Source organism: Pelobates fuscus, chromosome 9 (genome assembly GCF_036172605.1).
Source record: "Pelobates fuscus isolate aPelFus1 chromosome 9, aPelFus1.pri, whole genome shotgun sequence".
In the NCBI taxonomy this organism is placed as follows: Eukaryota; Metazoa; Chordata; class Amphibia; order Anura; family Pelobatidae; genus Pelobates; species Pelobates fuscus.
In genome coordinates this window covers 134281157-134425335 of record NC_086325.1, presented here as the reverse complement: position 1 = coordinate 134425335, position 144179 = coordinate 134281157, and the positions used below count along the sequence as shown (strand labels likewise).

Below are 144179 nucleotides of genomic sequence, written 5' to 3'. Positions count from 1 at the left end.
TCGCATGCCCCGGAACCCGAACCATCGGACCTCCGCCAGCTCCCGAGGAATTCCGAGACGTGTCCCACCCGGGCGTACCCCTGCCTGAGATGCTTCCGTTGCAGCCCCAATCCGGAAGGAATGACCCCCAAAATCTTTGCTCAGGATTCCCAGCCGGTCAAGCGCCAACCGGAATACCCTGAGGAACTGAAAACGAGACAGGTAGGCACCATTTAGAGCGTATAGAGCAGTAGGACTGGTACGCCGAGACAGGGCAAACAGACGAATTAGGGATGGAGCGGAGGGTAACCCATACTCCCTTACCCAGAACGTCAGTCTTGGACCGTCGCAACAAAAAACGTACTGCACCACTCACGAGGAGCACATCGTGAAACAACAGTCCTCCTGGGCTTGGGCTCACTAGTTCCCCGATCCGGAGGGCCCCAAAAAAGGCGAAAGTGAAGGCAACTAGAAATAAACAAGCTTCTGGAGCGGAATAACAAATCTGAGGTAGTACCGCGGTGATCCCCAGCAACAGCGCCCCCGAAACCGGCCTACGAGAATCCCGCACGCGAGAGCCCCTACGCCAACCGCGCATCGCAAGCCTGACCATGCAATCTTTCGTAACATCTGGGACCTGAGTTAGGTTAAACCAAAAACTAAGGCCTGATAGCTTCCCCGACACAGGAGCCGGGGAACACCCACACGCCTCCCAGAACCAGAGTAAACGTAACAAACCTTGGACTCTCTCGGCAGAGGAAGCGTACCCTCCGAGATCCTGTTCCAGTGCGACCCAATCCCCCCAAGCCTTACCATACCGGACCCATGTTGCCTCTGACACCAAGGACCGTATCCAATCCCTTATTCGCTCAGGCCAAGGGACCATAGTTCTCTGGGACAGGAGAGGCATTCCATATCTGCTCCCGGAGCGACCGCCCGAAACACCTGCCATTGAAAACGAGAGAGCGTCAGCCGTGGTATTCAGAACACCTGGAATGTGCACAGCGCGGCATGTCACGTTCAGAGACAAGCATCGCAAAACCAGTTGCCGCAAGAGCCTGACCACCGGAGGGGAGGAAGCCGTTAAGTTATTAATGGCCTGTACGACGCCTAAGTTGTCACAGTGGAACACGACTCGCCGGTCCTTGAGCTCCGTCCCCACCAGGATGGGGAAGAGCTCCAAGAACGCCATGTTCTTGGTCAGGCCTGAGTCAACCCAAGCCCTGGGCCAAGGTTCCGCGCACCACTGTGTCCCCAGAATAGCCCCAAAACCAGCTGACCCCGCAGCGTCTGTAAACAGGTGAAGCGCTGCATTCGAAACCTCTGGTTGCTGCCAGTAAGACCTACCGTTGTACCCATCTAGGAAAACAGACCAGACTGCCAAGTCTTCCCTGAGCGCCTTAGTCAAGCGGATGAAATGGAACGACTTGGAGATTCCAGCCGTGGCAGCCGCAAGGCGCCGATTGAACACTCTGCCCATAGGCATGATCCGACAGGCAAAGTTCAGCTTGCCTAGGAGGGATTGAAGCCGCTGTAACGTATTTTTTCGCAGGGAACCCGCCTCCCACACCACCCCCGTAGATCGGCCAATTTGTCCGCCGGGAGCCAACATTCCCCGACAACAGAATCAATCTCGATCCCCAGAAAGCATAAGCACGGGGAAGGGCCCATCCGCTACTGCTTGCAAAATGTGTGCGCATGTCGGGGAATGCGCGGGATCAACACACAGAAAATCGTCTAGGTAGTGAAGGAGGGAGTTGTAACCAGACTCCGTTTTCACTACCCACTCCAGAAAGGAACTAAAACATTCAAATTAGAAGCAGGATATTGCACAACCCATCGGGAGGCACATATCCACGTAGTAGTGCCCTTCAAAAGAACAACCTAGGAGATGATGACACTCCGGGTGAACCGGCAAAAGGCGAAAAGCCGACTCAATGTCGGTTTTTGCCATGAGTGCCCCGGGGCCCGCGGCCCTGACCATACAAACCGCAGCATCAAATGAGGCGTATGAAACCCGGCAGAGTTCTGCCGCAATGTCATCATTTACAGAACCCCAGTGGGGGTGCGATAGATGATGAATGAGATGAAATTTTCCCGGCTCTCTCTTAGGAACGACGCCCAGTGGTGACACCCGGAGATCAGGGAGAGGCAGGTTCCGGAAAGGGCTCGCCATGCGGCCCAATGCCACTGCCTTGGCCAACTTTTCCCTGACCACCCCCAGGTGGTCAGAGACTGAACGCAACTTCCGGCATGAACTGGACGCCGGCCGAGCCCGGTGGGGAATCCAAAAACAATGCCTGAAACCATCCATTAATAAGGCTGCCGCCTTTTTATTTCTATAGAGCTTTAGCCACGGTTGCATCGCGTCGACGTCCACTGGCGTCTTCGCCCTTAGCTCCCATGGCGTCACCTTTTTCGCTAACCTTGCCCCGCTTAAAGCATCTGGAAGCGGGGTGTGATCCGCCGCAACCAGAGCATTCATGTTTGAAACGGCAACCCGAACCGAATTTACATTGTCCGTCATTATACTGCCAACAACAGCCCGTTCTGCGCTGACTGGCCGACGCGGTGGTTGAAGATCCCGCGCCGCCCCCCCAAGAAAAGACGAGGGACCCCCCTTGATGCGATGCCGGGCGGGTCATAATGGCCAACCACAAGCCGATATCCATTTGGTCCCAACCCAGGGAAGGGCGCACAGCTAAATGTTGGCGGAACTGCTCATCATAACGCCACCAGCCTAGCCCGCCATAAATCCGGCACGCATTCCATATCATATCCTGGTAGCAAAATAGGGAAGAGCATTTGTTAGGAGACTTTTCGCCTATTACACTAGCCAGGATAGAAAAAGCCCTGATCCAATTTCCAAAAGTTTTTGTTATCTTCCGTTCCCTAAACTTCTCCTTGTCCTTTTCTGACTCCTTCGCATCCGAATCGACCCGAGGCAGATCCTCCATAGGGAGGAGAGACAAGATTTCAACGAATTCCCTTTTTTCTACCTTGGCTCGCAACTCCGGAGTCAAATGGAGGCCAAGCGGGCCTGACCAGCACATGTAGGCTGCCCCATGCGCAGCGGGAGCAACCCCTGCCCCAGAAATCACGACCACGCGGGGGGCACAAGTCCCGCCAGACTGATTCCGGGGGGGGGGGGATTGGGCCCTGTAGGAGCAGCCGAGGGTGATGAAGTGACCCACGAGTGATTAGACCCCCCGCTAACTGCCCAACCCGAGCGAAGCTGATCGTCTAGGGGCAACGGGGTTGGAACCCCCGGGCGAGAGCCCTTCTCAAGACAATGCAAAACATTTCTCATGGTTTGTAGTAAAGAATCCCATTCAGGTATACCCACTGCGCCAATACCCCCAGACCCAGGTGAACCAGCATACTCACCGCCCGAAACTGAATGTGAAGGCAGCTGCGGCACCATAACCTGGGCACCAGGTTGCAACGGCCCCACGGGAACTGCGACCGCAGGAGGAACTGCACCAGTCACAGCATCAGGAAACCGCACCGTTAGACGACCAGGGTTAATCTGTGGAGACAATATAGGTGAAAAGTGACCCAGCCCACCCACCCCAGCCGTGCAGGCATTCGGGGAAGCGGTTGGGAAACCAGCAGGCATAGAGCCAGGAGGGGCAGATTGGGACCCATCTGCGAGAGTGCCTGGAGAGGTGAGTGTCACTCTGCTATGAAGGGGGGCAGGGAATCCAGAATGGGCCCCAGCCATTAGGGGGCCAGCAGATGGGGCAAATATAACGGGCAGGGGCAGGGGCAGGCCCAGGGGAAACTGAGAGGGCCCCAGCCATGAGGGGGCCAGCTAATGATGAAGGGAGAAGGGTGGGTATAGACCCAGGGGAAACAGAATAAGCCCCAGGGATCAGATGTAGGTGGAGGAACAGCAGAAGAGGTGCAGACCCAGGGGAGACAGGGTGGGGGGGGGGCTGCTGTGAGGATTAGGAGATCCAGGCTCCCTACCACGGCCCCCTGAACCCCCACCCCCCTGGAGATAGCCCTGCCGACCTGCGGCCTACTCACCCGTCCAGAAGAGGGGGTAACCTGCCCCCGGACTGCCGGAGATCCAGTCTGCGCAGAGCGGGTAGTTGGTGCACGTTGCACCACCCGCGAGCTCCTGTCCTGTGGTCTCGCGGCCGCCCGCCTCAAAGCCCGCGAGACCGGAGGAGGTGGAAGGTCGGAGGCAGCGTGGTCCGCGTCAGCCCGCCGTGCGGCCACTTGCCGGCCTCCCCGAGATCCGCTCGGGGAGGAGGTGCTGGGAGCGTGTGAAGCCGCGCCAGCCGCGGCCGCAGGGGACCTGGCGCGCGGGCCGGCAACAGGGCTCCTGCCCCTCACAGACCCTCCCGTGAGGGGCTATACCGAGTAGGGGGGCGCGCATGACGCCTCTGGGCACCGTGGCTGCTGGAAGAGGGAGCAGCCACCAGAGCAGCACCCTGCAGCCGTGCCAGCTGGGACTGCAGGTGCCGGCCACCATCCTGAAGGGCCTCAGCCCTGAGGGCAGCTAAGATGGAGTCAATATCCATAAGCCCTGGCCGTGGAACAAGCAGTGGCAACAGGCAGCAAGGAAAGGAAGATGTTACCAGACGTTATTTCTAAGATGGCTGAGGTAAGGGGACAAAATGACTGCTCTTTATATGACCCCACCCTACCTCTAACCTAAGTGACACCCCCACTTGTGACACCTACACTCACCACACCCACACATGCCTCCTATCCGGCTAGCTTTCAGCCCGCCTCCTCTGGGCCTTGATGGTTATAGCATCATCTGTCATGAAGGGGTTATTACTAACGCCCAGCAGTCTGGTACTGAATGCAAGGCTACATCCAAGAAGGATGCAGAGAGAAAGATGACCGTTCTGAGTTATTTTTCAGTTGTCCTGGTTTTCAGAGTCACGGGAGGAAATGCATTTAGTAAACAACACATGTTCCATGTATCACAAACACAGTTGCTTGATAGATGCTGCTCTGATAACATGCAGTGCTACTGGATGATATTAAAATACATGTCACCTGCCCCCATGTGCTTAGATGACAGGTCCGTCACGACCCATTCATAGATACTTTCTTCCCAGACTTGAGATGTAAATGGTGCTGGTTCCATTAAAAAAAATATTATTTCAGTGCTGGTCTGCTCACAATAATGTTCTTTGGCGGAACACTGACCACATGGGAGAGGAAATAATTTTTTTAAAATCAATTTTGCACTCTTAAAGTCACAGGTCGGATATGATTTTAGTCTACCATGGGACTGACCTGTTCTTTTGGACATATTGATTTCTGCACCTTCCTGTTTGATGCATGTCTGCTTTTGACAGATAACTTCTGGTGACGGAATGTGGTTATATCGGCAGGAAGAAGCATTGAGACGTTCAGGACTTTTTTCAAACCCCGGAAATCATATTTATTTGGAGCAGATGAGGTCTTCCTCTTAACCCTTTACCAGCCAGAGTGTCCCTTCACCCTTTTTACTCTTGCTTCCTCATTAATAAAGGATTACTTCCACTATCTGATCCCTGGAGTCTTGCGGGGTTATTTACTAAAGTGAGACTTTAAGGTGAATTTAACATTGAAGGCTAGAGTAGCTGAACTGAAAGCATAGCAATTTTTCCAGTCTGGCTATTTTGACCTTAGAATTGAAAATCAATTGACATTGAAATCTCACTTTATTGAATAAGCCTGTAACGGTCAAAATCCACTATACTTAACTTAGTATTTTAATACATAGCAAAAAACATTATTAAAATTAAAAGGGACACTATAGTCAACAAAACATCTTTAGCTTAATGAAGCAGATTGGGTGTATGGATCATGCCTCTAAAGTCTCACTGCTCAATTCACTGCCATTTAGGTGTTAAATCACTTTTGTGTATGTTTATGCAGCCTTAGCCACATCTCCCCTGGATGTGATTGACACAGTCTGCATGAAAGCAAAATGTCTCATTTTCAATCTGATGTAACTAACTTTAAAAAGATTTTATTTCCCACTCTGTAATTGAACTAATTACATACAGGAGGCTCCTGTAGGCAGGGCCGGACTGGCCCACCGGGATAGGCCCACCCCGCGGCACCTGGGGCCGGGCTGACAGCCCTGATCAGACTCAAGTCTTTTAAGTTTTTTCCCCTTGGACTATGCCAGCCTGTCTCAGTCTGAGGGGAGAAAAGAGTGAGGAGCTAGGGGCTGGTGCAGCCACAATTAGGCTGTTGGTGGCTGGAGGGAGACCTGTCAGTCTCCCAGCACAATTTACAGCAATTTTGGTTGCATGCCCCGCCTCCGCACGCAAGCTCCGTCTCCTGGAGATACCTCCACCTCCCGCACACAAGCCCCCACCCTTACGCACATTGGTGACCTTGCTGGAAGGAAGAGGCCACAAAATGGTAACTTACCTACCACTGTCAGCCTGCTAGTGAGTAAGCTTGTGTGTGTGTGTCAGTGAACTTATATGTTAGTGAGCTTGTCTGTAGTGAGCTTGTGTGTGTCAGTGAGCTTATCTGTAGGAAGCATGTGTGTATCAGTGAGCATGTGTGTGTAAGCTTGTCTGTAGTGAGCATGTGTGTGTCAGTGAACATGTTTGTTTGTGTGTGTGTGACAGTGAGCTGGTCTGAATTAAGCTTGTGCGTGTCAGAGTTTGTCTGTACTACGTTTGTGAGTATACCAATAAGCTTGTCTGTGTGTGTCAGTGAGATTTTCTGTCAGTAAGGCTATTTGCGTGCATTTGTGAGCTTGTTTTTATTTAAATGAGCTTATATATATATCAGTGAGATTGTTTGTCTATCAGGCTGTGTATCAATGAGCTTGTGTGTGTCAGTGAGATTGTCTGTGTCTGCATGTGAGTATGCTTACTGTATAGTTAAATGTTTTACTCTGAAAGGACCAATATTTTATATTAGAAAAATAAATATAAAATATTGGTCCTTTTAGAATAAAACATGTAATATATATAATATGTAAGGATATATAAACATATGTAAGGATATTTTAATATATATATTTATACAAAAAAATAGTAAACCCCTGCACTCCAAATAAGAAAAAATGTACCTGGTGCTCTGGTAGCTCAAATGTAGAGAATAGAAGGAAACCGTCACTCAAGGAATTTGATGAAAGTTATTTACTGTTCACAAAATCGACGTTTCAGCTCCTCTAGGGAGCTTTCATGAAAGCGTCCTGATGAAAGCTCCCTAGAGGAGCTGAAACGTCGATTTTGTGAACAGTAAATAACTTTCATCAAATTCCTTGAGTGCCGGTTTCCTTCTATTCTATATATATATATATATATATATATATATAGAGAGAGAGAGAGAGAGAGAGAGAGAAATGATGAAATAGAGCACTCCAGAGTGCTCTATTTCATCATTTCTCTGTGTATCCACGCCCTGCAGCACCGAGGTGTTTTTTGGATGGACAATAATTTTAAGGTAGAGTGCCAGATTCTGGATATAATTATATATATATATATATATATATATATATATCCTTACATATATATTCTATATATATATATATTAATATATCCATATATATATATATATTAAAATATCCATATATATATATATATAGCCTTACATATTACATGTGACAATACATGGCACAATGACTCATGGGGCTGGCATAGATTATTTGTATCCCCAGTCCGGCCCTGCCTGTAGTGTCTAGAAAGCTATTAACAGAGCAGGAGATGAGAATTTCTAATTTAACCAAAATTTGCAATAAAGACAGTGTAAACATTAGATGATTCTTTACAGGAAGTGTTTATGAAGGCTGTGCAAGTCACATGCAGGAAGGTGTGCTTAGGGCTGCATAAACAAAGTGATTAAATGGCAAAGAATTGAGCACTGAGACTACAGAAATACACTGCATCAATACACCAAAACTGCTTAAGCTAAAGTTGTTTTGGTGACTATAGTGTCACCTTTAATCCCATCGCGATCGCGGACGTACCAGGTACGTCCGACAAAAAAACGCAGACGTATCAGTGCGGAATTAGAGCGCTGGAAGCAACTCTAATAGTAGTGCAGCGATGCCTTGATGTTGAGGCATCGCGCAATACCCCCCTCACTGCAGGGACCCTGAGTGATTGCTCCCCCAGAGTGATCACTTCCAGGTTGCCCCACGTGGCGCCCGGCAGTGTAGTGCAGAACATCGGAAGCCATCAGGCAGGCTTTCGATGCTCTGCCTGTGCTGAGTGCCTAAAGGGGTCGAGGCACTCAGTAAAATTAAATAAATTCCCTCCCTCCGCTTCCCTCCCTCCGCTGGCGATCGGTCTTCTTTTTCTATGGGGGGGACTTTTAACAGCCTAGACAGTTCCCCCTCTGCAAAAAAGGACCCCAGGGGCCATGTGACCACTCTAAAAGAGCGAGCACATAGCCGCCATAGGTGTCCATAGTGCTGCCAGCATTCCCACTGCTACAGCTGATTATCTGCAGCTGAGCAGTGGGTTGGAGACAGTCCAAAAAACCCTGGCCTGGATCTATGTCTCCCAAGAAAACCACTAAACTGTGGAGTGGAGCATTGGCCCACCCTGCTCTCCAAATGCTCCACCCCAGGGGCCCATAACTAAACGTAGCTTTGTGTTGCACACCACACATACAACACTTACTTCCCCTGGGGTTAAATGTTAAAGGCCTATCTGCCTTCACTTTATCACAATATATTAATATCAAAATACACTTAGAGGGAGGCGTGGCCGACCAAGAGACTGAGCGGATGCCTAATTGAGAGGCTCCGTATCGCACTACAGCAAAAACGCTATTTTGGCCGAAAAAAACCCGAAAACAATCGGACAGATACATTACCCCCCACCAGAGAGAACCATGGGGCGCAAAAATCGGAAAGCTCAGCACACGGAGACGACCCGATTACCCGATATTCGGCTCTCCTTCGAGAGGCCCATACCGCGACTGCAAGCTAAGATGGCGCCCGAGGCCGGAGTGGAAACCACACGGTCGGAAGACTCCCCAGAGGAGGATGATCCCTCCACACCGCAACGATCAGGAGGTGATTCCACTGCATCAGAGTCTGATGAAGACTCAGCTCCCTCCACGAAGGGGGACATAAAGAAACTCCTGCAAGATCTCAGGAGAGTATGGAGAGAAGACCTGAAAGTGGTACAGGCTGAGGTGGGGTCAGTCCACACCAGAGTCCGAGCCCTGGAAGAGAAGGAAGGTGCCAGAGAGGCACAGCTACAAGAGACTGTGGCAAAAATGGGGGACCTAACCGCACAGGTACAGAAACTAAACCGCACTGTAACAGTGCTAGAAACTCGACATAGGCGCAGGAACATTCGGTTCCGGGGGATCCCGGAGGCGATTGGCAACGAGAGGCTGCTGCTATACGCTCAGAGCCTCATAGACAGCCTGGGAATTGAAAGGGGGGCCACCCAGCCGCTCATAACCTCAGCATTTAGAGTCCGCAAATCCCCAGCAGCTCCAGAAGGGACCACCAGGGATGTCATAGCGGTAACACGCGACGTAAGTGCCAGAAATGCAATCATGAGCCGCTCCAGAGCGCAGGGGGCCATAGAATTCGATGGCTGTACCATAGCCATCTATGGAGACATTCCTTTCTCCGTACTGGTGGAGAAACGGAAACTAGCACCGGTGGCCAGGAAACTCAGAGACTGCTCCATAAAGTATCGATGGGGAATGGAGGGGTCCCTAGCAGTGACAGTGGGGGACACATCCCACACTCTGACGTCAGCAGATGACCCCGAGGCATTCTACAAAATCCTGGGACTGCAGCCCAAGCCCACACCAGAGCCACCCTCCAAGCGCCACCAAGCGGGCGGAGCGAAAACCTGCCCCTGTAAAGTGCAGAGTCTGGACAGACCAGAAGGAGGAAGAGCCTCAGGATGCTGGACCCCAAACACTACAACACAACAAGCGAACCAATCCCACCCGAGCCACAGACATAGAGACTATAACATCGCCTAAGCCAGTAGGAGCCCAGATAGTCATCTTGGTCCACAGAGACATACACCCATATCAGATAGCCACTAGGGGATCCCACGGCATGCTTCCCGGAAGGCTGCCCCATGACAGTAAATGTTTGATGGACATATACATATTGTTCACTTATACAATGGAAATGATGTATATCATATATGATAACTCAATAAAAATTATGAATTGAAAAAAAAAAAAAAATACACTTAGAGTAAAATTACACACACGTATATTTATAATAACTATATATATATTGTATATATATATATATATATAATTATAAAAAATAAATAATAATCAATTAAAAATAAATGTAAAAAATTTAAAAATAATTTGAAAAAATGAACAGGGGGCGGAGCCTAGCTGCTGAACTGCATGGACAAGACCCTCCACTGCTCATGCGAAAAGGTGTAAAATCCGTTTCCAGTGGGTCCCAGGCATACACACCTTGTTACCCTGGCACCACGGGCTATACGCTGATGCCCTTTTTGTACACACGGAAGTGCAGGAAAACCCTATGTAAAACCTGGGCCTACCTCATGCTCTCACCGGCTGATATCCTGACGTGACACCTGGAACAGTACATGGAGCTCGCACACGAGGTAGAATCGACCCCCGTTTACCTACTACAACATGGTGAGAAAATCCCTCAAATCCCAGGCTGGGATTCCCAAAGAAACCCAAGATATAGGGACTTTACTGCAAAGGCCCCAGAGCCACAAAATGGCGGCTGGCCCAGACCTGATATGCAGTCCCCACAGCCCCGACCTGACTTCAGAGGGGCAGGGAAGCTCCCATCAACCTCAGCCACCACTGTAGCTACAGGATGAAGGGGAAGACCTAGCGCCTGCCACAAAACGGGATATCAGGCAGCTAATAAGGGAGATTAAGCAAATGTTCGATACTGACATGCACCTAGCTCGGACGGAGATATAGGCCGTGTCCCAAAAAGTCCTGGTCTCAGAGGAAGATATCACTGATATTCGACAAGAACAGAAAACAATGGGAGATACCCTACGTCAGCTACAATCCTCTGACTCTGCGTTCCAACTAAGACTGGATACTATGGAAGACCGCAACCGGCCATCAATATCCGGGGGATACCGGACTCTGTAGGCCTGACAGAACTTTCTCACTACCTACGGAGATTAACTGCTACACTGTTGCCTCACACCCAGGCCAAGAAATTGGAATTCGACGTACACTTCAGAATCAATAAGGCTAAACAATAAGGCTAAACAAGCACCGCCTGCAGCCTTGCGGGATGTAATTGTGCGCAATCACTCCATACTAGACAAACGGCGCTTTCTAAATGCAGTCAGGAACAAGACCCCACTAGACTTTGAGTCATCCAGACTCCCTTTCTTTCAAGACATCACGCACACCACACTACAATGGCTAAAGTCACTAAGCCCTATAACCGCCCAACTTCAACACGCAAAGGTGGACTACCGATGGCTGCTGCCAAGAACCCTAGCAGTGGTATGAAATTACACTGTCCTAAAACTCACCTCTCTCGCGAAAGCCCCCGCTTTCCTGCAGGCCTTGGGACTCTCACAAGGCACAGGGGCCCAAGAGACACCCTCCACGTCCACACCTCCCACATGGGATCCTGAGGGAACTGTCGCATTCACCCCCAGAGGAGACCGGAATAAAACAGAAATGACCTGAGCAGATACCACGCGACTCCCTGGCAAGTCGCCCACAGGTAGCTATATTATGTGTCAGTCTGTCAGTGTGAGTGTATGTGTGTGTCTGTGTCATGGTGTGTGTCTGTCTGTCATTGTGTGTGTGTGTGTGTCATGGTGTGTGTCTGTCTGTCATGGTGGGTGTATGTCTGTCATGGTATGTGTGTGTCTGTCAAGGTGTGTGTATGTGTGTCTGTCAAGGTTTGTGTGTGTCTGTCATGGTATGTGTGTGTCTGTCAAGGTGTGTCTGTGTCGTGGTGTGTGTCTGTCTGTCATGGTGGATGTGTGTCTGTCAGGGTGTGTGTCTGTCAAGGTGTGTGTGTGTCTGTCATGGTATGTGTGTGTGTCTGTCAAGGTGTGTGTGTGTGTGTCATGGTATGTGTGTGTCTGTCATGGTATGTGTGTGTCTGTCAAGGTGTGTCTTCTCACGCCGTGCTGCGGGGCTGACATAGATTTTTTTTCCAGGGCTGCTTTGTATCCCCAGTCCAGCCCTGATTGCAACCCAAGTGGGGAGACGCTACCAAAGGACTAACAGCACTTGACTTACTCTTACGGATGAAGCAACCCCTACCAACCCAGGTTGCGCTTTAGGGAGTGTAACGCACATCATTCCAGAGCTCAGTGCACTACTCCCTTTTCCTACATCCCACAGCCCCATTAATTCGCACTGTCAGGTGCACACCCTGAGACTCCTCATAGATTTGTCTAATTACACACTGCAGATCTAGACTTTTAATATTGTTAATTTGTTTAAGACCTTTTCAGTCACAGCCATAACCGTACTAACTCATTGTTCATACGCAGGTCTTGCGATGTATCATGATGTTCCTAACTTGTCTTTACTAAAACACAAAAATGTGCTGTTTAATGTCAAGATTACGATTGTTACTGAATTGCTTGCTCCAGCTGTCGTGGCGGAACAAGCCTGTTTGTACCCTTAAGCACAACATAAAGATTAAAAAAAATATATATATATATATATATATGTAATTTTATTCTAACTGTATTTTGATATTACGATAACTACACTTAGAATGAAATTATATAGATATATCTATGTATATATAAATAAAAATAATACGAAATATACATATGTCCATATCCATAATTACATAAATGATTTCATAAATATACACGTAGACTTCAAATATATAAATATGTATATATATTTAAATTCCACATGCATATTTATGTAAATATTTTACATAATTAAGTAATTTTATTGATTGCAATTTGGGGGACCAGACTGATAACCCAGGCAGAAAGTCCAGAGAATATAATTTGCCAAGAAGTGTTAACGAAATGGTTATATTCATTGCTTATGGAGGGAGACTAGTGTACTGCCATATGCTGCCTATTGGATATGATTACAGGCGTCGAGGATTCAAGCAGGGTAATGCAACGAGAAGCTCTGTACAACTTGCCAGCGGGCAGGTAGTCTAGGGCATGAAATTAAGCACGTATTCAAGGTGAGGTCATTAACGAAGCTCCTGGCACTAATCATCAGCTAGAGGATAGCTTAATTAGCATAACAATATAGCATGCAATAGCAAGTATGAATATTTAAAAATTAAAAAGTAAAAATTAAAAATTAAAACCAGGGGGCGGGGCCGGCCCGCCGAGCTGGATGGTCGCAGGCACGCAGAGCTCCTGCAAGACCGCAATAAAAACGATAAAAAACAATGCTTTACTAACATCGGTGGAGGAAGCAACACCCCTCCTAGATACCCTGGGACTATCTAACCCCACAAATGCGACACGGAACAGACCTCAGACGAGGGCCTGGATCCCTGAGAACTCTACCCCGTTTGAACCGGGACAAGGCGGATCACAACAACCGGTGCCGTGAAGGATATGAAATGACACCACAAACCCTACCAACACAATAGTGGCATACCTTTAATGCTGGAACTATAATGTTTCCTTTATGTTTTAGATGGTTATTCATTAATATTTTTCTATTCACTTTTTCAACACCACAACAACCAGCACAACCTGTACACAAACACTTGGCGACAAGAAACCTTGGTTAGGGGTAATCAATCAATGCAAAACGCCACCTGCGGCAGATTCCCTCACTCAGCACAACATGAAGACCTAGACAATTGAACACAGCTTTACTGCAACACAGACGCCATAAGCATGTCAACACACCGCCGCGGAGCGCTAATAGCAACAAACCCACAACCCGCAGGTACTGGCACTGATACCAAACATAAGGCTTCACCCTAAACGCTAGGGTATACGAAACATACTGACTCACCTAGACAGCGCATCATTTAATGTTTAATATGTTGATGTTATTTCTGAATGTTATTGCTTGACCCAAAATTGGTGCGAAACTTAAACGAAATTGTATCTCTATTATATATTTGGGGCACTTACGTGCACACCTGTATGTGAAACTACAATATCAAGCACCAAAAACGAAAAAGAAAGAATTAAAAAAAACAAAAAACAATGCTTTAATCTGAACTGCAGACCTACAGCAACAAAGCCCAACACAGAGGGACGGCTGGATCCAGAGAGAGGCTGGCTCCACGAGCTACAGTCCCCTGGAGGAGACATTCTCGCCAAACTACCCGAGGCCTTCTCCGGCGGTGAGTGGGGCAGACGGCCGCTGCCCCACTATCCCGCAACACAGCACCCCACATGGGACACGAATCTGGCGGGACCTGGCCCTGTTCCCCCCCCCCCCCTATGGACCGGGGGGGTGATCCCGGTCCCCACCCTAGGGACCTGACCACAGCTGGCTGTGTCGGCACGGCAGCAAGGCCGCTGGTCCATACGGACACCACATCTAAGATGGCGAAGGCCGCATGCGACGGCGCCAAGACCGGAGCATTGATGGGCAACTACTCTACATCAGCAGAAACTATAGGGGACAGCCAACAACCCACAGATACCACCCTCAGCCACCCATTTTCAGGCACTACCGGACCTTACCAAGCCATGATCAGACCCAAGGAGGCCTCCTGCGAGGGTTCGGTACGCCCTCCCCCAGGCAAGGTAAAAACGACAACGCATCGGCCGCCTGCAGCCGCTCATGCCCCATGGGACTTACCGACGGGAGGAGAAGCAGAAGGGCATCCGCCTGGACCCCTACTACGGAAGGGATTCTCACAGGCGGTAAATACACAGCAGACACCCTGCCTAGCGACTGACAACAAGCAGAACTCCCACGTACCAGCTATCTGTAATGGCAGCAGAGGGGACTATCTTAAACTAACTTTTACCACCTGTCTATGCTGACACACAAGGCTGGCGCCCAGGACAGACCACCCCACCATTACCAGTGATACATGGCTGAGTTGCATACTTTTTAGTTTTATCAGTTGATGTTTAACTGCTTCTGCTAGCTCAAGTGTGTGCTTCTGCTTTATAGTGAGATTCAGTGGTGGGAGGGGAGCAATGTAAAACTGCAGTACCTTACAGCCACGCAGTAATTTCATGCGTATATTCCAGCGGTCACTATTTAGTCTGCCTATATATTCATAAGCCTTAAAAATGTTCCTAGCTTGTTTTATCTTTTTCAAAAAACTATTAACTAACTGTTTCGCACTTTAGACACCCCTACAATGCTTGTTTCACTGTCTTGAAACTATGCTGACTCTACAAAATATAGTGCTGTTAGCTGATGCCTTTCAAATGCTTGATATGTATTACTAGCCTGTATTTCCCACTGTGGCTACACAAGCCTGTTTATAACTCGCAGACACAATCTTGTACTATATCTAAACTTAAAACTACTGAGCATCACTCTAACGTTTAAACAAAAATATGCCGGCAATCTTTCTGTTCATGTTAAAAAAAAAAAAAGTGCTGTACCAACATGCCACTCATTGAAATGCTATGATTATGCCTGCGGTTGCTTTCATGGCCCTGCACGCTTGTCTGTAACCTATATGCACATGCAAAAATAAAGAATAAAAAAAAATTAAAACCACCGGTGATATACCTGTCCTTATGCATGTCACTGTCCCCAGAGTGCTGCTTGTTCCATCAGTGTTATGATGTAACATAGGGGGGCACTGCGTGGTCGGCAAGTCCGAGGCTGGGGTCAGCCATCTTCATTGGGTGATGAGGTATGGAGGTCTGTGCATGAGAGTCTCATGGTGTGGGAGAGCCGCTCATTGGTTAGTGGCGTCTAGTTATAAGGCCCTGGGGAGTCAGCACAGCTAAACGGACAAGGGCACATGTATGAGTGTGGGGATGGCGCTAGTAATTGGCTATATGTGTTTAGGGGAGTGGTTATGGGTTTGTAGTGGGGCAGGGATCATCTTACCTCAGTGCCTTTTGGGATTCTGGCCAGCAAACAACTCCTCTGCCTCTGCGCTACTGTTTGTCCTGGGCCTGCATGCTTTACCAGCTTGAGGGATGGATGTGGATTAAATCCTGCTGCCCTCAGAGCTGCTGCTGCCCTTGATGGCGGTAGGCACCTTCAGGAGCAATATGCTCCCCTCCAGCCTGGCCTGCCCGCAGGTGTGGGTTCACCCCCCGCGGTCAGGCCTCTCCTGGGGCCTCCCACGCGGCTACAGCCCTGATCCCTCACCTCGGGCCCGGTATAGGAGCCGGAGCCCGGGCCCAAGGCACTACCAGGCCGCGTGTCAGCTCCATCTGACACGTGACCTGCTTCATGTGACGCCCCCCGCATATTCTCCGGCCGTGGACTGCGGGCGAAGACCTGCTGAGCATCCTGGGGGGTCTGGGAGGCCTTCCCAGCCCCCACGTGGTCAGCGCACGGCGGATCCAGAGCCGGGCCGGTGGTGGTGAGTGGGCCCCTCAGGGCCACGTGGGGCACGGCTGTGCTGCCGCTGGGGGATGGAGGGGTCATCCCCGGGCTCTGATGGCTCCTCTAGGGATGAGGGTCAGTCGGGGGGTCTCCCTCTCCTCCCCCAGGTTCTGTCAGCAAATCCCCCCTCCCTCCTCCCCCCCCCCTGGGGTGCCATCCCTTATCCCCTCTCCCTCTGGAGTCCCCCCCCCCACCTTGGTGTTTACCTCCTCCTCCTTCTCCCCTGTTGCGGCTGGTCTGTATCCCCTTGCTCTCTCTCCCCCTTTATCTCCCTCCCTCCTCTTCCTCCCCTGTTACTGCTGTGCTGGGTGTCCCTCCTCTCTCTAAGCCTGGCTCTCTCTGTCTCCCTCTGTCCCTATTCTTAGGTGATCCCCCGGGTGTTGCTGCCGTTTCGCGTGAGTCCGCCTATGTGTTTGTCAGGGCCCTTGGGCTTGCACCTTCAACAGGAGGTTCGTGAAAAAATTTTGAGGGGAGACTTTGTTGAGATTTTTCCCTCCTTCCCATGGAGGAGGCTCCTCCTTTAATGGAAAAGGACAGTCACTGCAAATGGGGGGCATCTTACCGTTTCCAGCACGAATGTTCCACTTGTGGGGGAGCCCATCCCGCCTCCCACTGCTTCAAGCGGGGTAAAGTTGGCGAGATAGGGGATTTGGGGTCAGAGGGCGATGGCGCCAGGGGTCATGAGCGCGATGCGCCCTTGGCTCACCAGTTTATAGGAATCATCAGGCGGCTGGCATCCTACTGGATAGGTTGAGCATGGGTTTTGGACAAATACAGTCTGATTCGCCATTTATCGTACCCCCGGGGGGGGGGGGTTTGGTGAATCACGACATCTCTTGGGAACTCTGCCGGGTATCTTATGCATCCTTTGACGTGGCGGTTGACATGGTCAGGGCCATGGGCTCTGGGGCCTTGTTGGCCAAGGCTGATGTGGATTCGGCCTTCCGTCTACTGCCGGTGCACCCGGAATGTCACAATCTTCTGGTGTCAGGATCGGGACAGGGATCGATAAAATTCTCAGCAGCTCCGGAATCTATCAAAGCCATAGTCTTTAGTACTCCCTTCTCTCAAGTTAAAGAAACTGGTAGCAGAAGCCTGTGATCTTTATAATTATGAGGACAAAATAGAAACACCCAAGGCCTGTCCTCTAGAGAAACTTAGGTGCGAGCGTTTCCCGAACGATTAGGACAATTCAGGCGTAAGTGACCTCTGACTCCACAATACATGCATAATCCCTCTCTTCTCCTGTACTGTCTCTCTTCTTCTGAGAGGTGAGTATTGCCTATCTGCATAGGTTCAGGAAACAGTGAGGTAGTGGACTCAGGACCTTGAAATGCGGGAGCTAATTTACAGGAAGGTCTAAGGTTCCTCTCTCGAGTGTTTTGTCTCTCTCTTAAACGCTCATCAATACGAGAAATGAACGAAATTAAATCCTCCAAATTTTCAGGGAGTTCTCTACTAGCAACCTCATCAAGGATTACGTCTGATAACCCGTTCAAAAATACATCTATATAAGCCTGCTCATTCCACTTAACTTCTGACGCCAGAGACCTGAACTCTAGTGCATAATCCACGAGAGTTCGGTTCTCCTGTCTCAGGCGCAACAGTAATCTGGCTGCATTGACCTTTCTACCAGGGGGGTCAAAAGTTCTTCTAAAGGCAGCTACAAAGGCATTATAGTTATATACTAACGGGTTATCGTTCTCCCATAGTGGGTTGGCCCATCTCAGAGCTTTCTCAATGAGTAAGGTAATAATAAATCCAACCTTTGCCCTATCTGTAGGATAGAAGCGAGGTTGTAATTCAAAGTGGATACTGATCTGGTTAAGGAAACCACGACACTTCTCAGGTGAGCCACCATAACGTACTGGTGGTGTAATACGGGAAGAGGCACCTACAGTGGCTACCTCTAGGCCTGAGCTCACAGGAGAAATAGAAGTAGTACGCGTCTCCTCTGGCGGGTTATTAGCACGAGACAATAACGCCTGTAGTGCTAGCGCCATCTGATCCATTCTGTGCTCCATGGCTTCAAACCTAGGATCAGAAGGACCAAGCTGACTGTTTGTACTTGCAGGATCCATTGGCCCTGTCGTAATGTCAGGATCGGGACAGGGATCCAACACGCAGAGTACAAACAGGTACAGGGTACGTATACCGGACCTTAGAATGGCCGGACTAACGTACGGAGAGTATAGAGAATGGTCAGAGACAAGCCGAGGTCGAGGGAACGAGAGGACAGGTAAGCGAGGAACAAGCCGGGTCAAGGATAACAGAGGTAAACAGAGGAAGTCAAACAAGCCGGGTCGGAACCAAAGGGATAACAGAAAATACCAGAGCACTGTGTGACTAGACAGGCTAGAACCACGACAGGGCAATGAGCAAATGGGAGAAGCAAGTTTAAATACCCTGGCTCGGAGGGAGAGACACACCTCCGACGAGATCTGATTAGTCTCTAAAGGATTGAGTGACAGGTCGTTCCGGGATGGCGTCCTGACGTCGGTTTCCGGACGTCCTGCTACAAAAGGAAGTGACTCCCTCGCGGCCGGCGTTTACGTGACCGGGAGGACCGCGAGGAACAGAGGAAACAGCCCGTCTGGATGGATAGACGTCTAAGTCTCTGCCTCTCTCGGAGGTAGAGACCTCAGGTACCCTGACATCTGGGCTGTGTTTTTGTAGGCATGTATTACGTGGATATGTGCCTCCCTGTGGGTAGTTCCATATCCTGTTGTTACTTTGCATGCTTCAGCATGTTCTTGGACTGGGTGGTGAGGGAGGAGACTGGGATAGACTCCTTGCTACACTACCTCGCTGATTTCATTTGTGTGAGTCCTGCCAATTCGACAGCCTGTGCGCTGCTGCGACGGGTTCTGGGTGAGGTGTTCCATTAGTTTGGGATCCCGTTGGCACACGGCGAGATGATGGGCCCGGTCACTTGTCTCAGCTTCAAGATTCAAGGCTGGCGGCGCGAAGGGGCCTTGGCCATGGGGCGGCGCGAGATTCAGCTGCACTGCCTGCAGTCGCACCTAGGTGAGCTGAATTGTGCCTGTCGGATCATGCCCGTGGGGCGGGTCTTTAACCGGCGTCTGGCTGCGGCGACAGCTAGGGTCTCCGGGCCTCGCCATTTCATTCGACTCAGTCGGCCGCTGCGGGAGATTTTGGCGGTTTGGGACTCCTTCTTAGCTGCATATAATGGCCGGTCCTCCTGGCAAAGGCCGGAGGTTTCTAACGCCGACCTCTACCTATTTACGGACGCGGCTGGCACGGTGGGGTTTGGGGCCTTTCTGGGCTCACAAAGAATGTGGCCTTTTTGGAGCGTTTCCCCATTTTGGTGGTGGGGGAGGTCTGGCGGTCACATTTTCAGGATCTAAGGTTAGTGTTTCACTGCGACAATTTGGGGGTTGTTCAAGCCATTACTCGGCTCACAGACTCCTTCCCTCTGGTGGTTCGCTTGCTTAAGGGGCAATCGCCTCGCAGGCGGATCTGGAGGGGATGCCTTGCCGGCGGACTCATGGTCGCTCAGTCTGGCAGAGTGACGGAATGGGTCCGTGGATCGGTTTCCACGGGCACCTGGACGCTATGCTCCTGGGGGCCGTGCATGTTGGGGTATTGGTGATTCCTAGTAGGCCATGCGGTGGTGGGATTGTAGCGGTACTTACCTTATCCGGGGGCCGGCCGCGGTCCTCTCTTCAAGCCGCGCGCGGTCCTGCGGCTCATCCGACTCTCCTAACAGGAAGACGGGCAGTGACCGCGAGATGCGGTCACGTGTCCTGCCTGCAGCTAAGAGCGCGCCGCGAGTCTCGGGCACGCTCTTAAAGAGACCGTGGGAGCCTAAATTGCAAAAAGGCTCCCATTGGCTCCTGTCATGCCAATCACCCCATACACTTACCTGTTGGGGGTGTGGAAGTGACAGGAGCCAATCACATTAGTTTGAAGGCTACTTATACTCACCCTTTTCCCTTAGTTCCTTGCCCTATCGTGGTTTCTGCTACAGTTCCCTTTAGTGCTTATTGTGTTCAGTTGTGTTTCTCCGTATTTGACCTTGGCTTTGTATTCTGACTTCGTTTTCGCTTTATCCTTGTCTGTACTGTTTGCCGGCTTGCTGATTCCTGTGTACCAGACCCCGGCTAGTTTTTGTTTACGCTGTCTCTTTGTGCCCTTGACCTCGGAACGTTCCTGACTCTGTCTTCTCCTATAACGTCGAGTCCGGCCACTCTAAGGTCCGGTAGACGTATCTCTCCTCTGTGCTGTCTTCTGTTTGGCTGGATCCTGCGTGTAGGGGTATATACTCGTTACATTACGATAGGGCCATGGACCCCGCAGATTTAGCTCAACAGATGGCGTCCCATGAGGCTAGATTTGTAGAGCAGGATCACCGTATGGATCAGATAGCTCAGGCTCTCCAGACGCTCTTAGCTAGAACCATTCCAGCAACCGCACCTAACCCTCCTACACCCCTGCTTCCTGACGTATCGACTGTGCCTAATGCTACGGCCCATTTAACGCCTCCTCCTAGGTATGGAGGGGATTCTAAGACATGCAGAGGGTTCATTAACCAAATAGATTTTCATTTTGAGATGTATCCACGTTCATTTCCCACAGAGAGGTCTAAAGTTGGGTTCTTTATGCACCAACTTACCGACAAAGCACTTGAATGGGCAAACCCTATTTGGGAGGCTAATGGACCTATGGTGCATGACTTTCACAGTTTCCTTACAGCTTTTCGCAGAACTTTTGATACTATGAAAAGGTCTAAGAATGCCGCGAGAGCATTAATGAGGGTTAAACAGGGTTCTAGGTCTGTGGCTGATTACGCTATACAGTTTCGTACCCTTGCCTCACAGGTCGATTGGACCAACAATGGGTTAACTACTGCCTTCATGGAAGGCTTATCAGACTCTATATTGGATGAGGTAGCAGCTAAGGAGCTTCCTGTTGCCTTAGAGGACCTTATTGACTACCTCATCGATATAGATAATAGGATTCGTGACAGGCTCTATACCAAGAACAGGAATAGACGTTTTGTTACACCTATTCACCCCAGAGTTAATACACCGGAGAGTGTAAAAGTATATGAAGAGGAACCCATGCAATTAGGGGTTGCCAAACTCTCTGATAATGAAAAATTACATAGGAGAAGGGAGGGACTCTGCCTATATTGTGGTAGGAGAGACCATATGGTAAAGGAGTGGCCTTTGCTCCCGGAAAACTCTCGCACCTAAGACCTTATAGGGGACTGGCCTTGGGTGTGATTTCTAAGTCTCCTACATTGCCTCCTAACCGACTGCTTCTCCCTGTTTCTTTACATATGGGAAAGAGTTGTATAGTTGAAAATATATACGCCCTGGTTGACTCTGGGGCAGCTGAGAATTTTATAGACTCTGGTTTTGTAAAGAAAAACAATATTCCCATCAGGGAGAAGGAGATACCCTTGGCCGTTGAGGCCATAGATGGTAGACCATTAATATCTCCAGTTGTTACTCACGAGACTGCACCGCTACACAAGTACACAGGGGTTCTACACTATGAAACCATTCGGTTCCAGGTCATCACCTCTCCCTCTTCACAGTTGGTGTTAGGGTATCCATGGTCACGTGCCCACAATCCCATTTTTGACTGGGAGACAGGGCAGATAAAATCATGCAGTGAAGCCTGCCATGAGTCATGTACTATTGAAGTCACGCCTGTGAATTCTATTAATGTTCCTACCATTCCTCCTTTGTCTACGGCTATACCCTCTCAGTATTTATCTTTAAAGACTGTCTTTGATAAAGAGAGGCTGACAAATTACCGCCTCACAGACCCTACGATTGTGCTATTGACTTGTTGCCTGGCACTATACCTCCCAAGGGCAGGGTGTACCCTCTATGGGTTCAAGAAAACCGTGTCATGGAGGAGTACATTAAAGAATCATTAGACAAGGGATTTATTAGGAGATCCTCTTCTCCGGCTGGAGCGGGGTTCTTCTTTGTATCAAAGAAAGAAGGTGATTTAAGACCTTGCATTGATTATAGAGGTCTTAATAAAATCACCATCAAAAATGCTTACCCTATACCATTAATAACAGAATGTTTGACAGGCTCAAACATGCTACGGTATTCACCAAATTAGATCTTAGAGGAGCATACAATCTGATACGTATAAAAAAGGACCACGAATGGAAGACAGCCTTTAACACTAGGTCAGGTCATTATGAGTATACCGTCATGCCATTTGGGCTTTGCAATGCCCCAGCAGTATTCCAATAATTTATTAATGATGTCTTAAGGGACTTTATTCACTCATTTGTTATTGTGTACTTGGATGACATTTTAATATATTCTACAGACTTACACACTCATCACAGACATGTTACGACAGTTCTGAAGACCCTTCTTGCTAATGGTCTTTATTGCAAACTAGAAAAATGTCTATTCGACCAATCCGAGGTCCAGTTTTTAGGGTATTTGATTTCCGCTAAGGGTTTTCGGATGGATCCCCAGAAGCTCGCTGCGGTCATAGAATGGCCTCTGCCGCAAGGTCTGAAAGCCATCCAGCGTTTTCTGGGTTTCTCTAATTATTATAGACGTTTTATCAAAGGTTTTTCGTCTATCGTAGCACCTATTACTCGTATGACTAAAAAGGATGGCAATACACGTGCCTGGTCTACCGAGGCACTTCAGGCTTTTGACTTTCTTAAGACTACGTTCGCCTCTGCACCTATTTTACAGCATCCTGTCCCCTCATTGCCATATATACTTGAGGTTGATGCTTCCGATATAGGGGTAGGTGCTGTCTTATCCCAAAGAGAGTCTCCTGACAAGCCATTGCATCCTTGTGGCTTCTTTTCCAAACAAATGTCCAAAGCAGAAAGGAATTATGATGTGGGTAATCGCGAACTCCTTGCTATCATTTTAGCACTCAAAGAATGGAGACATTTGTTAGAGGGCACTAAGGATCCTATCCTCATATTTACGGATCATAAGAACCTATCCTACCTTAGCGAAGCTAAAAGATTGTCTTCAAGGCAGGCTAGGTGGTCACTGTTCTTGTCTCATTTTAATTATATAATCACCTATAGGCCAGGTGATCGGAACACTAAAGCGGACGCTCTGTCCAGACAATTCGAGACTATTGACAAACAGGAGATTGATGTCACTCCTGTCATTCCCCCAGACAGGATAATAGCAACTACTATATTGTCTATTTCCTCGTCCCTCTTGCAGGCCATACAAGCGAAACAAAGCATGGCACCTAGCGAGAGGCCTAATGATAAATTGTTCGTTGACGTTCCCGAGAGACGGGATATTCTGTCACTGTATCACGATACTAAGACTGCTGGACATCCTGGTATTTCCAAAACGGTGTCAGCCGTTTCTCGGTATTTCTGGTGGGATACCTTACGTAAGGATGTTACTGACTATATAAGTGCTTGTACTACTTGTGCAAGTATGAAATCCTCTCGTAGAGTTCCTTGTGGGCTGTTGCATCCGTTACCCGTTCCCGAGAGACCTTGGTCTAATCTATCAATGGATTTTATTGTTGAATTACCCCCTTCGAATGGTAACACAGTCATCCTAATGATAGTAGATCGGTTTTCCAAAATGGCTCACTTTGTGTCTCTTCGCAAGTTGCCCACTTCCAAGGAACTGGCTCTTATCTTCGCTAGAGAAGTGTTTCGATTACATGGTATTCCCTTATCTATTGTATCCGATAGGGGTAGCCAATTTATTTCCAGGTTCTGGAAAGCCTTTTGTTCGGAGATGGGTATTTCTCTCTCATTTTCTTCCGCTTACCATCCCCAGTCTAATGGAGCTGCTGAACGTGCCAACCAGTCTCTGGAGCAGTACCTCCGTTGTTTTGTGTCTCACCATCAGGACAATTGGTCTGACCTGCTTCTTTGGGCTGAATTTGCTCGGAATAACGCCACTCATGATTCTTCCGGCAAAAGCCCTTTTTACGTTGTCTATGGCCAGCATCCCGTGGTTCTTCCGGCTGCATTCTCCTCACAGGGCATGCCAGTTCTGGATGAGCATTTGGCTGGTTTGCGTAATACTTGGGAGCAGGTTCAGCGTTCTTTGGTGGACTCTGCTGCCCGCCAGAAGGCTCAGGCTGACAAGCATCGCAGAGCTGATCCTTCCTATGTTGTGGGGGACAGGGTTTTGCTTTCCACACGGAATATTCGTCTCCAGGTGCCTTCTATGAAATTGGCTCCCCGCTTCATTGGTCCTTATCGCATTATACATAAGGTTAATCCCGTTTCTTATGCCTTGGGTCTGCCTAAGAATCTGCGTATACCTAATGTATTTCACACCTCGTTGTTGAAGCCTTACGTACGCAACCGCTATACCCGGCATACTCCCCCTCCCCCTCCTGTCTCTGTGGAGGGTCATGAGGAGTTCGAAGTGTCTGCTGTTATTGACTCTCATTTCCTTAGGGGTCGGCTTCAGTACTTGGTACATTGGAAGGGTTATGGGCCTGAGGAGCGCAGTTGGATTTCTGCGGATGCTGTTCATGCCCCCCGCCTTGTACGTTCTTTCCATTCGCGTTTTCCTGCCAGGCCTGGTCCTGCCTGCCCGGAGGGCGTGTCCTCAGGGGGGGTACTGTAGCGGTACTTACCTTATCCGGGGGCCGGCCGCGGTCCTCTCTTCAAGCCGCGCGCGGTCCTGCGGCTCATCCGACTCTCCTAACAGGAAGAAGGACAGTGACCGCGAGATGCGGTCACGTGTCCCACCTGCAGCTAAGATCGCGCCGCGAGTCTCGGGCGCGCTCTTAAAGAGACAGTGGGAGCCTAAATTGCAAAAAGGCTCCCATTGGCTCCTGTCATGCCAATCACCCCATACACTTACCTGTTGGGGGTGTGGAAGTGACAGGAGCCAATCACATTAGTTTGAAGGCTACTTATACTCACCCTTTTCCCTTAGTTCCTTGCCCTATCGTGGTTTCTGCTACAGTTCCCTTTAGTGCTTATTGTGTTCAGTTGTGTTTCTCCGTATTTGACCTTGGCTTTGTATTCTGACTTCGTTTTCGCTTTATCCTTGTCTGTACTGTTTGCCGGCTTGCTGATTCCTGTGTACCAGACCCCGGCTAGTTTTCGTTTACGCTGTCTCTTTGTGCCCTTGACCTCGGATCGTTCCTGACTCTGTCTTCTCCTATTACGTCGAGTCCGGCCACTCTAAGGTCCGGTAGACGTATCTCTCCTCTGTGCTGTCTTCTGTTTGGCTGGATCCTGCGTGTAGGGGTATATACTCGTTACAGGGATATTGTTTGCCACCATTCGGCGCCCTGCGGATCATATCACTATAAGTATTTGACAATCCAGGTCGGATGTTTTTTCGGGAAGGGTATGCCGGTTCGGCTGTTGCACTTTTCCTTTGTAGAGAACTGTGAGCTGCGCCCAGTATGCACGGGCCCTCTTTTGGGTTATGCGGATGGGATTTTTTCTTTCCCATTCCCAATTTTTGGGGTCTTTCGTTCAAGTCTGATGGTTCTGGGGATTGTTGGCAAGGGATCTTGTGGCATTCCTTTCGGTTTAGCGCTGCATTGGAGGCTTTTAGGATGGGTATGTCAGCGCAAAGAACCGGGAGGGGGTATGGTGAGATGCCTCGGTGAAGTAATGCTGGTTTTTTCAATCCTTGGGGGGGTTGGGGTTCAATTCTCAGCAGCGGTGGCTCATCCATTCATTCCTTTGAGGTAGATAAATAAGTACCGGTTCCTTGGGTACAAGTAACGATTCCCAGGGTGCAGATAATATCTGAATGTCCTTTTCCTGGTTATACTCCCAGGTGGAATGCGGGTGTCCGTCCGGGAGGTGAGCTATTGGGTTGTGCGCCTTCTGAAGCGGAGGTTCGTTGGTTTGGTGCCGGAGGTATGAAATGTGTTCGGCTCCTTCAGGAGCAGGTTCAGCTATCCCACCTGTCCCTAATGTTCGGGTTATCCACCTGGTGGGCATTGAGCTTGGGACGATACCAAGGTGGTGTTTGGTGTCTGCCCCTAAGAGGTTATTGGTGCGTGTTTTAGTTGTTTTGTGATGCGTGGTGTTGGGTTCACTGTATGACCCTGTGTGTTTAGTTATATATGTTAAGTTATGGTTATTTATGTTTAACGTTTTGGTTTCAGAAAAGAAGAGCGATTATGGTTATAGAGATTATTATAATAAGTTCTGGATGTGTTATACAGGACTTGTCGTATGTTATAACAAAAGCAGTTAAAAAAAAAAAATTAATAATAAATTAAAAATATAAACACATAAATAACCTCGATTGGTCGGAGGTAATTTCCCGTATCTTTTGGCAGCGGGCCCATAATCAGTGCATGGTACGCTGCCGTATGAAGCAAAATTGGAGGGCCTTTCGAGGTGTTTGAAAGTAAGGGGATTTTGGTTTGCCACGGGGTGTTTTCGCACATGTGGCAGCTACTGTGTTTCTGGGTGATGAAGGTCGGGCTAGACCTTTTTTCGTCATGCCATGCAGGAAGTGGTGGATTTTAGGCTTAAAACAGCGGGGTTTGTGGCGGGGAGCGTGTCCTTGCCAACAGGGTTGGGGAGCAGATGTCAGGAGATGGACATGGTGGGTCTCAACATCCCCTGCTCTGTAAGGTAAACTTTTAAGTTACCGAATAGGACATGCCCACCGAGCAAAAAGCCGGCTGGTGGTAGAGCATTTAAGATGATGGAAATTTTTGGTTTGGACGAGGGGGGAGGCGAGACACCAGTGGGTAAAGTTTTGGTGCATAAGCACCTGGTTAAGTTCGTTGGCAAGGACGGTTATTTAAGTTGGAGGCTGTAGGGCAATAAGTGTAATTTATATGTTAATTATGGTATGTATATGTATATATTTATGTGTTTATTTATATTTGAATTCAAGAAAAAGAATAAAGTTCGGATGAGTCCTACAGTTGTAAGTTTAATAAATGCTGTGGCCTGTTTCATCCAATATTCGTTGTTTGTCATTATTGGGGGGAGAATTGGGGTAGTCTCCTTACTCTGAGTTGCACCACATTCCCCGCTACGTACATACATGCGAGTGGTGAGGGTAGCTGATGGGCTTTATTGCTTTGGCGTTGGCTCAGGTTTTCCGTAGGTGCCGCTAGTGGGTCGCTTCAGTCGGCTTTTTTCCAGGCCCAGACTCAGGGATATCAGGTGAGTGGTGCTTCCGTGGGCTCCGTTCGCCGACGATACCCTTCATCTCCTCCCCTAGCCCGTTCTCCATGCAGTCAGAAGGCATGATCATGTGCGGACTTATTTAGTGAGGGTGATGTTCAGTGGGTTGTTTTCGCCTGCAGGCATGCGAGGTTGTGTGGTATAGTGCAGATCGCAGTGCCGCCATTTTAGAGGCCTGGCTCGTGGTGCGCGCCTTCAGGTAGGTCCGATGCTGGGCTTTGTAGGGCGATGATTCCCTCCGGTGGGGACCGGGATAACCCCCCAGTCCATGAGGTGCATCACAAGGCTGTTGCGTGGCAGCCAGGTTCGCAAACAGGAAGGCGGCCGTCCGTCCCGCTCTCCACCCTCATAGGCCGCAGACCCCAAAGTCCCATATCGCCCGCAGGGGGCTCTGGCAATCCCGATCTCAGGGTCCGCGGTGGCTCCAGCTTCTGCCCGGATGCTTGATATAGCTTCAGGTCACTCAGTTTGCTTTATTGCTTAAGTTTTTAGCCATAGTGGGCCAGATTTATCAGGAGCCTCTCCAGCCTGCGACCGGTCAGCATGGCTGTCAGGCCCCGCCCCCGCTAGCACTATATTTAACCCTGTAACTTTCCTAGACACCATAAAACCTGTACATGGGGGTTACTGTTTTACTCGGTAGACTTCGCTGAACACATGTATTATTGTTTCAAAACAGTTAAACATATCACAGCAATGATATTATCAGGGAAAGTGACTTTTTTTTGCATTTTTCCCACACAACCGGCACTTTAACTGATGATATCATTGTTGTAATACGTTTTACTGTTTCGAAGCACTAATATTTGTGTTCAGTGAAGTCGCCCGAGTATAACAGTACCCCCATGTATAGGTTTTATAGTGTTTTTGAAAGTTACAGGATCAAATATAAGGCCGTTTTTTCAAATAGAAATTCCAAATTGGTTACGTTGCCTTTGAGAGCGTATGGTAGCCCAGGAATGAGAATTACCCCCATGATGGCATACCATTTGCAAAAGAAGACAACCCAAGGTATTGCAAATGGGGTCTGTTCAGTCTTTTTTACTAGCCACTTAGTGACAAACACTGGCCATGTTAACATTGGGTATTTCTAAACTCAGAACAACATTTTTAACCTATTTAGAATGGGTGTTTTTTGGCGGTTGTAGATGCGTAACAGATTTTGGGGGTCAAAGTTTGAAAAAGCGTGCTTTTTTAAAAAAAAAATTCATCATATTTTATACTTTTTTTATAGTAAATTATATGATATGGTGAAAATAATGGTATCTTTAGAAAGACCATTTAATGGCGAGAAAAACAGTATACAAAATGCGAGGGTACAGTAAATGAGTAAGAGGAAAATTACAGCTAAACATAAACACCGCAGAAATGTAAAAAGAGCAACGGTAAGAAAATTTTAAAATGGTCGGGTCACTTGTCCCTTTTCACATAACAGTATGTTATAATCCAGAGTGCAAAAGGAACTTTTGCTAATTGTATTCATTTCTATCTTTTAATTAATATATAGTATGTGTTTCTGAATACGCACATGAAGGTCATTTCTCGCAAATTAAATACAGTCTCCTATGACTCTTCTTTTAATTAAGTCGTGTCAGCAATTGTGAGTTACTATCAGGAATTCAGGATTATTTGCTAAAGAGGAAATTGTGGTGCGTTAGCTATTGATCTGATTGAAATTTAGGCCAATGTATTTGAAAATTCTGATGGAAATTTAGGCCAATGTAGTTGAAAATTCTGATTGAAATTTAGGCCAATGTAGTTGAAAATTCTCTTCCTCAACTATCTTTTCAGCAATCCTAGTTTGGCCTATAATCTACAATTCCCTTGCCAGTTCTTTACAATCTCATATTTTGTGAATAACCCCTCTGTGTACACTGCGTGCCTAAACAATCAGACATGCTCAATTAAAGGCTTTAAAAAATATTGCCTTAAATTATTGAAAGATGCTTAACAGGAAGAGACTGTGTGTAAAATCTGTATGGTAAGAGAGCTAATTTCTAAATGGACGTGGATGGGATGACTCAAAGAGGTGATAAAGGTCTACACAAAGAGAAAAAAAGAGTGGCTAAAACATTTTCCTGCACTGGGAGCCACCAGGGTCTTGAATTATCACTTGTTATGCAGTAGATATACCCCCAAGAAAACATGCATGCATTGATTTATACATTTTGTAATTGGGTTATAACTAAAATTAGCTTACAAAAGCTGCAGATCTCTTGTCTGGAGCATTTTCAAGTCTTCTCCTTTTTTCCGGAACAGATTTTCAGTCTGTGCCCTGGAAATTGCCAATCAGAGTCTCCTCATTGAGCAGCCCTGATATAGACGTTCTCTGGAGCTAGCGGAATAAGGAAGAAAACAAATCCATGATGGACCGATTGACAGCTGGGGAGATGTTTATGCAATTATTTATAAATGTGAGTTTTTCAAACAGAAATTAGCAATTTGTGTAATCTGCAATTAAAAAGAGCATAGGTACACACGAAGGACTTTGGCAAGCTGAAGTGCTTTACGTGTGAGTGTGGCTTTACATGTGACTTTAAGACAAGTGCTTTTGCCAATGTGCTATTTTTGAAAAGAAAAGCTAAACAGATGGTCTATGTGAAGGGATTATAGAGAAAAAGAGTGATGTCGTGATTTTCATGTAAAGTACCAATAATCTGGAAAGTACCAATAATCTGGATTTGTGATTTCCCTGGGCTGTGCTCATCAGGAAATCACCTTTATTGTGAATCTTTATTTTTTTCTATTCTATCTTTCATCTGCTTTAAAACAAACAAACAAACAAACAAAAAAAGCACATGCCAATATAAAAACATGGGGTCATTATTAAGATTTACCTTGCTTCTACTACCCATCACCAGGAGAATTAAAGGTACAGTGAAAGAATGCTCAATTATATGACCCTTTTAATGCTACTAAAAATGTTAATTGTCTGCAATCAACATTGTTTGAGTTCTTTTTTGTTTTTGTTTGTTGTTTTAAATCTTTGTTTTATTAAATATTTTTGATATATAATTTGAGAAGCTGTAAGTTAAATTGAAATATGCGCAATAAACCTTTTCTAGCCATTAACGTGTTTAAGGCTAATTTAAATTTTGAAAACCGTTTATTTGAAACACATCAGGCTCTAATTCCCCTTGATTTAGGTGACCATGTTTTTCTTTAGCCCAGCCTCTAATTCCCCTTCACCTTCAGTCAAACAGCTAGCAGCATTTTGATTAATTAGAGTATTGATTTTTTGGGTAGTTTGAGCTCAGCTATTTCCACAACCATTATTTCTCATAGCTACATTTTACAGCTTCTCACATGTACCTGGTTTTATAAAATGATGTAGCGACCAGATCAGAGTTAACAACTGAGATACCCTTTTATTCAACTGCCCCAGTTTCTGTTTCCAGGTACAGAAAGGGATAGTTGTGCATAAAATATTTTGGGCAAAAGCATCAGATAAAGGGACAGTTTAGTCAACAGTAGGTGGAACCAGGCAGACAAAGTTAAAGGGACACTATAGTCAACAGAACAACTACAGCTTAATGTAGTTGTTCTGGTGAGTATAATAGTTCTCGTCAGGCTTTTTTCATGTAAACACTGCCTTTTCAGAGAAAAGCCAGTGTTTACATTGCCTCTAGGGACACCTCCAAGTGGCCACTCCTTAGATGGCCACTGGAGGTGCTTCCTGTGTCAATGCTGCCGAAAAAGCAGCCCTGACGTTCAGCATCCCTATGCTCTGCATGGAGACGCAGAATTTTCCTCATAGATATGCAGTGATTCAATGCATCTCTATGAGGAGGTCCTGATTGGCCAGAACGGCATTTGGCCCTGCCCCCGTGTTTTTTTGAGTTTTAACAGGGGGAGGGGGGGGGGGATGCAAGCCACATAAATGGTGGGTTAAACACTATAGGGTCAGGAATACATGTGTGTGTTACTGACCCTATAGTGTTCCTTTAACAATCTATACCAGTGGCGTACATGCAGGGGTCGCGGCTGCGACCGGGCCCGGCCCACCCGGGGGCCCGGCCGCCCCTGCGACCCGGTATGTACGCAATGGGCCAGCCTCTTCTCCTGGGGGGCCCAGGAGCCGGCCACCTCCGGGCCCCCCGAGGCTGGCCCTACTTACACCCGGCGGGCAGGCAGGCTGGCGGGCGCGCGAGGGAGCACTCTCCCCTGAGTGCTTCCTCTTCAGCTCCTTCGCGCACCGCAATGATACTGGAGCCGGAAGATGACGTCATCTTCCGGCGCCGCTATCAGTACGCGGCGCGCGAGGGAGCTGAAGAGGAAGCACTCAGGGGAGAGTGCTCCCTCGCGCGCCCGCCAGCCTGCCTGCCCGCCGGGTGACCGGCCCCCCAGGAGCCCAGCAGCACCACTGGACCCCAGGGAATCCCCTCAGCACTCCAAAAGGTAGGGAGGCTGGGGGGATTAAATTAAAAAAAAATGTGTTAGTGTGTGTGTGTGTGTGTGTGAGTGTTAGTGTTACTGTGAGTGTTACTGTGAGTGTTAGTGTGAGTGTTACTGTGAGTGTTAGTGTGTGAGTGTTAGTGTTACTGTGAGTGTTAGTGTGTGAGTGTTAGTGTGTGAGTGTTAGTGTGAGTGTTAGTGTTACTGTGAGTGTTAGTATTACTGTGAGTGTTAGTGTGAGTGTTAGTGTGTTAGTGTTACTGTGAGTGTTAGTGTGTGAGTGTTAGTGTTACTGTGAGTGTTAGTGTGTGAGTGTTAGTGTGAGTGTTAGTGTTACTGTGTGTGTTAGTGTTACTGTGAGTGTTAGTGTGTGTGTTAGTGTTAGTGTGTGTGTTAGTGTTACTGTGAGTGTTAGTGTTACTGTGAGTGTTAGTGTTACTGTGTGTGTTAGTGTTACTGTGAGTGTTAGTGTGTATGTTAGTGTTAGTGTGTGTGTTAGTGTTAGTGTGTGTGTTAGTGTTACTGTGAGTGTTAGTGTTACTGTGTGTGTTAGTGTTACTGTGAGTGTTAGTGTGTATGTTAGTGTTAGTGTGTGTGTTAGTGTTAGTGTGTGTGTTAGTGTTACTGTGAGTGTTAGTGTGTGTGTTAGTGTGAGTGTCAGTGAGTGTGTGTCTGCTAGTGAGTGTGTTACTGTGTGTGTCTGTTACTGAGTGTGTTTGTGAGTCTGTTTGATGTCTGTTAGTGACTGTGTGTTTGTCAGTGAGAGTGTATGTTTTGTAAGTTAGTGTGTATGTCTGTCTGTCGCTGAGTGTGTCTCTGTCAGTAAATGTGTGTGTCTGTTAGCTAGTGTGTATGCGTCTGTTCGTGAGAGTGTGTGTGTGTCTTCAGCACTTACCTTTCTCCAGCGCCGGACTCCCTTGGCGCTGGGGATCCCTCCGCCGCTCAGCTCCGAATGCGCATGCACGGCAAGAGCCGTGCGCGCATTCAAACCGCCCATAGGAAAGCATTACTCAATGCTTTCCTATGGACGTTCAGTGTCTTAGAATCGCGGAAGCTCCTCAAGCGGCTGTCAGTGAGACAGCCGCTAGAGCAGTGTTGTATCCTGGTTTTGTGCTGCCCTAGGCAGGACAAAACTCAGGGGCCCCCCTCCCGCCCATGCCACCCACCACCCAACCCTTCCCCCCGCCCGCACCCTTCCCCCGCCCCGCCTTCTAAATACACACACACACATTCACTTACAGATACGCATACACTAGCTAACAGAAACACACACACACTAACAGACACACACTCACTAGCAGATACACACACACTCACACTAACAGACACACACTAACAGACATACACAGACACACTAATAGACATACACAGACACACTAACAGACATTCACACAGACACACTAACAGACATTCACACACACACACACACACACACACACTAACAGACATTCACACACACACACTAACAGACATACACACACACACACTAACAGACATACACACTAACAGACATACATACACACACACACACACACTAACAGACATACACACACTAACAGACATACACACACACACTAACAGACATACACAGACACACTAACAGACATTCACACACACACACTAACAGACAGACACACTATGAAGCACAGGTCATGTCAAACTAACTTGATTGCGTTCTACGAAGAAGTAAGTAGAAGTATAGATCAGGGTGTTGCAGTGGATGTGATCTATTTGGATTTTGCCAAGGCATTTGATACAGTTCCACACAAAAGATTAGTGTTCAAACTCAAGGAAATCGGTCTCGATGAAAATGCTTGTTCTTGGGTAGAACATTGGCTTAAAAACAGAATACAAAGAGTTGTCGTTAATGGTAAATTTTCAAGCTGGACAGAGGTGGCAAGTGGTGTCCCTCAGGGGTCTGTTCTGGGACCCCTTCTATTTAACATTTTTATAAATGATCTTGAAGACAGCATTGAAAGTCATGTTTCAGTGTTTGCAGATGACACAAAACTTTGTAAAATAATACAATGTGAGCAAGATATTACTTTGCTGCAGAAGGATTTAGATAGACTGGAGGACTGGGCACTCAAATGGCAGATGAAATTTAATGTTGAAAAATGCAAAGTTATGCACTTCGGCGTAAAGAATACACAAGCAACGTATACCCTTAATGGAAGTGAATTAGGGATAACAACACACGAAAAGGACTTGGGAATTGTTATAGACAACAAACTATGCAACAATGTGCAATGTCAATCAGCAGTGGCCAAGGCCAGTAAGGTATTGTCATGCATGAAAAAGGGCATTCATTCTCGGGACGAGAATATAATTTTGCCTCTCTATAAATCACTGGTAAGACCACATATTGAATATGCTGTGCAATTTTGGGCACCTGTTCTAAATAAGGATATCATGGCACTAGAAAAAGTGCAGAGGCGGGCTACAAAATTAATAAAAGGAATGGAACATATCAGCTATGAAGAAAGGTTAACAAATTTAAACCTATTTAGTTTAGAAAAACGTCGCCTGAGAGGGGATATGATAACATTATACAAATATATTCGGGGCCAATACAAACCATTGTGTGGAAATCTATTCACAAACCGGACTTTACATAGGACACGAGGCCATGCATTTAGACTGGAAGAAAGAAGATTTCGTCTAAGGCAAAGGAAAGGTTTTTTTACTGTAAGAACAATCAGGATGTGGAATTCTCTGCCTGAAGAAGTGGTTTTATCAGAGTCCATACAGATGTTCAAACAGCTACTAGATGCATACTTGCAAAGACAGAATATTCAAGGATATAATCTTTCAATGTAGGGTAATAACTGCTTGATTCAAGGATAAATCTGACTGCCATTCTGGGGTCAAGAAGGAATTTTTTGTCCTAGCTTGTTGCAAAATTGTGCTTCAAACTGGTTTTTTTTTTTTTGGCCTTTTGGATCAACAGCACAAAACAAATGTGAGGAAGGCTGAACTTGATGGACGCAAGTCTCTTTTCAGCTATCTAACTATGTAACTATGTAACTAACAGACACACTAACAGACATTCACACACACACACTAACAGACATTCACACACACACACACTAACAGACATTCACACACACACACTAACAGACATTCACACACACACACACTAACAGACATACACACACACACTAACAGACACACACACTGACATACACACACACTGACATACACACACACTGACATACTAACAGACATACACACACTAACAGACAGACACACACACACTAACAGACAGACACAGACACACTAACAGACAGACACACACTAACAGACAGACACACACACACACACACACTAACAGACATACACAGACACACTAACAGACATTCACACACACACACACTAACAGACATACACAGACACACTAACAGACATACACAGACACACTAACAGACATTCACACAGACACACTAACAGACATTCACACACACACACACTAACAGACATACACACACACACACTAACAGACATTCACACACACACACACACACACACACACACTAACAGACATTTTTTTTTTAATTTACCCCCCCCCCCCCAGCCTCCTTACCTTTGGGAATGCTGGGGGGGGTCCTATTTCTCCCTGGTGGTCCAGTGGCTGCTAGGCAGTGCTGGCGGGCGGGCGGTCTGCTGGGCAGTGCTGGCGGGCGGGCGGGCGGCCGGCGAGGGAGCACTTCCTCTGAGCTGTCTGCTCAGCTCCCTCGCGCGCCGCACAGTGAGGCGGAGCCGAAATATGACGTCATATTCCGTCTCCCAGCCTCACTCTGCGGCGCGCGAGGGAGCTGAGCAGACAGCTCAGAGGAAGTGCTCCCTCGCCGGCCGCCCGCCAGCACTGCCCAGCAGACCGCCCGCCCGCCCAGACGGCATGTCAGTTAGCCGCAAGGCTAACAAGGCATCTGCCCTGGGCATTTGGGGGCGGCTTTTTTTGCCGCCCCCTGGAAAATGCCGCCCAAGGCAAATGCCTTGTTTGCCTCGCGGCTAATACGCCCCTGCGCTAGAGGCTGGATTAACCCTCAGTGAAACATAGCAGTTTCTCTGAAACTGCTATGCTTTTAGCTGCAGGGTTAAAACTAGAGGGACCTGACACCCAGACCACTTCATTGAGCTGATGTGATCTGGGTGTCTGTAGTGGTCCTTTAAGTGTGTGTGCATCTGCATGCACTGGTGTACATACCGCGGTCGCGGTGCGACCAGGTGCCCGCCAGCATGTGTTGCGGCCCCGGCCTGCGCAGAGTAAGCGTGCGGGGGGGGGGGGGGCCCACGGATCAATTTTCGCACCGGGGCCCCATAGATCATGTGTACGCCACTGATCTATACTAAAATGATAGTTTGTCCAAAAGGTGTGAAGTCATACCTGGATTGTCGAGACCAAATCTTGAAACTCTTCCAATATTTTATACAGAAATAAATAAAGCGTATATACCACTGTCAAATAATGTACACCTTGGAAAGACTATAACATTATTCAGAACTTGGAAGCGCTCCTTTTAAGACCACTTGCATTTGTGCTTTCACAACGTGGCAGATTTAGCCCTATACACATTGGTTTAACGTTTTACTTTGCCACTTCAAGTTCTAACCGTGATGCAGCCAGCAGGACATTCTAATGGTTTCTACTGTGATTTCACCTTTAGAACTGTGTCCTGGAATTGTTCTTAACATATGAATCCCATTGTAAGTTTGAATGGGTGCAAATGTATACTAGGTTAGCCAATAGGTTGCTATGCTTGTGGTGCTTTCTGTGTTTAGTTGTTGATGTTATAATAGAGAGAAATTGTTTTCTCTGTTTCCAGTAAGGGATATTGTGAAATTCCATTCCAGTTATTTTTCTAACTCCAGATGTGCAACAAGATGTCTTTCTTTTGTTCGCTTCAGTTTAGAGAGATGCATCCATGAGCTTTTTAATTGTTTTGTGCCTAAATTTAGCCCTTACAAGGAACATTCCCTTCCGAAAACCATATTTTTGCGCCACAGAGCTTCTCAAATGGGCAAGTAAAAGAAAAAAAAATGTTTTTTTTTAAATTTATTTTGCTTTTTAAAGGAACACTATAGGGTCAGGGACAAAAACATGTATACCTGACCCTATCGTGTTTAATCCACCTTTTAGGTGGCTTGCACCACCTTAGCAAAGGTGAAAACTCACCTTATTTCCAGCGCAGTGCGGTTCCGCTAACTTTGGCTCCCCCCCAATCCGCCTCCTTGGTGACATCCGAATTTATGATTTTGAGCCAATCCAATGCTTTCCCATAGGGAAAGGCTAAAATCAGCAAGGATGGGCGATGGGGCATTGAATCCATTCATCTCTAGGGGGAAAATTCAGCGTCTCCATGTAGAGCATTGAAACGCTGAACGACAGTGCTGCCTACTGTGCAGCACTGCCCTAGGAAGCACCTCCAATGGTCATCTGAGGTGTGTCTATTTGGAGGTGTCCCTAGGGGGCAATGTAAACACTGACTTTTCTTTAAAAATGCAGTGTTTGCATGAAAATGCCTGAAGACAATGATTATACTCACCAGAACAACTACATTAAACTGTAGTTATTTTGGTAACTATAGTGTCCCTTTAACATTTCTTTATTTTGTTTGTGCAAGGAATTAACAATTATGCATTCAAAGCCATCATAGTGCATAGAAGTATCAGTGTTTCAACAAGGGTATCAGTATGGCATAGTTCAGTCCTGCACATTTTTCAATAGGTTATTCAGGCGTAGTGTGTCCATTGTAAGGAAACGGAAATGGGAAGCATATCATAATTTGAACAGTAGGTATAAACATGTATGTGACAGTAGAAAACATTGCACATTTTAGGCTTATCACAGTATGCTACGACACAGTATGTATACAGTACATGTAAAGCAGGTCTCTTAACTGTGTGTGCTTAAAATATACACTACATTGAAGTGGGTGCTAGTGTGGCTACTGTTTGTGGTAGGAGCATGCTGCGATGAGCGATATAGTGGGGTGTGTATCGCCCTGGGGGTTCCGAATCTGAAATTCAGGGTCTGATCCTTAAAGAAAACGGGGGGGGGGGGGGCTCGTGGGCAGCAGGGAGACATGGGTCGAGATAATGCTCCAGCCGTGTTCGTCTGGCGCGTGAGGGGGTGGGTTCGGAAGTCCTCGGTTCGTGAGTCAGTCTATGATGCGTGGTGGGGGATCTGTCACTGGAGGTCTGTCGTATGTGTGTGTTTGCCGTGTGTCTCGGTCGGGACCCCTGGGGACAGTTGGGGTTGCGGCTTGTGGTGGCCCCATCAAGGTAGGGGAGGGGGTTGTATGTGTCGGTTGTTCTATGCGACTCCCTTTCTTGGTGTTGATGCACTGGCAGAGGGTTACGTGCGATCGGGATTATCAGGTAGGGGGTGTGGGGGGAGTGGTGCTGGTGGGGGTTGGCAGAGAGTTAGGGTGGGCGGGGTGGGGTGTGAGAGCAGAAGTGTGGGCTCTGGGGGCTCGCGCCCGGGTCCGCGTCCCAGCTCCCCCCGTCCCCGGGCCCGGCGTCTGCATGTTCGTCCAGGGCCATCTGGTCCAATGAACCCTCCATCAGCGCTTTGTTGCCCGTGTTTGGTCCCTCCAGGGGCAGGAGCCCCCCGACTGCTCCGGAGGGTTGTGTGTTTTCTCCGTTTGCAGTGGGGGAGGCGAGCCACCTGAGCCAGTGGTACCAGGTGTCGTGGTAGCGCTGTATGCGCCCCGCTGCCGAGAGGATTAGCTCCTCAATGCGTCTAATGTCTGCCACTCTGGTCAGCCATTCTCTCAGCGTTGGGGCCGTGGGTTTTTTCCACTGTGCCGGAATAAGACTACGTGCCGCGTTTAGAAGATGCGGTATCACTGATCTTTTGAATCCGGTTATGGGGATTGAGGTTAGTTGGAGCAGGTAGATTTCAGGTGTGAGAGAAGGGTTTGATGAGTGGGCATGTCCACCAGATGTGGAAGAGGGATCCCAGTTCCCTCCCGCATCTCCAGCATTCTGATTCGCAGGTGGCTGTCATTACGGATAGTTTCTCAGGTGTCCTGTACCAGTGCAAGAGCATTTTATACCCAGTTTCCTGGAATTTGGTGGCTATTGAGGCTTTGTGTATGAGTGTAAACACTGTGGTCCATTGCTCCGCAGATAATGTGTGTCCTAGGTCCCTTTCCCAGTATCTAGTGAAGTAGGGGAGGGGTGCATCGGTGGGAGGCGTAATTTGCAAGCGGTAGAGAAACGAAATTGCGTGCGGTGGGATTGGGGGGTTCGTGCACACCGTCTCGAAGGTAGAGAGCGCTCGAGCTGCTGAGTCCAGCCCAGGCGTGGTCTTCAGGAACCTCGTCAGTTGATGGTATTTGAAGTGGAGTAGCCAGGCGTGCGGAGTGTTCGGGACCAGGTCTCCCAGGGGCGTGATCGTGCCCTGTTTGTACACGTCCTTCAGCCTGCAGGGGGTCGGTAGTTCCAGTGCCGTGGTGTAGCAGGGATCCGCCGCCGGAGGGAATCGTGGGTTGTGTAATATGGGGCAAAGGGGTGAGAGCTCCGGGGCCATGTCCTTATGTAGTGCCAGTCTGCTCCAGATGATCATTGTGGCATTCAGAGTTGGGTGTTGCTTCGGCAGTTCGCCTATCATGGCTTTTGGTAGCCACAGGAGGAGAGAGAGAGGCGTCTGCGAGAAGCTCGCCTCTATCGGGATCCAAAGCTTGTCTTTCAGGTTATGTGTCCATTCTATCAGCCATTGGAGGTGGACAGCCTGCCGATATTTTACCAGGTCCGGCAGTCCAAGACCCCCGTGTAGCTTGGGTTTGGTGAGGGTGGCGAAGTTCAGTCTCGCTCTTCTACGGTGCCACACGTAGTCTGCCATTGTCTTACGGGTTTGTGCGAGGAAGGATTTGGGGATGTGTATTGGTAGGGTTTGCAAGAGGTATAAGAGACGTGGGAGTATATTCATTTTGAGTACACTGATCCTCCCTAGCCATGTGATGTGGGGAAGGTGCCAAGAGTCCAAGTCCTTTTTGATCTGGTCGAGGAGGGGAGGGAAGTTGATGCGAAAGGTGTCCATGAGGTCCGCCGACAGCCAGGTCCCCAGGTATTTGATCGCCTCTGTGCACCAGTGGAAGGGGAAGTCATTCTGTAGCCTGGTCACCAGCGTTTAGGGGCATCCCACTTTGAGGATTTCAGATTTTGTGAAGTTAATTTTTAAGTTCGACAATGTGCCGTATATGTCGAATTGCTGCACCAGTTCTCTGAGGGAGTGTGCTGGGTTGGTTATAGTGAACAGGAGGTCATCCGCATATGCGGAGACTTTGCTGACTCCCCAGATGCCTCTGATTCCTGAGATGTAGGGTTGAGTTCTAACGGCGCTGAGAAACGACTCCAGGCTGTTGACAAAGAGCAGGGGCGACAGTGGGCAGCCCTGTCTCGTGCCGTTTTTAATCTCAAATGGATCTGAGAGGATTCCGTTTACTTGTACTCGGGCAGTCGGGTTGGTGTATAGGGCCGATATCCATGCCATCATGTGCGGTCCCATCCCAAGGTGCTCCAGTGTGGACAGCAGGAAGGACCAGTCGACCCTGTCGAATGCCTGTCTGTTGAGACCAGTAGGGCGGGAGAGGGCTCCTGTCTTGCCACGTGGATCAGATTGAGTGCCTTGATAGTGTTGTCCCTGGCCTCTCGTCCCTCTACGAATCCCACCTGGTCGGGGTGGATGAAGTCTGGCAGTAGCGGTTGGATGCGTAGGGCCAGGATCTTGGCAAACAATTTGAGATCAGTGTTCCGCAGGGAGATCGGTTGATAGCTAGCACATGAGGACGGATCCTTCCCTTCTTTTGATATTATCACGACATGGGCTTGAAGCGAGTTGGGGTCTAGTGAGCCTCCGTTTTGGATGGAGTTATAGAGGGTAAGCAAGTGTGGGGTGAGAACGTCTGCGAACATCTTGTAGTATTTCGCCGTGTATCCGTCCGGTCCCGGGCTCTTTCCCTGTTTGGCTTTTTTAATGGCTGAGCATAATTCTTCGCTCATGATGTCTTCCTCTAGGGCGGATATGGTTCGCGGCGGGAGCTTAGATGTCACATTTTGCGTGATATATGCTTTCTGGCGTGCTATGAAGGTCTCTTCTGCTACGGTCTCGCGTGCGGGGTTCGGGGGCAGGCTATAAAGTGAGGAGTAATATTGTCTGAATCCCTCCGCTATAGCTTACGGTGTAAGCAGGGATTTTCCCATCAGGGAGATCCATTGGACATGGCTCTTTTGCCTCCGTGCTCTCAGCGCCCTTGCGAGCAATTTGCCGCTCTTGTTCCCGAATTCATAGAAAGTTTTCTTTGCGAGTTGGAACTGGAATTGAATCTTTAATGTGAGGCGTGCGTTGAGTTCCGCTTTGGCTTCCAGAAGTTGTTTGTAGGTAGTGTCGTCAAGGGTGCGCTTGTGTCGCGCTTCCAGTTGGGTCACCTGGTCGACGAGCTGTGTGATTTCTTGTGCTCGCTGTTTTTTCAGGCGGGTGCCGTGTTTAATGAGAATTCCTCTGATAACGCATTTGTGCGCTTCCCAGATGGTGGGCGGTGTGCAGTCAGGTGGCTTGTTGGTGAGGAAGTAGTGCTCTAAGGCGGTGCGTATTTCTGTTTGTATTAGTGGGTCCTCCAAGAGTGATTTGTTTAGTTTCCACGTCCATTGCAATCTGTAGGGCCTGGGATTTTCGATGGTAAGGATCACTGGTGCGTGGTCTGACCAGGTCATGGGCGCTATGCGGGCAGATATCATTGTGTCTAGGTCTCTGTGTTGAGTGAAGAAGTAGTCTATTCTCGAGGATCTGTGTGGTGTCGAATAGTAAGTGTAGTCCCTGTCCGCATGGTGGAGAATGCGCCAGCAATCTGCGAGTTGGTGGTCTGAGAGAAGAGTCCTCATGCCCCGAAGGACATGGTCCGGTATCGTGGAGGTGCCTTTTGATGTGTCCGTTCTGGGGTCCAGGGGGGCATTGAAGTCCCCTCCGATTATGATGGTTCCTTCTCCAAATGTTTCCAGGGTTCTCAGGGCGGATGACAGCAACTGCTTCTGGCCCTTGTTCGGGAGGTATAAGTTCGCCAGGGTGATTCTGGAGTCGCCGATTTTCCCTTTAAGAAAAAGGTATCTGCCTTCTGCGTCCTTTATCTCCGCTTCCAGTTGGAACTGAGTGTCCGCCGAGTGCAGTATGGCCACTCCCTTGGATTTGTTTAAGGGGTTGTGTGCGAAGTGCCCGGTGGGGTAGTATCTGTTGGAGAATTTAGGAGCCTGGGGTGCGTGGAAGTGGGTTTCCTGGAAGAAGGTGATCGATACCCCTAGTGCTTTGATCTCACGCAGGGCTCTGGCCCGTTTGTGTGGGGAGTTGAGGCCCCTCGCATTGATCGTGTAGAGGTTGATGGTGTTGCTATCGCTGGGGGCGTGGGGAGCGGGGGGGGCGATCCCATGTCACCAGGTTCCCCTCGGGCCCGAATTAGACGCTGTTGTGGGAGAGGAGGGTAGGGGACAGTGGAGTGAAGTTTGTGGGGCAGTGAGTGTGGTTGAGTCGCGGAGGCGACAGTAGTTAGGGGTAATGTGCCGCTGGAAGGTGGAAGTCTAGGTACGTCGTCCTGTATGTCCCCCTCACAGGTTGTTGGCAGTGAACCCGTGGGGTTGGTGGTGTCGGGGGAGTGCCGGTCACCTACTAGTGACTTCTCGATGGGCGGTGAGTCACAGTCGGTCCTCATCCGTCTCCTGCTGCCCAGTAGCTCTGCGGTGTAAGGTAATGTGGCACCCATGAAGGGTAGGACCGTAATAAGGAACAAAATAAATAAATAAAAAAAAAAACAAAAAAAAAAACGGTCTGTGTAGCGTGGGAGCGGGCGTCCGTTTTGGCCCCTTCATGGTTCGTACCGTGGGGTGAGCGAGGTGAGAGTTGAGCGGGGCAAAGGGGGAACATCATGATATGACAGTATAACATATAACATTAGCATTAGCGAGAAGAACTTGGGTAACATTTCAAACAATTCAGACATTTTAAACGGTTTGAACATGCCTATGTGGTGTGAGGGCCCTGCAGTGTCGGTCGACAAGAGTGTGCGTCGTGTGGAACACACCTGGCCTGAAGGTAACCAGTCAGGTATGAGAGAGGAGAAGGGGGGAAGAGAAGGGGGAAGGGAAAGAGAAGAAAAAATCATATATGTATATTTGTCTTTCTTTTTTCTCGTCTCTGTGTTAGCTTAGGCTGTCCCGTGTAGTTAGAGGTGTGTCTTAAGTCAGCGTGCCCATCCCTTGTTTGTTTTTGTGTGGGAGTCAAGAAGTCTCAAGCATGGTCAGGGGACCGCTGCTATGTGTGGTCAATCCTGGTAATATGTGACTAAATGTTTCTGCATGATCTGTCTGCCCCCCTGACGTCGGCTCAGTCGCCCGTCATGGTACGGTGATGTTCCGGTCGTCTGGAGGTCCCGTCAGGCAGGGCTCGGTGCGTTTTAGCGGTTAACAATCCTTGAGCTATTGTAAGGGCATATGTTACATTTACAATAAAGTACATGGTATAAGACACAGATAAATATCATTAGCAGTTTAACACTGTGACCATTGTGAAGCAGGGTCCTGGTGTCCCGTCCCTCTGGTGTCAGCGCCCCTATGTTTTAGTGGAAGTGTGGAGAGTGGCTATGTGTCGTGCTGGTGTAAGCCTATGTATCGAAGCGTGAGTTGGTTGTTGTCTCTGTGTGCGCTGTCTCATGGGGTGTGTGCGGCTGGTGGTGTGTCTGTAGTGGTTACGGTCCCCTGAGTTATACTTGCACAGTTGGTCACTTTCCCCCACAGCAGTCTCCTGGTGGGCTTTCAAAGCGATGTTAAAGCAGCAGTTTGCGGGAGGATAGCTCCAATGTGAGGTTGGAGCGTAGTCGCCGGGCGTTTGTGCCCTAGCCCACCATGGGGAGCGTGGGCAGTGCCGGGCAAGTCGTGGGCAGGGTGGTGGATCGTCTAGGGGTGCTCGGTGTAGTGTGTCGGAGGCCTGAGTTGCAGGGCCCATTTAGCCAGCTGGAGAATCCTCGGGACTGTCCAGGGTAGGTGGGGGAACAGGGTGATGTCCAATAGTGCGAGGCTGTGGGGTGCAGGTGCAAGCAGTCCCTGGGTGGGTGGGCGGTATCCGAGAAATCTTGTAGTAAAAGCGAGAAAAAAATGAAAAAGTTTGGGGGTGGGGAGGGTCACCTTATGTCCATCAGAGGCAGGTAGGTAGGGCCCTTTGATGTGCAGATCAGAGATAGGCATTGAGTGGTAGAGAGTAGGCAGTACCCTCTTTATTCCTCAGGTTCTGCTTGCTGGGGAGGGGTGTAGTTGGTGTCTGGGCCTTGTTGGATGTTGCGGCGAACTGGTCTTCCTGCGGAGCGTTCATTCACCGGGCAGTTGGTCCAGTCCGGGATGGGGATTTGTGGGAGGTCAAGGACCTCTTGAAAGGCCTGGATGTCTTGCGGTGTTCGGATTGTGGCTTCAGAGTTGCCCCGTCGGGCTGTGAGGGCAAAGGGGAATTGCCATCGATATCGAATTTGGGCCTCTTGCAGCGTGGCAGTTATGGGCCTCAGTGCCCTTCGGGCCTGTAGGGTGAGGTGGGAGAGGTCATTGTATAGCTCGACCACCTGTCCCTCGTGCCTCCAGGATCGTTCTGCGCGGGCTTTCCTCATAATGTCTTCCTTTAATTGGAAGTCTGGTATATAGCAGATTATGTCCCTGGGAGGGGCGCTCGGGGGTGGTTTGGGCCTCAGTGCCCTATGAGCCCTGTCTATAGGGATGCGGGCTTCCCTAGGCCGGCCTAGGATGCGATTGAAAAGTGGTATCAGGAGGGCCCTAGTATCTTCTGGGTTCTCTGATTCCCTGCAGCCCCTTACCCTGATGTTGTGCCTTCTGCAGCGGTTATCCAGGTCCTCAACGTGGAGACGCAGGTCCTGTATCTGCTTGGCTTGTGCTGTAGTGGTCGTAATTGCAGGCCAGTGCAGGTCGGGGCCCTGGGATTCGAGGGTCTGCACCCTTGCCTCTAGCGCTGTAAGGGAGGTGCCGAGGGCCGAGATCTCAGTGCGCAGTGTGGACTTAACCTCCTCAAGGAGGGATTGAAAATCCTCCTTCTTTGGAAGGGATGTGAAAAGGGCATACCACTCCGGTGCTGGTGCGACCGGCATACTGCCTCTTGTGCTGGGGCCGTCTTCCGACATCAGGGAGCCTGGTGAGGAGGGCGCCATATTGGAGGCCTCATCCTGTGAGAGGAAGTCACCCGGAGTGTGGAGGTAACTTCTGATCAAGGGGTGCGGGTTGTTCCCTTGCGTTCTTGGAGTGGAGGGGGTCATTTGGGCTCGTCTGGTGCGTCCCATGGGTGCCAGATTGTGCGAGTTCGTCGTGCTTTTGTGCAGGCAGGAGCGGAGCGCGAGGATTAGGCGGCCATTCTCGTCCGGCACCAAGCCACGCCCCCTCCCTTTAACATTTCAAACTAACTTTAATTTGTGTTTTTCGATGTAGATCCACAAAATGAAAAATGATTTATTTTTTATTTTATACTATTTAAAATAATCACTAGGAACCAGGTTAGTGTGCGTACTTTAGTGACGTCATGGATTCAACCTATTAGTTGTGCATCCATAAGCTTTTTAGTTAACTGCGTTACATCTAAATTTACCACCTTAGAGGGAAAATTTTTTAAAAAAAGAGACATTATATTCATGTGCTATGTGTGAGACCTGCGACTGCCTGGTAAAAGGGGCATGTCATTTTGATTTATAGGGACAATTCCCTGGAGTTCCCAGAAGTTGAACACAGGGGAACAAACCAAGGACGGTGGAACAGGACCGATCTGGTGCAGCATGACCTGAACTAAAAATTAAATTTGCCAAATACATGTCAAAATAACCAAACTGACTCCCTGTGATGACTGACCTGGTCGCAGATCCCTTGGGGTTATCTCCTTCTACCCTCCCCCACCCCCCCCGACCGACGGGGGTCATCTCGGTCTGCACCAAGCGACAGGAGGGAAAGCCACAAGTTGAACCCACAGCTCGACGAACCGCAGCACAAGGGCAGCCGTGCACATGGCGCACACCCAAAATGGCGCCGACAAGCACACCATGCAAGCAAAACTGCATAAGAGAAACGGACATCCACAGCGACGCATAGAAGCTGCTTTTGCCTGATTCTGGCACAAGTTAAACGAACAACTGCAAGCACCTCAGACAACCCAACAAACCCTAACAGGCAGGATTAAACATAATCGTGCCCACAGGGAAAAGGAAATGGTACCACCGCATAGGCAGACAGAGCACAAGAATGGAGCTGGGAACGGGGGGAAGAGGCGCTCCACTCCGGGCAAAGCAACTACCCCAAAGCGTGCCATGGAAGCACACAGCCCGCCCAGGCTGAGGGCCATGAGGAAATCACCTCCGCAGCATCAACCACCCTGCAGGAATGCCCGCTGCAGTTGGCGAAGGTACACCGGCTCCACCTGCACCTGACATGGGAATGCCTTGATGAGCCCTTGAGTCAGTGGTCTTAAGATGCCACCCTCCATAAGGACCTGGGGCTGGAGGGGGACCTCGCCCCGCAACTGCCGCACTGACACCTTCTACTTTCCCACCCCTGATGACAACTTGCCACGAACAGGCATGGGTTGAAAGGGACTGAATGCGGACATGCAGAACTCTTTAACTTTTTCCTTTCATTTTCTTTTATTGCTTAATCTTTGCCCAATGAAACGTTATCCCCCTAATTGCTGTAAGTAATGACTAACTGTTTTGCTTATTATGTCGCATAGCATCCACACTATGCAATCTACCATGTAATCTAGACGGCTACCCGTCTGATGACTAAGCCCAGGGCACATTAGACCGACCTGCCAATTGAGAATAGCGTACTTTACCCCACTCTGGCCCACCACAGCTGCCTAACCTGATAGCTCTAATCTAGTGCACATCAGAGCAAAACTAGCAAATAGTCATATATAGCAGACCCTGTATAGCCTTACCTCACTAAGCACAGTGTCCTGTTAAATGCAAGTGTTACAAGCTGATTACTCTGTGGATACCTTACACTCGACTGTACCTACCACTCATATTTACACCACACCTACTGATACCGGAGAAACTGACGGAAGCCAAGCACAGAGAGATGGACACAGGTTTCTTCAGGAAGGAAGAGATTCTTTATTGGATCACCGATCGGGACTCAGAGGGACTAGCGTCACCAAAATACAGCAAATTCTGAGCCCCGGACAATAGTGCAGGCTCCTTATATAGGCATATAACTCCTCCCATATTAAGCTCCACCCGCACATTCCCTTGACCAATCAACACAAATAAGAATTAACTTCCTGTTTGACCGCATGGCTTGTCCAGCACAATGGAGGAGGGGGAATACTATATCCTGTATTCTTGCACATGCTCCGTACACTACTGATCGTATCTTGCCTCGTGCAACCAACTGATCGATACGTCAGCATATGCACGTACACATGCCACGTGGTAATCTCGGCCTACTAAATTTATTTTTACCGAGATTCCACCACATTCCCCCCTTTGATGCCTCTTGATATTTTACAATTACTTGAGGCATCACATAACCTTAGTTTGCTTACACCGCAAGTTACCTTGAACCAGACCAGACTTATCTTATGATGTGAATCTTCAACATTCATCTTCTTGCATTGGTTCTCCCTGATCTAGAGCCCTATATTTATATATCGCCATTATCTGTGCAGCAGCCTTCCTCTCTGCTATACTTCCTATCAGGCTTTGCACAGACCTAACTACTAAGGGGATAAGACACGGTAGGAGTAGACACAACAGTAAAATCAATAGGACTCCTAGCCCTCCAAACCACTCATACCAGCTACCAAACCAACTACTTGGATTATACCCTTTCCATACCTGAGTAGGCACATGCGCTAGTTTAACCATATGGCTAGTAAGCTCAGCTATTGCTTGCCCTTCATCATCTATTTGAAGACAGCAATTGCTTAGGTTAAACTTCCCACATACACCTCCCTCTACTGCCAAAAGGTAATCCAAGGCTAATCTATTCTGGTATACTGCTGTCCTCATCCTGGTATTATGTTTCACTAGAAGATTGAGCGCTTGTGATGTCTCATTTGTGATAATCTCAACCACCGCCTGTAATCTTATAATACGGTTGAGCATATAAATAGGGGTTCTATAACCAAAGGTACCATCCTCAGCCCACGTGGCTGGCCCATAATAATCTATGATACGCTGGGGAGGCCATTCATTATCTTCCCAGGTACCTATCTCTAAGGGCCCCCTTTTCTTCCTATGATTCACATCATACACTTTAACACCTAAAGTCTCACCTGTTTCAATCGGTAACAAGAAGAAGGATGGTTTGAGCATACCCAACACACATGCCCCTTCCCAGTCCTGTGGCAGCTCCGAATAGGCTTTCTTACCACAGATCCAGTACAAATTTGCTGGGGCTCTCCAGGTAGATGTGATGGATAAATCAAACCACACATCCTTTAAATTGGCGTATCTAGCAAACGGGTTAGATGGTTCTGAGACATTTGAAGCCGACCACCAAGTTGTATTCTTTGTATCATCATCATAAGCTTTTTGCCCTAGACAAGTTAATTCTCCTACAGAAGTATTATACATTATTCCTTTCCTTGCTATGCAAACATAACCTATGATGGAGGTCTTTAATCTCCACTCAGATTTACCTCTAACACTCAAATGATAATCAGCTTGTGCAGATATTAGTTGGTCAACTGCCTCAGAACCGGACATTACCTCCTTTGCTTCCCAAGGCCATTGGTCTCCCATGTTAGTACCTCCACACACATAGCAGTTGGTAACATTAAGACTACCGGCAATACTTTCGGCTAAATCTATGAACAGGTTCTTAGCGCTATGGGGGATCTTATTATCTATACTCATCTCTTCATAAAAGGAATGGTATACTTGATGAGTCTGGGAGGATACCGTATCAGTCTCTATTCCTATAAACAATAATGTCCCAGGATCTAAACCCGTCCCGTATATCTGAAACCCAAATAAATTTCCATACTTATCTAGGAACTTGTCGGGGTTATTAATAAGTATATGGACTGGGTTGCATTCCATAGACTTACAATATGGGCTAGTCGGCAACTTAGTCACTATCATGTCTTTATCTACTGTCTGTCCCCAAGTCGCCCACCCCACACAAGACCAATATGGGCAAAAGTTATAGTCTTTATTTGGGCATCTAGGACTCACATATTTATTTTTACTACTGGGACAAATATATTTATCGTTAGATCCATACGTCCTCTCCCATCTAAGATCCCCACATACATTCCACGGTTTTCTACCACTTGATATCGCTTTACACGCATCAAATAGCAGAACACCCGAAGAATGTACGGATTCTAACACCGTCTTATTAATTAGGGTCCCCTGAGGATCTCCATTCCTGAGAGTCAACCAAATTGTACGAGGTTGATACTCCGGACTGAAGCACTTAGGTTCTCCTATTCCTAAATGGCACACACTATAGTCTATATTTAGGTATCTACATCTTGATACCTCTCCTTTACACTCGTATTGTGAATGCCAAATTAGGGTTTGGGAAATATGGTTACCTGTTCTCGTAGTCTTAATGCATACCTCACAGCTAGGAGTGTCGGTACCTCTACCTTCCTGAATATAAAAACACATGTAAATAAACACAATCAAGAGCACATCTTTCGCCGTCATCCTCAGTCTTCGTCCGTGCGATGGAACCTCAGCTTCCAGGATGTGAGGGCTGCAGGGAATGGAGTTCTGCTCGTCTTCACAGGTGTCCCTTCGGGACTTTCCTGGCTTATACACTATGTGATGGTAAGAGGACAGGCTTTATTATGGCCTTCTCACTTACACCTGTAACAATAAAATTTGTAATCCACAATAATTCCTCGTTACTCCGACTGAGTAGTGCGTTTCAACCGGATCTTGCAGGGATTCTCTGGATCTGCTGTAACTTGCCAAGAATCGACTGCTGCTGGTTTAACCCTGGAGTGATGTATCCACGGAGTCACTTCTGCTACTTTTATCGCTGTAGGGGTAGACAAAAGAACAACATAAGGACCTCTCCACTTGGGCCCTAACGGTACATTATTCCACTCTTTAATCCACACTTGGTCTCCTGGATGATAATTATGAACAGGGGGATAAATATTCACAGGTAATCTATCTTGTACCCATTTCTGTACCTCCTCCATAGTCTTACCCAACTCTACAACCTGCTGCCGGGTAATTCCTTCTCCCAACTGACTCAAATCCCCCCTTAAGTTACCAAGTACGGGAGGTGGTCGCCCATACATAATTTCAAAAGGAGAGAGACCCATCCTTCTGGTAGGGGTACTGCGGATTCGCAATAGAGCTATAGGTAAGAGAACGTTCCACTTAAGTTGGGTTTCCTGACACATTTTAGCCAACTGGTTCTTAATAGTTCTATTCATTCTCTCTACCTTACCAGAACTCTGGGGTCTATATGCAGTATGAAGCCTCCACTTTATACCAAGCATATGAGTCAGTTGTTGTAGGCACTGGTGAACAAAAGCTGGACCATTGTCCGATCCTATAGAACAGGGTAGTCCATATCGGGGTATTATTTCTCGTAGCAGGAATCTCACAACTTCTCCTGCTTTCTCTGTACGAGTAGGACATGCTTCTACCCAGCCTGAATAGGTGCACACAATTACCAGCAGGTAACGATGTCCACCCGATTTAGGCATCACTGTAAAGTCTATTTGTAGATCGGACATGGGGAGTCCCCCCATAAACTGGACTCCTGGTGGCTTTACTGGTCCTTGTCTTGCATTATTCTTAGCACACGTTACACATCTGCGTACAATGGCCTGAGTCAAGTTAGACAATCTTGGTATGTAGAAATGTTTCCGGAGAGATTCTTCAGTACTGTCTCTCCCAGAATGTGTCCCGTTATGATAATTTTGGACAATTTCTACCGCTAGCGATGCTGGTATAACTATTCTCCCATCTTCTAGCTGATACCACTTGTTCTCCAAATACTTTCCCGGTTCAGTCTTTAACCACTCCTCTTCTTGAGTTGTATAAACTGGAGTCCATTGAGACAGTGGGGTTGGTATTAGAGCAGCTATATGCCCCACATACTCTTGTCTTCCTGATTCAGCAGCACGCTTAGCTGCACTATCTGCCATCCGATTTCCCTTGGTTACATCACCATCTCCTCTCAGATGCGCTCGACAATGTATGATACCGACTTCTTTCGGCTCCCACACTGCTTCCAATAGTTGTAGGATTTCAGCTGCGTATTTGATTTCTTTGCCTTCTGAATTCAGTAGTCCTCTTTCTTTATACAGAGCTCCGTGGGCATGAGTGGTTAAAAACGCATACTTAGAGTCCGTATAGATATTTACTCTTAAACCTTCAGCCAATTGTAACGCTCGTGTTAGTGCTATTAATTCTGCCTTTTGTGCCGATGTTCCTTTCGCCAGTGGCCGGGCTTCTATCACCTTGTCTATTGTTGTTACTGCATATCCTGCATAGCGGATCCCTTCTTTCACATAACTACTGCCGTCGGTATAATATTGAACATCGGGGTTCTGGATGGGAAAATCACGAAGATCTGGTCTACTTGAGAATACTTCATCCATTACTTCCAAACAATCATGTTGACTTTCAGTAGGTTGTGGCAAAAGGGTAGCTGGATTTAAGGTGTTTACAGTCTCTAAATGCACTCTTGGGTTTTCACACAACATTGCTTGATACTTGGTCATACGGCTGTTACTAAACCAATGATTTCCTTTGTAATCCAACAACGTCTGTACTGCATGTGGGACTCGTACATAAAGTTCTTGACCCAGAGTGAGTTTATCGGCTTCAGCTACTAGCAGGGCGGCTGCAGCTACGGCTCTTAGACAAGGTGGAAGTCCGCTGGCCACTGCATCCAATTGCTTAGACATGTAGGCAACAGGTCTTTGCCATGATCCCAAGTACTGTGTCAATACTCCCACAGCCATTCTTCTTTGCTCGTGTACATATAAGTAGAATGGTCGTGTGTGATCAGGTAGACCTAATGCTGGGGCACTCATCAAAGCCTTCTTCACATCTTCAAATGCCGTTTGCTGTTCTTGGGTCCATAAGAAGGGGTCGTGCTCTGTACCTTTGATGGCTGCGTACAGAGGTTTTGCTAGTATCGCATAGCTGGGAATCCATATCCTACAGAAGCCTGCTGCCCCCAAGAATTCTCGCACTTGTCTTCTATTCTTGGGTATTGGTATTTGGCAGACAGCTTCTTTTCTCTCTGGCCCCATAATTCTTTGACCTTCAGAGATATGGAATCCCAGATACTTGACAGTTGGCAAACACAACTGAGCCTTCTTTCTGGACACCTTGTATCCTGCCTTCCAGAGAATATGTAGTAGATCGTGCGTTGCTTGCTGACATTTTTCTTTTGTAACTGCTGCTATCAACAAGTCATCTACATATTGTAACAAGACACACTCTCCTGGGATGGACTCGAAATCCAGTAGATCTTGACTTAGGGCTGAACCAAATAGGGTAGGTGAATTTTTAAACCCTTGGGGCAGTCTTGTCCAAGTCATTTGGCGTTTTGAGCCCGTTACAGCGTTCTCCCATTGGAAAGCGAAAATACATTGACTTTCTGCGGCAATTCGGAGGCAAAAGAAGGCATCTTTGAGATCTAAGACTGTGAAGTAAGTAGCCCCGCCCGGAATTAAAGCAAGCAGGTTATATGGATTGGGTACAACTGGATGTATGCTAACAACCGCATCATTGACTGCTCTTAAGTCCTGTACAGGTCGATACTCATCTGTACCGGGCTTTTGAACAGGCAGCAATGGGGTGTTCCAGGGGGAAGTACAGAATTTTAGGATACCATACCGTATGAACTTATCCAGATAGGATTGGATGTTCTTCTTAGCCTTCTGTGGGATGTGGTATTGTCTTAGGCTTACTGGATAAACCCCAAGTTTCAGTTCAATTTTTATTGGTGGAATATTGCGGGCCAGTCCTGGTGGGTTGTTCTCTGCCCAAACTCCTGGTATGTTAAATAATGTCTCATCACTCCTAGGGTTTTGGCTAGTCAACACTGTATAAAGTCGCCACTCTTCTTCCTTTGGTACGGATAAAGTCATAATACCTGAAGGTCCATTAAACTTTAAAGATGTTGTTCCATTTGGTAGGAACGTAATCTGCGCTTGTAATTTTGATAGCATATCACGTCCCAGCAATTGGACTGGACATTCAGGCATATAAAGGAATTGGTGTTTTACTACGTGGCCTCCCAATGTACAGAGTCGACTTTTAAGAACCGGTTTTTCAGCACTTCTTCCAGTTGCTCCTATCACAGTAATAGTCCTTCCAGATGGAGGAGCAACTAGATTAGTCACCACTGAATGTTCGGCACCAGTGTCGATCATAAACGCACTCCTTTTCCCCCCTATTGATACATCGACCATAGGCTCCGCTCGACCAAGGGGGATGGAGCCCGGTCGGTATCAATAGTCCTCCATGAACGTGTCAGCCAATCCTACGAAGTCCCTACATTCTCTATCGCGGGACCTTTGCGCTGCTGGAATATATCTATCTTCCCTAACACTTCCTCTGTTCCCATTACTCCCTCTATAACCATTACTCCCTCCGGGGCCTCCTCTACCTCTCGCTCTGCCTCTAAAATTTCCATAACCTGTCCTAGGTCTGTCTTTCTCAGACTGTTCTCTTCGCGGACACTCATTTCTCCAATGCCCTTCTTCCCTACAGTAAGCGCACTGATTTCTACTTAGAGGTTCCTCATTCCACTTACTATCGCCTCTATCTGGGCCCCGTCTATCTACGCCTGCGATCGCTACCGCTAGCATATCAGCCTTTTTACGCATCTTGCGCTCCTCCTCTTTCTTACTTTCTGTATCCCTGTTCATATAGACCTTATTTGCTACCTCCATTAGTTGGGTGATGGACATACCTGCAAACCCTTCTAACTTTTGTAGCTTGCGCTTAATATCTCCGTATGCTTGGCTGACAAAGGCGGAGTTAACCATTCGGGAATTGTCTGCGTCTTCCGGATTAAAGGGGGTATACAAGCGGTATGCCTCCAATAATCGGTCATAAAAGACACTGGGTGCTTCATCGCTTTTCTGAATCACCTCAACTGTCTTCGACATGTTAATGGCTTTCTTTCCTCCTGCTTTCATGCCAGCAATTATAGCGTCTCTATAGGCTCTGAGTTGAACCATATCAGCACCATTTACGTTCCAATCGGGATCGGTATTGGGATAGTGTGTTGCGGCCCATGCTGCTGGATTAGCTTGGTTCAAAGCACGGGCTCTATCTTCTAATGCTTTAATGGCTGCTTGATTTATTCTTGTCCTTTCCTCATTGTTAAATAAAGTCATTAGTAACTGCTGGCAATCAGCCCATGTCGGATTATGCGTCTGTACTATTGAGGTGAACAGATCAGTCATGGCTTGTGGTTTCTCAGTATACGAGGAATTATGGGTCTTCCAGTTTAAAAGGTCGGTAGTGGTAAATGGGACATATACGAAGACTGGGTCAGCGTGTGCCATTTGTCCTGCGGCATCGATATAAGCTGACCCGGGATTTAAGCGAAGAGGCATCTGATAGTGCTTTAATTGTTGGGCACCAGTCAACTGTCGGGTTTGGATGGGGCTACGTAGGGAAGCGTCAGTCATGGTTTCCGGTCGGGGAGAGATAGGGTATGGGGATGTGGGAGGTTGGTTTTGGGAAAAGGTCGTAAATAGAACACTTCGAGCCGAGCTAGATGAAGCTTGACCGGAAGTCTGAAGTGGCGCCAAATCAGGATATTCGTTTCTAATGGGGGTGGGTTCTGGTTCCGGAAGGGGAGATTTAGTACGAGGGGGGGTGGATCCTGTACTGGAGGAGGAAGCGGAAGTGGATGAGGGTAATGAGGGGAGGGGTGCAGGACTTCCTGCGTTTGCGTCACTTCCTCTTAACGGAAAGTAAGGGGGCGGCAAAGGGATCTCGGACTCAGGGGGCGTGTCCAAAATGGGCCTAACACCAGTCCTAGTGGACGAACAAGTCCTAGCTACCATGAGGCGACACTGCTCCTCGTGGCATGTCTGGAGCCATTTTGGCGAGTCATTTACGGCCTGTCTCCAACAGTCAATATAAGGAAACTGGCCGTAAAGTTCAGGCCTACCTGATACAGCCACGTGTAAGCGCTGTACCAGAGTTAGATCCAAACTGCCACGTGGCGGCCATGCCGCAACCAAAGTAGGCCACTCCCTAGTGCACAAAGTAACTAAACGCACAGAAGACATCTTAACCCCAAAATCACAGGTTTTGAATCCCTTTTTAAAATTCTTAACCATACATTCTAAGGGATCCGGAATCGTTGACTGCGACGCACCCATTTTTAACACTGGAACGTCGTCGACAACGATTACTATACACACGTACTATTCAACAGTCACACCCGTTTCCTCTGGCAACAGCACCACGTGGTACGGTTACCAAGTGAAACGTACACAATAACAATAAACACTCAGGGAATTCCCGTACACACACAGCTGCTACACCAGTCACTATATAATCAATATTATGCCCTTTGGCGTAACTATACAGTCACCCACGCTATAATTCTCTATATACGAATTACCCGTCTATAACACACCCCAGTAACATCGTCTTTTACAAATAGCGGTTACAGTACGGTTAGCACAGGTCAAGGCACAAGTTAAGGTCACAATACAATTATTAGTGGTTATGGTGTTAAACATGCAATGGACGACAATGATTAGTACTTATTATACAATGTCAGTAAATATACAGGGTTATGGTACCATGCACTATAATACAGCAACACACTATTAACACTCTCGCTAGACGGCTGAGCTCGCGCTATCTAACAAGATATACACTTTACTAAAACAATCGTTAACACATTTACAATTCCCAACTAAACTATTGGCCAGTACCTTGAATGGACTACCTAAAAACAATCTACATACGTTTTGGTTAGCCACACTGCCCAATCACCACATATATAGCGAGCTAGAGGACCGAATTTACACAGACGCCTCTTAGTCGCACTATACAACGAGCTAGAGGACCGAATTTACACAGACGCCTCTTAGTCGTACTATCAAAAGTCTAGTGGGTTCCAAATTTACACGCCTTCCCACTTAGCCCAGATAGGATGAGAACTAGCGAACCGAATTTACACAGACGCCGCTTAGTCTCCCGGTCCCTCCGACCTAGCGAACAAAATATACACCCTAGAACGCTAGTCTAGACAAGACACCGGTGTCCGGCTAGGGCTTATTTTACACCAGAGCGCCCTGCCTGACTAACAGAATCAAACGGTCTGACTAAAGAGCGTTCGATCGAGCGGTGCGCCTTCGCTCCTTCCCTCCGACAGAGGGGGCAGATACAGATTCAAAAACCCCTTTGGGCCTACCGCACAATCGGTATACCCCTAGCGGGTCCTGCCGTCTAAAACAGCAGTTGTCTTACCTCCTCGTTCCTGAACCTGAGTTCACACTCATCGACGGGGACACCCCAGCACTTCTCACGTAGAGGCCGATGATCTCCTGGACAACAGACCAGTGGCGCCGAGACGAAGGGAGGTCCACGCAGAAGTTCAGGGGTGCAGCCGTAGAGAACGTGGGCAAAGATAGACCGTCTCACGCCTCTGCCTCTCAGCTACCGTTGAACGATGAGCTTCCCGGCCAATGCACCAAATGATACCGGAGAAACTGACGGAAGCCAAGCACAGAGAGATGGACACAGGTTTCTTCAGGAAGGAAGAGATTCTTTATTGGATCACCGATCGGGACTCAGAGGGACTAGCGTCACCAAAATACAGCAAATTCTGAGCCCCGGACAATAGTGCAGGCTCCTTATATAGGCATATAACTCCTCCCATATTAAGCTCCACCCGCACATTCCCTTGACCAATCAACACAAATAAGAATTAACTTCCTGTTTGACCGCATGGCTTGTCCAGCACAATGGAGGAGGGGGAATACTATATCCTGTATTCTTGCACATGCTCCGTACACTACTGATCGTATCTTGCCTCGTGCAACCAACTGATCGATACGTCAGCATATGCACGTACACATGCCACGTGGTAATCTCGGCCTACTAAATTTATTTTTACCGAGATTCCACCACACTACGTGTTTGACCTGCGTAGTACTACACTGTTAAACTGTACATACCCAAAAAAAAAAAAAAGAGGCTGTTATAATGAGAAGTTCATGCAATATTTTTGCTATCTGTTATGCACAACTTATGTTTTATTCATGCATTACCTCCTCGCTTTCTTTTCTGTACGGATTCAGCATATGCCTCAATAAAAACAAAGATTGGAAAAAAAAAAGAAATAACCAAACTGACAATATAGAGTTAAAGATTTTTTTCCAAATACAATTTGGGCCTGAATTTTGCACGTTTGGTGTTTCGATTCTTCATAAGTCTCTTTTTAAATAAAACAAACAAAATATATATATATTTTTTTTTAGACATATAATTTTATAATCTACCCGCAATGTGTTTTCCTGAACTTTGGCCTAAATTTTGCAAATCAGTTTGTAGGTCACCAAAACGGACTGTTAAGCAAATAAATCCCCTAGTCTTCACGTCATATTACGCATACAAAATAAATGCAACAGCTTGCGGGAAATAAATAATTAAATTGCCCAGTAGTGTTCCATATGCCACAGATTATAATCCTGATTTGCTGTTTTAATGTAATCTTCTCAAAACTAGTTATGCTTAATTTGAATTAAAAAAAAGGTTAAAGCGACGACCTTCGGGGCTGGATCAAGTTCATACCGTTCTGATTAAAAATGCGGGCATAAATGATATGACTTATTTATAAGTTTATTTTATTTACAAGTGCACACAAGTATTTACAAGTGAATTTTTTTAATTCTGTTTTTAAAAAACCCAGTAAACAGGTATTATTATTCAACAAAATTAAACTTAGCTGGATTTTTATTTAAATTAAAAACTATAATATTATTAAAAATATAGACTTGAAAAAAATTTAGAAACAAAATATCACTTTTTTTATTGTAGTGATAAACATTCTTGTGCCAAGATGCATCCGATTTCCATGATCTTTAACCAGATAATGATCTGATCCACACTAAATCAAATATTTGATACCTTAATGGGGGACAAGGAGGACAATTTGGCCCGCCAGATAAAATTCAACCCAGACCATCTCATTTGTTTGGGAGAAAAGGACAACAATTTGGCACTTCATAAGGATGTTCCATGGGCACATCTTGGACAACTACTATGCACATCTGTGACATTTTATTATTTATAAAATTAGCAAACTAATACATGAAAGTGCACAAATGCAACCAAAAAGTACATGTATATGCATAACACGGTTAACCTTTGGGGAGTCACACAGAAAAGTAGCATGATATAAGTCAGAGCTCATCTTACGCATCTCGTACATTTCTGATTAGTATTTTTGAGAAGGTGCCTAATGAAATGTGAAACGTGTACGATCAGCTATACCTAAGATCGTGAAGCTTTTCTATCTCAACCTTCCCAAAAGACCTGGATCTGGTGGTACAACCACAATCTGAGACTCCTGTCCCACCACCCCATGAGAAAGTATAAATTATTTTTGTGTACTAAAGGGCAGGATATTATTATCATACTTAATATTTCTGTTTTTAATTTTATAACAAGTAGAATATGCTTTTCTGTCCTGCTCCTCTGGATTCTCTCCAAAACTCGAATCTCTCCAAAAATAGGTAAGGAGATTTCCTTGCTGGATGGAGACACTGAGTTCAAGCGTAGAGCTAAATGTGGTGTAGAGCTCTACATTTCATTTTAATTTATTTTTCAGAGTTCACAAACACACATTTGTTAAATATAGGGGATTTGTAAACATCATATTTTCACAGGCAGTCCATACAATGTTGTTTTCGAACATCGGCACCTGCATGAAGCAACAATTTAATGTGCCTCAGCATAAACAATGTACTTTTGAAAAAAAAAAAAAATACAATACATAGGCATCGTGGTAACCTTTTGACATTGATCACTAAAATAACTTCTGCTTGCCATCATCGGATAGTCATCCTTGCAGTATTTTATGTTGTCTTGACCATTTCAAAATCTGGTGGCAATCAAGGAAAGTATTAAAGGGGCAGATGGGTGAGCTGTGAAACATTTTCTTTTGATTTTAAACTCACCTTGGTAGCTCAGACACTAGTCATACAATAGAATCTTTTTCACTGTAAGGGTAAGTAATTAATTACATATTTGGTTTCATTGTGATCATCAAACATGGACAATAATTAAATACATAAAGAGAATCAACACAGTAAAGGAGGAGACTATATTTAAAAGAAGAAAAACTACCACAACAAGAGGACATAGTCTTAAATTAGAGGGGCAAAGGTTTAAAAATAATATCAGGAAGTATTACTTTACTGAGAGGGTAGTGGATGCATGGAATAGCCTTCCAGCTGAAGTGGTAACACAGTGAAGGAGTTTAAGCATGCGTGGGATAGGCATAAGGCTATCCTAACTATAAGATAAGGCCAGGCACTAATGAGAGTATTTCGAAAATTGGGCAGACTAGATGGGCCAAATGGTTCTTATCTGCCGTCACATTCTATGTTTCTATGAAATTATTCTTAGTTTGAAGGGGCTTTTGCATGCAGATCTTCATTTTCTAGACTCACATTTACATTTTTCTTGGTTTACCACTCTTATTAGGGATACCACTCGTATATGGCTTTCTTATCTCCACTTTTGACGTGGCACACTAGAAATAAACCAAGTGCAACGAAAAGCAAATAAGCATAATCCATAGAACATTGATCACAATTAAGAGTCTCAGATATGACCACTGGAGTTACAATATTCCAAATCCATTTGAGGCTTTTAGCCCAAAGCTAAACACGATGATCCCAACCTTTAAGGCAGCACCCAAGGCCCAATACCACCTCTGCATTCCCATACACCACCACCCCTAATCCTATCTGTTTTCCACTATTTTAACCCATTATTTTTCTCTAGCCCTTATCTTCCATTACAAACATTGTGACCCTCTTTTCCCTGTATTTCCTAATTTCTTGTGTGTACGTTTCCATCTCCCGTAGCCAGTCATGATCTTCACCTGATCTCCCTAATCTCCGTTCTGTCTCTCTCAATACTTGTCTCTCTAATCCCCCTTATTTTCAGCCACCCAAAGGAATCTCCTTAAGTCATCCCCTAACAACGCCTCTGATTATGAGACGAATTCTTTGAATTATTTATGGCATTGATGTGAACATGTTCTGTGTCACTGTTGTGATGGATAATGCCGTGCATGCATGAAACTTCATTATTGTAGATGATACAGAGCATAGTATTGATTGTGTAATATAAATGACTGCATTGTGTATTGAACATTAATGTTGAAACTTTGAAAGTAATCAAAAGATATTCTAATTTCAATGCAGCATCTTAAGTCTTCAATGGAACCAGAGTGGACATTTTTACTTAAAAATATATAGATTTTTTTGCATGAAGTTGTAGTTCCCAAAGCTTAGTGAATACAAATGTTACAGACAAATTCTCATTAATGTGACAATCCAGTAGTTATCCATATGTGTTCTTCTAATATGTAATGAATGCAAAAAAGGTTCATTCAGTGCTTCTGAAAGGTTCGTTGAGTACTTAAAAACAAATTGAGTTGGCATTTATTCTTTAGATGAGTTTCACCTGTTTTACATTTACTGAGTTACCATAGAGAGGTTATCATCTGGCAAGTGTTCGATGAAAGCCAAATAAACTCCACCAAGTTAAACTGCAAATACCCAATCACAAATCCTCCTAAAACATCACTGATGTGATGCCGGCCAATCATTATACGGGATAATCCGGCCATGAAGGCCCATAAAACTAACAAAATGCGTATGGGAATGGCAAGCACCAAGTGGTTGAGGAAGAACTTCGATACCATTGTGGCTCGACTTGCATGTCCAGCAGGGAAAGCATAGACATCGAGGAGCAGATAGTCCAGAACTCCAGGAGTCATATCGTATGGACCACGACGCTTCACCAGCTTCTGCAGTCCGGCTACTGTCAGGATGTCCAGGAACAAAGCTTTCAAGGAAAGATGTAGAAAATAAAGTTTTAAAGACATGCATGTATTCATGACAAGATTGTCATGTTTATTGTACTAAATATACTCTACACACAAAGTTTTGTGAAGTACAGTGTTTTCTGTTTTACGGATTGGAAATCAAAATAATTTTGGTGGAAATAACTACCTATGGTTACCTGGTAATAACCCCCCCCCTCCCCCCTCCTCCCCAATAAGGAAACTCTATGGTAGTCTCTTTAATCATGTAAGAACTCTATGGTAGTCTCTTCTTCCTGTAGGTCAATACTTTTGAAATTGGAATAAAATGTGTTTTTTTCAAATATGATCACAGCTTTTTCATTATCATTTATGAATGTATGAGAGACACCCAATGTGCAACCATATAGAAGCGCAGTGTGTGTTTTTCTTTATTTAAAGCAATTTCACTGAAGCCTGCCAGACATCAGTGTTGGGGTCGGAGCCTGGGTTGTACAACAAACTCCCAGTATAGCACCTTGAAGATGAGAAATGGAAATCAGAATTTCATGTATAATGGATTTGTGGATCAACACTCTTTCTTAATGAGAATATGTGATCTGCAGTGATATTTGAAAGACAATGGTTTATATAATATATATATATATATATATATATACCGTATATATATATATAGTACATTGATATGGGTAAGTGAGTCTGTTGTGTATATCAAATCCCATAAAGGTTGTTTTTTTTACTGCTGGGTACACACACTGTTCTAACCCTTGTGCTGGCACTTCTACTGAGCTTATCTGTTGTGATTCAGCTAAGGGAACATTTCTGGGTGTCAGCAAATTAGTCGTTCAACCCCCAAAAATAGCTCCGAATGGTGCCGTCAGTCAGGGATCACCTAATCCATCCCCTGATCTGTTGTGACCCAAATAACCAGGGACACAGAATACGCCGGGGAAACACCTGAGTCCTGGGTGAGTATATTTTATGTTGTAATTACAGGTTCAGATTAATAAAATGGGAATTTAAAGGATCATTAATCCCTGAATATATTTTGCTTTGGTGTGAAATGATATACTGAGGCATGTTTAAATCTGCTTTAATTTGCCTGTAAAGTGTTTTACTGATGCAAACCTATAAGCAAATTAATGAAAGGTAGCAGGAAGCAACGCATACAAAGAAAAAAAGGCAGACCTAGCTAAATCACATCTGTATTCTGATTGGCTGCTCAAGTTCTCAGCCAATCAGAACATTCTCAGAGGTTAAAGTAACAAGCGCCTCGGAATGCTGTGTAAAATATATGTTTCCTTTATGTGAAAAGTAAAAAAAATAGTCATGTTTCAAATTTTTTATCTGAATGTTTTTGTTTTATATAATCTAAGTTTAAATTATAGCATACTGTTATTTTTAATGGTTACGTAGATAAGGGGTAGGCAACCATAGGCACCCCAGCTGTGTGGACTACATCTCCCCTGATGCTTTGTCACTATTATGATAGTAAATGCATTATGGGCGATATAGTACACAACATCTGTACTGTCGAAGGTTGCCTACCTTTGACCTAGTGGGAGAGAGACTTGACTTGCCCATAGAGTATTCCTGAAATGGATAGGTAGAGGCAGGGGTCAAGTCCTGGGTAAAAAAGTGCAGGAACTCACCCAAGATCCACTCCCCGCCCCCCCCCCCCCCCCCCGCTCACCCCCCAAAAAATGATACACTTGTATGCAGGGGCTGAGTAAGGGCACGGGGCTGAAGAGGGGGACAGGAGTTGAGGAAGAGGGACAGGAGCTTAGGAGGGGGAGGGGGGAATGGGCTGAGGAAGGGGACATGGGCTGAGGTAAGGGATAGGGGCTGAGGTAAGGGACAGGAGCTGAGGTAAGGGACAGGAGCGGAGGAAAGGGACAGGAGCGGAGGAAAGGGACAGGAGCTGAGGAAAGGGACAGGAGCTGAGGAAAGGGACAGGAGCTGAGGAAAGGGACAGGGACTGAGGGGCGGAGGAAAGGGACAGGAACTGAGGAAAGGGACAGGAACTGAGGAAAGGGACAGGAACTGAGGAAAGGGACAGGAACTGAGGGGCTGAGGAAGGGGACAGGGGCTGACGAAGTGGGACAGGGGCGGAGGAAAGGGACAGGAGCTGAGGAAAGGGACAGGAGCTGAGGAAAGGGACAGGGACTGAGGGGCTGAGGAAAGGGCCAGGAACTGAGGAAAGGGCCAGGAACTGAGGAAAGGGCCAGGAACTGAGGAAAGGGACAGGAACTGAGGAAAGGGACAGGAACTGAGGAAAGGGACAGGAACTGAGGGGCTGAGGAGGGGGACAGGGGCTGACGAAGGGGGACAGGGGCGGAGGAAAGGGGACAGGGGCGGAGGAAGAGGGACAGGGGCTGAGGAAGAGGGACAGGGGCTGAGGAAGAGGGGCAGGGGCTGAGGAAGAGGGGCAGGGGCTTAGGAAGAGGGGCAGGGGCTGAGGAAGAGGGGCAGGGGCTGAGGAAGAGGGGCAGGGGCTGAGGAAGAGGGGCAGGGGCTGAGGAAGAGGGGCAGGGGCTGAGGAAGAGGGGCAGGGGCTGAGGAGGGGGACAGGGACTGAGGAGGGGGACAGGGACTGAGGAGGGGGACAGGGGCTGATGCTCGTATGCAGGGGCTGAGTAAGAGCACGGGGCTGAGTAAGGTGGACAGGGGCTGAGTAAGGTGGACAGGGGCTGAGTAATGTGGACAGGGGCTGAGGAGGGCGACAGGGGCTAAGTAAGGTGACAGTGCTGTGGAAAAAGGGACAGGAGCTTAGGAGGAGGGGGGGGAAGGACATGGGTTGAGGAAGGTACCATGGGCCGAGTAAGGTGGCAGGGCTGATGAAGAGGGACAGGAGCTTAGGAGGAGGGGGGGGCATGGGCTGAGGAAGGGGCCATGGGCTGAGGAAAGGGACAGGGGCTGAGGAGGGGGACAGAGGCTGAGGAGGGGGACAGAGGCTGAGGAGGGGGACAGAGGCTGAGGAGGGGGGCAGGGACTGAGGAGGGGGACAGGGACTGAGGAGGGGGACAGGGACTGAGGAGGGAGACAGGGACTGAGGAGGGGGGGCAGGGTCTTAAATAGGGGGACAGGGACTGGGGAGGGGGACAGGGCCTGAGGAGGGAGACAGGGCCTGAGGAGGGAGACATGGCCTGAGGAGGGAGACAGGGCCTGAGGAGGGGGACAGGACCTGAGGAGGGGGACAGGACCTGAGGAGGGGGACAGGACCTGAGGAGGGGGACAGGGCCTGAGGAGGGGGACAGGGCCTGAGGAGGGGGACAGGGCCTGAGGAGGGGGACAGGGACTGGGGAAAGGGACAAAAAAAAAACAAAAAAAAAAACTAAAGTGCCTTCCCCCCTCCCTGAGGCTTACCTTGGGCCAGGAGGGGTGGGACAGGATCTGGAACCTGCAGCCTGCAGTCAGTGGAGTAAGCCGGCCTCTCCTGATGATGTCAGGAGGAGGGGGCGTGGCTTCCTCTGCTCCCCAGCGGTCCTGTGAGAAGAGCAGAGAACGTCACGCCCCCTCCTACTGACATCATCAGGAGAGGCCGGACGACTCCACTGACTGCAGGGGGAGAGGGGAGTTTAAAAATCCGAGTCCCCAGTCACAGGCAGGGGATTCGGATTTGTGCTCCCCCTGCTCTGGCAGCCGCTTGTGCCAGCCCTGGGTCCTGCAGGACTAGTAATGGGAACGGCGTTCCTGCTGTGGAAAAAGTGCAGGAACGCCGTTCCCACGCGTTCCTGCAGGACTCGAGCCCTGGGTAGAGGCCACTCAGTTTACCAGTGTCAAACAAAGAGAGGGGGGGGGGGGGGGGGAGGGCTCCCTGATCTGATGTTTAAGGGACCACAGTAACCTGTTGTAGTTGTTATGTTGTCTAGAGTTTCCCAAAGACATTAAAAAACCTATAACTTATCAACAAGGCTGAACTTGATGGACGCAAGTCTCTTTTCAGCAATCTAACTATATAACAAGGGAGGGGCTCCTAATGACCATTGATGGCTAGCCTCTACCATCTCAGCTGTTGTAGACTGTTGTTTCCTGTGTTTTTCAGCCAGTCATGTATCAGAAATATGGAGAGTGGGGTTACATTAATAACTATGGGAGACTGGATAGACATATTGTCGCAATCGGAAGTGACATCACTGCATGATGTCACTTCCTGTACCACTGTTAGCTTTGCAACCAAAGTTATAATAATATAATCCACAAAAAGGCTATAAGACATGTGATACTACCAAGTAAGCAGTTAGGCTGTTTTTTTATTTATTTAGTGAGCTATATGGCCCCCAGTGTCGTATCAGGTACTCTGAATCTTTCAATTTAAGGATGCCTAAACATGGCAGCCTTCTGGGGTCTTCAAACACCTTTAATTCTTGTAAAAAAGTTATACTATAAACATGCTGCTTACCTATAAATAGATGTTAATAATTATTTAATGGAACATTAAGAAACAGCTGGTGTTGGTGTATTGCAACCAAACTCTGAAACAAAGAATTATTTTAATGGTAACTGGAGATTGTGTTTTACCTAAGCTGCTTTGGTATGAACTTTGCTAGTCAGCTATCATTTTACGGCAATTATTGCTTTTATTAAAAAACACACCCAATTCTGCCACTGTTAAACACAGGAAGTGTAAAATCTTTAGTATGGATTAAGTAAGGATTATTTCATTTTAAGTGTTTAACACAAATATATAACAAAAGTATCCTCTCTTGACACTAGGAAAAAAAATGCATATTGTAAAACCTGTTAGTTCACTAAGGAGCGAGTTGTAGAAAGATGACAACCGTGATTTAAAGCTGACTTTAATTTTTTTTAGTTTCACCAAAATGTTGCAACTTAACCGATTAGTAAAAAAAAATATTTATGTCACCTTGCAACTATTTCCTCAGTCTACTAGTGATCTGTAAGATCAATCTTACTGTTACAAATATCTATAAGGGTTAATTATACAAGAAGTGAAGAAGTGTTGGCGATATCAAACAGGGTCAGTGTAGAAATGCTTACTCCAGTTTCCCCTTTGACTAACTGGCTAGTTCCTTCCAGTGATCTATGCTTGATTTTGCTAACACTCGACCATTTTAAATGACTCAGGTGATCTGAGCATATCAAGGGAAACCAATACCAAAACTCACCTAGTAGCAGGTTTGTCAGGACCTCTTGCCCTGCCAATGTGTTACTCTTCCACAAACAAACAATAGTACCCCCAATCCAAGGGAAGCCATGGCTGGTTATTCCAATTAGCTTGACCATGGAACGAGCACTTCCCCAAGAAGATCCAGTGCTTGCACAGACACCCAACCTTTTGGACATGGCGATATCGATAGCCATGAGAGAGCTCCAGGCTATGCCTTTGAAAGACGGGTTCAACTGCATGCAGTCCTCTTCCGGGAGCTGCTGGCTTTGTCGGCGTTCCTTGGCCCCCTCAGTAGAGTTGCCAGTTTGCCCACTTTGTTTTCTGTTGGGTCCTCGGTTCTCCTGAAGTATCGGCAACGACTGACCGAGAGACATGAATTCTGGTCTAGCAAGAACATTATTCCTGTCCCGCGGTCTGACCCGACGCTGTTGTGCTGGCATTTTCGTTGAACCCACCCCTCAAAAATGCAGAGTACGGATTTCTTGCAGAGTTTTTTGGGGTGTTCTTTCGTAGAAGAGGAAAAATAGTTAATATATCCCTGTTCTAATCTTCCTGGTGTCTACAATGAGAGCATTGAATCAGAGACACCAGGCTGCTCCCAGCACACATCTCAAGAGTTATATTTAGTCGGGAATGCATATTCTATTTACTCCATGCGTCTGCTGAGCCTGACAGCTCTTGCAGTCTGCAAATCAGGTGCTCCCTGGCTGTTCGGCCACCCAATGGGGAGCCGGAGACTGAAAGAAAATAATATCAGTAACACGAGGACACAGTTGGCTGATGGGTCTATTTAAAACCTCTCTCTAGCTGTTTTGAAACAGAAAGGACTTTGGGATTTGTAGTTGTTGGGAAGTGACATTCGAGCTGTGAGTACTTCTGAGGAAGAACAGCAGCTGCACAAGCCTTGTTCCTTGCTAATATAAAACAAATGAGGCATTAAATAAAGCAGCAAGGCACATAGGAAAATAATCGTTTGCTATCTCCCTTTTCTCCCCCCCCCCCCCCTCTCCCTATATCTCCATCATTGGGGTTTATTCATTAAATGTGGCATTGTGGAGAATTGATAAGGGAATTGCAAATGTTATTCCAAAATAACTAAGCTGGAAAAATAGCTGAATTTAATATTTTTTTTAATTTCACTATTTTGGTCTTCAATTTGCAATTCATCAACTCTTTGCAATTTCCAGTTTCGTGGATAACTCCTTTCCCTCTTTAGCTATATGAATATTCATTTATGTAAGGGCAAAGGAAAAGATTTTAACCTCTTCATGTCCATTGCTAATTCCAGAGAGTGATGGTCTTGGTACAGCACTAAATTAAATAAAAATGATTAGGGACTATTATTATTAGCCCCATAGCCAGCGATTCTTGTTCTGTGAAAGCTCTTAGGGCAATATGGCACAGTGATATTATCATACACATAGCACTTTGGGGGACGTCTGTTCTATCCTTATCTGTGAGCATCTCTTATGATCAGAAAACGTCTGGTTCAGTTCTGTAATATATTCTCTTTACTGTGGATTTACGAACTTGCTGCTCTAGTTCATTAATAAAGCATGCATTGTTGTGAAAGAATAAACTAGATCTCTCTGTGAAGCCCATTCCCTATTGATTCTATAGGGATTGTGCTCATTGGCCTAAACCAGTGGTAGGCCTAACTGAGGCTGGCACACAGATTTGCATGCCCTGCAACCATGGCTGGATTTGTCATTACGCATGTAACTTGCCTATGGGTGCCTGTCCTCTAGGGGGTGCCTATTTTCATCAATTCTTACATGTTGTTTTGGAGCTTAGGTGGGTTAATGGGTAGAGATAAGAACCAGGAGTCTTGGTCAGTATTCCCTGTAGCACATTCAGCCTCCCATGCTTGATAGCAGAGCTGCAGGAACAGGTATAGGGAGTTTAAAACTCAGTGCTGTTCAGCTCCTCCATTGTCTGTGTGAGAGGCTGGACAGGAAATGGAAGGGATCACTTCCCATCTGCCCACTAACAGCCTCTCACACAGGAAATGCCTTGCATGAGGAGCAGGGGCAGCAATGAGTGATAACATCTAGTGCACTTCTACAATCAATCATAGGAGGGTGAGTACTGGGAAAATAACCCTTCAAACTCATGCATGTACCCTAAATACCACTGTTTCCTCTAACCCGAAATTTAACTCCTCTCAAAACCTAGACATGCTCTTTTCCTTAGTCCCAAATTTAGGCACCTGAAAAAAAACAAAAACCTTTAACTTTATCCTAGGTCCAACTTCTCTTGAAAATGAAACACAGCATGTACACCAATACCCCAAGTTAATATGCCTAGTGCATTTCAAGGTTCCTTAGGAAAGCATTGAACCAGTTCTTTCCTTTAAAGACATCCGTGTCATGTGACCAAGTTTTACTCGGTCGGTGCAGAAGAAGCTCGTCAAGAGGTGGACATCACCATACAATGGAAGCATTGCAGTTTCAGAAAAGGCAGCAAAATTTCCATTTCATGGATAAAAGGATAGGGACACTGCATCCAGACCACTTCATTGAGTCTGTGTGGTCTGGGTGACTATAGTGTCCCTTTAAGGAGGATTTATGAAAAACAAAATCCACTGAAATGGTATGGACTGCATTAATAAACGTGAGGTGATTACTGAGGGTTCCATAATATTTATAATGTATAATTAGACCCTGCATTTAGTGATGTATGACGCTAATTCCCAGTACAGTCAATAATGAGAGGGTATCTGGGATCTCACAATAATGCAATAAAGGCAAAGATATTCCTGGTTTTATCACTGTAGGGCACGGTTATATACTGATTGTTAGCAGACATAATTTTTAATGACATGTCTGGTTTTACTAGTAATGACATTAATATACTATTATTTACCATTAAAAAAAAGAGAAAAAAAAATAACAGAAAACTCACCCAAGGAAATGAGTTCCTGTTCATTAATTGTGTGTAGATCACTGAGAATTTAATAGAGATCAAGTAGGCTTTGACTACAAAATGATAATGCTTTCATTAAATCTATGCATGAATACATTCTTGTTAAAGATTACGAAGCAGAATTATATTGAATTAATTTGTTTTAAAGCAGTAATGCAAATAGAGCAAAATCATTTTCTTCCAGCTACACTAATTTGTAACTAATAAGTTCAGCTGGAATTAAGATCACTGATTAGTGTGGAGACAGCCACCTTGGAAGTGTCTTGTAGTTTTGAAACCAAAATTCAATCAGATTCTGTCAGTTGCAGAATAGTTTTGAGCCTAAATTGCCCAAGGGTAGCTGGATATTTTTTTTGTAATTTTTTTTTAAAATTCTTTATTTATGTTGACAGAAAACAATACGCATACATTGAGAGTGTCTCTTAATGCACATCAGTTGACATATACACAGCATACAGGGTACAGTAGTTCGACCTAGGTGTATCCATGTGTCGAGTGACTGCCTAAGAGTCACCACTATTACCTCTTTAAACAATATTTTATGCATTTCAACATTCCTCGGCATGTCAAGCTACTGGCTGTCAACTTTAAGTTTAAAGGGTTATGAACGAGAAACTCAAAGAAAAGTAGTAACACATGTAACATTGCCATTGAACAGTGACATGCCTGATGTAGGAGTGTGCCTGCCTGTTGGGGGAGTCCTTCTATTTCGATAAGGTGGTGTGTATACGATATCTTGGTATGCCTAAGGCAAATACTACCGTGAGTTTACCACTCTCCATCTTCTGGAGGGGCCATGAAGTCCCCCGCTACAGGCGGTAGTGCACCCTTTCACCTAATGCCGGCATCCAGCAGGGACCCCTAAGGGCTGTGGTGCGTGTCCCATTAGGCACCCCCATGTCAGGAGTCATGTCCTGCTTGTATCTCTGATATTTATTTATTTAAAGCATTTTTTTTTTAATATATTGGGCATGTCTAAAATCTCTTCCTCTTGAATCCCCTGTTTAAAAATAAAAAGAATCCAACTACACTTTTCCCACCCTATGTTAAACTTAAAGAAAAGTAGGGACATCTTTTGTTTTTGTAGAATCAGCAGGTTGGCAATAATTGCCCCTGGATGTGGGCACTCACCTCTCTCTAGGGCCACGTGTGACGTCCTGTCCTACTATCGCGAGAGTCAACTGAGGTCAGCTGAAAACACAGGACCCCAAACTGGATGAACTAGGCATGTGTGATATTTGACACCCAGTTACGGACAGAGAATACTATTTCCGGGCGTCAACGTCTTAGATACTTACAGCGCCTAGAAAGACGACCCACCTCCTATGGGTGCCCCTTTGGAGGTGACCAAAGGAAAGCTGAAATTGAGGAGTCTATTGAAGCAGTTTATACTGCTATTAGGTAAGTCTCCCATGTTCAAATTTGTGTAAGACCCGTCGATATTGGGGTACAGTGACGTAGTGGTGGACTTAACACAATATGGCCACATGGTGGAACTGAATCCCCATATTTATTTGCTAAGATAGGTGATTTTAAGTAGCCTTGTTAAATGTAAAGCTGTATTTTTGTTTGTGTGTGCGCTGCTCCTTTAACTGTATTTTGACCAAGACAATTTGTCAAAAACAATAAATAAAGCTGTTCCCAGGGTCAAAAAATTATCAGGGGCAGCAGGGAGAACTGATTAGCAGATCTGATTTCATATTAAAAAACTACAGATTTAAATATGATGAACAGATATAGTCAATTTGAAAATGCCATGTGATGATGCATAGACTATTTATGGTAACAGAGCCGTTTAACAATGACTGCTGCTAAGCCTTGGCTACCATTTTTCTTTGTTTAATAAAACAAAGTGTAAATTGCCAAAAACTGTTTTAGAACCATGTGTCTATCCCATTACCATATCAACCTGGCCAGGCTAATAGGGCCAGTCTTGAATTGCAATTCAGGGAATGTACACTAGAATGTATATTAAAAATCGAGCATCCCCAGAAGATTATATTAGTTGCTTTGAGGCCTCTGAATGTCAGCTGTTCTTTTCAGAGAAATCCTAGGAGATGCTGAATCAATAGTTTGCATATTTGTGGGCCTTTCTTGCATTACAGGGGATTAGACTGATCTGCAAATGGTACAGATTCTTTTTTTTTTTTTTAATTCTTTATTTTGGTTGTGCAAGAAAGAACAAGGAAACTTACATTGCCACAACAGCGTATGCAAGTTACACAATCACTCAATAGTACATATAGGTGACATTATGGTCAGGGCCGGCGCTACCATAAGGCGGCACAAGCGGCCGCCTTAGGGCGCACCGGCCCGGGGGGTGCAATCCTGGGGTGACCGGCAGGAGGAGAGCACCCTGCATAGTGCTCCTCTCCTGCCGGTCATTGCGTGTAGAGTGGCCGAGCGGGCGGGCGGGCCGGCGGCGGTTTACCCGGTCTGACAGGAGATGCAACAAACTGCTTCCTGTCAGACCGGGACAGGAAATGGGATCCTCTACCACATACCGCCCGCTCAACCATGCTACATGGAGAGAGAGGGGAGTGGAGGATGCTACATGAAAGGTAGGAGGGGAGTGGAGGACAATACAAGTTACAGGGTGGGGAGAAAAGTTACAGGAGGGGGGGCACAATAAAAGTAACAGGGGTGGGGAGAAAAGTTACAGGGGTGGGGAGAAAAGTTGAAGGGGGGACACAATAAAAGTAACAGGGGGGAGAGAAGAGTTACAGGAGGGGGGACACAATAAAAGTTACAGGGGGGAGAGAAGAGTTACAGGAGGGGGGGACACAATAAAAGTTACAGGGGGAGAGAAGAGTTACAGGAGGGGGGACACAATAAAAGTTACAGGGGGGAGAGAAGAGTTACAGGAGGGGGGGACACAATAAAAGTTACAGGGGGAGAGAAGAGTTACAGGAGGGGGGACACAATAAAAGTTACAGGGGGGAGAGAAGAGTTACAGGAGGGGGACACAATAAAAGTTACAGGGGGGAGAGAAGAGTTACAGGAGGGGGGACAATAAAAGTTACAGGGGGCGACAAAGAGTTACAGGTGGGGGGGACAAGAAGAGTTACAGGAGGGGAGGGACAAGAAGAGTTACAGTAGGGGAGGGGCAAGAAGAGTTACAGTAGGGGAGGGGGACAAGAAGAGTTACAGGAGGGGAGGTGGGCAATAAGAATTACAGGAGGAAATGGAGGGGCAATAAAAGGTACAGGAGGGGATGGGGATAATAAAAGGTTCAGGGGAGGCAATAAAAGGTGGGGGACATTTAAAGGCACAGGAGGGGAGGTGGGACAATGAAAGGTATAGGGGAGGGGGACATTGAAAGACACAGGAATGCTGGGGGGCACAAAGAAAGTCACAGAGGCTGAATGCACACGGGGGCAAAGAGACACACAGAGGGGCTGAGGGAGGACACATAGACAGACAGAAGGGTTGTGGGGAGAAAGAGACGTACAAATGGACTCTGGGGGAGAAAGAGACACACAAAGGAGCTGGGGAGAAGAAAGAGACAGACAAAGAGGCTGGAGTAAGTAAAAAATACACAAATGGGTTGTAAGAGATACACGAGGAGATAAAACACAGCAAAGCGGGTGTAAGACACATAAAGGAGAAAAAGGGAGTAAGATATTCGAATGATAGGATATAAAACTCTGAAGGGGGTAAGAAATTCAAAGGGGGGGGTTACTTGACACACAGGTGAAGAACCATTTTTGGGGGGGGAGGAGGGGCGGCAAAACGCATCTTCGCCTGTGTTGTCAAAAATCTTTGCACCGCCCTGATTATGGTCATTGCACATATTTTATAAGAACAGAAAGTTATTGTCTGAAAGGCATTACAGTGGTGGTAAGGTGAGCCAAGATGAGAGCTAAGAGGTGCCACCACCTATGGGGTCTCCCTCTCTCCCCTGTTGGGGCAGGATTAGGGGTACTCCAGGGTCCCTGTGTGTTGAGATAAGTGGGGGGGGGGGGTGGTTCGGTTGGTTATGTGTCATGCATTATACAGAGTATCTGCGCGTTATGGGCTGGTTTGGTCTGTTCTCCAAGCTAGATAAGCAGCTTTGTAGGGTGAAGAGGGGGGGGGGGGGGGGGGAGGCTCTCCCCGGTATATGACTATGTGTCGTCGTTATTGTATGTATGTACTTGGGACATAGTAGGAGAAAATTAAAATAAGCAAAGAGGAAGGAAAATGAAAAAACAATACGATGGGCAATAATAGGCAGGAAAGTCCATTGAGGTGGTATCATTAGGCATGTCCCGGTATAGTGAGGGGCTGTAAAGCCCAAGCTGACTACTGTTGGGGCGTCCTCAGATTGTGCAGTCAGGTTGTAGGTCCGGGTCTTGGGGAGGTCCGAGCAGTGCGGGGTACAAACTCCCGGATTCCAGCCGGGTCAATACGAGCCAGTCCAGACCCAGAAGCAGCGTTCGGGGAGGGAAAGCCAAGCCTGTTCAGGTGGTCTTCGAGTTCTTGCAGGGTGCTCACCCGGTATGATTCCCCCTGTACCTGGTATATGAGAGTCCTTGGCATTCCCCAGCGGTAAGCAATGTCCTTTGCCCGCATGAGCTGCAGGTGAGGGCGCAGGGAGCGGCGCCAAGCCAGTGTGTTCCTGGTGAGGTCCGGGAAGATCTGTAGCGTGGCTTCTTCAAATAGTATCGGATTCTTCCCCCTTACTGCTGCAAGGAGCAGGGCCCTGTCCTGCAGTGACTGGAAGCGAACTATGAGGTCCGGAGTTGTAGAACGGGTGCACTTTTTGGTATCGGGATCCGGAACATACCATCAAGTTTTACCGCCTTTGCTTGTTTGGGCGGCATGTAGGCCGCAATGAACCTTCGGAGAAAGTGAGGTAAGTCCGAGACCCCCACTGATTCCGGCACACCTCTGAGCTTGAGGTTGTACCGTCTCCTCACGTCTTCAAGCGTGTCCAATCTGCCTGTTGTAGTGGCGTGTAGTTTTTCTAGCTCTCCCACCTTCTTCTCCATTTCGGACAGTCTGGAGTCGTGGGTGCTGTGCGCTGCCTCCAGTTGGGTAATTTTGGAAGTGGGCCATGTCTCCTGCGATATTGGCGCGCAGCTCTGCAAGCATCGCCCTCAGCATAGTTGCAGTGACAGGTTCCCTGTCGTCCAGCTTCTTGTGCCTGGGGCCTGCACTTAGATTGGTGGTAGCCCCTTCCTCCGGGTCAGCGGAGTATTCCTCCGAGGAACAAGAGGAAGCCTCTTCCAGGGCCGCCATCTTGTCCCACACGGCCTGCTGCTTATTGCGGAACAGTTCCCCGATGTCCCGGCTCGGAAAGTGTTTATCGGCTTTCGGCTTCTTATTTTTGCGGCCCATGTCGGTTGCCTTGTGGTAGGTAGGGTTTGTGGACCTTCTGTTTGTCCGCTATCGCCTATAAAACTTGCGAATATCGTAGATTATTGCGGAGCTGGGAGAAAGCGTGTCTGCTCCGGTTCTCTGCCAGGCTCCGCCCCCCTTTTCTTTTTCTTTTTACATTCTTTATTTTTTTTTGTGCATTAGTAGAGACACAAGCGTACGACGACATGGCCGCAAGAAGAAAACATATAAGCATGAAAAGTTTGACAGACAGCATATGGCATGTCAGGGTATAGTGCACATTTTATAATATATATATATATATATATATATATAATAATAAAACCAAAATAACAGGTTGGGTTTGCATGGTTAAACAGCAGTAAGAGAATTATAAGGTTGCATACTGAAAATTAGGAAACTGTGGCTACAATGGCAATGCTTAAATTCAATAGACTCAGCCTATTCCCAACATATGATGGGTACTGCCCCTATGATAATGGTGGCACAAAGCCCACATGTTGGCACTCAACACATTCTAGTGCACCTGACTCATACGTCCAATCGCATATTGTTACTAGAACTCAGGGTCTTCAGACAGGGCGTCGCCTCCCATGCGGACAGGTGATCTACCGAGGGTGAGAAAAGTGTTTAGGGATCTGTCACGGGGTAGGCCACAGCCTAGAAGAAGGGTGGTAAACAACTGAACTGAGTCTTTGGCGCTCAAGCATCAGGGCATCGCCCAGGAGATGCGGTGTGCGGTCTGAGGTGGAGTTATTGCCAGGAGAGTCTCTTCATGAATGCCGAGACGACAAGAGAGTTTGGCCCAGAAGTCGGCAAACAAGCGATCCAGTTTCTCTGAGAGAGAAGGTTGAGAGTCTCTTGGAGTTACACGTAGCATCCACCATGATATCCATAACAGGTCCACTGGTACAGGTAGGTTGGTGTAGGTACTTAGCCACCGTAGCACAGGTAGAAGTTGCTGTGATATCTCTCACCGGCGGAGGAGGGGAAAGTGTGCTGGGGAGACCTCCAGGTAAATGTGCTGCAACCGGCTGAGGGATTTGAGAGTACCCTGTTTGAGAGTAGGCCTCTTGTAGGCCCCAGGTCTATCCCAGATGAAAGCCACCAATCTTGGTCAATATCACGATGGGTTCAGCCGCACTGGTTGCCTCCCGTTTCCAGGATACATCTGCAGCTGATAGTCAGGACTAATATCAGTAACTACGGTTATTTAAGAGCGGTTCAGCATGGAGCTCGCAAGATGTGCGACCGGTCAATGAGGCTGCTAGGCTCTCACAGATTCCCTTTCTGCAATGGCTCAAGTGAATTAAATCTTGTTTCAGACCACACAGAATGTAAACTATTAAGTCTTTGTCCATTCATAAATATTTGTCTCTTACACTTGGGACTACCAAACTTGTGGGCACATTTCAATACTCTAATCACAAATCACCACTGAAAAGTGTCATCCTGCAGTTTACAAGTTCCATCCATATACAGCAGGAGGGGATTTTAGCAGGAGGGAGATCACAACTTATCAAAATCTCAACATCTGTACACCCATTGACACCCATCTGTACACCCATTGATAATTTGGGGCTTGTGCATTCATACAAAGCTTTGTGATTTAGATTTGTTTGTTTATTGGATTGTGGATGCGGTAATGAGGAGCACTGGATTTTGGCAGGCGATGTAGCATGGTCTCCTGGTTCTTGGAGCCACCTATATATTGCATATACAATTTTGGTGCGTCTACAGGAAGAAGCACCTCTTGGGCCTAGCCTCTAATGATATTAAGAGAACCTGACTCAAGTTGGAGAATGCTGAAAACTACTTGGCTATGGTGACCAGATGTTGGCAACAGGGGCAGGGATGGACACCCTTAAAGGGTTACTCCAGGAACCATGACCACTTCAATGATTTAAAGTTGTCATGGTGGCTGGAGTCCTCATGTACTGCATTTAGCTTTGTTATTACCAAAAATATCACAAGTAATTTACACCATAAGTCCAGTTATGAAAACTGAGACCCCATGGGATGATAATTGACCATGGCACCTCAGTTGTTTGGGAACTATATTTCTTAAGGTTAATTCTTAGTGAATTACCTCATAGATCCACATAGATTGTTCTTGTGCCAACATTTGTATTTAATTTTATATACGTAAATATACTTGTGCTCTGAGAGAAGTTAAAATAACTGCAATCACATGTGTTAGGCCCTTTTCAGTCCAAAGGGGAAATGTTTACTTTACTGGAAGTGCTCAAGTGAGGAGTACACACTCAAAAGAGAAGTATCTTCTTCATTGAATGAGGTCAGTATTTACTTACTTCATGGGATAGTGTCTCTTCTTTTTTTAAATGCCTTTTTTCTCTAATAAATATAATTCAGCCATACCAGTTATCCATATAATAGGTATACACTTACATTGTTTATATTTATATTTCCTAAATTTTTAAAAAGAGATCTTATCTACCTGACTTTAATATTAAATAATAAAAAGTATGGGTCCTTATTTTCCTGAGTACATATCTAAGATTGACAAAATTAATCTTTTTTAAAATGTCAACATTGCTATAGTGTTATTGAAAAAATGAATAACAATGGTGCAATGGTGCCAGATTAGAGTTGGAGGGGAGGAAGGGGTACCGGGAGAGGTTTGGTAAGATTACGTTTAGAATGAAATTTATGGCTTTTTTTAGTATTAAGGTATATAGGGGGCTTAGATAGGGACTGTTCAGCTTGATCTATGATTAGGGAAATTTTGTGAACTGTATCTCTTATGAATCTCAGTCAGGTGAACTTTAAACACCCTAAACATATCTACAAATCCCCCCCCTAAGGGCTCACCAACCTTAACTACCCTAGAACCTAGTGCACAGGGTATGTCGCAGAACCCCTCATCATCATTAAAGGACAACTAAAGTCACCAAGACCACTTCATCTCAATGACGTGGTCTAGGTACAGTGGTCCGGCAATTTTAACCCTTCAAGGAAAAGCATTGCTGTTTTTCAGAAACGGCAATGTTTACCCTGAAGTGTTAAACACACCGACAGTGGTTGTCTTCCAGACAGCCACTAGAGGCGCTCCCACTGCATTGGCTGAGTAAAACTCGGTCGAGTGACGTTGCTGCTCAAGGAAAGTACCGGTATTTGGTTGATGAGAAGGATCGGATGCGCGTGATGATGTTGCAAGAGACGGTGAGCTCAATGTCAGCGAGGGGGTCTTAGTCCTAGAAAAATGTCATCTGATGAATGATGAAAAATAAGTAATACAAATAGTTGTGTAGGCGATTCAAATAATATGAAAATGTGTTAGCAAGTGGGTGTGAAGAAAAGGTGCAATCCCTTATCACCTTAAGGATAAATTGTAAATAAAAGATAAATCACACACACAAAGTGGGTATAATTTGTCAATATACCACCTATTGCAGATATCTACAATACAGTTCCATCTGGAAAACAAATACAGCATACATAGTGCTCTCCATAAAATATAAATAACAGAAATTCAAAATGTATGTGGAATGCACTCACAAAGATGGAGCCACATCAGGCTCTAAGTAAACAGCCCTTGGGTGCCTGTCCAGGCTCTCGATATGCTTCAGTTAAGAACACAATATCCACAAGGATGGAAATATTAATACAAATTAATTGAGACAAAATATCATTAAAAATATGAAATATAAGGGACAGAAAATATATTTCAGGTATCATGTGAAGTAAAATACACCGCAAGTGTGGCCAATAAAGGCAGTGCATATACAGATAAATACAAATAAATACCGCCAACAAAAGTCCCAGATTATGTCCAGTATAAAGCAAACGCGTTTCAGCCCTAGATGGGGCCTTCCTCAATGCTATCCAACTGGTCCATATTCAGGGTTTAACCCCTTAAGGACACATGACATGTGTGACATGTCATGATTCCCATTTATTCCAGAAGTCTGGTCCTTAAGGGGTTAAATACCCCTCTTGATGTGCTTAAACTGTTCCGGCTGTAGCTTGAGTTAATTTCCGAGGGGTATTGAAACCCTGAAAATGGACCAGTTGTCACCTGATGAATTATGAAAAATGTCATCTGATGAATGAATGTTGCCGACTCGTGGTAGGGACCTATAGTGTTAGGAATACAGGTTTGTACAGCTAAAGTTTTCCTTTAAAGTACCAGGTACAGGGGCGTACATGTGTTGTCTTAATGGTCATCACCATTTTGCGTCCATCAAGTTCAGCCTTCCTCACATATGTTTTTTGCTGTTGATCCAAAAGAAGGCAAAAAGTAAACCCAGTTTGAAGCACTTCCAATTTTGCAACAAACGAGGAAAAAAAATTCCTTCTTGACCCCAGAATGGCAGTCAGATTAATCCTTCGATCAAGAAGCTATTACCCTAGAATGAAAAATGATATCCTTGAATATTCTGTTTTTGCAAGTATGCATCTAGTTGCTGTTTGAACATCTGTACGGACTCTGATAAAACCACTTCTTCAGGCAGATAATTCCAAATCCTTATAGTTCTTACAGTAAAAAAAACCTTTCCTTTGCCTTAGATGAAATCTTCTTTCTTCCAGTCTAAACGCATGACCTTGTGTCCTATGTAAAGTCTGGTTTGTGAATAGATTTCCACACAATGGTTTTAAGCTTCATTTAGCTGTGAAGCTATCAGGAGAATGCATTTATTGGCAATCAGAAATTAAACATGTGGCGGACCGCCTGGCACCCCGACTGGGTGCATCCACCAATCAATGCTTCCTAGCAATACCAAGTACCGCTAAGCACTTCACCAGACACCATAACAACCATAAACCCCACAGCCAGCATTACAGCTTGGTTGGGGTGTCGCTGTCTCCACCCACACTGGACTCATGACCAGGATTCAGCTTCCAGTGGGTAGACCTCTCCTAGTCCAGAGAGTAAAGTGGATGCTCTTACAAGAGTGAGTGTTGTGTAGTTGTTATAGTATTCCCCAGAGTGAATATAGCTATCCCCTCCACACATGAGACGAGGCTCTATGTTGATGGTGAAGAGGAACTGGTTTAATGTGCGCCACATGCAACCTTATATGCAACTCCCCATGCAAGGGGTTTCCGGATACATATTCCAGGGGCATTCCCCTCTGGACCTGAGAGGAGACTACAGTAAAACATACACATTAACAACATCCTGAAAGTGCTCCTAAAACACACGGAAACCCCACAAAAGTCACATCCACTGTAAGCCCTGATCTGGGGGACCAACATATCCAAAAATCACCCAGATCAGTTCAGGGGTTTGGTATTTCCATGGAAGTCATAATTTTGACCAACCGTACACATGGTTCTATGCCCAAAACAGTTCCAGGGAATTAGGGCTAATGGGTGGTCTCTCTTTTACCTCGTTTCCACTAAGTGGATCGGTTTGGGTTGGTTCGGTATTTTGAGTGTTTCTATTATGAAAGTGGCCCATACAACTGAACCGCACCATTCCGGGTCCTCCTTCAGATGTAGGGCCATAGGTAATTGTACTGTACGGTCAGGGCGGAGCTACTAGCGTCACACTATACAATCCATTGATTGGCGGACAGGAAAACGTCAATGCTCACGACAAATTACACGCTAGGCATTTTTCTAAACCCCGCATGGCCCCCGAAGGTCTGACTTGCAGTGGAAACGCTCACCTGAATAGGCTGGACCATTCTAAACCTTCCAAACTGTACCGACCCGAACCGATCCGCTCAGTGGAAACGAGGCATTCCTGTAGTACAAAAGTACATAAATCACATGGACGGAGCCTTTTAAAGTGCATTGGGCAAGGTATATTGCAGGGTCCATAGTCCTGAGGCAGGAGGTTGGCAAGCAGGCTCCTCTAGAAGCCCGTGGCGAGGTTCTGTTCGCCACAAAACACATTTCTCTTTAGAACCACAACGATGGCATTTATTGCTCAAATAATGTATTTCTTTTTATCTACCCACAACACTTTCATTGTATGGAAAAAATAGACATAATAATGCCACAGTGATTTATGTTTCCACTTTAGAAAGATATCCCAACTCAAAAAAAAAAAATGAACAAGCTGCCTCAGAGTTTGGTACAAAACAACCACCCAGCCATGGTTATCTAGTGCTATCAATGAAACTCGCCTGTAAGGTATCACAGGACTGTCCTGCCTACCCCAGTGTCACCCAATTTCCATTTTATTGAAGGATGGCTAAAAAAAGATCTATGCCACATCTCTGAATTATAATCAATAATAACCTGTACAGTGTGTTGTTTGTTTTTATTGATGTCTGCCATTAAAGGAAAAATCTGTTTACCATATTTCACAGGGCAAATGGGGCACTTGCCTTGGCACACGTGCCTAACCCTCTGGGTACATAGCCTTCCTCTCCTGGCAACCAATCGTAACAGGGTGAGTTATAGCGAATAGTGTATTATTCTACCCAGATTGCAAGTTCCCTAGAGCAGGCTGTGAGATTTAAAAGCGATTACGTGCTAACTTGAGGAATTAAACACAGACTGCTATCTGTTACAGATTTCCACAATGCACACAAAAATCTAATCTCCCAGGGGTCCTTATTTAGGAAAGCTGGCCCCTATTTCAGGGCCAAATCCCTCTGTCACTCTTTTTTTATAATAACCCGCATTTTTCGGAATGTGGAGTGTGTGGCAGAGCCTCACAGCAATAAAACTCACACAGGTTTATTCACTGAGGTCTGAATTATCGGGAATTCAGAGGATTTAAAATTCTAGGCCAAATTGGAAAAGTTCTGCAAGTCAGCTATGTTTCCAATTTGGTTATTATATATAACTATACTTAAAATCAGGCCACACTATGTGTGGTTATTAAAATGGCTACAATAAATATTAAGAAATTAGCTTAATAGCAAACTACTTATTTGAAAACACTGCCCAGGAACTGATAGTCAGGGCTGGCTCTATATAGTGTTGCTGTAGACAGGAGCACGTCCCCTAGGGGCACCTGCTTTTAGAATTCATAATGTGCCTCTTTGGAGCTTAATTGGGGTGGTTGGTAGATACGTACCCGGAGCCTTGGCCAGTGCTTGATAACAGAGCTGCAAAACAGTTATAGAGGGTTTAAAATGAAAATAATTAAATAGGAGGGCACTCTAGTAGAAGTAATTGTAATCAACAAACACAGTAATGTGATATATAGCAAATCGATGCTCATTTAGTAATTCTATCCCACTAGAGTCAAAACATCAACAAATACTAAATTACAAAGATGCACACCAAAAATAAAAATTAAACAACTTTATTATATAGTAACAACCCCTGGATGTTGGGCTAAGGTAAAATCCCCAGGTCGTACTTGGAAACCAGAGTAATCTGAATGTACCTTCCTGGTTAAATACTTTGTTATTATATATTCAGTACATATTATAAACTCACAAGACAGAAAACAAAAAGTATTCAAAAATAATATGCAAATACACTCACCCAACACTGGGTGGTTGTAGCGGCTCATCCGAAGGCAGGAACAGGAAGGCAAGCAGTGTCCGCGAGAAGCGGTCACATGTCCCGCCTGACTCTAAGAGCGCGCCGTGGGTCTCGGGGACGCTCTTAAAGGGATAGTGGGAGCCTAAATTGGAAAAGGCCTCCCATTGGTCCCTGTCATGCCACACTCCCCATACACTTACCTTTTGGGGGCGTGGAGATGACAGGGACCAATCACAATAGTTGTTTAGCTATTTATACTCACCTTTTTCCCTTGGTTCCTTGCCCTATCGTGGTTTCTGTTTCAGTTCCCTTTAGCGCTTGTTGTGTTCAGTTGTGTTCCTTCGTACTTGACCTTGGCTTTGTTTTCTGACTACGTTATCTCTTTATCCTTATCTGTTCTGTTTGCCGGCTTGCTGTTTACTGTGTACCAGACCCCGGCTAGTCCTAGTTTACTCTGTCTCTTTGTGCTCTTGACCTCGGATCGCTCCAGACTCTGTACTTCTCCTATATACGTCGAGTCCGGCCACTCTAAGGTCCGGTAGACGTATCTCCTCTCTGTGTTGTCTTCTGGTTAGCTGAATCCTGCGTGTTGGGGTATATTTTCGTTACATTACGATAGGGCCTTGGACCCCGCAGATTTAGCTCAGCAGATGGCATCCCATGAGGCTAGATTTGTAGAGCAGGATCACCGTATGGATCAAATAGCCCAGGCTCTCCAGACGCTCTTATCTAGAACTATTCCAGCAACCACACCTAACCCTACTACATCTCTTCTTCCTGAGGTATCTGCTTTGCCTAATACTTAGGCCCATTTAACACCTCCTCCTAGGTATGGAGGGGATTCTAAGACATGCAGAGGTTTTATTAATCAAATAGAATCTTTGAGATGAATCCACGTTCCTTTCCCACAGAAAGGTCTAAGGTGGGATTCCTTATGCACCAACTGACCGATAAAGCACTTGAGTGGGCAAATCCTATTTGGGAGGCTAATGGACCTATGGTGCATGATTTCAACAGTTTTCTTACGGCTTTTTCGTAGAACTTTTGACACAACGAAAAGGTCAAAAAATGCTGCAAGAGCATTAATGAGAATTAAACAGAGTTCTAGGCCTGCAGCTGACTATGCTATTCAGTTTTGTACCCTTGCTTCACAGGTAGATTGGACCAATAATGGGTTATCTACTGCGTTCATGGAAGGTTTATCTGACACTATATTGGATGAGGTAGCAGCTAAGGAGCTTCCTATTTCATTAGAGGACCTTATTGACTACCTCATTGATATAGATAATAGGATTCGTGACAGGATCTATACTAAGAACAGGAATAAACGTTTTGTTACACCTATTAACCCCAGAGTTGATAAACCTATGAGTGTTAAAGTATCTGAGGAGGAACCCATGCAATTAGGGGTTGCCAAACTCTCTGATACTGAAAAGTTACATAGGAGAAGGGACAGACTCTGCCTATACTGTGGTAGGAGAGCCACATGGTAAAGGAGTGTCCTTTGCTTCCGGAAAACTCTCGCACCTAAGACCTTATAGGGGACTGGCCTTGGGTGTGATATCTAAGTCTCCTAAATTGCCTCCTAACCGTTTGCTTCTTCCTGTTTCTGTACATATGGGAGAGAGTTGTATAGCTGAGCACATATACGCTCTGGTTGACTCCGGGGCAGCTGAAAATTTCATAGACTCTGGTTTTGTTAAGAAAAATAACATTCCCATCAGAGAGAAGGAGATACCCTTGGCCGTTGAGGCCATAGATGGTAGACCATTACGTTCTCCAGTTGTTACTCATGAAACTGTACCGTTACACATGTATACAGGGGTTTTACACTTCGGTTCCAGGTCATCACCTCTCCTTCTTCACACCTAGTGTTAGGGTACCCATGGTTACGTGCTCACAATCCCATTTTCGACTGGGAGTCAGGGCAAATAAAATCATGGAGCGAAGCCTGCCACGAATCTTGTACTATTGAAGTAACCCCTTTGAACTCTATTTTTTTTTTATTTTTTAAATCTTTATTTTTGTAGTGCACATGCTTGATACAGACAGGCTTGAGGTGCCCCAAAAGCAATCCTCAGGCGTTTCCCACGTTTAAACATGCGGGGTGTATGATTAATTGGCACAATTTTTATAGTTTATCAGGCTTAAATAATATAACAGTAACGTGACAGTAGCATTAATTAGTTAAGGCATCGATTAGAGCGTAGGTATATATGTTATACAGGGTTGGATCATGCGTTAACTATGTTAGTTTCAATATAGATTGTACAGGTAATGCAATATATGTGATGCAGTAAACAGTTCGCCTTCACTGTAAGACATGCTAGGGTAGAGTCGTTCATTATATTAGTCGTGCTAATAAGTTTTGTATGTTATATATCATGCAATAAACAGTTGTCCATTCGCAATGCCTCATTTTTACTTATAGTTAGAGTAGAAACAAGCTAGGCATATGGTAGGTGGGTATACGTATACAATTTAATACACATATATTAACAGTAGTTTCCTATTAGCTAATAAACATCACCATTGCCCTAAGCATCTCAATTAATAGTGTAGTGCTGTAAGAGGTAGCTAGGTCATGTGCTCTATTTGTGTGATGGCGTCACTTATCTGGGATTACTCCCAGGTTGCTTGCCCGGGAAGGCAGGGCACCCGTTACAGTGGGTACACACACAGTTTAAACAATGGAGTGTAACTTTCCTGTTGTTAGATAGGCATGAATGAAAGTGGGTTGACAAATCCTGCATTTTTAGTGTGCCCTTAATGCTAGCCTTGTTATGTGTTACCATGTGAGAGATAGAAGCTATGGTCCGCGGCTCAGTATACAAACGTGTTCAGGCCAGGCAGCGATCTACAGGTATAATATACTGTCACCCAGACTGGTCAAAAGTTCGTAAGTCTGCATACGTTTCAGGAACCGCCGTCTTGGTGAGTCCGGCGCTTCGTGGGTGGTAGAGGACAGACGGTCGGCCAATACCTGCTCCAGCTTGTCGGCGTTATTCGGTGCAAGCGTCTGTGGCAAATCTAGCCACTTCTGGACTATATGCAGTATAGGTTGTCCGTAGGCTGACTGTATGATGTGTTCCGTTAAATGTGTATGTATTGTGCTATGGCCGTTCGCACGCTGGCAGCCGTACGCTGCCAGCGTACCAGCATTCATACGACGAAAACACGGCCATCCTGGCCATTCGCCGTACGAATACGGGCTCCCCAGGTCGACCACACACTCCCAAGTCGTGTGGTACCAAGTAACCGATTGCAACATTGTTGCAATCGGTAATTATGGGCTCTCCTAGGTGGCCGTCGATCCACTACCGACCATGCGGCGGTCGGCCATCTTGGATCCTTTGTCTCTGCAGCGGTGTTCGGTCGTCGAGAGCCTGGCCTTGAAAACGGCTACTCGATGATCCGAGCCCCGCTGGGGTTCCAGAGCGTTCGGGAGTTCCGCGTTCGGTACATTATCTGTCCCGTACTTATTCGGTACTTTTAAACCAACTTTCATGTTTAAATGTATTATGTGCGGCGTTCGGTCAATTCAGCTGGGATCAGAGCGGTATTCTCATAAAGTGTGCGCTCCGACCCCAGCTATCTACCGAACGTTCGATTATTCCAAAGTACCGAATATTATGTGAATTATGGATTTTAGAGTCAATTGTCGGTTTTGCTACACGAGGGGATAATCCACTTAATCGTCCATTTTAGTGGGAGTATCCCTCTCGTGTCGCAATGCCTGTTGGGAAAGTCACAATGCATGTTGGGAGAAATCCCCTGGATGATCTGTGTGGAAACCCCTTGCATGGGGAACTGTATAAATACGCTGCTTGTGAATAAACCGAGTTAGTGGACTCCCAAACTGTGTTTCGTCCGGTTATTGGGAGGATTGGGAATATTGCCTTGCTTTCTACTCTGACTGTGGATTTCCTGAAGATACCAACGGATGTCGTGGACGGTTATACCGCATACCGTTACAATTGGTGGCAAGCGACGGGATCCGAACCTTACAGCCGAAAAAGCAGCGTTCGTGTAAACTGGAACTACCGAACAAGGAAAGCAAGGGCAATTCGTATGGAGATTGACTACACCATACTGAAACGACAGACTTTAAAAGAGCTACTGGAAGCCAGGGGCAAGATAGCCAGCAACAAATCTAAGGCTGTGCTGATCGCTGAACTAATGGAGGGAGACAGAGCCCGCAGCGCTACACCTCCACCAGCCAAGGAAGAGACCCCATTCCAAAAAGAGCTACGAACCAGGTTGGAGTTTCTGCCGCAACCAGTATCGTTGGAAATGTTGACCGTGATGATATCGGATGTACAGGACTATCTGCTGGCAACCAACCCACCAGCAACCCCACCTAGGGCAGAGTCTGTTACTGCCTCCACCTATGGACAAATAAAGCCCAAAGTCCCACATCACGCCTTTAAAGCGTTTTGTGAAGAAAAGGACGAAATCGATGGGTACTTACAGGATTTTGAGCGGCTGTGCGATTTGCACGATCTGGAACCCGCAGTATGGGTACCGCTGCTGGCCGGTAAATTATCGGGTAGGGCAGCTGAAGCCTACCGTGCTGTACCTCGAGAGGACAGCAAAGATTACCCTAAAGTAAAGAGGGCGATCTTGGAGAGGTATGCTATTACCCCAGAAGCATACCGGCGCAACTTCAGGGGCTTGCGCAAACCGGAGAAAGATTCTCACGCAGAGTGGGCACACAAGCTGGATCAAGCATCGCAAGGATGGATACAGGCCAGCAACGCCACTAATATGGAGGAGTTACGACAGCTTATGCTACTGGAGCAGTTTTTTAATGGCTTGTCCCCAGACGCACAAGAATGGGTGAGAGACCGTAAACCCCTCACCCTACCCGAAGCCGCTAGATTGGCGGATCAACATTTTGATGCCCGGAGGCATCACGGATCACAGAATAAGGCCCTCCCTCGGATTACCGGGCCACCCCATAATTTTACTCCTACCGACCCCACCGTACCCCTGCACAGGCCAGCACTGAATACTCCACCACCCCCCTCCCGATACAACGGCCGGGCTAACATTCAGTGTCACACCTGCAAGCAGTGGGGACACATTTCTCGGGAGTGCACCCAAAACCGGAGCCGGCAGGCTTGGAATCAGGTGCGACAAAATTTGGCACCAAGGGCTGCTGCACACCATTACCAGGTAGCCCCCGTCACCCAAGAATTGCTGAGCGCTCAAGTTGAGGAGCCGCTAGGGGTGCTCCACGAAGTAATGTCGGTCCGAGCCACCGACAACCGACAACATCATCGGCAGCTAGTAACCCTAGAGGGCAAGGAGGTACAAGGGCTCAGGGATTCGGGAGCCACTTTGACTTTGGTTGCACCACATTTGGTCCCGGGCGCAACCCACACTGGCGGGTCAGTGGCAGTACGGGTGGCCGGGGGAGCAGTATACCGGCTACCGACTGCCAAAGTACACTTGGATTGGGGTGTGGGAGAGGGGACTGTGGAAGTAGGGCTTATGCAAAATTTACCTGCAGATGTTGTGCTGGGGAATGACTTAGGCCAAATGACTTCCGCTTTTATTCCCCAGACTCCCTATCAGGAGGCACACCCCGTAACCACCCGGCAACAGGCTCGCACCACGGCTACACCGATACACTCTGAGGCTCAGGTAAGAGACCATGCTCCCCGACCGACCCCCATGTCCTGGGATACCCCGACTACCTTTGCGACCGAAGTCCAGACCGATCCCACCCTCCAAGTATATAGGGACCGGGCACAAACAGACCAAACCGGGCTAGAGGGGGAGCGGTACATCTGGGAGAAGGAGTTGTTATACCGTGTCACGACTAAAGATGTGGGGGGGTCTGTCACCCTGACTAACAAGCAGCTAGTGGTACCGCAAAAGTATAGACAGGAGCTGCTTAGAATTGCTCATGACATTCCCTTGTCAGGACACCTAGGGATGACCCGTACCCGGTACCGCTTAACGCATGCCTTCTTCTGGCCCGGCATCTCGCAGGATGTGCGCCAGTATTGCACCTCTTGCGACGTATGTCAGAGAGTAGGTAAACGAGGGGATCGCCACAAGGCCAAGCTATGTCCCCTACCCATTATCGCAGAGCCCTTCAGCCGCGTAGCGGTAGATATCGTAGGGCCCCTGCCAAAACCCAGTCCCTCTGGCAAAAGGTACATTCTGACTGTAGTGGATTACGCCACCAGGTACCCCGAAGCTGTGGCCCTCACTAATATACATGCCGAGACCGTAGCGGAGGCATTAATGAAAGTGTTTTCCCGGGTAGGGTTCCCCCAAGAGATAATCTCGGACCGAGGTACCCAGTTTACGGCCGAAGTTACCCAACATATGTGGAAGGTATGTGGCATTAAGCCAATAGTTAATTCCGCCTACCACCCCCAGTCCAATGGGTTATGTGAGAGGTTCAACGGGACACTGAAGCAGATGCTTCGGACGTTCGGGGAGACCCACAAAGACTGGGAGAGGTTTCTACCTCACCTACTCTTTGCTTATAGAGAGGTTCCCCAGGAGTCGACCGGATTCTCCCCGTTTGAATTACTATTTGGGAGGAGGGTGCGGGGACCCTTGAACTTAATTAGGGAACATTGGGAGGGAGAGAGTACTACCAACGAGACCCCTATCATATCATACGTCCTGGAATTCAGGGACCGTCTGGAGGCGCTCACTCAGGCTGTACACACCAACCTCCAGGCGGCCCAGCAACGACAGCGACGCTGGTACGATAGAGGAGCCCGAGACCGCAGCTTTCAGGTGGGACAGAAGGTTTTAATTTTAAAACCTGTCCGCACAGACAAGCTGCAGGCCATCTGGCAAGGCCCATACCAGGTAGTGGAGCAGCGATGCGACACTACCTATGTGATCGGCCCCTGCTCAGGGGTAGGGAAGAGACGCATGCTCCACGTGAACCTGCTCAAACCCTACCATGAGAGGATCGAGGATGTGACGGCCATCTGCGCCTCCTCCTTAGAGGATCAGGAGAACCTACCCTTACCTGACCTACTAGAACCCGAGGCACCGATAGAGCCCTCCCAGGGAGTTCAGCTGGGGGAGCGGCTAAGCGCCCATGAGCGTGCCCAGGTACAAGCGCTGATCGAAGCCAAAGGGGCTACCTTCTCCAATTTACCTGGTTACACTCCGCTAGCCACTCACCGAGTAGACACCCTGGGACAGCTACCTATGAGACAGGCTCCATATAGGGTTCCGGAATCCGTCCGTACCCATATGAAAGCCGAGCTAGATGAGATGTTACAGCTAGGGGTTATCGAACCCTCCGATAGCCCCTGGGCATCGCCGGTAGTCCTAGTACCGAAAAAGGATGGCACCACTCGGTTCTGTGTCGACTACCGGAGGCTAAATGACAAAACAGTGTCTGATGCCTACCCGATGCCCCGGATAGACGAGCTGTTAGATAAGATGGCACGGGGCCAGTATCTCACTACCATTGATTTGTGTAAGGGATACTGGCAAATTCCACTAGCCGATGACGCCGTCCCCAAGTCGGCGTTTGTCACTCCGTTTGGCCTGTACCATTTCAAGGTCATGCCCTTCGGAATGAAAAACGCTCCGGCTACCTTTCAGCGGATGGTAGATCGGCTACTGGACGGGTTCCAAGAGTATGCCTGTGCCTATCTAGATGACATAGCCATCTTTAGCCAGACCTGGGAGGACCACCTACACCACATAGGGGCGATCCTAGATCGTATTGGGGAGGCTGGGTTAACGTTAAAGCCTAGCAAGTGCCACATAGGTATGGCTGAGGTGCAGTATCTAGGACACCGAGTAGGGTGTGGGCAGCAGAGACCTGAGCCAGCCAAGATTGAGGCCGTAGCAAAGTGGCCTACCCCCAGGACTAAGACTCAGGTGCTGGCGTTTTTAGGGACGGCCGGCTACTACCGGAAGTTTGTTCCAGACTATAGCACCCTGGCCAAACCCCTGACGGACTTGACTAAAAAGAACCTTCCCCGACAGGTTGTCTGGGCCCCAGAGTGTGAGCAGGCATTCCAGCAACTCAAAACGGCTCTAACTAATGCTCCTGTGTTGACTGCTCCTGATCCAACTAAAAGATTTCTTGTTCACACAGACGCTTCAATGTTTGGATTGGGAGCAGTACTGAGCCAAGTGGGAGCCGATGGCGGAGAACACCCCGTAGCTTACCTAAGCCGCAAGTTACTACCGCGTGAAGTGAGCTACGCTGCCATCGAGAAAGAATGCCTGGCCGTGGTGTGGGCCCTCAAAAAGTTACAGCCATATTTGTACGGACAACCTTTTTCCTTACTCACAGATCACAACCCGTTAGTGTGGCTGAACCGTGTATCTGGGGACAATGCCCGGCTGCTGCGCTGGAGTTTGGCGCTGCAGCCCTTTGACTTTACCATTCACTATCGGCCCGGAAAACAAAACGGTAACGCTGACGGGTTATCCAGACAGACTGAACTCGAAAAGTGATCTGTGAGTACTCTCCCGGACATCCCCAAGCCGATCCGTTGGGATCAGACTGTGTATGCCGGCTTGGTTCTGGGGGAGCATTGTGGCAAATCTAGCCACTTCTGGACTATATGCAGTATAGGTTGTCCGTAGGCTGACTGTATGATGTGTTCCGTTAAATGTGTATGTATTGTGCTATGGCCGTTCGCACGCTGGCAGCCGTACGCTGCCAGCGTACCAGCATTCATACGACGAAAACACGGCCATCCTGGCCATTCGCCGTACGAATACGGGCTCCCCAGGTCGACCACACACTCCCAAGTCGTGTGGTACCAAGTAACCGATTGCAACATTGTTGCAATCGGTAATTAAGGGCTCTCCTAGGTGGCCGTCGATCCACTACCGACCATGCGGCGGTCGGCCATCTTGGATCCTTTGTCTCTGCAGCGGTGTTCGGTCGTCGAGAGCCTGGCCTTGAAAACGGCTACTCGATGATCCGAGCCCCGCTGGGGTTCCAGAGCGTTCGGGAGTTCCGCGTTCGGTACATTATCTGTCCCGTACTTATTCGGTACTTTTAAACCAACTTTCATGTTTAAATGTATTATGTGCGGCGTTCGGTCAATTCAGCTGGGATCAGAGCGGTATTCTCATAAAGTGTGCGCTCCGACCCCAGCTATCTACCGAACGTTCGATTATTCCAAAGTACCGAATATTATGTGAATTATGGATTTTAGAGTCAATTGTCGGTTTTGCTACACGAGGGGATAATCCACTTAATCGTCCATTTTAGTGGGAGTATCCCTCTCGTGTCGCAATGCCTGTTGGGAAAGTCACAATGCATGTTGGGAGAAATCCCCTGGATGATCTGTGTGGAAACCCCTTGCATGGGGAACTGTATAAATACGCTGCTTGTGAATAAACCGAGTTAGTGGACTCCCAAACTGTGTTTCGTCCGGTTATTGGGAGGATTGGGAATATTGCCTTGCTTTCTACTCTGACTGTGGATTTCCTGAAGATACCAACGGATGTCGTGGACGGTTATACCGCATACCGTTACAGCGTCCTTTTAGGCTGAGGTGCTAGCGACGTCTCTCCAGGTGTGACTCTTGGGCTAGCCTCTGTTGGGGACCGAGGGGAGGGTGTTCTCCAATAGCAATATTGAGTCCAGCGCCTCCTTATGCGGCCCTCTTCGCTTGGCGGCAGGGTTGTGAGTGTGGTGCGCACTGGTGTATCCGCCGCTTTGGGTCTGGTAGGCCTCCATTGTTGCCCGCCTATCTCGTGGCAGGTTGCTGTCACAGGTAGGAGATCGCTTGATGGGCGTCGGTGTAGTGGAGCCACCAACTCCTCTGGCCTCTCGGGCCTGAATCTGGTCGTGTCGCTGGGTGTTCTATGTGTTTTGTGCTCCACTGTTATGCGCTCCCATCTGCTGACTTCGGCGCACGTGGCAGCCACCATCTTGTGTGGTGCTGTTAGGCCCTCGAGTGTGCCGGCGGCGCCTTGGTGCTTCAGCTGCCATGCCCTCGGGTGAGGACCGGGATCACCCCCCCGGTCCATAGGGGGGGGACAGGGCCGGGTCCGCTCAAGCTCGAGCCCCAGTCGGGGCGCTGTGTGGCAGGATAGCGGTGCGGCGGCCGTCCGCCCCGCTCACCGAAGGAGTAAGCCCCAGTCAGGGCAAAGTTTCCTTCTCCAGGGGACTGTAGCCTGGAAAGCCAGCCTCCCCCTGGCACCAGCAGACCCTCTGCTTTGGGCAGTGTGGTTTTCGGTCAGCTTTGTGAAGAAAATTTCTTTTTTCCAGTGTATTTCGTGCTGTGTAGCAGGAGCCTCTGTTGCCTGCGACCGTCCAGCTCGGCGGTCCGGCCCCGCCCCCCCTGAACTCTATTAATGTTCCTACTACTCCTCCTTTGTCTACGGTTATACCCCCTCAGTACTTATTTCTCAAGACTGTCTTCGATAAAAGGGAGGCTGACAAATTACCGCCTCACAGACCCTACGATTGTGCTATCAATTTATTGCCTGGCACTATACCTCCAAAGGGCAGAGTGTACCCTTTATCTGTTCAAGAAAACCGTGTCATGGAGGAGTATATTAAGGAGTCACTAGAAAAGGGGTTTATTAGGAGATCCTCTTCTCTGGCTGGAGAGGGGGTCTTTTTTGTATCAAATAAAGAAGGTGATTTAAGACCGTGTATCGATTACAGAGGTCTAAATAAAATCACCATCAAAAATGCATACCCTATACCTTTAATCACGAAATAGTTTGACAGGCTAAAACATGCTACTGTATTCACTAAATTGGATCTTAGAGGTGCATACAATTTAATACGTATTAAGAAAGACGACGAATGGAAGACGGCATTCAACACTAGATCTGGCCATTACGAGTATACTGTTATGCCATTTGGTCTATGTAATGCTCCAGCAGTATTTCAAGAATTTATTAATGACGTCCTAAGAGACTTTATTCACACATTTGTAATTATGTACTTGGACGACATATTAATATACTCTACAGATTTACACACTCATCACAGACATGTTACAACAGTTCTGAAGACCCTTCTTGCTAATGGTCTTTATTGTAAACTGGAAAAATGTCTATTCGACCAATCCGAAGTCCAGTTTTTGGGATATTTGATTTCCGCTAAAGGTTTTCGTATGGATCCCCAGAAGCTTTCTGCTGTCATGGAATGGCCTCTACCACAAGGTTTGAAAGCCATTCAGCATATTCTTGGTTTCTCTAACTATTATAGACGCTTTATTAAAGGTTTTTCCTCTATTGTAGCGCCTATCACCCGTATGACAAAAAAGGATGGCAATACTCGTATCTGGTCTCCCGAGGCACTTCAGGCTTTTGAATTTCTTAAAACTACGTTCGCATCTGCACCTATTTTACAGCATCCTGTCCCCTCACTGCCCTATATTATTGAAGTTGATGCTTCCGATATCGGGGTAGGTGCTGTCTTATCCCAAAGAGAGTCGCCTGAAAAAACATTACATCCTTGTGGCTTCTTTTCTAAACAAATGTCCAAAGCAGAAAAGAATTATGATGTCGGTAATCACAAACTCCTTGCTATTATTTTAGCATTCAAAGAATGGAGACATTTGTTAGAAGGAACTAAGGATCCCATCCTCATATTTACTGATCACAAGAACTTATCCTACCTTAGTGAGGCTAAAAGATTTGTCTTCTAGGCAGGCTAGGTGGTCACTGTTTTTGTCCCATTTCAATTATATTATCACCTATAGTACCAGGTGATCGCAACACTAAAGCAGACGCTCTGTCCAGACAGTTCGAAACTGCTGACAAACAGGAGATTGATGTTACTCCTGTCATTCCCCCAGACAGGATTATAGCTACTACTATTTTGTCTATTTCCTCATCCCTCTTGCAGACCATACAAGCGAAACAAAGCATGGCACCTAGCGAGAGGCCTACGGATAAACTATTTGTTGATGTTCCCGAGAGACGGGATATTCTGTCGTTGTATCATGACACTAAGACTGCTGGACATCCTGGTATTTCCAAAACGGTGTCAGCCGTTTCTCTGTATTTTTGGTGGGATTCCTTGCGCAAGGATGTCACCGACTATATAGGTGCTTGTACTACTTGTGCCTGTATGAAATCTTCTCGTAGAGTTCCTTGTGGGCTGTTGCATCTGTTACCCGTTCCCAAGAGACCTTGGTCTAACCTGTCCATGGATTTAATTGTTGAATTACCCCCTTCGAATGGTAACACTGTTATCCTAATGATAGTAGATCGGTTTTCCAAGATGGCCCATTTTGTGTCTCTTCGCAAGCTGTCCACGTCTAGGGAACTGGCACTTATATTTGCTAGAGAGGTGTTTAGGTTGCATGGCATTCCCGTATCTATTGTGTCCGATAGGGGTAGCCAATTTATTTCCAGGTTCTGGAAAGCCTTTTGTTCTGAAATGCATATTACTCTCTCGTTTTTTTCCGCATACCACCCCCAGTCTAATGGAGCTGCTGAACGTGCCAATCAATCTCTGGAGCAGTACCTTCGTTGTTTCGTATCCCACCATCAGAACAATTAGTCTGACCTTCTTCCTTGGGCTGAATTTGCTCGGAATAACGCTACCGGCAAAAGTCCTTTTTACGTTGGCTATGGCCAGCATCCCGTTGTTCTTCCGGCTGCTTTCTCCTCACAGGGCATGCCAGTTCTGGATGAGCATTTGGCTGGTTTACATAATACTTGGGAGCAGGTTCAGCGTTCTTTGGTGGATTCCGCTGCTCGCCAGAAAGTGCAGGCTGACAAGCGTTGCAGGGCGGCTCCTTCTTATGTCGTGGGGGTCAGGGTTCTGCTTTCCACGCGGAATATTCGCCTCCGGGTGCATTTTATGAAATTGGCTCCCCGCTTTATTGGTCCTTAACGTATTTTGCATAAGGTTAATCCTGTTTCGTATGCCTTAGGTCTTCCTAAGAATCTGCGTATTCCTAATGTCTTTCACACCTCGTTGTTGAAGCCTTACGTACGCAACCGCTATACCCGGCATACTCCTCCTCCACCTCCTGTCTCTGTGGAGGGTCATGAGGAGTTTGAAGTTTCTGCTGTTCTTGACTCTCATTTCGAGACTTCAGTACCTGGTACATTGGAAGGGCTATGGGCCTGAGGAACACAGTTGCATTTCCGCTGACGCTGTTCATGCTCCTCGCCTTGTGCGTTCTTTCCATTCTCGTTTTCCTGCCAGGCCTGGCCCTCCCCGCCCGGAGGGCGTGTCCTCAGGGGGGGGGGGGTACTGTAACGGTACTAACCCTTTCCAGGGGCCGGCCGGGGTCCTCTGTTCGAGCCGCGCGCGGTCCTGCTGCTGCACGAGCCGCGCGCGGCTCATCCGAAGGCAGGAACAGGAAGGCGGGCAGTGACCGCGAGTAGCGGTCACGTGTCCCGCCTGACTCTAAGAGCGCGCCGCGGGTCTTAAGGGGGCAGTGGGAGCCTAAATTGGAAAAGGCCTCCCATTGGTCCCTGTCATGCCACACTCCCCCTACACTTACCTTTTGGGGGCGTGGAGATGACAGGGACCAATCAAAATAGTTGTTTAGCTATTTATACTCACCTTTTTCCCTTGGTTCCTTGCCCTATCGTGGTTTCTGTTTCAGTTCCCTTTAGCGCTTGTTGTGTTCAGTTGTGTTCCTTCGTACTTGACCTTGGCTTTGTTTTCTGACTACGTTATCTCTTTATCCTTATCTTTTCTGTTTGCCGGCTTGCCGTTTACTGTGTACCAGACCCCGGCTAGTCCTAGTTTACTCTGTCTCTTTGTGCTCTTGACCTCGGATCGCTCCTGACTCTGTACTTCTCCTATATACGTCGAGTCCGGCCACTCTAAGGTCCGGTAGACGTATCTCCTCTCTGTGTTGTCTTCTGGTTAGCTGAATCCTGCGTGTTGGAGTATATTTTCGTTACAGTGGTAAATCATTTAACAGAATAATACATATCAGACCCAAAAATGGTCAGTACAAAAAAAACATAAAGCATAAAAGAAAACAGAAAATAAACATTAATGAAAAAAAGACAAAATAGAAAAAGAAAATATGCACACTTATAACCGCATACAAAGTAACTGATACTTACCAAATCAACTGAATCTATGCAAAAATATAAATATAGAAAACTAAGAGAAGAGAGTGATACCACAGGTCCCTATATACGTGAGCATAAGTACTCAATCAAATACATCTGAAGAAAATGGGTGGTTTGGTCACCCATTAGGGATAACTCTCCAAGCCATGATCTAAAGATCATGGTTGTCAGGGAAACCATAAACAAATAAAATAATAAAAAGTGTCCCAAATAATTAAAACATTCACCAGAATATAAGAATAGAAAAGAATATGGCATATAACAGAAACACAACAGATCTGCTTTAACTTCCTAACAGTTAACTTAGTTTTAAGTTCTCTTAAACACTGATCACCTACACGCCTCCTGCATCTTTTCCACCATTTCCAAGTTGGTATCTTCTTCAGAATTACCTTATCCAACAAAGACAGCTGTGACACCAGCTGCACCTACTACCACTGGCACAAGTAGCTCATCCACTTTCAATGTTACCATTACTGACTCCACCACCAGCACCAATACCACCACTAACATTACCTGTACCTCCAGCATCAACAAAAAATGAAGCTGAAATTACTTTGACAAATGCCTTTCATTGTAGTGATTTTGCCCTGTCTGACAAGAGGAGGAAGCCTAGTTACATTATCTGGAGTCCCTCAAGAAGGTTTGGGCTGGTTGTCAGTGGCTTTGGTACAAATCAGCTGTTATATAACGTTTGAAATTCACTCTAAACTGCTGACTCTAAACTAAGGGCACTGTGAGCTGTAATGGCGCTATGCATATTCCCAGCCCTTGGTGGGGTTGGCTGGCATTATGGGCAGTCAGTGTTGGATGCATTCTTGCCTGTCTGCCATGCCCCTATTTTGGGCTGGCATCCCCTTTCCTATTGGATCCAGCGCTTTTGGGGGCAAACCAATGATGCATGTTTCTTTACTCTGCCCCTTTAGTCCCACCCAACTCTGTCCCAAATTCATACCTACCTATGTTGGCAAGTAGGCTACCATGACTGACTTGTTCTAAATTCCAACTTCAGTTACATAAGTTGGTATCAGCCATAAAAGTCAAATAAATTTGGCAGAAGAACCATGCCACTCACCAAATGTTTCGTCGCACCCTCTAAACTTAAAATGTGTCTCTGTCACTATTTGAAATGAGAATATGTAAGTTATGCAAGGTACAGATATTCAATGATATGCTTCTATTTATCTGCTGGTACACTATTCTTGTCAGATAAACAAAATACATTGTCGTAAATATTGTTGATGTTCGCTGTGTTTGTGTGTTTCTGTGGTTTATTTGTCTGTAAAAATAAAGCATTCCGTTTGAATGTCATATATATTTAGCAGGCTGTCCATTCTCTAAACTGATTGTATATAGTGTGCGGTCTCCCATTACGGTATATTAGCAATATCCCAAATGGGGACAGGGGGCATGTGTACCCATGAGGTTGCACTCAGACGTTCCTCTAAGGTAGTAACTCAGTTAGAGGGAATATCTGTATTGGAAGTCACTGGGTTAAACCAATCGCTAGCACAAATATGTGAAGTAATTTGAAGAATTAATGCATTTCTTGGCCACAGGCTGAGATCATTTTGAAAGATCCACTCTCCGTGACAACTCAATAATATGCCATATAGAGAGCAGAAATACATTTATTATACCGTATACAGAGTGAGCGAGTTGTGAAATATCATATGCCTGCAACTGTGGAAAACAGAAAATACCAAGTATTTCACAAACTTGCCACCGATAAACGGAACACATTCTCTCTAACCAAACCAACCATGCAAAAACTGCAAATTGTTTTTTATGTTTACATTTTCTATAAATTTATAGAAGATAGTGTTGTCTGAGTGTTCGTTATTTGGAAATTACTGCTCAATAGGCTCTATGTAACCACATCAGTCATATTTATGGTACCCTTTTTTAGCTTGTGTACCAGAAAATTTCCCACTTGCTTTACAAAGAAATTCTCACTTAATTCTTCACGAAAGGCAAACAAATCCATACAAATCTAGCAGCTTTTTTGTGTGAACCTTCTCGTTACCAAAAGTGTGAAACTCCTCATAGGCAGGGCCTTGTCACCATTTACAGCCTGTGTAGAGTAATTTCTAATTAGCTTTTCCTTTACATTTTTCAAGGTTTGCGGGCGACCGGGGTAAATTTATCAATGCTCATGTAGCACTGTGGCGGCAGAATAATATATGGTAATTAAAAAAACAAAGCAAAAGGAAAATAACATTATAGTTAATTATTTGGTACAATATATAGTGATGGTATTTTTACAATATTATTATTAATTACAGGGCATCAATGTGATCTGTGGCACCGTACAAGATGATTAACAACAATGTTACCCAGGCTACTTCAAACATCTGTTTTAATGTAGTTCTCTTGCCACCTGTTAATCTAGGGTCGCACCACGGCACCTGCATTGCGTGGTCACTGTGGCCCCAAGGCTATAAAAGCATGTGATCATTTGCCTAGAGCCTCATGATAACAGCTGTATTTGCAGGTGTGAAAAGAGGAGTACCATTGGACTGCTTGCTTAAATAAAATAACACACATGTGAAAAACTACACTACCCAGGAATCCTGCAGCAAAGGAGAGGAAATGTCGTTTGTCAGCTGCTTAATATCCAGGACCTGCAGCTTTAGAGAGAATTATAAATCCAGGGGTGGGGGCTAGCTTATTGGAGATGCAGCACACACAGGGCACTGAGCTATCACACACACACACACACAGGCTGGGGCTCCCAGGAGAGGGGGCAGGCAGGCTTGCTGCAGGTCACCAGGAAGGACAGTTAGCAAAGTTTGCCTCCCACACACAGCACACTGCAGCAGAGCAAAGTCACAGACACTGCTGAGCTGCATGCAGAGCCAAGTGCAGTGCATTCAATACACAGGCTCCTCCAGCACCCCAAGCTGCGCACTGAAGACTGGGTGATGGGTGTGCAGAACATTATATTGCAGAGGACCCTTCCCTAAAAGAGGGTGACTCAAAGGAGAGATGGGTAAGAGAGAGAGAGAGAGAAAGATCAGGTTTGCAGCCAGGAGTGTTTCTTGCAAAGTTTCCTGTGGCAGCAGATCTGGGACTGAGAGAGGGTGGGGTGTGCTTTTTTTAAGGCTGTGTATGTGAGAAGGGGTGGGGGAGGAAGGGGGGGGGGGGGGGAAGAGGTGGTGGTTATATGAAGAGGGAACAAGAAGTGACAATGTCAAAATAAGATGCACTGACAAGGGCACAAGTCAGGGAGATGTGTCCAGGACAGGAGTTCAAGAAAGACAGGAGACATTTCTTACCCTGCATGGGGCTCTCCTGACCCCAGTGTCAACTCCCCTCCCTCTTTCCCCCCTCTTTGCACATGTGTTCGATACTTTGTATATTTTTTTGAGTCCAGCACTGTCACAGAGGCTGCAGCTTTGATGAGCCTGCTCAGTGCTCCAGCAGATGTGAGGCTCCAGGACCCAATCAGGTAACCTTCCCCAAAATCTTCTCTCACCCAGGAACCCAAGACTCTGGATCAGGCTGGTCACCAATTTTAGGATTTTCAACCACCCCCAAGGGAAGTAACTGTCTGCTGCAGATCCTACATGTCATCAGACACACAGGTACTTACATATTGTATTTATGCATTCTATTTATTTCACATTGTATTCCATTCAATACCTATAAAGGAAATCACACTTAATGTTCCCAAAACATTTTTCTTACAACCATCAAGTATCTATGTTATTATTTTCTATCCTGTTTTGCTGTCTGCAATGAAGTCGGTTTTTTATATGAACCTGGTTCTTTCCAATGTAATATGTTAGTAAATATAATGTGCTAATCAGACCCTTTTATTGCAGTGCTGAGATGCCCCCTGTAATTAATTCTATATACTGTACAATATTTTATTATTTATTTTTCCCCCCGGTGTCAGTTTTCTAGCCAGATGCAGCAATGAATGGACTGCTGCATTATGCTACAGCATTTTCTGTCGAAAAACAATAACATAGTCAATTTTAATACTGCTACCGAAGAGGATATCAAGACGTTTTTTAAAAAAAAACAGTAGGGATTTAACAGTTACTATAAGGATGCAGTATAATTATACAATAAAAATAAATATACAGCGATAAATTGCCATGGTAACAAAATAATCTAGTTTAAATTAATAGGCATACAAATGAAAAAGTGATAGAAAATGCTAATATTTTGCTCCGGAGCCCCATTAATAGCATAAAAAAGTAAATATGCCGTATTAGATCAGTGCATCAACAGCCAGTGAACTGCAAAGCTGTGATGGAGAGAGAGATAGCGTTTTCAGAATGCATTGATAAATAGTTTTCTCTCTTTTTTTTTTTTTTTTTTGCTCTCTTCTTTGTCTCTCTGTTAACCAGTATATTCTAAAGAATGCGCCTTGAAATTAATTACTGTAAAAAAATAAATAAAAAAAAATACTAGAAAGGGGTTTATCTACTAAACCAGGAATTGTGGGAAATTGTCAATAGAATTTGAAATTTTAGACCAGAATTGTAGAACGAGAAATAAAAAACAAAACACTCTAATTGATCTGTTTTTCCAACTTTGCTACTTTGGCCAAAAATATAAACTTTCTATCCCATTACACCCATGTTCGTAGTTTAGTGAAAAAACCTCAATGGGGGCTATGTATTAGAAATAGGATGATTTTATTTGACACAATCAATTTCGGTCTATGTATACCTTTGTGCTAATATGATATAATGTACGTATATTAGTGCAGCTGGCCACACAGCAGGTACCTATTCTGACAGTAATTATATTATACATAAGTACAGATACTAAATATGTCCTGGTACAACTTTTTTGATAGAAATCATTTCGTACAGAACTTCCTGCATAATCAATCAAATAATATGGGTACTGCAAGCACTATCATGGCTTCCTTATTATATCGGTTATGGTAAAAGGAGGCTATAGGTGTAGGCCCTCCAGAACTTGTCAGACCATCTTTAAGCAGTTTGACAAAAATTGAGGGTCCCACTATCTCTCAAAGCCTACTCCGGCAGCTGCTGATAAGATAATTAGGAAGCTAGTCTTGTACAATTCTACAGTTTGTCCCAATGGTATTCTGCTGAAGTGGTTAAAGGCAATTCAGTATGGCAGAAACCTGTTAACCCAAATATTTTGGCAAAAGAATAAAGAAGTTGCACTTCCTCATTAGCATGTTGATTGCAGAAGGGGTGGGCTTTAGACATAGATGGATCTCCGATTTTTATCAAACAACTTGAAAATGGTTTGACAAAGAAACAAAAAAACAGAGGGTTTGTATCTGTAGGCTACTTGTGCTATATATGTACATTAAACTGAATTTATTTTGTTGCGTTGGATGTCTCTTTAAGAAGAGGACATTTTGTTTTCGTAGCAGGTCTCTTTTTTTCCGAAGCAGTTATATGTGAATTCTGAAAATATTGCTATCAATTATTTTCGTTACCCGTTTCTAAGTACAAAGAATAGTTTACATCTAATATGACATAACCACCTATGCTAACAAGATGGCTACCTTCACTGACTATAAAGTGATTTTGCCAAACTTAGGCCAAGAAAGCTCTTCAAAAAGTTTTCCATTGCAGGTATAATCCTAAATTTGTAATTTTGGGGCAACTTTTTTTTATATATATATATTTATATATATATATATATATTTTTTATTTTTTTTTACATTTACTAACTTCTATGTTTAACAAAAATAAAACTTCATAATTTGAACCAGTTGCAGGCTAGTGGAATAAAATCTTATTGCGACATTTTAACAAATGTTAAAAAAAAAGTTGTGATTTTGCACCCTGGTTTTGTTAATGAATTTGTAATACTGTGAGGGCATAATTGGTGCAGTAACGCAAGAGATATTGTTACGATTATGTACACAGTCCATTAGCTCCGTAGCTCATTAACAAGAAATAAAATCACATAGCTCATTAACAAGAAAAAAATCACCTTGGAAATTATATGCACTTATAATTATTACCTGTTCATGTGTTTTATAAATTAGTATAAAAGAAAAAAAGATCTTACACAATGAAGACCAGGCAAACAGTTGCTCAATGCTTATTGAGACTGCAACTCTTATTAAACAGATATATATATATATATATATAGGATAATTATGTTATTAAGTGGGATCTATCACATTGAAGTTATTGTTTTTTTACTTCATGAAAATAAAAGTAATTAGTAGATTGTTAAACATTTTTTTATATTCTTTATGGCTTGGTTGTATACATTTAGGAGTGGAAACACTCCACCTCCTTTAATGTCTGTGCCGAGGGAGAACCTCACGCGTTAAGCCTCCCCATAGGAGAGCATCTACTTAATGCTTTCTTATGGGTGATTTGAAGATGCTGGGCGTACTCATGCAAAACGTGAGGATAGAAACATAGAATGTGATGGCAGATAAAAACCATTCGGCCCATCTAGTCTGCCCAGTTTTCTAAATACTTTCATTAGTCCCTGGCCTTATCTTATAGTAAGGATAGCCTTATGCCTATCCCACGCATGCTTAAACTCCCTCACTGTGTTAACCTCTACCACTTCAGCTGGAAGGCTATTCCATGTATCCACTACCCTCTCAGTAAAGTAATACTTCCTGATATTATTTTTAAACCTTTACTCCTCTAATTTAAGACTATATCCTCTTGTTGTAGTCGTTTTTCTTCTTTTAAATATAGTCTCCTCCTTTACTGTGTTGATTCCCTTTATTTATTTAAATGTTTCTATCATATTCCCCCTGTCTCGTCTTTCCTCCAAGCTATACATGTTAAGTTCCTTTAACCTTTCCTTGTAAGCGGCATTTCACGGAGTCACTACAAGCGGTCTTAAAGGATCACTATAGGGTCAGGAACACAAACATGTATTCCTGACCCTATAGTGTTAAAACCACCATCTAGCCCCCCTGGGCCCCTCATGCCTCCATTAATATAGTAATAATCTTACTGTAGTCAAACTTGAAGCTGTAACTCTGTATGCTGTTAGACTCAGAAAAAAAAGCAGGGTGCTGACATCATCAGAAGTGGTAGCCTGATCCAATCACAATGCTTCCCCATAGGATTGCCTGAGACTGACAAAGAGACAGATCAGGGGCAGAGCCAACATGATTCAAACACAGCCTGGCCAATCAGCATCTCCTCATAGAGATGAATTGAATCAATGAATCTCGATGAGGAAAGTTCAGTGTCTGCATGCAGAGGGAGGAGACACTGAAAGTTTTAGATGCATTTTAGGCAGCCATGACCCAGGAAGGATCTCTAACAGCCATCTGAGGAGTGGCCAGTGAAGTTATCACTAGGCTGTAATGTAAACACTGCATTTTCTCTGAAAAGACAGTGTTTAGAGCAAAAAGCCTGAAGGTAATGATTGTACTCACCAGAACAAATACAATAAACTGTAGTTGTTCTGGTGACTATAGTGTCCCTTTATCTTTGCCATATAAACGTTGCAGTTTCTCTGGCTGAGTTGTGCATATGCCTTTTTATAGGGAAGTTTTTTTTCTGTATTGATGGGGTGAGGCTATAGAGGCAGGCTTATGGTGCCACATTACGGGCACAGGCATAGATCAAGTTTTCCTATATATTTCCCCCCAGATGTTCTCAGTCTACAACTACTGAGCCCAGCCTCTTCGGCTCCATTTGATGCAGCATCATCCCAAAACATTCACCATATACCCCCTTTCTGGGAATTGTGGGAAGTCATGCATGTTATCAGGGAATGGGATAGATGCAACAAGTCAGACAGACACTATTAAGGCAGAGAAAGCGATGTACTGGTATCTACTAAGTAGTCTCTACGTTTACTGGTGATTTCACCATTGCAAGTTCTAGGGAAATTCTAAAGTTAGCTGAAAGTGAGCTAGTCAGCTGTATGACTAGTGGGCGATAGGGTTACTGTAAGCTAAAAATATAAGAACACACAAAGGTGGCATGCCTGTTTTAACTTTGGAAAAACTGCAAAAGTGATCAAATGATGGGTTTGCACACATTTATACTTGCTAGTCAGGCTTCTGTCATTTTGAAAAAAAGTGTGCTGACAAGATTTCATGGGAAAATGACATTCTTTCACATAAAGATTGCGATCATCTCACAGATCAGTCAATAGATACATAGACTTTATTTTAAACTTCTACTTGCTATTGGGAAAAAAACATATGTACCCTGGTAGTTTTTGCTGGGTTGGATATATGGTAGATCAGCAAAAACAGTAATGAGATAGTTCCTCATTATATTGCACACCATGGCATGTTGTGTTTACCCTGAGCTTAGCAATGTTGTTTCTGTTCCCTTTAACAGCTTAGCTTAGTTTGAACTACAATTCTAACCAATATCAGGCAACAGAACATTGAGAGGCTAACTACAGGTATTGGGGTTGTTCACTAAACCAGGACTTGTGGAACGTTAAAAAGGGATAAGCACATTCTAGGCTAAAATAATTAAGCTGGAAAAATAGCACATTTGTGCAATTTATCCAATTTGACTAGTTTAGCCTAATTTTAGATGTTCTTGTCAGCTCACCAGAGTTCCTGGTTTATTGAATAACTAACCACAATAAAAGTTCATCTTCAACATCAGTTAGAAACTACCTGTTGTCTACCACACCTACATGCAGGTGACTCCATGTCTTTACTACAAGAGCCAATTGTCCATTTAAGAGTTTAAGAAGTTGCAGAAGGAGGATGGTGGTTTGGTGGGAGAATACAAATGGTTATCAGTAAAGAAAATACTAAAATGATGGTTCATTTCAGGTACCAAGGAGGCAACGGTGGGAATCAGCTGATTGCTGAAGGCCCTGAGATGCTTGTGATTCATTCTCTATGGATATAGCACGGGAGATCCGCCATATTATCCTCAGCCGCAGGGAGGAAGAGCTGGAGGGCAGAAACAGCTACCATCTTTCAATGCGTCGCCTCCCCCAGGACTGCCTGAACCTGATCGAGATTGCCCTGGTGCTAAATGCCATGGGATGCATCCAAAGTCTCAGCTGCAAACCCAAGGTCTTCAGAGAATCTATCTCAGTCCTCGAGATTAAGTCCTCCATCGATTCCAGGCCTACCAGCATTGACGAATCATCCAATGTGGTCCTTCGATACAGGACACCTCATTTCCGAGCCACCGCGCAAATTTTAGTGCCTCCCATTGCTGGGAAGGAAATCTGGAGAGTAGGATGGATCCAGGGTTGCAATCACATGGAGTTTTACAATTATTATGGAGACCTTGGCAAGTGAGTATGGTTCCAGAGTCAGGGACACTAGATTGTTTCATATGTGGTCTTTGAGCACTTTAGGCCTGCTAGTTTTTGTATAATTCTATTTAATGGTTGAATGTGAAATGAGAAAGCCCAGCAGCCGATATCAGCATGAACTCATACACCTGAGCAGCAGTGGTTAGCTAGTCACTTTCAGCTTATAACATGCTGGTATGAAATGGTCTGACTAAGGAATTGTGTAATCTCTTACCTCCGGTGGGGAAAAGGCTTTGGGCAGACACCGTGTTAAACTGAATGGAAATGTTTTAACATTGAAAAAAAATGTAATTCAGTTTAACAGTGTCTGACCAAAACCAGTACCAGTTGACTCCATGTACTATAACCAATTCAGTGAGATGAAATTGTTATGGTGCCTGCAGTGACCCTTGAAGTAGTCAGTTTTGTGGATTGCAAAGCAATGTGCTGAGTATTACCTGTAAAAAATTGTCTAATTAATACCCTTTGTAACTACAGGCGTTTCGAACTTTCGACCATTGTGCATACTGTTAGAATGTTCATGAACAGTTCTGCCGAGCAGTTTGTAGAATTTGCATGTCGTCAGAGGAAATCATATAATCATGTCTGATATATAGTTAAGAAAAACATATAAAAGCAAGCAGGAAGCACTTGTCTCTCTCTCTTTTTTAATTCTTTATTTTAGTTTAGTTTTTACATATTTTGTCAAGAACATTGCATACATTTGCATAGGAAGTGCAACAGGGTCAAATCGGACAATTACATAACGGCGAATATTTGTACTTTTCATTTGCATCAGCATCCACAAATGTAAACAAATATAAGTACATGACATCGAACGCATTTGTTTAGTAAGTGCAGCAGTGTCATCAGGTATAATAACAGAACATCGGTTGTGTTTGCTTATCATTAGGAGCGGTGTCGACCAAAGCGATATCGTAGCACTGAATTTATTTGATAAACTGATGCGTCGAGGTCATCAAATATAATAACATAACATAACCACGGGGGATAGTGGTTTGTCTTTCTTTTTAAGGCGCGTGCTGTCCTAAAAAAATAAAGTGATATTTAAATCACTGTTTACAAAAAAAAAAAAAAGTAAAAGTCATGCAATCACCAAAGAAAAACTTGTTTATTATTTCTGAGGTGTTAAGTGGAGACAACGGAATTGCAAAGAAAATTATTGCTGCTATTTTGGGCTATGTGGGCTACAGTTTCGTTATTACTGAATAACTCAGAATTTTCTAACAGGTAGCACTGAGTCAGATATCCTAACTTTACCCTTTCATTCTCAGGAATATGGATACATGCTGACTCTTGCTTTCCATTTTTCTGCGACCACAATCTTGCCATTAAATCCCCACTTACTGTTCTCTTTCCTCCACTGCTGCTTTGGGTCTTTACAAAAACATATTTGTCTGCCAAGACTCCATTCTGCCTTTGTGCATCTCTGCAAAGGGACAGCAAGGGGTGACTCCTTTGCCCACCTCTACAATTCAACAGTAACCTAGTAGGTATACATTCTAGATGCCACAAAGGTGAGCAAGATAGGGCTCTAAGCACACTAAGTGTGCACCATTGGTTTATTGCAAGCTACAGGGACAGCTTTATATGCTTTGTATAGCACAGATGCTTGGTATAACTGTACGTACTGTATGATGGCACATATACAGCCTTTTTTTCCCCCATTTTGGTGACAAATAGTTTTGGGAATTGTAGTTCATGTTAAGTCTATTCATTGCTGTTGAATCAATTTATTGTCTGGATATTAAATGAATGCTGCTTAGTGCTGTATGGTACTATTGATGTGTCTGTCAGCAAATATCAATGTTTATCAGTTTTTCATTATGTTGGGCAGATCATGAAAAACTTTTCCCTAAAACTTAAAATGAATATGCTCACAAAGGACATTGATTACAAAGGAATGCCAGAGTACTTGCCTTGATTCTCTACCTACAACATATTAAAGAGGCATTCTGGGCATCATAACAACTCTTACATTAAGGGGTTTTCAAACGGTTTAATCCCAAAGTTGCCTCCAGCACCAACCCTCAGATCCCTTAGGCGGTATCCGGCTTTTAAATCTCAGTTTCAATTAGAGCGAAGTGCGGCCGGCAGGGGCACCGCTGATTGGCTTAGAGTGTTCCTTTTTCAAGTCAGTGTTATTAAATGTCCAGAAATCGTGGGCAATTCTGGCCACCATACTCCCTGTTACATATGAAACGCATAGCTACCTGAGAAGTCAGAGCAGTGGCGCCAAATGTACCGGTAATCGATTAATTGTGTTTTAATAAATAATCAGACTAGGACTGTAATCAGTAAACTGTAGATTGAAAGCCACATATACCTTTATCATGAATGGATTTATTTAGTTAGGGCCCTTGATTTGAAAAGGACAGCTATAGTCACATTTGAACTATTCTGGTGTAAATTTTACAATTCACAGTGTTATTCGCTGCCATTCAGATTTTTAAAGCAGACCTGTCATTTTCTGTCATTATTTGCATAGATCATAAACCTTTTATAAAATATTCATGTTAACTGCATTGCAATTTTTATTGAAATTCCCATGCAATCAAAATGAATCACAAGAAAATAGGTACTTTGTCTGGCAAAGCTAACAAAAGGGAGCACAAAAATGTTCTTTTCCCCCTCGCATATATATCCATAATCCTCAATGTTGTACTCTTGTACATGTGCGAGGATAAAGCAATGATATGACTTCTGATGGTTAAAATGCCAGGGGTTGTAGAAAGAAGATGACGGCACCCAGGAGACAAATCTTCATACAAGTATAACTTACCTCTCCTTATCCCCCCCCCCCTCCCTTTCCCCAACCCAGCCCATTAATTCACTACAAATTACAGGGTTTTTCACTACAGTGTGAGTTCAAAGTGTATTTCAAATGTAAGATCAAAAAGGCTGAAGTTGAAAAATTCTCTGTCAGCTATGCTTCCAAATCAACTGCTTTGGCCTTAAATTTGAAATTCACTTTGCATTCACCTCAAATTTATAAGAATTATAACATTTTCTTATTTTTGCCCTAAGTGTGTAACTCTTGTCGATTCCCTAGAATTCCCTATGTTGTCAGAACACCCCTACAGCCTGCTGTTTATCAACCACCGCCCGAACCATGCATTTTTTATAAGCCTGATTGATTAAAATGGCGTGGGAAAACTCTATGGACGTTATATATGTGGTCTGTGGTCTATATTTTATTGATTTTAGGCCACAAATATGCGTTACTTAAAAGCTCCTCCGATTAAAACAGGGAAAGTGGTTTCCCAGTTTATTATAATAAACTATACGAAAAATGCTGAAATATTTTTCTGCACAACAGCTTTAGCACCAATTGAGCGTTTGGGGGTGTAGCTACCTTAAAACTAGTTCAGATATACCAATGTACAGTGTATGACCACAGCCTTCAAACGTTCAAGGATCACAGCCATTCTGAATATCTGTTTTAGGGAAAAAAAACAAGTTACTTTTTAGAATCATTTAGGATTACGATTTTTTTTTCATTTTTTTACACCAACTTGTAGCAAATGTAGTTTGCAAAACGTTGGCAAAAAAACCTGTAGTCACTGTTTGGTTATTGTTGGGCGCTGCTTCCACGCCCCTACCTCACGTCTCATAGAAGCCTGTGCCCGCTCAGAGCACAGAGGGAGGGTTTTAAATAAATACAAAAAAAGAGCCTGCAATGGAGGGAGGCTGGAAAGAGCGCACAAAGGGAGGGGAGAGTTAGCTTCCCCTTGCAGACACTTTTCTAATGTCTGTCAGCAGCGTTAAATATGCACAGAATTTACATTAGGCAGCCCGGAACAGAGTGCTGTAGTTGCAACAAGCCCCCAGCACACGATTAACAATAATTCTAGATCGGCAGTGTTTTAAGCAGAAATACTGCATATACAGAATCCTACCACCATGACCACTCAAAAGCACTGAAGTTGTCCTGTTGGTTGGAGTATACCTTTAATGAAGCAGTTATGGTGTATAGATAATACCCCTGCAATCCCACTGATCAGTTATTTTGGTGCTTTCTGGGTCAGGGCTGCACAGTGTCTACATGCTCAGAATGGATTAATTCAATTCATCTCTACGAGCAGTGGTGTATTTAGGATTTGTGCTGCCCTAGGCAGGACGGTGCTCGGGCACCCCCACCTCCCTTAATTTAAATTTTCCCCACCCCTTCCAGTCAAGGCCGCACTTTGACTGACGCACACACTCACTGATAGATGCATACACTCATTGACAGACACACACTCTCACTGATTTGACACAGTGATAGACACACACACACTATTACTCGGACACACACTGACAGACGCACATTCTCACTGACAGACACACAAACTCACTGACAGACACACATATTCACTGACCGACACACATACACACACACTCATAGACTCACACACATTTACTCACAGATACACACACACAGACATTACCACCAACACTCACAAATTATGTTTTATTATTTTTTTTATTTTAAATCCACCCAACCTCCATGGAAGAGCTGGAGTGGATTACTTACCTCTCCAGTAGGGCTGCTGAGCGGACAGGCAGAGTAGGCGGCAAGGGAGCTCTGATTTTACTGCTCAGCACCCTCGCGCGCAGCTTAGTGATGCTGGGAGCCGGAGTGACGTCATATTCCGGCTCCCAGCTTCATTAAGCGGCGCAGAGGGTGATGAGCAGGAAGAGCTCAGATGAGTATGCTCCCTCGCTGCCCGTCTGGGGGAGGCAAGCAAGGGATCTGCCTGGGCGCTTGGGGGCGGCTTTTGCAAAGTGATGCCTTGAGATGCAAAACCATAGGATTCAAGAGGGTGTACTTTCTTTTTCACATAACATATATACATATATATATTTGAAGAGATGTAAGCTGCACTCACGGTCTCTGTTAAAAATTAAATTCTTTATTATATTTCTTTAAAAATAGATTGACGTTTCAGTCTTCCATTCGGCCTTTCCTGAGGATCAAACATGCTGATCCATTTTTAACAGAGACCGTGAGTGCAGCTTACAACGCTTTCTATTGGAATACTTTGAGCCCTGGCTGGCACCCGGCACTTTACAATATTTTTAGCCTGTGTGCAAGGATGAAAACTATTTCTTTATATATATATATATATATATATGTATATATATATATATATATATATATATAAAAAACAGGAATCCTTAAACTGAATATCTTTAAATTGCCGGGTGCCAGACCTTTGGGCCTCTTTTATCCAAGGAAAACAGAAGTTGGAATGCACTCACGGTCTTTTAATACATTTTGTATCTTTATTCAAATTGCATTAAAAAAATCTGTAGATCTATGGATTTTATGCAATTTAAATAAAGATATGAAATTGATAAAAAGACTGAGTGCAGTCCAACTTCTGTTTTATTTATTTATTTATTTATTTTATTTTATTTTTTTTATTTGGGAAGTGGAATGTCCCCTTAACGCCCCCAAACCCAACTCCGCTTAGCTGTTTTCAAACAAATTGCACTGCAGAAGTGAGATACATTTGATAATAGCATTGACATATTCAGCTCGTTGAGATCTGCATTGGTTTGATCCCGAATAATGCAAACCTCAGACGGAACTTTATCAACTGATATGAAAAGAATTGAACCCAGTGAAAGTGAAAGAATATAATAATATTCATAATACTTCAACTTCACCATAACGAAAGAGATTTGCCTAAAGGAACACTCTAGGGTCAAGACTACAAATGTGTATTCCTGACCCTATGGTGTTAAAAACTATTTAGGTGGAAGGCCCACCAATTTCCCTCTGAAATAGGGTAAGAACGTATTTTTATTCCATTGCCAAGTAGGTCCGCCAGTGCAGGCCCCGCCCTGCTCCGCCTCTCTGGCTGACATTTTCAGAATTTACAATCTCAGCCAATACAATGCTTTTCCATAGGAAACCATTGGGAGGTTAATGCGCACGAATGGCAAAAACGCCAATTTGCGCCAGTCAGCATCTCCTCATAGAGATGGATTGAATTAATGCATCTCTACGGAGAAAGTTCCATGCAAGGCGTGGATACGCTAAACGTCAGTGCAGCACGTTGTGCAGCACTGACCCAGGAAGCACTCCTAGTGGCCATCTGAGTGGTTGCCACTGGAGGTGTCCCCAGGCAGCTATGTAAACACTGCATTTTCTCTATAAAGGCAGTGTTTACTTGAAAATGCTTGTAGAGACCTACTATACACACTCGAACAACTACTTTAAGCTGTAGTTGTTCTCGTGACTATGGTGTCCCTTTAACTCTGGTCTTTAACGGGTTAATATGAGGCTTTTGTGCCTTTGAGGACACAGTGCATTGAGCACAGTTAAATTAATGAAAATGTAATGTTCTTGTGGTTACCTCCTCCATGCTGCGGTAGAGAACTCATTAAAGTCTGTCCGGTTTGTGGCACTATAGGGTCAGCGTGACATGTCCCCAGTCCTAGAGTGCTGTGATCAGCATGGTCGGAGATTACTGGGTGACCTCCACGGCTCAAATGAATACAAGATAAAAATGTTCAGGATTGTTCTAGTGGTTTCCCTGAAAATCTCCCTGTTGTAAATGGTCTATTACAGTGAAATCCTCTCTACACGACTTATACAGTAATAACAATGGGTTTATGATGAGAAACAAGTCACACAATGTTTGTTTTGAACTCACTGTTTAATGCAAACATCCTATAGTTTTATGAGCACAGTTAAATGCTATTATCCTGCCCATTTATGCAACCTGTGTTCTCTAACCTATGCTGGATTGCAACCCCTGCTATGCTGAGCCTGGTACGTGTTGTAGTTGCGGGTAAAATGCCTATGGTTGATTGTGAACCTCACCATAGTAAGAAGATGTTTTTATAGGATTTCTGGGCTCCTGTAACAATAAACGCCACTGACAGGAAATATAAATCTAATTATACTGACAGGAAATATAACATTTCCTTTTTGAGGTGAGCGTTTCAGACATAATATAGAATAAGATGGAGGATGGGCTTAGTGCACCTTGTGTTTCTGAATTTCGTCCCCATGCTTTAGTTTAAAGGGACTGTCCAGTGCCAGGAAATCAAACCTGTTTTCCTGGCACTAGAGAATTCTACAGTGCCCCCCTCCCTTCTGCACCCCATCCCATGTTGCTAAAGGGGTTAAAATCCTTTCAGACACTTACCTGAAAACATCGCCGATGTCCCTCCGTCAGCGTGGGAGACCTAATGCGCAATGCGCGGCACGCATTAGACCTTGCCATAGGAAAGCATTATTCAGCGGAATGCTGTCCTATGGGGATTCCGGTGACGCTGGAGGTCCTCATGAATAGCGTGAGGACGCCCAGCGTCGTTTAAGCGACCAAAAAGTCGTTTAAGAACCTGGAAGTCCCTCTAGTGGCTGTCTAATAGACAGCCACTACAGAAGGACTTCAACATGCAAGGTAATTATTGCAGTTTATAAAAACTGCAATAGTTATACTTGTCGGGTTAAGGGTAGTGGGAGTTGGCACCCAGACCACTCCAATGGGCAGAAGTGGTCTGGGTGTCTGGAGTGTCCCTTTAATGTAGTGTTTTTGGTATAGAGTTCATGCCTGCATTCTCACTCTCAATTCTTGATCACACATACCCTGCAGGTGACCTACACAGTCCCCCTACACATTTCCTGTAATGAGAAATTAGGTTTAATTTAGAGTTTCCTATCTCCTGCTTTGTTAATAGCCTGCTAGAGTCTGCAGTAATCTGGGATTAAAGTTGAGTTAAGAGAGCAGGGGATAAAACGTCTAAACTAAACACACTATGCTATCACATCCAATTGAAAATTACAAATATTTTTTCAAGTTGTGGTGGCGTGGGTAGGTCTGTATAAAAGAAACACAAGTGATTTAACCCCTAAATGGCAGAGAATTGAGCAGGGGCACAATCTATTCCTAGGGTAGGCAACCTTTGGCACTCCAGGTGTTGTGGACTACATCACCCCTAATTCTTTCCCAGCGTTATGGCTTTAAGAGCAATATGGAATCTGTAGTCCACAACATCTAAAGTGCCATAGGTTGTTTACCCTTGATCTTTTCAATACACTAAAAGTGCTTTGTTAAGCTATAGTGGTTTTGGTGCTTAGAGTATCTCTTTAATGCACAGGTAGCTGGTACCAACTGCTGAACACCTAGAGGCCAGGTCCCATTTGTATATCCAGCCTTAAATATCTGTATTAGTAGATGCAGCTGAGGTTGTCAGATCCACCAAGTTGTCTTGTCATGTAGTCGCATATTGCTTACTAAGGGCAGTACATTAAGAGGGCTGCCCTGCAGCTTGTTGCTCCAGATGTACAAGCAGGAGATCATGTTTTTAAAGGATCATTCTAGGCACTCTAATTATCTGTTATCATTGAATAGTTAGTGCAAAGAGAACCCAGGTCCCGGGATCACTGCACCCTAGATCAGTGACCAAATTGTCCACAATACATGTACATTGTGAGCATCTATTGAAAATAAACCAGATATGATTCATTAGCTATGGGATAGCACAGGACAGCAGTTATCAAATTTCTAGCAGCCCATTTTGCTTAGGAAGGCATATGTGTTGAACTAATTAGTTTGCTGTGTGGGAGACATTTGGACATCTAACCTCCCTGTTTAAAACCAGGGGTCTGGGTCAGTCTCAGCTTGCAATATATCATTGAGAACCTGTCAATCACATTTAGATTTGTATCCACTTAAAGCAGAGTATGCAGTATTGCTGTTAAAGATGTAATTGAAGGCTCCATCCCCTTTGATGTCATTTGTATTCTGGCCTAGAAAAGGTTTTCAGTGAATTTGGTTCAGTAATGGATTTATGCACTCACATTACCTGCGCAGTCATAAGAAGCCCATGAGACTGATATCCTTCCAGAACTAAGCAATGCAAGGACTCCATGGCATTGGTAGGAAGCCTGTAGCTAAGTGACCTGCCATTGTTTCTGTGGGAAATGCTCCCTATAACATAAAACGATTGGACTGCAAATCAGATTGTGATCCATGAATCCAAGAAAGATTGAAAACATGACTGCCCCTTTAAAAAAAGATGAATCTTTGCTCCTCGTGTCCTTTGGTGTGGGTGGGAAGTTTCATTAGCTTCACCCAAAGAAAAGTCTCAAAAATTGCTTCCCAAACATACAGCCATCCATTCATAACAATCTAGTTCTAATCAGTATTCCCATTGGACCAGAAAGCCTAAAATTGAAAACCATTGGGGGTCCATGAGGACTAGATCAGAAAACATTGCTAGTGCCCTTCATTGGATATTGAGCCTAAGATGTATCGGTTTGCAGTAAAGTTTATATTTCCTTGTTCCCACAAGGCAACATAATTATGTGAATGCATATACACTGATCAGTCACAACATTAAAACCACTTGACTAATATCATGTTGGTCCCCTTTGTGCTGCCAAAACAGCTCCTATGTCGCGGCATGAACTCTACAAGAACTCTGAACATATGCTATGTTATTGGGCAACAAGAAATTAGCAGCAAATCCTTTAAGCCCTGTAAGTTTCAAGCTGGGGCCTGCATGCATTGGATTTGTTGTTCCAGCAGATCCCATAGGTGCTCAATTGGATTGCGACCTAGGGAATTTGGAGGCCAAGCCAACACCTTGAATGCTTTTCTATGTTCCTCAATCCATTCCTCAACATTTTGTTGCAGTGTTGCAGCATGCATTATCTTGCTGAAAGAGTCCACAGCCATCAGGGAAAACCATTGCCATTAAGAGGTGCAAATGGTCTGCAACAATCTCTAGGTTGTTGGAACGTGTCTAAGTCATTTCCACATGAATGCCAGGACCCAAGGTTTGCCAGCAGAACATTGCCCAGAGCATAACTGTGCCTCCGCCAGCCTGCCTCTTCCCTTAGTTCATCCTGCTGCCATCTCCTCCCCAGGTAAACAACGCACACCCATCTGGCCATCCACATGATCTAAATGAAAACATGATTCATCTGACCTGGCAACATTCTTCCTTTGATCCATGGTTCAGTCATGACACATGTCCACATTGAAGGCGCTTACGGTGGTGGACAGAGGTCATCGTGGCACTTTGACCGGTCTGCGGCTATGTGGCCCCATACGCAAACTGCGATGCACTGTCTGTTCTGACACCTTTCTATCATGGCCAGTTTTTCAGCAAACTTAGCTACAGTAGCTCTTCTGTGTGATCGAACCAACTAGCCTTCACTCACCGTTTGTACATCAATAATCCTTGGATGCCCATGACCTTGATGCTGGTTCACTGATTGCCCTTCCTTGCACCACTTTTGTTGGGTACTATTTGATGCCTACTGGGAGCACCCCACAAGACTTGCCGTTTTGGAGATGCTCTGACCCAGTCGTCTAGCCTTCACTATTTGGTCCTTCTCAAAGTCACTCAGATCTTTTTGCTTGACCATTTTTCCTGCTTCCAACACATGAAATTCAAGAACTGACTGTTCACTAGCTGCCTAATATATTCCCCCCCCCCCCTCCCCCCATTGACAGGTGCCATTGTAACAATATAATCAATGTTATTCACTTTACCTGTCAGTGGTTTTAATATTGTGACTGATCATTGTATGTTTCTGTGAAGGTCACCCCTTTTTAGAAAATCACTAGCCATAAGTGGATACATTGCATATCTGTAGCTGGAAACAGTCCATGTCAGTGATGATTAGAGCTGGGAAAATAATTAAATAAATGGAGAGGATCAAATATTTAGCGATGACTGTAAGTGATTATTATTATAAATTAATAATAGGAGCAGGACGCAGGGCTTTCGCTATGAATCTAGCTGTTGGCTGTATCTAGTTTTCAATAAGTGTAAAATCAGCTGTGGACTCGGGTAAGTAGATACATGTCCTTCGTCAAGGTGTCTGTCCATTTTAATCTCCATATCCATTTCAATGTCAGAGTAAGCAGTATTTCAACATTCTCATCTTCTCTCCTTCATGAATATTCAGCAAAACACATGACTTGTGAGAAGGTGATTACGGTAAGTTGTTCCCCCAAATCCAATGAGCTGCATGTAGTGGGTGAACAATTGCCAGGCACCTAATGGATTCCTGTCTAATAGGGGTGGACCTGCCTAATAAAAAAGCATATTATTTGTCTGCCCTGATATGCTATATGTGAAAAGTATATATATATATATATATATATATATATATATATATATATATATATATATATATATCTGTCTGTCATACATAGGCTATTACATAAAAATCTTTATAAAATACTCACATTGACTGTGTTGGAACTTCACTGATCCAACCAGGTCCAACAATATCATAAGACATAGGAGGGACTACTTTGTCTTATTATTTTTCCTGTGCTTGACAAAGAGCAGAGCTACCTTTTGTCAAGCCTTGTTAAGCCCTCAGCCATCAGTAGTGATGGCTGCGGGGAAAAAAGGCTCTGTCTCTAGTAGCAGGATTCCTCCGTTGACCTCTGTATTGCAGTATACAACATTGACATCAGATCCTGGAAGCTGAAGTATTAGGAGCTGATGAGGATTGTCAGGAAGAAGATGGAAGCTGTGAGGGACAGGTTCTAGTAAATTAAAGACTTATGTCAATCAACCGGGAAAAACACACAGAAAAAGTGATTTTATTACAATAACTGACCTTTCCCTGCACCCCCTGGCCACCGCACTGCCAGTGGGGCAGTCACCGTCAGGGGTCTTCTCAAATTATGCGAAGACCCCAGATAGTGACAGAGCCACATTAAGGGAGCTTGAGGTAGAACATGGTAACATCTGCTACAGTACTTAAATATAAAACAATTGTAGCATTAGAATAAATAGTCGCTAGCTGTTATGCCTGAAAATATGCCACCTCAGACCTACTCAGCATAGTCTTAGTTCCAAGTTCCATTTTAGCTAATATTAGGTTTATTATAAAATTATGGGATGACAATTATATAGGCTCTATGCTTTCCATTCAATTACTATTGCCTAAACGTTAAAATTCACTTTGAATTCTCTCTTTAGTGAATAATCCAGAAAACGTCAGCATGTAATTTGTATTGGCGTTTATTTAAACAGAGAAAATAGTATAGGTAGAAGAATAGATTGTTGGGTGTTTCTTCAAACAGAGCTGTTTTGTCTGCATGTCATGTTATTTTTGCTGTTTATCTTCCATTTTCACTGTTTTGTCTGTTTCAGCCGTAATCTGTCTAGATTGTTAGTGACATTGAGGAATGTGAGAATGAAGTGTTACTTTTTCCTTTTACTGTTAAAATAAAATTAAAAGGTTAGCCTTTTTCAGCAAAACTGATTTTTGTTTCCTTTAGTCTTTACCTAAAGGAACACTCAGTGCACCATAACCACTACAGCTTGTGGTCGTGGTTATGGTACCAGGAGTGCCCTGGCACCCTTCCATTGTAAGGAATCTTTTACTGAACAGATTGACCTTGGGTCAGCTTGGTACCGCTCTCCTCCTGTACTACTAATGCTGAAGAACCAAAGTTCTTAAGTGGGAACTTCCATTAGCACATTGGCCGAGAGCGTCCGCTAATGAGCTAACAAAACGTCTGTAAGCTTGTTTGCTGAGAAACTCCTGTCTCTAGTTGTAGAGGCAGTGGAGGCAAGAAGCAAAATCCGTTGGACCCCAGGTAAGAAGCCAAATCATTTAAAAACGGTTTGACTCCTTACAATGGTGGGAGGGGCACCAGGGTACTCCTTGGAATGTTTTTTTAAGGGGAAACTAACGTGCTAGAAATACAAAATTTCCTAACATTATAGCCCCCCACTCTCTTGCACGCCCCCCTCCCGCTTTGCAGAACCCTTTTGTAACTTACCTAAATCCGCCTCCGCTCCTCCTCCCCCGATGTCAGGGACCTATTGTGCATGCGTTGCAATCGCTCGCATTAGGACTACCCCATAGGAAAGCATTGAAAATCCTTTCCTATGGGGTTTTAACTGATGCTGGATGTCCTCATGCACATTATGAGGACGTCCAACATCAGTTTTGTGACCAAGAGTCGCCTAACGACCCAGAAGTCTCTTTAGTGGCTGTCTGGTAGACAGCCACTAGAAGTGGAGTTAACCCTGGCAGGTAATTATTGCAGTTTATCAAAAATTGCAATAATTACAATTGCAGGGTTAAACTGACAGGGGCACTGCACCTAGACTGCTTCAATGTGCCTTTAGTGTCCCTTTAAGGTTATATGGCAATATAGAAGTCATGTTATGCAATTGTAAAAACTATGAGCCTTTTTTTTTTTTTATCTTTCTATCTTGCCACATGGATCTGCAGCTGTACAGCAGCTACTTCCCCATTCACTACCCATTTACCATCGAACTTTCACATGGATTTTAAGACAATCAAGAAATGCATCATTTGATATCTTCCTGTTCAGTTTTTTTTTTAGTCTACAGTTGCTTACAATTGCACATGGTCCAATGGTGTAACAAATAATGCAAGTGAGCATGCGCAACTCAGGAGAGGAAAAAATAAAAAAGTACATTTTAATACTGGCTGCTGTTTTATTTTTTATTTACTCTTTAGAATGGTGTGTGGGGGAAAGAATTGCAATTGTAAGTATTACATCTAATTTTCATTATTAGTGACTCAACAGTGCAAACCAAGGTAGCGGATATAATTGTGCCACTCTGATAAACTGTAAATAGAAATGTGCACAATAACTGTCACTTGCACAAAATAGCATGTTTAAAGAACCCATTCCAAGAGTTAAAGAGTTATTGCAAGCACCATGACCACTTTATTGAGTTAAAGTGGTCAAGCTGCCTGAAGTCTGCATGTGCAGCATTTTGCTTTGAAATGCACCTTACAGATTAACCCCTTAAATCCACCTCTGGCTGCGTTATCAGCCAGCCCAGAACAAAGTTCCGGGCTGGTCATTGTGAATTCTGTGCAAAATTTGCGCCTGACACCAGCACGCACAGTGTGTGCCCCCTGTCTCCCATCAGTCCTTTCTCTGACCTCCCTTACCTTCCAACGAGGGAGAGTGGCATCAGCCTAGGAGGACCAGACTGAGGGAGAGCTTGGACTCAGCAATGAAATGTAGGTGAGTTTTACTTCTTTAACCCCTTAAGGACCAAACTTCTGGCATAAAGGGGAATCATGACATGTCACACATGTCACGTGTCCTTAAGGGGTTAAAAAAACTAAACTTTGGGCCACCTCAGAAAGGGTTACTTCAATTAAAACCATTTTTTTTTGTTTCAAATGTGGTCATTCTATATGCTAAAATAATTCTCTCCAAGTATATTTGTGCCCTAAATCCCTTACCCTTACAGCCCTGCCTTGACTCACAAAGTTAGAATGGCAATGCATGCTCAAGTGCCGAAACATTAGGTCTTAACTTGTTCCACTTGTCGACAGTAGGCCAAGAACATATTTATTTTCTATCTCCCCATAGTGCATTTTACACAGGGCACTGATAATGATCTCTGTGTTAGTGGCTGCCTTGGAATTACCAACTTTATCCCCCAGAATTCAACAATTCCCCTATGGAGGACTCTTCTGCGTAATCAGAGGTATTATTGATTCCATTCACAGGATACCTTGACAGACGCCCCAGTTTGCTCTGTGCCTAGCCACTGTCTGATACAGCTACATCTCTAAGCCCTGTTCTTCCTATTAGAGGAAGCGGTATTCGTGTCTGTAGAAGCATCCTGTACGTTGCAGAACAGGAAGGGGGGGGGGGGGGGGGGGATCCTTGTTGTGAGCAAAGATTCTACCCTTGATATAGCAGGACGTTCTTATAGCGAGTCAGGCCATGCATGTAAGGATGTTCTTTAAAAAAAAAACGATTGCATCTGCCAGGATGTAGAGATTGTAATTTCTATGGTATGTGGGCATTTTAAGAACGCACGGCAGCAGTTTACCAGATTCCACCGCAGCCCACTTCCCCCCCCCGCTATTTCCATATGTGTATATTGCAGAGAAAAACTGAAACAAAATTAGAATGGGTTTAACCCCTTGTGGAAAAATCCCATTATTACGATAAAAGGTGCTTGGGATGGGTTTGTTTATAAGTGGTTAAAACAGCATCTTCAACGATTCTCTGACATCGCCCACATCTACAAGGAAATTAGTCTTATTGTACATGAATTTCACGTGAGAACGCACTATCTCACTATTACATGTAGTTCGTCTGTGGTTTATGCAACTAGGGCAGAAGTTGCTGGATGCAAATATTAAAGGGACACGAGCAATTCAAATATTGCACAATCACACAGACTGAATGAATGATCGAGACGACTTGAGAAAATGTAGTAAACAAAGAATCTTGAGAATATATATAATTTTTGTACGAATAGTAAACATCTTTAAATTGCAACACACAAAATATTGAACATGACCTATAACCTGTGTTAACCTTTATTTCATGTGATGCTACTTTTTCTTTTAATTGTTCAATCCTGACATGGACAGGACTCATTGTGCTGGAGGAACAGAATTTTTTTTTTAATTATGAAATTGGGGAGAGGCAAGATGGAGGGGGTACTTACAGGAAGGAGGTACATATTGAGATGTGGATTTCTACATTTAATTTTGTTTTACAGACTTCACAAACATATTTGTCAAATCTGGGGGAAGAGTAAGCATTATCTTTATATATATAAAAAAAAAAACACAACTTAAGAAGTGTCATTTCCACGTTTAAATACCGTAAAGGGAGTCACTCCCAAATATTTCCAATATAATATTTCCAATATTTTATTTCTCTGGTAAATAATCCATTATAAGATACTTATATGGCTATTCCAGAAACGAAAGGATATTTTTAGTTACCTGGGATGGGAGGGCTACGGCTAATGTGATTTATGTGTCTGTGACTGTACAAGGACCACATTCTAAGTGGCATGATGCAATCAATGGTTATGTTTTTCATTTAAATCTCCTCATAGCTTGTACATATTCCATTAATGCTCTGTTTATTTTCCTTAATGAAATGCTAATATATAAATTTGAAACAATGATCGCCACTTGTCAAATATGCACACTTCTTAAAGGGTTACTCCAAGCCTTTTTTACTGTATATTTTCCGCTTTATAATGCCCTATTGGGAATCCAACCCTAAAATAAGTAATGAAACTAAGCTAAATCTTACCTAGAAACAGGTAAGGCTCCCGGCGTCACTCTGCACTCCCCTCTCTGACGTCATGGCAGCCATCACGAGGTCCAATCTAAGGTTTCCTGTAGAAAAGCCTTTCTATTGCTTAATGTATTTGTTCTGGTGAGTATAATCATTCCATTCAGGCTTTTTGATGTAAGCACTGTCTTTTCAGAGAAAACTGAGTGTTTACATTACAGCCTAGGGACAACTCCACTGGCCATTTCTCAGATGGCTACTAGAGGTGCTTTCTAGGGCAGTTCGGCACACTGTGCAGCACTGATATTCAGTGCCTCCACCCTCTGCATGGAGACACTGAACTTTCCTCATAGAGATGCATTGATTCAGTTCATCTCTATGAGGAGATGCTGATTGGCCAGGGCTGTGTTTGACTTGTGCTGGCTCTGCCCTGACCTGCCTCCTTGGCATTCTCAGTGAATCCAAAGCTTTCCTTGTGATTAACTGAGATTACCACTTCTGATAATGTCAGCCACGGAGGCAGATCAGAGGAAGAGCCAGCAGCAGCAGACTCGAAATATAGTATTTCCAAAGACAAGGCGAAATATAATATTCCAAAGACAAGGCGTGCAAGGGGGCTGGATGGTGTTTTTAACACTATAGGGTCAGGAATACATGTTTGTGTTCCTGAACCTATAGTGTTCCTTTAACTGTCTCAAAGTGCATGCTTTAGAGAGAGGGGAGGGGGAATAAATGAAACACATACGTCTGTTTGCATGGTGAACGCTGATGGATGGACATATTTTTGCACAAAATTGACATTTGGCAGTCCAGAAAAGATTTCATTTGACCTTCCAAAGTCTTCTGTGCGGCGAGTACAATTAGACTGACTGACAGAAACGCTTTACATACAGACTCCTATCAGTATGACCACTTCTAAAAGCAGATGTGGTCATGGTGGTTGGACTAATCCTTTGAGTTTGGGAGTTATTGGAAGAGGGACACCAGAGCAAAACCCAGGAGCGCAGCACAGCGTTCCCAATGAGGACAGTCTTAAAATTGTTCCTTAAAATTTAAATGGTTTGATGTACATGGAAGGACTCGATCTTTGATTAATCCCTCTAATCTTTACAGATCCAGCTGGGAGCTACCAGATCTTGAACAAGGTAAAATCCCAGCCATCAGCGACTCTGATGGAGTGAATTACCCCTGGTACGGCAACACCACCGAGACCTGCACTGTCACTGGGCCCACCAAATGTGATACTAAGTTCCTTGTCAGCATGAATGACAACTTCTACCCAAGCGTGACATGGGCTGTTCCTGTCAATGAGGGAAATGCACCCAGGCTAACAGGGATCCACAGAGACCAAAGTTTTACTACTTGGCTGGTGGCTATCAACATGGCCAGTGGTGAACATATTATTCTGCAAACCATCAAGTGGAGGATGAAATTGGAAATAACAGTAAACCCCAGTTTACCCCTGGGACAACGAGCTAAACTAAAAGAACCTTTCACCCAAGAGCAGCCCCAAGTGCTTTCCAAGAATGAACCCATACCACCGAGTGCACTAGTAAAACCCAATGCCAATGATGCCCAGGTGCTGATGTGGAGGCCAAACAATGGACAGGCAGTTGTGGTCATAGCCCCGAGACATCAGAGGATCAAAGCAGACAAAACTCAATAGCTGCCACTTTGAAAGGGGAGAACCAAAATAATGAACAGGTCATAGATTTTGCTTTATTCGGGTATCACTGTGTTACTTGATAAACATGGGAGGGAGTCTCCTGCACAATTGAAGCCTCTCTCCTGCCAACTAGAACAATATTATTGCAAAGTGCTACTGGAAGGCCAAATAGGGAATGATGGTGACAGGGTCAATTAAACAATAGCTACCAATGGCAGAACTGATGGGAATGTTAGAACTAAATCAGGTCGACCAGCTTTCAAAATTCCATCAAACATGAAACTTTCCAACTTGGCCAGTTGAGTGACCAGATCATCAGTGATGTATGATAACCCTGGATCCCTCCTGAATATAGATAATACAAGTTCAGGATTCCAAAGAAGCCCACTGAGTTTATTCACTATCAACAAGGGAAATTACAATTATTTTGGTCAAAATAGCCAAATCGCAAAAAATATTTGTCTGCTATTTCGGTGTACAGATAACAATTCTCTTGCCAGTTCTAAACATTGCCCAGTTTATTCAATACCAGCTATAGATAAAATCCAAATTGGTCATGTTTGATACTGATTTTTTTTGTAACATTCACAAAATGTATTTGTAATATTTTTAGGTGGTTATTAGTTTGTTCAGTGTACTTCAATGCTTTTATTCCACCTCAGAAATATCACATGCGACCTGATACAATAAGATGTGAAAAATGTTTACACATCTATGTATATTATTGCAAAACCTCTGTTTAGTTTTTTTAGTTCTAGCTTCAAATTTAAAAATGTTACATTACAGGGTTACCTGTAGCACCATAACCACTTCAGATTGCTAAAGTGGTTATGGTGCAAGCATTCTGTCTGTGCAGCTAGAAATGTTGCCAACTCAAAGATATTTTGCTTTTCTTACCCCAGTGAACTCCACCTCTGTCTCCTGTCAATAATTTTTTTTTTCTGGTCTGGCTATGTCAAGTTTATCCATGATTTGCATTTAGTGTCAGTGCACACTAATAACAAACACATAGCTTCTCATACTTTGTATATCCCGCAAGTGGCTTTCTTTACTGTGTGTGCACACATTTTTCTGTCCTCCCCAATCCTTCCCACAGTATTTGTCTTCCCTTCTCAGCTTAGAAATCTCAATGTGTATGTTTTTTCTGTAGCAGCCTTAATAGCCGCACAAGTGCAGTTGGTCCCAAGGGTATTCTCTATGAGAACTATTTGATTAGACACTGCCCCGTATGAATAAGGGCATTTATGCTGGGCAGAGAAGTAGGATGATCAACATTAGCTGCAGAAGCCAGTTCTGCAGCTAATGTAAGGCAAGATTTTAGAATAGTTTTTTAGTAAATGTATATTTTTTTAATGCCATAACCATATGCATTAAAAAGTGAATTTTTAGTAACCTAGAGTTTCCCTTTAAATGAACATAACATGGGAAGTGATTTAAACATGAAACCTTCATGTTGTTGGACGTGTGTGTTGCACTCGCTTCTTGTTCAGAAGGGGAAATTTATTCCGTAAAATAGTGTTCAGCCATGTAAATAAATCTTTACACATATGTTTATGAATGTTACAAAATGCTGTCTCTTAGAAGTAGTGTCATTTAAGTCAGAGGTGTTGAATTTCAGCCCTTTAATACCGCTAGATTTTCTGGGTGAGATTTATAAAAATGTCTCTATTAGAAAAGTGCTGCAGGGTTCTAAAGATGGATCACCATGGAGATCAACGGAATCACTATTTACAGTCAGTATGTCTCCATGGTGACTGATTTACTGTTTACATTTCGCCACACTTTTCTTTTAGTGACACTTATATAAACCTCCGTTCATGTTCTTTGGCTGAATAAATTCTAATTCAGAAATTTGGCAGAATTATAGAATATCAGACACAGAGAGCCGGGTGTGACACCTCAGCTTTCAATTAAATTTTATTAAAACAGCTGGCCATTCCCGATCTGGATATCCATTTCGATTGTTTAAGCTCAGGTAGTTCGCTTCCACCATGGGGGTGAGAAATGTTACAAAATGTGTTACTTGTTTGGAGTTCTTTTTCTTTGCTTGTTAGCACTTACAGGAAATGCATACTGTAAAGGACAAGTCTATTGGACACACTCTGGCACTCAGTGGGTTAAAATATACCTTTTCTTTATTTCATGAGGTCCAAGAGGCCAAGTTGCTATTGTCCTCCCTTACCCCCAGATGATGCTGTTGCTGTAAATTATGCTCATGTTTAAGCTTTGCCCTAAATGGGAATTACTGACACGGACACAATACACTGTGAGCATCAGTCCAATAAGGCAGTGCAACTGTGTGCTATATGCAACTGGTTAGGTAACTTACAGACCTACCACTCAGGGCTAGCATAGCTGCAAGCTCGGCTTCTAAGAGGGTATTAATTCATTGCTGGAAAATGAAATATCTTGTACTCAAAGATGCTGCTTTATCAAGAGAGGTTAAATGGTACTGATGGGTACAGTAGTGGGAGACAGGTTCGTTCAACATTTAAAGCAATGGGCAGCAAACTGTGAATTAATCTAGAAATCTGAGCTGTTTTCAGCACACATTCACCCAAGAAAAGCGGACTGTCTAGCTCTGTGACAACGATCCTTAGAACCCAAAATATTTCAGAACTGCAAATCCCATCTACTTTAGGTATATCTGCGTTTCCAGTGTTAACTATCACTGTCCAATCTACACAGATAAAACTCAGCATTAACAGACCCCTAATTATTAGGCATCAAGATACACAAATTCTACCGCTGATTACAGATAAATCCTACTGGTCTTCTCTATAAACTGGGTCTCCTATAGAACTGAAAATCTGGACCACGTACAAAAATAAACCATCTAACTGGAAAAAAATGTGTAATCAATCGGAGTGGCTATTGCAAAAGTTTCTTGTTGAAAGACGTAATCCAAGTGTTTTCCGAGTTAATAACGACAACACAGTACGGAGAGATCATGTAATTAAATACGTATAACTAGGTGCTAATACTCCAAAGCACTCCCTCAAGTGCCCAAACAAAGTCCAATATATCAAAAAAGAGATCGCACACTAGATTTGCTCCTAAAACATACACATAAATGCTATATTAAACGACAATAAGTATAACAAACAAAAAGCAAAAAAAATCAATTAATCAACTAATTAAAGTGACCAGAAAAAGGCAAACAAATTAAACAATGGCAATTACCACAATTTACACAAGCCTATTCTGGCAGAAACGCAAGCCCCTAATACCCCCAACCTTTCGGCAGCTAGGAGGTATCTCTTAGAAGCAAATCTAGTGTGCAATCTCTTTTTTGATATATTGGATTTTCCGAGTTAATACACATACAGTTCACATTGGTACCAGAAAGTATTTTCATTATAGAAGGCAGTTCATTGTGTTGTAAGGGTTAGTAAGAAATGTTTGCGAAATTATGTATTTTAATCCCCCTGAAACATGCCCATTCATCTTCTTATCATCAGATAGATTAACTGCAGAATCTTTTTGAAGGAAAAATATCTAAATATATAAAATGTTAATGTGTAAAAGCCAAGTGAATTCTATGTGCTACTGTGCTGCCACAGATAAAAATAAACTGAAACTGGTACCTGTTCGATGATGTATAAGGAACTCACTGCAAGTTCTGCCCTGGATTACGAGTACACCTGCAGGAGTAAGTGTGATTTTATGTTAGTAGTGATGCCAAGTCCTCAGAGATTTGGGAACTTCGATTTACAAAGTTCAAACCAGCTAGCCTTGTCTTTTAACAATCTGACTTATTGAATAAAACATTTTCTAGTTTAACAGTTACTTAGATCCATTAGTACTTAGTCAGAGGCTAGAAAAGTAAACAGCTTTCATAGTACTGAGTCAACATACTCGTTTTCCTGGCACTAAAGTGCCCTGAGGGTGCCCCCACCCTCAGGGTCCACCTCCCGCCGGGCTGTAGGGGGAGGTAGGGGTTACTCTCTGCCTCCTCGGCTGCATGCGCGGCAAAAGCCGTGCGCGCATTCAGCCAGTCTCATAGGAAAGCATTCTCAATGCTTTCCTATGGACGCTGGCGTCTTCTCACTGTGAAAATCACAGCAAGAAGCGCGGAAGCGTCTCTAGCGGCTGTCAATGAGACAGCCACTAGAGGCTGGATTAACCCATTTGTAAACATAGCAGTATCTCTGAAACTGCTATGTTTACAGCAGAAAGGGTTACTCCTAGGTGGACCAGGCATCCAGACCACTTCATGAAGCTGAAGTGGTCTGGGTGCCTATAGTGGTCCTTTAATGTAAACATAGCAGTTTCGCTGAAACTGCTATGTTTACAGCTGCAGGGTTAACCCTAGATGGACCTTGCACCCAGACCACTTTATTGAGCTGAAGTGGTCTGGGTGCCTATAGTAGTCCTTTAAAAGGAAGTCATAAACATGGTGCTGTGGGCTGTAACAGTAACTGCACACAATCTTGGAAGCTTTGAGCTAATTAGTTCCGTTTGTTCTACATATCGAACATTGTCAAGTTGTGTCTATTCTTTATTCTGATGCTCCGATTCTGAAATCAAAGTTTTGAAATAATGCAGTTCATGACTGTTCAGTTTTGAAGTCAGAAATGTAAGTTTATGTTTAAAAGTTGCTACAGAGTTAATCATATCAATACTAGTTTTGTTTTTAGCTTGCAACACCAAATTTAGCTCATTTAACATAGTTGTAAAATCTCTCAAAAAAAGATCAATCTGGCAGCCATACTTCGTCATCCAGCTGCGCATGGGCTACATTTTTGGAGGCTAGGATCCATTTTATTTTCGGTAAGCGATCCCTAAATCTTTGTAGAAAATGTATTTTGCTTAGCCATCTCATATAAAAAAAGAGATCTGAGTGTTCTGCTTAATTTTTTTTCAAGTTAAGAGCAAAAAAGAGGCATCTGAAGACTTCTCAGCCGTATTGATCAGACAACCTTAAGGGAGATATGACACCTTTCATATTCAGGAGTTTTGCCACATAATGCTTGTTGCTGATTTATGCAGTGATAATGTGTAAATTCAGGGAATTAATCATTTTGCTCTGATAGAGCAATAAACCCATTTGAGAAGGGGCTGCTCCATCAATGCTTATTGATACAAGGTTAGAAATTGTTAACTGTATATCCGTTGCAAAATGACTGAATTCTTTAAATATATCTCATTATGCATTTCCCTTTTATGACATGATATCATGAAAGACCATTCTAACCAAGATTTCCAATTGACCTGTGTCAATCATGTCTGTTTTTTTAAAGTTGCTCCAACAAGTCGTCACCATAGGCGTGTGCAGCCTATTGCATAAGGGTGTGCACCCTAAAGCACAGACACACACACCGCGTGTGTGTATATATATATATATATAAACACACACATACACACACACCCACATACACTGCTGTGTGTGTTTGTGAGGGTGCTGTGTGTTTGAGAGTGTTGTTAGTGTGTGTAAGGGTGCTGTATGTGTGAGTGTGCCGTTTGTGTGTATTTGCTTGGAGGGACTGTGGTGGTGGGGGGGATCGTTTAGGAAATAACCCCCCTCCCTTGTTACCTTTTGTAGGGTTGGGACCATGCTGCTGCCATCCCTGGTTCCCAGGTGGTCCAGTGGTGAGTGAACTCTAGCCTGCAGGGCTAGAGTTCACTCTCACGAGATCTGAGCATTGCCGCAGCAACGCTCAGACCTCGCTAGAGGAACCAGGCGGAGCTGCTGGCTAGGGCTCCCCGGGTCCTCTCCTGCCTCCCTCCCTGCCTGTGGGCCAGTGAGGGAGAACTTTGATCTCCCCACCGGCCCATGGAGGCACATAGCGCGGGCCACATGGATTAGGGTGTGCCCAGGCACACCCCGTGTGCACCCATATGGTCATCACTCATAGTTTTACACAGTTTTTCTGAATTTTTAAATAGCAGAAACTATTTTATTTTTGTTCTCAAACACTTTTTTTTATTAAGAATGTCAAGTATTTCTGTTGTAAATGTATGCGTTGTATATGTTCAGTGGTGTGCAATATAGAAAATCAAATGAGGTTGGAATGATTGACTCAAAATAGCAATCCACATTCCAGGCAGTTTACATTATTTTACAGGACACAAGTCCTGAAACAATGTTTCTGCAGCTCCTACAATGGCTTCTTTGAATACTTCTCCATCTTGAAAGCATTTCTTGTGCTTTGCAAGTACGGGACAAACCAGGAGAGAGGCAATAGTTGCTGCCTCTGACTTCACATTGGGCTTTATAAAGACTGCTAAGCAGTAAGGCAGAACCTCCGTTCTTTAACTTTCTTCTTCCACAGTTAACTTTTAGATGGAAAACTGTTCTCATAATTCTCGTGCAGAGTTTTAAATTGCCTCTCCAGGTTTCATTTCTTCAGAAGAGCAACATTTATTTGGCAGATCAAACAAAACACATTCTGAATCGGGCAGTGTAAAACAATATTCTTCCTCTCATTTGTTGTTAAGGGGGTATATTTGGGTTTTCTTGGTAGTTGGTCCAGCACAAATTTTTCAAATAACTAATCCTTAAAAAAAGTGGTTAATGAATGGTATCATAAAGCTACAAAGTAAAAATATATATATATATATATATATTTAGCAAATGCTAGTTTGATTAGTACGTGCTTAGTAAGATATGTTCCAGACTATCATTGTAGATGCCTGATCAACATATAAACGTGTTCTGTTTAAATATTCTCCAGTATGCAGTTGTATCAAGGTCCATCTCTGTATATTTAGGGAGACAAGCATCATATTAATAAAGCTTATAAAGGCAGATATTTACTATAGGTCCCCACATTCAAATACAGTCTTCCAGAAACACACATATACACACACACGCACACAAAATAGTAAAATACTCCATAAGACTCCACAGATGGATCGATTAGTTCCGGTTTTGTATTAAAATGATTACAATTATTTATATAGCCCCAACATATTCCACAGCACTGTACAAGAGGAAAACAAGGCAGACACTATATTCTAACAAAACATGATTGACAAATTGGAACAGTAGGTAAAGAGAGTCCTGCCCAAACGAGCTTACAATCTAAAATAAATATATTTTTGTGGTGGTGGGGGGGATCACTCCAAACCAGTTTCTAGTTACAACACTGTGTAACTAGAGATGCCTCTGTTTCAGTATCACACTCCCATCTCGATGTCTGTTATTCAACAAGAGTTGGAAGGTGTTACTTTGCATAGGTTAGTCTCCTGTTCCTGTCTCCTCGTGCATTTACGTGTCTATAATTACAGCTATAAGCCTTCCCATTTTCCCTTTAAAATCAAAAGAAGAATCTATAGTTACTCTGGTGGCCATCCAGGTATAAATATCTTGCATGTTCCCTAGGTGCAAACAATTCAACTGCCCACCTTCTCTATTTGTTCTATAGCAGTGGTTCCCAAACATTTTAGGTTCAAGGCGCCATTAATATTTCAATATTTTTCCAAGGCACCCAAAGTCTAAAATTTTCTAGGTTGTATATATGTACAGCGCTGCGGCATATGTTGGGGCCCTGTTTGGCAGAAATGCTTGCCGTTCAGGCGCAAATAGAGAACCTAATCTTGGGAGTGGCACTGGTAGATTATTTAAAGAAACAATCCAGGCACAATAACCACTATATTACTTTGTAGTGGTTATGGTGCCATAGTGCCCTCCCAGGGTAAGTAGTTAAACTGTTTATGAACAGTTTGACAACTTAGCTAGGGTCTGCCGGAATAGGGGCTGTAGTGTGTGTGAGTGGTGGAGTGTGTGTGTAAGGGGTGCAATGTGTGTGTGTGTGCGGGGATGTGGGGCAGTTTGTGAATGAGGGGTACAGTGTGTGTGGGGGTGCAGGTTGTGTGAGGGTAATTGTGTATGGGGCGTGTGTGTGTAGGGGGGGAGTTATTGTGCGGTGTGGGAGTAGGTGGGAAAAATAATAAATATATACTTAATTTTTTTTAATTAAAAATAAAAATGATATTGGGGGACATTTTCTACAATCCCTGGTGGTCCCAGTGGGAAGAGTGAACTCTAGCAGGCTGGTAACCGCGGCAACAATCCGAGCTCGTGAGAGGAGAACCCGGCGGAGCTGCATGTTAGAGCTCCCCCGGGTCCTCTCTCTCTCCTCTGCCGGCTGCCAGCATTACACTGCGAGCGGGCCAGAGAGGCAGATCTATGATCTCCCCTCCGGTCCAGCAGAGCCAGCAGGGGAGAGTGAGGCACGGTTCATAGCACCGAGAAAATATCTTGCAGCGCCCCTGTGTGCCCATTGAGGAACCGCTGTTCTATAGCATAGCCTCGGCCACGGCTGCATACATGCACTGTTGGCAGCTTGGGATAATAGCCATATGTTATTCTCTCTCATGGCTGCAATCCCCAACATGAGGCTCTTGTTACCAGGCCATTATAATTAGAATTGCTATTCATAGGTCAATGTGCGCAGCGGAGTCCGGTCAATGTTGCAATCAACAGTTTACAGTGCCAGAAACAGGCTTATATATCCATATTCATTACCATCAGTTAAATGATAGCTGTATAAAATATAAATTAAAACATTTATATCTTGCTATTAATTAAAAAGGGCACTATGAGCTAGAGTTGGCCAACTATTTTAATGCATATCACAAATAATACATAGCTGTCGATAAAACGTTACAATTCAGGGACACAGGCGACCGCCTTGCTGAATAATCTAAGACCAGGAATATGAGCTGATGTCCCTTTAAATATAACTGTAGCATTAAACAAGCTTTTCTTTTAAGTGCCTTAGTTTCTTTAATAATATATATTTACACAGGCTTGTACTCAGGTGCTCACCTCCTTTCCAGGTATGTTTTTTCGTTCTACCCACATCAATTCCAGAAGCGTTACTTAGCTCCTTACAGGGATTGAGCCTTCAATCACGGCAATTTCACGGTAATATCGGGGGTCGTTTCACCTGAGGCGGCTCCGAGGTGGCTTAGAGGATTTGAAGCAAGGATTTGTGCAGAAACTGTATCTCATAACGTGCGGATCCGGGCAGCTTTCTCGTAGAAACAGAGAGTCACATAATCCAGCGGGTAGCGAGTTGCGGCTCCTTCTTTCCCTCGTGGGACGCCGGCTCAGCTCAGTACGGCGTCGTGCGCGTCACGCTACGCACCCTGCGTGATGTCACGTCGTCATCCCCCCCTGCCCCAGAAAGCTTGTTTAATACTTAGCAAACAAAATATACACAAGGTGTACAGTTGTGTAGGCGCTTCCAACTTTAAATAGACAATAAAAGTAAGTGTGAAAAAAGGTGTAATCCCTTAACACCTAAAGATAAAGTGAAACAATTAGAATAATTCACACCCACTCAGAAAGATATACAAAGTAAAACATGAGTATACCACCTATTGTAGATATAGGTATGGTGGTTACATCTGTAAAACAAATGGGACATACATAGTGCTTTCCATATAGGTAACAACAAAAAATAATAATGTATGAGGGTTGAACTCACAAAGATGGAGCCTCATAGGCTCTATGTACTTCACCCTTGGGTGCCTATCCAGGCTCTCGGTAAATTCCGGTTGAAGAACTCGAAATCCACGGATTCAAGTGTAAATATGGATTCATGAAAATTAAAAGCAGTAGAACACCACAGCATATAAACAATATAACAATACCGCCCACTTTTCATTGGGACTTTCTTTTGGCGGTACGGTTATATTGTTTATATGCTGTGGTGTTCTACTGCTTTTAATTTTCGGCCATAATTGCGGTACAATACTGCGCTGTATTCTATACTTATATCTGCCTATTTTGTCCCTATATATTAATATTTTATTATTTAATAAATCCATATTTACACTTGAATCCGTGGATTTCGAGTTATTCAACCGGAATTTACCGAGAGCCTGGATAGGCACCCAAGGGTGAAGTACATAGAGTCTATGAGGCTCCATCTTTGTGAGTTCAACCCTCATACATTAATATTGTTTGTTGTTACCTATATGGAAAGCACTATGTATGTCCCATTTGTTTTACAGATGTAACCACCATACCTATATCTACAATAGGTGGTATACTCATTTTTTACTTTGTACAGGGAGTGCAGAATTATTAGGCAAATGAGTATTTTGACCACATCATCCTCTTTATGCATGTTGTCTTACTCCAAGCTGTATAGGCTCGAAAGCCTACTACCAATTAAGCATATTAGGTGATGTGCATCTCTGTAATGAGAAGGGGTGTGGTCTAATGACATCAACACCCTATATCAGGTGTGCATAATTATTAGGCAACTTCCTTTCCTTTGGCAAAATGGGTCAAAAGAAGGACTTGACAGGCTCAGAAAAGTCAAAAATAGTGAGATATCTTGCAGAGGGATGCAGCACTCTTAAAATTGCAAAGCTTCTGAAGCGTGATCATCGAACAATCAAGCGTTTCATTCACAATAGTCAACAGGGTCGCAAGAAGCATGTGGAAAAACCAAGGCGCAAAATAACTGCCCATGAACTGAGAAAAGTCAAGCGTGCAGCTGCCAAGATGCCACTTGCCACCAGTTTGGCCATATTTCAGAGCTGCAACATCACTGGAGTGCCCACAAGCACAAGGTGTGCAATACTCAGAGACATGGCCAAGGTAAGAAAGGCTGAAAGACGACCATCACTGAACAAGACACACAAGCTGAAACGTCAAGACTGGGCCAAGAAATATCTCAAGACTGATTTTTCGAAGGTTTTATGGACTGATGAAATGAGAGTGAGTCTTGATGGGCCAGATGGATGGGCCCGTGGCTGGATTGGTAAAGGGCAGAGAGCTCCAGTCCGACTCAGACGCCAGCAAGGTGGAGGTGGAGTACTGGTTTGGGCTGGTATCATCAAAGATGAGCTTGTGGGGCCTTTTCGGGTTGAGGATGGAGTCAAGCTCAACTCCCAGTCCTACTGCCAGTTTCTGGAAGACACCTTCTTCAAGCAGTGGTACAGGAAGAAGTCTGCATCCTTCAAGAAAAACATGATTTTCATGCAGGACAATGCTCCATCACACGCGTCCAAGTACTCCACAGCATGGCTGGCAAGAAAGGGTATAAAAGAAGAAAATCTAATGACATGGCCTCCTTGTTCACCTGATCTGAACCCCATTGAGAACCTGTGGTCCATCATCAAATGTGAGATTTACAAGGAGGGAAAACAGTACACCTCTCTGAACAGTGTCTGGGAGGCTGTGGTTGCTTCTGCACGCAATGTTGATGGTGAACAGATCAAAACACTGACAGAATCCATGGATGGCAGGCTTTTGAGTGTCCTTGCAAAGAAAGGTGGCTATATTGGTCACTGATTTGTTTTTGTTATGTTTTTGAATGTCAGAAATGTATATTTGTGAATGTTGAGATGTTATATTGGTTTCACTGGTAAAAATAAATAATTGAAATGGGTATATATTTGTTTTTTGTTAAGTTGCCTAATAATTATGCACAGTAATAGTCACCTGCACACACAGATATCCCCCTAAAATAGCTAAAACTAAAAACAAACTAAAAACTACTTCCAAAAATATTCAGCTTTGATATTAATGAGTTTGTTGGGTTCATTGAGAACATGGTTGTTGTTCAATAATAAAATTAATCCTCAAAAATACAACTTGCCTAATAATTCTGCACTCCCTGTATATCTTTCTGAGTGGGCGTGAATTATTCTAATTGTTTAATACTTAGTCTCATTTGAAGTATTACGAAGCAGCTGCTGCGGTAAAAGACAGTTGGAAAAAAAAAATATATAAAGGAGTTTCAAAAAAAAAAAAAAAAGAGGAGAAGCAGGAAAAAAATAATAGAAAGATAAAGATAAGAAAAAGACAAGAAAAGGCTAAAAAAAAAAAAAAAATTAAATAAAAATAAAGCCCAATAATTTGCCTGAAAGTAATGAAGGTAATTAAAGGGTGAAGTTGTAAATAAAAAGAAAAAGGAAGGAATTCAATATCTTTTAAAAGTGGTAAACATCCGAAACATCCGAAACATTAGATAGGGCTTCTCTGCTAAACGAAGCTTCCAAATATAACACGTCTTAGAACAAAGAGTCGAAACAGACTAGAAAAATGACAACAAGGAAAACAGCGGATCAAAGACAAGATCTGAAACCTCTCCCAAAAAAAGATCGGGAAAAAAAAAGATAAACAGGAAAAGAGACTATCAATTTTTTTTAATGCTCCTGCAGATAAAAGCACCTTGGAAATGTCTTTGATATTAACTCCAAATAAACTGACTTTAAGTAAGGACACTGGTGATTTCAATGAGACGGAGCCACAGGAACGCTCAGATGAACGACAATTGATTACCCCAGGGTACTTAAAAGAATGTTTAGATCTACAGTTGGAACAAATAAAAATAGAAATGCAGGGGAGTTTTGCCAATCTAAAGCAAGATATATTGTCGATTGGACAAAAAGTCAAAGTTTATGAACAAAAAATAGAAAATTTGGAATTTCTTCTACAGAAAATTTGGAATTTCTTCTACAGAAGTATAGTGAGATCATTGAGAAACAACAAAGGATAATTGATCTTGAAGAGAGAACTACAAATATAGAAGACAGAGGCAGAAGAAATAACCTGAGAATATGAAATATTCCTGAATCCGTCTCACAAGAAAACCTGGCAATATATCTCGCTGAGTTTTTCAAAACCCTTAAAATAAATATTGATGACAAAATGGACTTTCTTGAAAGAATACATCGACTTCATAAACCAAGAACACTTCCAGATGATCTCCCAAGAGATATAATTCTGGCCCTCAATGCCTACTGAGAAAAGTATGTTGATAACACATATTTTAATGGCAACCAAGATAGTTCTAGCCAGATACTGGAAAAGCAATACAGCTCCAGACTGGATTGAAATTAAAAAAACAAGCAATATATCAATGTAACATGGAAATTGGAATAATCCAAGGAAACTCTGTTGGTTTGAGGAAATCCTGTATTTGGGAAAAAATGGTGGATAAGCTCATCGCTAATAATTATAGTTTATAATATAGAAGGTCGGTGCAGCCCCCGCTGTGTGTTTGATCCTGGAGAGATACTAGCAAAAATGTACCTATCAATGTAGGAAAGTAATAAGGGGATAGAATTATGCTAGTTCCACGGGATGGTATGTGTGTATGGTATGAATTTTGCTTTTAATGATTCCTCTATTTTGATATTTATGTTTTCCATAGATATGGTTATTCTATACTGGGGTACTCTGGCAATGCTATCTATGTATATCTATGTGTATATGTATTTAAGATATACATGCATCGATTGTATTAATGCTTTTTATTATTTTTTGCATTTTGTCCTAATTGGAAACATTCCTAGGTGTAATTCTGAAATGTTTATAGAGGTACTGTATGTATGTTTTTGAAATTCTAAAATGGAAAAAACTTTTGAAGAAATAAAAATAGATATACATTTTAAAAATAAAAAAATATAACTGTAGCATGGCTCAGAGTGTCAGGTCCTGTGCTACTAGTCAAGCCTAATATTTACTTGTCAGCTCAAATGTATGTGAACACAATTTTGGTTGTACCTGCCAATCGTCTCTGCCCATTTTCCAGGATGGAGGTGGGCAAGGAAGAGAGCAGGCTGCATAGTGCACTGTGCAGGGGATGGGTCCACACAGCAAAGGGTGACACAATAAAGGGACTTACCTGTCCCTAAAGAGTGTGGCCAGGCTGACTAACAGCTTGCTCTCTCAAGGCAAACCATGCATGGTGCATAGTCCTACTGCCCAGTCCCCACCTGCATTTTGAAATCTGCCATCTCTGGGACCTATTTAGCAGGTACAGTTCCCCAAAAGGCAGTACTATCCCAGCAAACTCAGGACTGTTGGCACCAATGGTTCTGTTGCATAGCTTGTTCACCTCCTTAAGTTTTGGTATGGCTATGAATGTTTAGGAATTTAAAAAGGTATGAGAATTTTAGGGTGCATTTGCGTAGACTGTCAGTGACTGCAGGAGTATATTTGTGTGGGGTGTATGGGTGTATCAATGTAGTGTTATATTTGTGAGGGGTTTCTTTGTCTGGCTGTAGGGATATTTTCACGTGGAGTCTGTATGAATGCAGAGATGTTTGTGGTGTTTGTGTGGGGTGTTTCTGTGTGAATGTAGCTGTATATTTGTAAAGGCTGTCTATGTATGAATGCAGTGGTATATTCGTGTGTATGCCTGGGTATATTTGAGTGGAGTGTTTGTGTGTGAATGTGAGAGTGTATTTGTGAGGAGGGTGTGAATGCAGAAGTTTAAATGTACCTCATTTCCTTCCAATGACACCTATCCTCATCTAGGCCGCTTGCTCTCCCCTTCCATATCCCATCTCTACATGCTCCTACCTTTACCCACCTAATCTTCCTTTGTATATGCCCCTTCCTGTACCCATCCTTGCCACTTTTCAAGTTGCCCTTTGCTCTTTTCACCCCTCCTTCCAAGCCCCCTTCTTTACGCATCTCTCCCTATACCTGACACTGACATAAAAAAATTATCAAGTCAGTAAAGAACTTTCACAAAACAATGAACTGAAGCAAGAATTATAGAACAATTTGACAAATGAAATACAAAAAAAAAAAATCACTGGAGGACGTCAAAAGGTTGTTACAGACGTCAAGTTTTTTATTGGAAACAGAATAAGTTACGCACAAAAGGGATTTGTTTAGAAAAGGGGACGGGGTAAATTGAAGGCCAAGAGGAAGAAGGGCCAGAGCTTGAGAAAAATAGAGCAAGATGGAGGAGATCGCCACTGGAACGATGAGTTGCTAGTATCAAATTACAGATACTATAGTAATTAATGCCAACCACTAGATGAGCGATCATCAAAAGGTTTCTGAAAAGGTCATGACCACCATGACCACCAGTCATGACCACCTCAGTGATTTGAGGAAGTCATTGAATAGTTTGACTACTTACTCTGGGAGGGTGCCAGTGCACTCCAGGCCCCATAACCAGTACAGCCTACTGTAGTGGTTATGGTACTTGAAGAGTTCCTTTAAAAGATGGATCTCAAATGCTGGTCTCTCAGATGTTTATGGCAACCAACTCCCAGAATTCCTTAAATGCAACAGATAACAAGAGAATCATGGGAGTTTCGTTCTGCAACACGTGGGGGGCTGGAGTTTGAGATGCCTGATTTAAAATATTATACTGCAGTTGTTATTATTATTAAGCATATAAAATTCACTTGGCTAGCATTATGCAGTTATATTTTTAAGCAATGGTTTGTTATAAAGATGATTTCCCCCATCAGTACAAAAAAAAAAAAAGAAGAAAAATTTGATTTCACCAGCTGAAAATAGCGTCAGCTGTGGGTCTTGCTGCAACCAGATATCTTGATTTATTTTCTTTCTGAAGAACTGTTCGGGTGGTGGGGGAGGAAGAAATACACAGCCCAAAATATTCCAACATCTCAGTGTCTCGTTTGATGCATACATCAAACTTACTCAACGACAAAGATTTCAGTTTCACGAAAGCAATGTTCAATGTCCATGACACCAGACCTGGCCCGTAGAATACCAAAAGCTTGTCGGAATGGCCGCTAGTGTGTCTAAATCCCTGTAAGATTTAACACTTTTAATTTTGTGTGTGTTTGTTCTTTACTTTGTGGTTTAGTACAAATTACTTTGGTCAGTCCTCTACAATTCCCAGATTAATTGGGTAAACCCCTAATTTGTTCCTCTCTCCTAGCAGCCGATGGGTTAATGTCCCCGCCTGGCAGCTGAACACCACCAGGAAGGATGCCAGTTTGCTCCCGGACGGTTTTCCGTGTGATAATGCTGCAGATTGGATGCTGCTACATTGTATTGCTTTTGGTTTAGCAGTGTGTCCTTGTCCTACAGCAAAACCCACAGTGATTAAACTCGATAATCCAAGGACATGCAGCTAATAGACAGGTATTGAAGGGCAATGGTTTGTTTTATTAGATCATACTGAATTCACTGGCATATGAAACCAAGAGGACTGCACTCACCTAAACATGTATACATTTTACGGGTGCTGCTGGGCAGGGGATGGGTCCAGTGCACTCATTCATTCACTAAACTGCAATGTTAAACCACACAAAATGAAATCTTTTTTTTTTTTTAAAACAACCGATTTATGCAAAAATAATTGGGATTTAACCTTGCACTGCAGAGGGCCCCAGGAGGATGGATTTCCCCAGGTAAATGGGTTAATCTCATAAACACAGGCATTGGGTTGCTAGAATAGAACCTGCCAAAAATGGGGTACATTGGCGTTTTGGCAGGCTTATGCAATGTATGATCATATACTGTAACCAAAACCGCAGTAAGGTGTTTAAAAAAAAATAAAACTACTACAATTTGTGAGCAATGATTGTCATCTCACTACATATTGAATATGCTGTGCAATTTTGGGCACCTGTTCTAAAGAAGGATATTATGGCGCTAGAAAAAGTGCAGAGACGGGCTACAAAATGAATAAAAGGAATGGAACATATCAGCTATGAAGAAAGGTTAACAAATAAAAACCTCTTTGGTTTAGAAAAATGTCGCCTCAGAGGGGATATGATAACAAATATATCTGGGGCCAATACAAACCATTGTGTGGAAATCTATTCACAAACCGGCTGGAAGAAAGAATATTTAGTCTAAGAAAAGGTTTTTTTTTACTGTAAGAACAATTAGGATGTGAAATTCTTTGACTGAAGAAGTGGTTTTATCAGAGTCCATACAGATGTTCAAACAGCTACTAGATGCATACTTGCAAAAACAGAATATTCAATTATATAATTTCTCAACTGTAGGGTAATAGCTTCCTGATATAAGGATAAATCTGACTGCCATTCTGGGGTCAAGAGGGATTTATTCATAGTTTGTTGCAAAATTGGAAGTTCTTTAAACTGTGTTTTTTTGCCTTCTTTTGGGCCAACAGCAAAAAACAAATGTGAGAAAGGCTGAACTTGATGGATACATGTCTCTTTTCAGCCTATGTCACTATGTAACTACATAGGTGAAGATATGTGAGTAATATCGGTACAGAGTCAGGAGACCTCATTTGGATTAGTTCTATCAGTTCATTATAAAGATTAGTTAAAGGACCACTCTAGGCACCCAGACCACTTCAGCTTAATGAAGTGGTCTGGGTGCCAGGTCCAGCTAGGGTTAACCCTTTTTTTTTTATAAACATAGCAGTTTCAGAGAAACTGCTATGTTTATAATAGGGTTAATCCAGCCTCCAAATCCTCTCACTGACAGCCTCTAGAGGCGCTTGCGTGATTCTCACTGTGAAAATCACAGTGAGAGCACGCAAGCGTCCATAGGAAAGCATTGTAAATGCTTTCCTATGAGACCGGCTGAATGCGCGCGCACCTCTTGCCGCGCATGCCCTTTCAGCTGAAAGGGAGTATCGGAGGCGGAGAGGATGAGGAGAGCTCCCCGCCCGGCGCTGGAATAAAGGTACGCTTTAACCCATTTTAACCCCTTCCTCACCATCCAGTCTGGCGGGAGGGGGTCCCTGAGGGTGGGGGCACCCTCAGGGCACTATAGTGCCAGGAAAACGAGTATGTTTTCCTGGCACTATAGTGGTCCTTTAATCAATACTGATTGCAGTGTGTCTGTCGTTGACTAGGTCTGCCCACTTGTGTCTTACGCTGGAACACAAACACTGTGAATTATCACCAATTAAACAGGAAATGTAACAATTTCAGCCCACACTGGAAAAAATAAAGTGAATTTTCCAATTTGGTTACTTATGTTTTAAATTTACAATTACCCGGTGAATTATCTATGGTTATGGTTTATTGTAATGAGTATCCCTGACAGGTTCCCAGGGAACTCTCCACAGGTGTGCTGGGGGCCTTCTCCGAGTTCTCCCCGATCTGGGTAGACGCCTGTGATAGGGGGCTGGTACACAAGTTGCCGAAGTGTCATGAGGTAGTCGCTCCAGCTTCTCTCAGCCAGGCCCAAGGGTTCCCCTTATGACCTCTACGGGCCAAGCCAATCCCTGTCATGCAATCTTCCACCTTTGCACAAAATTGATTAAATATCGCTTCCAATTTGGCCATAGTGGGATTTTTGATGCTGTTTGGCTGGCTCCAAATCACATGTTGTGATTGTATTGGCAGCGGCCATTTTACATGCTTCCACCGGGATAATCCCCACAGGTCCAAAGCAGGGGGAAGAGGGAATATGGGGAAATGCCCAGCTATGCCTCTAATATACATGCGGTTGTGGGACAGAAGAGTGGTCGCCTCTCCCGCCTTCAGGGCTCTCCACCCGAGCTCCGGTATCTCGGAGACCAGGTACCAGAATCGCCAGGGTCATCGCCAATGTGTACAGGAGCAGGTGAGTACTCGTTAAGAGCTGCGTTAGAGCACAATAAGTCACTTACAGCACTGATTTATTCGAGGGAAATGAGGAGCTCACTCCATGCACGTCTGCTCAGCATGGCAGCCAGGCCCGCCCCACTAAAATGTACATTGTAGTATAAAGTGTGAAAGTTTCTTTGAATTCACACTTCAATAACAATCCTTGTGTAAAGGTTAAACCCACTAACACTGAAGAATGTAGCCCCATGTAGCCAAAGCGCAGCTAAGCGAAAAAAGGCCTTGACAGAGGTTAGGAGGCGGGCATAGGAGGAAGCAAGGAAGGAATGGAGTTATGGGTAAGTAGGCTTGGCTATTTACATAGGCAGCCATTTTAAATCATTCACTTTTAATTACTACCTTGCCGAGTTTGTCCCGCCCACCCTCCCTGAATTTTTTGGTTGCAGATTTGGGTTATCCCGTTTTTTCACAGCAGCGGGATAGGGAGCTGAAGGAGAAGAAATAGGCTCCCTAGGATGAACGTCATGGAGACGTAAAACTGTGGTCATTGGTGGTTGGTAGGTTCCGAGTCCTGTCGGTGGCTCAGAACCTGGTGGGGCAGGGGTATCCGGGTATACCCCTGCCATGGTTAATTTATGTTTGGCACTTTAAGTTGGTATGTTGGAATATGTTGGTATGTATGTTATATATATGTGTTATTTATATGGGGGTCATTGCCTTTTATATCAACAGAAGGATTCGGATGCGAGGGCGCAGTATGGGGGGCAATGACCCATGTTTATTGTTAAATTATTATTATGGTTATTAATATTGTAATTAATAAATTGTTATTATTCAGGATTGTTTTAAATAAAGCTGTGGACAAATTTTCCCATATACCTGCGTGTCAGTGTGTTATTGGGATAGGTATGTGGGGGGGTTGTTCTGGAATCCGACTGCCCATATGGCGACTATACACCGGTCACGAAAATTCTCTATATATGAATGGTAATCTCAAATGATTTAAAGGGATTCTATAGTGTAAGGAATACACTATAGAGCCCTCTGATACGCCCCTTCCCTATGCGACTAAAGGGTTAAAAACAACCCACAGTAACTCCCTACACACTCACAAACTGACTGCACCGCTGATGCCTCTTGGTGCTGGGTCAGCGCTCTGCTTCTTCTGACATCATCTGACAAGGGGGAACAATGTACATGCACGGAGAACACTGCGAGGGCGTTAGGCCCTCCTTATAGGAAAGCATTACTTCAGGGGATTTTACTGACGCTGGATGTCCTCATGCATGGCAAAAGTTGCATAGAGGAAGTGCCTCTAGTCCCTGTGTGATTGACAGCCATTAGAGGCAGTTTTAGTGCTGCAATGTAAATATTGCAGTTTCTCGGGAATGGTAATGATTTACATTGCAGTCTAAAGTGGGACTGGGACACTGCACGCAGACCACTTCATTGAGATTAAGTGGTCTGGGTGACTAGTGTCCCTTTAAAGTTACAAAGTTTCGTTTTTGCCTGTTTTCAGATACACCCCAAGGTGTAACTGTAACTTAGCAGAATATACTCATTTTTATGACACAGGAAAGATGAAAATTCAAGTTTACTCTGCCAGGAACAAAACTTCTATTTCTAGCAAACCCCATTACAGGCCATCTGAAATAAAATAGATTTGTTTAGGCTGTGCTGGCAGTGTAAGGATTAATAGTGTACAAGGATAGGCTAAAACATAATCTTTCAATGGATAATATCCCAAAGTAGACGGGGCTCATGGACACACAAGGGAGGTAATATCCTACATTAGCCCCAGGGATCAGATATTTAGTGGAAACAAAAAAAATCATGGCAATAGCGAGAGGTCAGGGGAATGAGATACATTCCGGCTAAATATAGGCTGGAGAAGGGAAGAGGAACAACACCTGCAAAACAGCTCAATGTAACAAAATATTGAGATTTAAACGGTGGTGCAACTAATGTAGACAGAGCCCTGGTTAAAAGAATTATTGGGTCCCACTCTAGCTCAAAGGTGGTCAAACGGTATCCTCAACTATCGTACAACTCCCATGATGCTTTGCCAGCTTGGGATCTACCATTTGCTCGTCCTTGAAGGGTTGGATTCGTGAGCAGTGTCTGTGTGTCTGAATATAAGCCTGTTTTACATATGTGGAGTATGTGTATGTGAATGTAGGGGCGTGTTTGTGTTGAGTGTTGGCATTTAAATGCAGGTTTGCATTCGTGCGTAGTGTTAGTGTTTGAATGCTGGGTTTTGTTTGTGTGAAGTTTTGCCATTTGGCTTGAAGGGGTGTATTTGTAGGTAATGTTGGCGTTTAATTGCAAGGGTGTGTTTTTGTATGTTGTGTTGACATTTGAATGCTTGGATGTATGCACATATACATATATTGCCACGCACAGAGTGATAACTAACATAGATATGCACACAAACAAGATACTCTGATGCATAGATACACACGCACACTGATAAACACATATAGGTCGAAATTCTAATTTGTAGCCACCCTTCTCTTTCCGTATGTTTTGGGTGCAGGTGGTTGGCTTCCCTGGGATCTGGCTGCAGCAGGTGTAGGCTGAGTGAGGTTTATGGGAGTTTGAGCCAGGCTCTCAGTCTACTCTCCTCATGCAGCCCTCTGTAAAAAAACAAGTGGGAGAAAGTGACCTGCACTGACTTCCTTCCAGAACCATGGCAATCTGACAGGTGCCGTGGTCAGAGATGCCAATTGCGTAGCTCTACCTGTGGCGGATCCAGAGAAAATAGAGCAGAGCAAGGATCTCCCTTGCCGGCCCGTGCAGTGCTGGCGCTATCCAAATGCCGGCTCTGCTTTGTACTTTCACAGACCAAAGGGGAGATCAGAGACCTCCCTCACCGGCCCGCAAGCACTTTTGCTGGGCAGTCGGCAGGGGAGGGAGAGAATCTGGGGGAGCTTGAGCCTGTAGCTCTGCTGGGTTCTTCTTGCAAGCTCTGAGCATTACCGTGGTTACCATAGAAACACTCAGTTCTTGTGAGAGTGAACTCTAGCATCACCAGCTGCAGGCTAGAGTTCACACCCCTTAAGGACCACCAGGGCTTCCCAACCGGACCGCCAGGAATGGAAAGCATTGTCTCCCCCTCCTGGCCCCAGATAAGGGAGTAAAGATATACAATATATTTATTTAAAAATAAAAAAAACGTTTATTATAAAAAACGTA

General features: G+C 44.8%; 2 protein-coding genes across 5 annotated transcripts; one reads left to right on the top strand and one right to left on the bottom strand.

Moving 5' to 3' along the window:
- Positions 1-60622: 60622 nt before the first annotated feature.
- Positions 60623-66877, bottom strand: PLPP7 (phospholipid phosphatase 7 (inactive)). The gene is made up of 2 exons (XM_063432455.1): positions 66136-66877; positions 60623-61029 (listed from the first exon to the last, which is right to left on the bottom strand). Exons 1-2 carry the CDS (start codon positions 66575-66577, stop codon positions 60665-60667), a joined length of 807 nt encoding a protein of 268 aa, XP_063288525.1. The 5' UTR covers positions 66578-66877; the 3' UTR covers positions 60623-60664.
- Positions 61955-126351, top strand: FAM78A (family with sequence similarity 78 member A). Of its 4 annotated transcripts, none has more exons than XM_063432452.1 (4): positions 61955-61974; positions 99314-99418; positions 104569-105044; positions 122207-126351. In XM_063432452.1, exons 3-4 carry the CDS (start codon positions 104638-104640, stop codon positions 122757-122759), a joined length of 960 nt encoding a protein of 319 aa, XP_063288522.1. In that variant the 5' UTR covers positions 61955-61974; positions 99314-99418; positions 104569-104637; the 3' UTR covers positions 122760-126351. The 4 variants fall into 4 exon arrangements, with proteins under 4 accessions (XP_063288522.1, XP_063288520.1, XP_063288524.1 ...); XM_063432450.1 differs by lacking the exon at positions 61955-61974 and adding an exon at positions 98548-98823; XM_063432453.1 differs by lacking the exons at positions 61955-61974; positions 99314-99418 and adding an exon at positions 104351-104432.
- Positions 126352-144179: the final 17828 nt, after the last annotated feature.

What these genes read in the sequence shown, in the direction of transcription:
- FAM78A (XM_063432452.1), top strand. Translation starts at nt 104,638, where the DNA reads ATGGATATAGCACGGGAGATCCGCCATATTATCCTCAGCCGCAGGGAG. An exon ending in TATTATGGAGACCTTGGCAA is followed by an intron (nt 105,045 to 122,206) that starts GTGAGTATGGTT and finishes TAATCTTTACAG; the next exon opens with ATCCAGCTGGGAGCTACCAG.
- PLPP7 (XM_063432455.1), bottom strand. Translation starts at nt 66,577, where the DNA reads ATGCCAGCACAACAGCGTCGGGTCAGACCGCGGGACAGGAATAATGTT. An exon ending in CCTGACAAACCTGCTACTAG is followed by an intron (nt 61,030 to 66,135) that starts GTGAGTTTTGGT and finishes TTTCCTTGAAAG; the next exon opens with CTTTGTTCCTGGACATCCTG.